Source organism: Cryptomeria japonica, chromosome 11, assembly GCF_030272615.1.
Source record: "Cryptomeria japonica chromosome 11, Sugi_1.0, whole genome shotgun sequence".
Taxonomy (NCBI): Eukaryota; Viridiplantae; Streptophyta; class Pinopsida; order Cupressales; family Cupressaceae; genus Cryptomeria; species Cryptomeria japonica.
Window position 1 is genome coordinate 483221288 of NC_081415.1, and position 144179 is coordinate 483365466.

At 37.1% G+C, this 144179-nt stretch overlaps 2 protein-coding genes across 2 annotated transcripts; both read right to left on the minus strand.

Annotated features, from left to right (window-relative positions):
• Positions 1-23443: 23443 nt before the first annotated feature.
• On the minus strand, positions 23444-59911 carry LOC131860257 (uncharacterized). Its single transcript, XM_059214641.1, has 3 exons — positions 59597-59911; positions 59331-59511; positions 23444-23595 (listed from the first exon to the last, which is right to left on the minus strand). The coding sequence occupies exons 1-3, from the start codon at positions 59909-59911 to the stop codon at positions 23444-23446; spliced, it is 648 nt and encodes a 215-aa protein (XP_059070624.1).
• Positions 59912-66320: 6409 nt separating this feature from the next.
• On the minus strand, positions 66321-106389 carry LOC131068815 (uncharacterized). The gene is made up of 3 exons (XM_058004091.2): positions 105726-106389; positions 66853-67225; positions 66321-66732 (listed from the first exon to the last, which is right to left on the minus strand). Exons 1-3 carry the CDS (start codon positions 106173-106175, stop codon positions 66542-66544), a joined length of 1014 nt encoding a protein of 337 aa, XP_057860074.1. The 5' UTR covers positions 106176-106389; the 3' UTR covers positions 66321-66541.
• Between the last annotated feature and the right edge of the window lie 37790 nt (positions 106390-144179).

Below are 144179 nucleotides of genomic sequence, written 5' to 3' on the forward strand. Positions count from 1 at the left end.
TTCCTCTTTCTATCTTCAATATCCTTGCATAGTCTCATGGTTAAATCTTGCATCTCTTTCTTTATGTTACTATTCTCTTGTCTCAATTTTTCTGAAATATCTCTGAGAGTTTCCTTTTCTTCATCATCTTGGTTTTGCAATTGCACATGTAATTCTTTTCTCTTATTCTTTTCTATAACCAAGTTATCTTGAAGTTCTTTGATAAATTTCTAAGCAGTCCTGAGTTCATCTTCCAGTTTGATGTTCTTCAATTTTTCTACATCAAAATCTTCAAGAGCCCCTTCCAACTGTTGTCTCAAACTTTCCATCAGTACTGGTTTTAGAATCTTCCTCAAGTTGTTAGGCTTCTGCAAATAGAGGACTAGGCTTTGGTACTAGTTGTTAGATGCTAGGACAGTCCCAAAGACACTGAGAGGGGGGGGTGAATCAGTGTCTAACTGGTAGATGAAAATTTAAACTTGTTTGCAACTTTATAACCCAAATTAATATATCGGTAAGCAAATAATAATGCAGTAAAGAGAAACAAAAGAATCAGCATCAATGCACACTATAACACAGATAATTTTGGCGAGGAAACCCGGTAGGGGAAAAATCTTGGTGGGATTTGTGACCCACAATATTTACTCACTGGCCAATATGAATAAATATTACTTAGTACAATAGGGGCCTGCACATGTAGGAAGTCCAACAGCCTAGAGCTCACTGCTTAACAAAAAAATGGAGTCCCACTAACTACAATTGGATGATTAAATCCAATAACAATGTACTACTCAAAACATCATCTGCAATACTAGATTCAGTACCGGTTTAAGCTCTATCTGATACCTCTGCCATAAACCTTGTTTCGCTCTGCTCTGCTCTTATTCGCTCATAAGATAATTACATCAAAGTGCATATACAATTATTCAGTCTCATATACCACTTACATACACTCCTAATTACATTACAAAATGACTTAAAAGATCTCATACATATATGAGTCTTTACAATACATCATGTTGGCTATACAAATATAATTACAATACAAAACAATATTATTTCTATGTCGGCTTAGAGTGTTGGTATAATCCGTTGCCGGTGTAACTGGATGCCGGTGTGAATAACCTTTGTTGTAACTATTGGTGCCGGTAGGTGATGTCTATTGTCGGTATAGCTTGTGAACCATGTTACCAATTGGTTGCCATCAATGACAACATCAACTATTCTCATCTGGGTGTATAATGCCAACAAAACTTTACCAATTTTTTTTGTAAATGGGCGAAAGGTAGATTTTATTAAATTCTTGGAATGTTGCATAGTTGTAGGCTAGTGGGATTTCCCAAGATTTTTATTTATTGAGTTTGAAAATTTGAGCTTTTTAGAGGTCCATTAATGGTGGATGGATTCCACGACTAGCTTGGTTCCAATTTGGCCCTTTGATAAAATGAGAATTTGGTTCTTAAAATTTGATATTATTATGTGGAGACATCATATTATATATGTAAATTTTAAATTGGGTTTGATTTGGATCCAATTTCGTGATATTGTGGCCATTTGAGTATTGAAAAATACGATTTTTAATGCATTGCTAAAATTATTTGATGAGTATTTCATTGAGATGTTGAGCATTCCATTTGTCATGAGCCTAGGATTAGGTCCTAGAGTGAGTCTAGGGAGTGGCTCCCAATAGTGTCTTGACCCATAAGTGGTACACTTGGCAATCTAATTAGGGATTTTGTTAATAAGTGATAACATATTAACAAACTTGGGGTAAACATTAATAAGATAATTTGGTTCCTCAAGAATTCCATGAGTGCTAACGTGACACTATGGATGCTCTGTGAAGACATGCTTTCACATGGTGCATTGAAACTTGTCCAAAGAGGCATACCTGCTCATGTAGAAATAGGACTTGCATGATTTTTATTCTCATCTGTATGAGAGAGTTCCTGGTTCTGTATGGTGCATCCTCTTGAGCACATACAATGACACTCCCTCCACTACACTCTAGTATCTAATGTCCAGAGTAGATTGAGCAAAACCTTGATGAAATCTTGGTCGGTATCACTCCCTCATGATAATGCATTGCATAATATTGATAGTGTATTCCATGTAACCTTCATGTATGGTGTGAGTGTAAGTCTATTTCCTTATCATTTTTATTTCTTGAGTTTATAGGCCTTGTGACTAACTCCACAAGCACAATGTTGGATATTGTTGCTACTAGGATATGTTGTTGTCATTGATGTCAACATATTCATGTGCTCTGGTGTTGCAAAGAGTTATTTGGTGTTCTAGTGATTGCATTGAGTTGATATTGTTGTTTTATCTATTTGGGATGCTGGAATACTTCATTCCTTATTGGTTTCAGTGATCCAAAAGTTTACTTGATCATATTATTTGATCCGGTTTGAAGTTTGGTCTTTCTGTTCAGTGGTTGGCAGATTTTGGTATTTGATCCATTGTGCTCCAGTATGATTATAAATTTGGTTGTGGATTTGTTAGAATGTCTTGGATGTTCATATGTATCTTCACTTCAGATAGTTCGTGATTTGGTGCTTCGCAAGTTATCTTTCTAGTATGAATTGTTGATGTTGAGTGTTCTTGAGAGTTAGCATGTTGATCAATAAGGTTTGAATCAATGGTGTTGGTTTATCTATTGTGGATGGTTCTAACATGCTTGCTGGTGTTTCTTGATCATTTCTTATTTGTTTTATTGGTCCACATTGATCCATGTGTGTGGTATTGGTGATTTTGTTGATCAGTTGATATTCTTTGTGTTATGCGGTATTTTTGATGGTGTAACGTATTGCGGTTGATCTTGGCGAGATTTTTGGTGGTGATGCATGTTTGGAAAGTTGATTTAGGTCCATGCTATGTCATCTATGATATTATATTGGTCTGGTGATTGATTTATGTATCATGTGATGTAATTTTGTTATTAAGGGTCGAGGGTTTGGCCGACCTTGTAGTCAAGGTTGATGATTTGTATAAATAGGGATTAGATTCATGTAATTTGTGTCTCAATGTGGTGTCTGCATTATCAAAGAGTGGTGTATGTGCGCATAAGTGAATTTATCTTTTGGTATGGTGTATTGAGAAGATATTTTTGTAGGGCACACAAATGAGCTTAACCCAAACTGTCATCAGGCATTAGCAGATGCTATTTTTGCAATTCATGTAATCTGGATTGTAGTCTGATCATTATTGTAAGGTAGTGAACCTTCCCTAAGGGTTGGAGCCTTCTGGTTCATTATATCTTGAGCAGTGAGCTCTAGGAAATGTGTCTGAATGCATGTGCATTTCCCATTGTAATATTTACACATACTAGTGCAAAGTATCATCTTACTGCGGGTAGGTTATCACCGTGGTTTTTCCCTTAACCGAGTTTTCCATGTCAAAAATCTTATCTTTATTCTTGTTGCATTTGATCAAATATGAGATTATGCTTAATTGGTTTAATCTAGTGAAAACTGATTCACGCCCCCCCCCCCCCCTCTCATTTTTCCTTCATTGTTGTTGCCAACAATTGGTATCAGAGCTAGATCCTTCGGAAGAAGCCTGACCACTTGAGGAGATCCGAGATAGCAGTGTATGTGTTCAAGAAGGAGAGTCTGAGATTCAATGGAAGCAATTATACTGTTTGGAAGGACTAGATGGAATTTCATTTGAAGTGTCTCGGAGATGAGTATTGGAAGATTACAAAGAATGTCTACAATGTTCCTTAGAATGGACCGGTTACTACAACTGAGATCAAGGATGTTGAACATAACATAAGAGCTAAGGAAGCATTTTTGAGTGCCTTCATTGATTCAAAGATGACAAATGTGATGGGTTTGAAGACTGCACATGAGATCTGGAAAAAGCTAGAGACCTTAGATGAAGGAGATGTGCAAGTTAAAGTTGCTAAGTTGTAGAGCTTGAAAGGAAAGTATGAAGCATTGAAGATGGGAGAAGATGAAAACATAACATCCTTTATGTCTAAGGTGAATGAGCTTGTCATGAACATCAAATGTTCCAGTGGAACCCTTGAAGAAGATGAGATTGTTCCTACGGTACCGAGATCATTTCCTCCTACTTACAAGCATAAAGTAGCTTCTATTGATGAAATATGGAGTATGACTACTATGACAAGAGACATATTGGTTGGAAAACTTGTTGCATTTGAATTGAGTGAATTTGGTGAATCACATGGAAAATATGAGACTACATTTAGAGCCTCTATATCTGGGAAGTAGAAGTATGATCTGGGAGAAATTTCATGTTGGGTTTCAAGATATGAAAGAGAAAAGAGAGAAATGGAAGAGCAAGAAAGAGAATTATGTTGGTATTATGGATGTGTTGCATTGGTTTTGTCATTGATGTCAACACTTGTCAACACTTATCCTTGTGGAGATCTTTGGTTATGTTCACCAGCATGTTCAGTGACTTATGCACAGTCATCGGTATCTGGTTCACAGGCAGGTTATATTGTTCACCGACACTGAGGATGATCTGTTATCATCTGGAGATTACTTGGTTATGTCGAAGATATTGTTTGGACACTTGGTTTTGGTGATTTGATTATTGGTCTAATCGAGTTTGCATATTTGTTGTTACCAGCAAATAGGTCTAGGTTATGGAGCAACAAGCATTATCTATTCCAGATCAGCATGACACGTTATGGAGATGATTGGTTATTATTGTAAATGCATTGCGCACATCATGCATCGCATATTGATTCATTTGTAATTGGAACTAAATGGGTATTCAAAAATAAACTTAATGAAGATGGTAAGGTAATCAGAAACAAAGCAAGATTAGTGTGTAAGGGATATTCACAGAAAGAAGGAATTGATTACAACGAAACCTTTTCACCAGTAGCTATAATTGAGGCAGTCAGATTATTCTTAGCTTTTGCAGCACACAAGAACTATAAAGTATATCAAATGGATGTTAAATGTGCATTTCTGAATGGTGATCTTGAAGAGTAAGTTTACATTGAACAACCTGATGGATTTTCTTTGACAGATGACAAAGATATGGTTCGCAGGTTAAGGAAAGCTTTATATGTATTGAAGCAAGCTCCTAGAGCTTGGTATGCTAGATTGGACAAATATCTTTTGAAGCTTGGTTACACTAAAGGTAATGTTGACAGCAACTTATATTACAAAGTGACTAATAATGACATCTTGGTTATTGAATTTTTTGTTGATGATATCATTTTTGGAGGAGAAGATGGATTGTGTAAAGACTTTTCTAATAAGATGTAGGAAGAATTTGAAATGTCTATGATTGGGGAGATAAAATTCTTTTTAGGATTGCAGATTTCACAGACTAATAAAGGTATATTCATAAATCAATCAAAGTACTTGAAGGAATTACTTAAGAAATTTGGCATGGAAAACTCTAAACCAGTAAGTACACCTATGACTACAACTGATAAACTATCATTGAAAGATGAATCAGCACCTGTTAATCCGACAAGATACAAATCTATGATAGGAGGTTTACTGTATTTGACACAAACAAGACCTAATATTATGAATGCAGTATGTATTGTTTTAAGATTTCAGAGTAATCCTAAAGAAAATCATGAATCAGCAGTAAAAAGGATTTTCTGGTACCTACAAGGCACAACAAATCTTGGCTTATGGTATCCTAAAGATGAAAATTTTGATTTATGTGCATACACAGATGCAAATTGGGCAGGAGATGTAGATGAAAGAAAAAGCACCACCGACGGAGTATTTTTTCTTGGCAGCAGACTAATTTCATGGTTCAACAAGAAACAAAGTTGTACATCACTATCAACAGCAAAATCAAAAAATGTTGCAGCAGCAACTAATTGTACACAGGTATTATGGATTAAGAAAATGTTGAAGGACATAAAGGTAAAATGCAAAGAACCTATAATCATTTACTATGATAATATGGTAGTAATTGATATATCAAATAATCCGGTATTTCACTCTAAAACTAAACATGTTTCTATCAAATTCAATTTTGTGAAAGAGAATGTTGAAGCAAAAGAAGTGAAATTGGTTTATGTGAATACTAAAGAGCAGATTGCAGATATCTTTACTAAACCTTTGCCTAAGGAAACTTTTAAATATCTAAGAGATCAGCTTGGAGTTATACCCTCACTGATAGAAACTTAGATAGTTGGAGCATGGCATCAAACCGGTAGAATTAACAGAGAAATCTTTTTTCTAGCTTTGATGAAGGAGAGCTACTTCTCAGGGGGAGTACATTGAATAAATTTGGTTATAACAATTGGCATTTGTAATAAATTCTATGAACTTATTGTATTTGGTTTTGTATTGCTTTGGCATATGATGTCAAAGGGGGAGAGACTATGGAAAAACACATTATCCTTTGGGGAGAGATTATTCATTGGGGGAGAGATTGTTACCCTATGTATCTGTATTTTGTTTTCTAGTTAATGATCTCTTTGGGAGATTGTTGGTTTTTGGTTTTTAGCATTTTTGCTTTGGCACTTAGATGGTTTTTCCATCTTGTGTTGCCATCAATTCCAAAGGGGGAGATTGTTGGTATTATGGATGTGTTGCATTGGTTTTGTCATTGATGTTAACACTTGTCAACACTTATCTTTGTGGAGATCTTTGGTTATGTTCACCAGCATGTTCAGTGACTTATGCACAGACATCGGTATCTGGTTCACCAACAGGTTATATTGTTCATTGGCACTGAGGATGATTTGTTATCATCTGGAGATTACTTGGTTATGTCAAAGACATCGTTTGGACACTTAGTTTTGGTGATTTGATTATTGGTCTAATCGAGTTTGCATATTTGTTCTTACCGGTAAATAGGTCTAGGTTATGGATCGGCAAGCATTATCTATTCCAGATCAGCATGACACATTCTAGAGATGATTTGTTATTATTGTAAATGCATTGAGTCAACATCATGCATCGCATATTGATTTATTTGTAATTGATTTGATTTTAATAATCTTAGTGAGCCGACCTACACATTTGGTCTTAGGTTTTGGTATATATGTAAGATCTCATTTGTGAGATTAAGAGGATTGTGGAAAAGGGAGTGTAATAAGCTAAATGTGAATATAAGTAGAGCTATACACATAGACATCATTTGAAGATTCAAGGAAGGTATGAAGAAGACAATCAGAGCTTAACCAGTACTGAATCTATCATATGAAGATGCTATTTTGAGCAGTACATTATCATTGGATTTAACCATCCAATTGTAGTCAGTGTGACTCCCATTTTTTGATTGAGCAGTGAGCTCTAGGAAGTTGGCCTTTCTAAATGTACAGACCTCATTTGTACACACATACTATATGCAATAGTATCATCTAATTGTGGGTAAGGTTTCCCACCATGGTTTGTCCCCTTACAGGGTTTCCACGTACAAATAACTGTGTTATGTGTTGTGTATGTTATTTGTCTTTCTGCTTCATACATTAAACTTTACCGGTACTGTTATTAATTGCTAAACTGTCTACCGGCATTAAAGTTTAGTTTACTGGTATTATGCACTAAGTTTGGTTAAGTTATATTTGGGTTGAAATTAATAGACAACTGATTCACCCCCCCACCCCTCCCTCTCTATTTCCTCTGGGTCCTAACAAATTGGATGAGCTTGAAGCCCTTATTGCTTGGAGATTGCCTAAGGGAGTTGATAAGTATGATGGAAAGTTACCTTTGAAATGTTTCTCTTGTAATCAGATAGGACAATTTGCTTCCAGGTGCCCTAAGAGAACGTCTAGATATGATAAGCATGATAAATTTGAAAGACAAGATAGATCTAATAAGTATGATAGATATGAGAAGCATGATAAGAATGATAAGCCCTACCGGAAGTTCCGAAATTAGAAGAGTTGTTATTATGTTGTTGATGAAGGTGTAACAGATGAAGAATCAAAGAATGGGAATCCAAAAGATGAGTTTGTATTTATTGCTATCAAGGAAGATGATTCGATACCAGTGAATCCTGCAAGTTGCATTGTTGAGGAGAAACCATTGGCTGATAAGATTGAAGAGAAAGATGAATGGGTAATTGGCAGCGGTTGTTCACATCATATGATAGGTGATAAAAGTAAATTTGTGAGTATGGAAAGGTATGATGGTGGCATAGTGATATTTGAAGATGACAAAGCCTGTGTGATTCATGGTAAAGGTTCTATATCTTTCAATGGTAAGCACAATACTAATGATGTCTTGTATGTTGAAGGTTTGAAACATAATCTTTTGAGTGTTGGACAGATGATTGACAAGGGATGTTATTTTCAATTCAAGAATGGTAAATACAAGATCCTAAATGCCTTTGGTATGGAGATCGCATCAGGTACTAAGACTAAAGGTAATATCTTTCACTTGAATGCTGGTGAGAAAAGTTGCTTGATTGCCCAAATTGATGAAAGTTGGTTATGGCATAGGAGGATGTGTCATGTTAATTTTGGCTGCATGATAAGGATAAGTTCTACTCAAGTTGTTCGAGATTTGCCTAAAATTGTGAAGCTTGCTAATCCGGTATGTAAGGAATGTCAGATGGGAAACCAAACAAGAACTTCATTCAAGAGTAAGTTGTATTCATCTAATGGATTGTTAGATCTAGTGCATACTGACTTATGTGGTCCTACAAGAGTGAGAAGCATGCAGGGTGACAAATATTCCATGTTGTTGATTGATGATTATTCTAGGATGATGTGTGTTACCTTTCTAAGGTAGAAATCAGAAGCATTGGAGAAATTCAATATATTCAAAGCTAGAGTGGAGACTAAGATTGGATTGAGGCTAAAGTGTCTGAGATCTGATAGAGGAGGAGAATTTACATCAAGTGAATTTGATACATTCTGTGAGAGGAATGGCATTAGAAGATAGTTATCTGCTCCTAGAACCCCTTAGCAGAATGGAGTTGTTGAAAGGAATAACAAAACTATCTTAGATGTTGTCAAGACTATGCTGATTCAAGGAAATGTTGCCCAAACCTTTTGGAGGAAAATTGTTAGCACTGTTGTTTACACATTCAACCGGGTGCATATTAAAGGTGATTCTGATAAGACTCCTTATGAGTTATGGTTTGGTCATGTTCCTACAGTTAGATATTTCAGATTTTTTGGAGGTAAATGTTATATCAAGAGAGACGAGGATATAGGAAAGTTTGATGCAAAATGTGACAAAGGAATCTTCTTGGGATATTCTACTAAGAGAAAGGCCTATTGGTGTTACAACAAGACACTGAAGAAGATAGTGGAGAGTGCAAATGTAAAGGTTGATGAATGTCTTGGAAAGAAGATCAGAGCATGCAGTTATGATTTTGATGATGAAGATGTTGTTCCTAAGCCTATGTAGACTGAGATCTTGAAGTAGAATGATCTGGTGGAGACAATTAATCTAAATATTGTTGTTGCCAGTGAAGAAGTACAAGAGCCTGAGAATCAGAATAATCATAAGACTCCAAGGTATGTAAGATTGAATCATTCAAAAAATTAGATTATTGGTGATAAGAATAAAGGTGTGATGACTAGGAGAAGGATTCTTGTTGAAGAGATATGCTTAATTTAAAAGATTGAGCCTAAAGATAATGCAGAATCATGTAAAGATGAGAATTGGATAAAAGCAATGGAAGAAGAGTTGAATCAAATTGAGAACAACAACACTTGGGAGCTTGTTCCAGAACATAAAGACAAGAATGTAATTGGTACTAAATGGGTGTTACGGACTAAACAAAATGAAGTCAGTGAATTTGTCATAAACAAAGCAAGATTGGTATGTAAAGGGTGTTCTCAGATGGAAGGAATTGACTATGAGGAGACTTTTTCTTTGATGGCTAGAAGTGAAGCTGTTAGATTGTTGCTTACAAAAACTTTAAAATATATCAGATGGTTGTCAAGTCATCCTTTTTAAATGGTGATCTTGAAGAGGAAGTCTATATTGAGCAACTAGATGGATTTTCTCTATCAGATGAAGGAGATATGGTATGCAAATTGAATAAAACATTGTATGGACTTAAGCAAGCCCCTAGAGCATGGTATGCTAGATTAGACAAATACTTGATGAAGTTGGGATTTTGTAAAGGTATTGTTGATAGTAATTTATACTTTAAGGTTGAGAATGATAATATTTTGATTGTTGAATTCTTTGTTGATGATATCATTTTTGGAGGAGATGATTTAAGTATGAAGTTTGTTGATGATATACAAAAGGAATTTGAGATGTCCATGATAGATGAAATAAAAATCTTCTTAGGATTGCAGATTACTCAAACTAGTAAAGGTATCTTCATTTCTCAATCTAAGTATGTGAAGGAATTGCTGAAGAAGTTTGGGTTAGTTTATTCTAAACCTATTGGAACTCCTATGGTGACTGGATGCAAATTGTCTAGGAATGATGAATCTCAGAAAATTAATCAAACTTTGTATAGTTCTATGGTTGGCGGATTGATGTACTTAACTCAAACTAGAACAGATATTATGCATGTTGTTTGTCTTTGTGCTAGATTTCAAGATGATCCTAAAGAGACTCATGTTACTATTGTAAAGAGGATTTTCAGATATCTGAAGGGAATTGTTGACTATGGTTTATGGTATCCAAAGAATGATGATTTTCTACTATGTGCCTACACTGATGTTGATTAGATAGGTGATGTTGATGACTGGAAGAGCACTATCAGTGGAGCTTTCTTTTTAGGAAAGAAGTTGATTTCATGGTCCAATAAGAAGCAACATGATGTATCTCTATCTACTACTGAAGCTGAATACATTATTGTTGATAGCAACTATACTTGGGTAGTTTGGATGAAGAAGATGTTGAAGGATATTAGAGTGATTTATGATGAGCCTACTGTTATTTATTGTGATAATTCAAGTGTTGTCAATATTTCCAAAAATCTGGTACTGCATTCTAAAACAAAGCATGTATCAATTAAGTATCATTTCTTGAGGGAGAAGGTCAGTGATGAAGAAGTCAAATTGGAATATGTATCTACAAAGGATCAGATTACAGATATTTTCACTAGAGCTTTGCCTACAGATACATTTGTCTATTTGAGAGACAAGTTAGGGTTCTCTACCACTCTTGATGAGAACTAGATGCATGGAGTTACATCAATTCGGTGGACTTTAGAGTCTTATCTTTTCATCTGGGTTGATGGGTTTGTGTTGCTACTCAAACGGAGTAGTCAGTATGTGTTCAGTTGTGATTTTATCCTAAGGGGGAGAAATTTTCCTTCTTAGAGGATGAGTTTTGGGGAGAAAAGCATGATTTGTATTCAATCTTTGGCATTGTTGTCAAAGGGGGAGAGAGGCATGTGAAAAATTACTCTATCTTTGAAGCTTTGTGTGCATGATCTTAGGGGGAGTATTTTACATATTGTTGGTGTTGATCTATTCCTTTGCATTGATTTTTTTTCACATTCATATATTGTCATCAATGCCAAAGGGGGAGATTATTGGATATTGATGTTGCTAAGATATGTTGTTGTCATTGATGTCAACATATTCTTGTGCTCTAGTGTTGCAAAGAGTTGTTTGGTGTTCTGGTGATTGCATTGAGTTGATATGGTTGGTTTATCTATTTGGGATGTTGGAATAATTCAATCCTTATTGGTTTCAGTGATCCAGAAATTTACTTGATCATATATTTGATCCAGTTTGAAGTTTGGTCTATTTGTTCAGTGGTTGGCAGATTTTGGTATTTGATCCATTGTGCTCTGGTATAATTATACCTTTGGTTGTGGATTTGGGAGAATGTTTTGGATTTTCATATGTATCTTCATTTGAAATGGTTCATGATTTGATGCTCTGCAAGTTATCTTTCTAGTCTAAATTGTTGTTGTTGAGTGTTCTTGAGAGTTAGTGTGTTGATCGATGAAGATTTGAATAAGTGGTGTTGGTGCAGCTATTGCGAATGGTTCTAACATTCTTGTTAGTGTTTCCTGGTTGTGTCCTATTTGTTTTATTGGTCCACATTGATCCGTGTGCGTGGTATTGGTGATTTTGTTGATCAGTTGATATTCTTTGTGTTATGTGGTATTTTTTATGGTGTAACGTATTGCGGTTGATCTTGGTGAGATTTCTGGTGGTGATGCATGTTTGGAAGGTTGATTTAGGTCCATAATATGTCATCTATGATATTATATTGGTCTGGTGATTGATTTATGTATCATGTGATGTAATTTTGCAATTAAGGGTCAAGGGTTTGGCCGACCTTGTAGTCAAGGTTGATGATTTGTATAAATAGGCATTAGATTCATGTAATTTGTGTGTCAATGTGGTTTCTGCATTATCAGAGAGTGGTGTATGTGTGCATAAGAAAATTTATCTTTCAGTATAGTGTATTGAGAAGAGATTGTTGTAGGGCAGACAAATGAGCTTAACCTGAACTGTCATCAGGAATTAGCACATGCCATTTTTGCATTTCAGATAATCTAGATTGTAATTTGATCATTATTGTAAGGTAGTGAATGTTCCCTGAGGGTTGGAGCCTTATGGGTCATTATATCTTGAGCAATGAGCTCTAGGTAGTGTGTCTGAATGCATGTGCATTCCCCATTGTAATATTTACACATACTACTGCAGAGTATCATCAAACTGTGGGTAGGTTCCCACCATGGTTTTTCCCTTAACCGGGTTTTCCACGTCAAAAATATTTTTGTTATGTGTGATGGTGTTATTATCCTTATCTTTATTCTTGCTGCAGTTGATCAAATCTAAGATTGTGTTGAATTGGTTTAATCTAGTGAAAACTGATTCACCCCCCCCCCACCTCTCAGTTTTCCTTCATTATTGTTGCCAACACACAATGTGGTAGACCAATGGGTACCACATGGTCGGGTGACATTGCACAAATACTATGTAGAAATTGATGATCAAGCACAAGAGCCAAGAATCATCTGCAAGCAAATCACCTATCACACAAACAAGATCAAGCAAAGATTGTATGCTCTATAACAACTAGATAATTCTATATTATGCACAAAGAATGATTGAAGATACAATATTGGAGGTACAATTACAATGAATGAAAGAATCCTTATAAAGGATGAATGAAACCCTAGGTGCAAACCCTAATGATAAAATTAGTAGAACTAAAGCAATGCAAAGTAGGAGCTAAATTAAGTTCAACTACATTTAGAACTAATGCTAGGAAATCAAACTCTAGATAATAAAACACCTAAGTTTAGCTTAAGTGAAAAAGCAATTAAAGGGCCTAATTAATAAATATTTGGATAATATTTCCTAATTGCTCCACTAGTACATTTGGACTAGATTTCTGACTAAAGTTTCCGACAGAGAAGGTATATTGTGACCAAATTTGATTTTTTTTTTTTAAATGCCTGAATTCATGGTAATTCCAACGGCAATTTGCCATTTGGTTTCGATGAAGAAGGCATTAGCAATGAAAAAATTTCTTTTTTTCAAAAAATTTCTCGAGTTCGTCATAATTCCGACGACAATGGCCATTACTTAAAAAAAAAGAAGAGGGCAATTCATTTGTGCATTGCAATCCCGCGTAGGCGTCTGTGGCAACTTCAACCCCCAACAACATCAAACCCACATCGAAGGCATTTGTGCATTGCTTGCAATCCCGCACAGGAGGTAGATTCTTCACCTTAATTTCATGTTGCAAAAAATATACCATTCAAGAGATTCTACAACTTTTGCTTGCTTTTATACATGCTAGCTATGCCTGCATTCTTGTGGGATATTGACCGATTGTGGAAGCAACTCTTGGAGTATGAGAGATTCCTTTTTTATGCAAAATTTGTTAGGAAATGAGACATGTGGTGGTTAATTGCCCTAGTTTTTAATGCAAATTGGTCAATCTCGTATTCATATTGATTATTCAATCTCAGGCCAGATGGCTCCTAGTCAAAGGTGTGGTTCCCTGAATGCGTAATACCCTGTAGGAATCCACTCCTTGTAAAACCATAGAACTGTGATTGAGGAGTGATCATTCAATTTTGTCACAGCAATCCCTTCCTCTCGTATACGTGTTGATTGATCACTATTGTACAAGCTAATATATAGGGCGGTGTCTGCCTCTGGCTGCTGAATTGATGGAGATCAAACCAATGCACAAGAAAACAATGGGAATTAATATTAGTCAAGTGATTTGCAACCTTCATTCAGTGTTGTTTGGGCAAGCATTTCTTTCTCTTGCCGGCTAGCCTAACACACCCGACCTGGAAGCCCTAGGGAGATACAATTGTGTTCGGTTTAGCACAATCCTAACCTAGAAGGGGTGGACTGAAAATCTCCAACCACACAACTTATCACTTTGTAATTAAAATATAGTATAAAGCTAGTCTATATGACCCCCGAACCATTTTCTTACTGTCTCGAGTTACCCTAGTTTAGGGTATCGGTAGTTTTTACTAAATCTTCTCTATTTTAGGGTATTGGCAACTATCTCTCCTTTTGCATAGTTTTAGGTGGCATACAAAGTCATTGCCTTCTTTGACTTCCTTGCGGCCTCAACCTCAACGATCATCTTTTGCAAACTTACTTTCTTCAATACTCTCTTCTTTATCCTTTCAAAGTTGAATTGTAGCCACTTAGGAACATCTAGATTCTCATCACTTTGGATGGACGGGTTCATGGTAGTTACAACCTACTTTGGTCTTTGTTCTTCATCTTGTTTCTTGTGCACCTAAGTTTAAAATTTTAGGAGGAGTCATCTTGGGGGTGGGGGCCTAGATAGATCCTCTTTTTGTTGTTCTCCATGCTTCTTTGACTCCATATTCTAAGTTCCTTCTGACTTATATTTCATTTTCATGAGTCAACTTATAGTTTTTAATTCAGTTATAGGCTAGTATCTTGTGTGTTGATTGTACCGCTTAGTTTGATAAGGTTTTGGGTGAAATTTAACCTCTAATTTTGAGGAAAAAGTTTCGCTATAAATGTAATTTCAAAATTCATTTTGAGGGTCTAATAATTGATTATTTAAGGTCCAAGTTTAGTAACACTCATTAGTGTGTTTTATTTCAAAAGACATTTAGCAATAGGCTATAGATTGAATACTTGTGCTTTGCTAGTATAATTTGAAAAATTAATGGAAATGAAGTTCATAGTTTGCAACGGTACTGGTAGTCTTTTTTTATTGCTTGGTATTCTTTTATTTCTTTCATTTTCCTTAGTCCTGAATTAATATTTACATTTATGAAACATCTTCTTTTTTATAATCAATTTGTGCATCTTTCATGGTGATTGAGGTTAATAAGGAACATGTGAATGAATAGTAGTAGTTGTTCTAGTGCTTTCCTTGGTCTCATTTTCATGTTAGAATTGGCAATTTTGGCATGATAAATTATTTACATACAAGGTTATTTCTAGATTTTGTTGATAATGTGGATTTAGGTAATACTGAATATTCATTTTCTCGTAGCCTTGTTCTATCTTTTGCAATTTATTTTAACCTTTTACCTTAGGCAGATTGAGAAATTGACATTTCAACTTGATTAGTGACATTTTCCCCTTTAACAACTTCATTAGGAAATGATAAATTCTAAAGGTAAGCTAGCTTAACTCAAGGGACTAAGATGGTATCCTACCATGAAAGATGATAGTTCTAAGCAAAAGACTACCTAGTGATATGAAAGTTGATGCAAGATAGTTAGGACAACAAGGAAATTTATTTTGAACTTTGACAAGATTGAATCTTTGGGTGGAAGTTTGAATGGATTGATAGCGAAAAGGCATGCTGATGCAAAGAATCCAATAAACTCAACCAACAAGGGAGATATTTCTCCCAACTCACCTATTCAATTAGGTGTCAACCCTTCACTTACTCACAAGACCCCTCACAAGGCCACAAGTTACTCAAAAGGATTCAATACCCCAAAACACACCCATACTCACCAACCCTCATCCAACCATTGAATCACACTCAAATAGGACAAATAAACATGTCTAAGTCACAATCCAACTCTCCAACATTCAATCACCACCAACACCCTCAACCCTTATTCACACAAATCCTCCTTCAACTAGGTCTTCTAATCCCCCCTGGTACTCAACTCACAAAATGTACTAGATATCCAAAAACCAATGTACTTTTGGATACTCTTACAAGAACCACTAAACATATACCACCATGGGTCTTTACCCTCGCAGCCACCCAAAGGTCAAAGGAAGATTCACTGCTACAACACTCAGTTTTTGTGACAATATCAAGCACTTAGGATAGTCACTCCTTTTATGACAATATCAAGATCAGATCAATACTGGATTGGGTAATAACGGAACCGCCAATAATGTATTTCTCATCTCAAATAATAAAGAGAATATAGGGCTGCATCTATGAAGAAAAAAAATGTTGGAAAAGACTATTTCCACCTACTTGGCCACCGGAGTGGTTTTTGAGGTGTATTCAAAGCTTTTACTCCTTTTGTTGCATTTTCAATTGAAATATGGTTGAATTGGCTTTGTAAGCTCCTAGATACTTGGTACATGTTCTAATCGAGCTAAAAGAGTCTCAAGACTACCCTATAGTCATGCTCTATCTTATCCAGCTACTCAATTAGCTTCCCAAACTTATAGGACATATGGTTTTATTCCTTACTTTGAGTTGAAATTGTCTTGGGTTAGATATAACTAAAATAAGCCATTCCTTCAACTACTTCAAAAAACATCAAAAAGACTTCATACTACTATCTACATGTGTTTCTATCCTTAAGAAGTCTAATTTATGCAAGTGAAAAAATACCTAAGAGGTCATAGCTACTCCTTTTGACTTGGTAATATTCATGGTTTTTCTTTGTCTATTTAACTTCATTCTTTGCATCTTAGCCACTATCTTGTAGCATACTTTGTTTTCTTTTTTAGTGAATTTCATTTAGTGGACTGTTGTGCATCTTTAAATCATTTGACAACTTCAGGAAATGGTTTTCCTTCTTTATTACTTTACTATATCATTTAATATGCATGGATGGTATCATCATGTAATTTTAAAGATGGACCTTATATGGATGGTCCTTACACCTTTTCAAATTGAACTTTTGCAAAAGTCCAAATTTGGAGAGGAAATTTCTACTATTTGTGAATCCACCATTCATCTTTCAAATTTTAGGTCCAATTTCCATGAATAAGAGTTCCCAAGACCCTAGTCCTATAAAAATGAGCCATCAGGAACATCATGAATAAGGGAATGAACCAAATTTATGGAAACATTGTCAAACCTAAGTACAATTAAGCATAAATAAGGCACAACCACTTAAATTGAGTCCAAACTTAGTGTATATTTTTAAAGAGATACAACTTATGATGCAATATTTAGCCCCCTCTTAGTAAGAGTATGAAATTATGCTCATTTACTCTTTGGAAAATATGGAGAAACCAAATATTCTTTCACCAAGATATTGAAGAGTCAAGATGTCTACAAGTTTGGAAAGGTGGTAACTCCCAAGACATGATATTGTCAATCTACAATATTGAGATAAAAGGGAAGTACAAAGTGAGTAATATGAGTAGCATTGGTAACACACATGGAGCATGAAAAACACAAAGTTATGACATTTAGAACTAGTAAGATTCATATATTCTCACTAGGAACCATATCAAAAAGACAAGGCATAGATCTAGGACTAGTAAAATCCTTATATAGTTACTAGGAGTCATGTCAGAGACACATAAAATCATGATACCCAAGTTAGTAAGATCCTCTAATACTTAGTCATAGATCACATTCTAACAACAAATAGAGACCTAATTGTGAAAGTTTGAGGTCCATTGGGAAAAAAGTTGTCATATTGCCATGACAACTTTTGCATTTCTTGTAGAAACTTCTTAAAAATATGGTTGGAAAGTTAGTTTATGGTGGTTTGAGGTTGTAACACACTTGGACGGGAATAAATAGGCCTTTGGCATGCCATCCAAGAGTTTTTCTTAATGAAATTGGGGTTTTATGTGCATTTTTTCATGCTATGTATCATATCATGCTTGATGATAGACCTTTTTTCATGCTATGTATCATATCAGGGAAGAATTTGGTTGATGATAGAGAGAGGGGTGAGGGGACCCTATGAAACCTTCGAAAGGGTTTGTCGATCAAAATCAAATGAAATAGATTAAATTTCTATGACTACCCTAAGGGTATTGATTGTCACAGTCATAGTTTTACTATTGATATTGTTTTTGTTTTGACAGAGTTGTGTTTGTAAACCCAAGTGTGGACATATAATGGAGTCATGAGATGTCTTAAGACTACATCAATACTTAAAAACAATATAGTGTGTAGGCACCTAAAATATTAAAGGACTGCATATTGGAAGGCGCGTGTGATGATGCCATGAAAGGTTTGATATCCCTATGTATCGGACTGAGAAAACCAGTGAAAGACAAAAAAAAAATGCATTGAGAAGGCAAAAGGTTGAATTGCCTAATGTTTGTTGTTGAAGTGATGTGTGGGGACCCTGCCAAGTCAAATACCTTGTTGTAGTTTCAAAGGGTGGAAAAAGAATAAGCATTTTATTTACCGTCCTAATAGACCATCCATCATAACAATTATTACCAATATTGATGTGTGCGTTGCAAACAAAGTTCTAGAGGAAGGCTCCTTCTATTGTAATAACAAGTGAGTGTTCATAGACCTTATGTAGGGTCCTCCTATCCTAGAGTTAGGAGTTCAAGCCTACATACATTGATTTGGCCTTGTGGCCATCAATGAGGGCTCACCCAATAGGACAAGTCTTGAGACTGACAATTTTGGAAGTGTGGCATTGTTGAGAGCCAACACTTATGTGTGAACCCCGTCTTCACGTATTATGATTAGTTACCATGATACTTGACCCTATCCTCATGGTGTTGGCTCAATTCATATTAGTGTGTTTTGTTGAAGAAACGTGATGTGAGAAGTTTGATGTAGAGGCAAGGGTAGAACTCAGTATTTCATATTAGGACAGCAACCACATTGATTAGGCAAGTCAGATAAGGTCTCTCCAATGTTTAGGATATTGAATTCACATTAGAAACTCATGAATTACGCCAATTAGACATCAGTCAACTTAATATCTTATACAAGAATAGCATACCACAAAGCCATTAGATATGTTTTGAGATGAAAAAGAAGAGTTAAATGGTTTTGGTTCAATGATGATAATTTCTATTTTCAAGTAATTTAATTCGGTATATTATACTGAAACGTGATTTCATAACTAACATTTCAACTTCTATATAACTAGTTCTATAGCCCGATTTTCTTGTCTGTGAAGAAAGACCATGTCAGACAATATCAATGAACAACAAAATAAGGAGACAATTACTGGATTATGGTCTAACTTGAAAAGAAAAGGTGATGGAAAATGTTATTGTCCGTGTAAAATTTGGAAGGGGTTAAAGACTAGAAGACTTCTAATCAAAACAGTGAAGAAACATTATAGGCTGCATGGTCACATTGAAGGTGGACATGATTATCATCCATTGGTAAGTTTTTCATTATATCATTTTAACAATTTATATACATAATAAATCACGTGATGATGAGATCATGATCATGGTTTATTTATGTTTATCAATTTTAAATAGGTTGAGCACCCTAGAGCACATGGTATGTATCGACACAACCAGAAGAATATGGTTTTCGAAGTGGACAAACATGGAGGTGTGAATATCGAAGCTGAAGATAATGATCCCATGGAAGATGACGATCATGAGCCAGAAAACACAATTGAAGATGATGGTACAAATACATTGATCCATGACACATTTAGTACTCATGCAGTTGATCATGATGATGAAGATGATCTTGATGTTGTTCATGATGTCCCTCTACTTGAGAATGCATCTGAGGCCCTTTACGAAGGCTCGCAGGCAACTCTTTTCTCCGTTGTATTGTTGTTGGTGAACTTGAAGGTTATGAATGGTTTATCCAACATAACAATGTCACGTATGTTAAGGTATGTCATATATGTCATAATAAATTGTGAATCATGTTGTACCATTAATATTATTTATATTAACAAATTATATTTTTTTATTGTAGATTGATAGGTGAGTTTTTGTTACCACCATCAAATATTCTACCTCGCTCATACCGAGAATTATATGTCGTTATGAAAGATATTGGAATGGAGTATCAAGCAATAGATGCTTGTCCCAATGATCATATTATATATCACAAACAACATGAATTTCAAACTGAATGCCCTGAATGTCATATCAATAGATATCGAACAGATCAAAAAACAAAAAGGGTTCCTCGCAAGGTTCTTCGCTATATTCCCATTATTCCACGTATGCAACGATTATTCAAGTGTACTAGCTTGACACAATTTATGGATTACCATACATGCAATAGAAGTCAAGATGATATTATTCGAATGCCTGCAGATGGTTTAGCATTTATGGACATAGAGGAAAAGTGGCCACACTTTAAAGAAGAGCCTCATAATCTCAAGCTTTCATTGGCAGCGAATAGTGTCAATCCATTTGAAGAGATGAGATCTGTTTACTCAATGTGGCCTATTTTTTTAATCAACAATAACATTCATCCATGGATGTCCATAAAGAGGGAGCACATAATGTTCACAATGATTGTTCCAGGTATTTTATCATTTAACTATAGTCATCTAAATTTAATTATAAATATTGCAGTAAAATGGTCATAATAATTATGTAATGTTTTTGTTCATTCGATTAGGTAAGTACCAAGTTAAAGATATGAATGTATATATCAAGCCTCTTATCAACGAGTTGTTCGAGTTATGGAATGGTGTCACTATGTATGACGTCTCTAGACCAATAGGACAAAGACAATTACAATTCCATGTGATGCTTCTATGGACAATACACGATGCCCCGGGGATAACACATTTTTGTGGTATGTTATAGTGTTTGAGTTGTGCATGAACATTATAATTCAAAAAATTATCATATTTAATCCAATTATACATTATCTTGTAGGTCTTCAAACAAAGGGAAAATTTGCATGTCCTGTTTGTGGTCCAAAGATGAAATCTCGTCATTCAAAAAGTTTAGGAAAGTAGGTGTTTGATGAGTATAGGCACTTTCTCCACAAAAATCATAAGTATCGAAATACTGAAAAACATCTTTTCAATGGGAAAGAAGAGAAACATCAAAGCCATGAAGAATGACACCTCACATGTGGAAGTTGGAATATAATAGAATTAATCGTCAAGTTAATGCCATTCCATCTATTGGTTTGCCATAAAATATCTTTTCTATTTTGTTTTGTTTACTGATGATGTGATTGATGATCATGAAGGTCGTGAAGGCATAAATGACCACCTTCCTAAGGGACTAAGAAGTTATCCCCAACAATTTAGTAGGTTGCCCTACCACGAGTAGTTACAAATTGTTCATTTGTTTGATAGTATGCATATTGGAAAGAATATAACAGAGACTATGGAAAATATTGGATGGAAGGCGTGACAAAGAAAAAATTATCAAAATATGTAGTGACATTCAGGATTCCAATCATGCAATGATAAATGTCATTCAATCAAATAGCCATGGAGACCAAATTAATATAAGTGAACTTCCTTGGTTATTAACGGACCAACAAAGCAATGCTATAAAAGAATTCATACGAAAAATTCAATTTCCCACAGGATTTGCTACGAACATAAACAATCTCATATCAAAGAAAAGTGAATTTGGGCTAGGGATGAAAACGCATGATTGGCATACCTTCATTAAGGTAATTCATGTTCTTGTGTTTTTAGTATGTATTTAAGTACTGCGTGTATGTGTACTTTTCATTGTATTATGTTACAAAAAAATGAAAAGATAATTTTATAATTCTTGCAGTACATTCTACCTCTATCTCTCCCAAATGACTTCGACAACAATGTCAAGCAAGTCATATATGATCTTAGAAAATACATGATGTAAGTAGTGATATTTGTTCAGTTCATTGTATAGATATTATATTTGCTATTTGTTTTACTTGTTATGTAATATATTTTTTTGCGCTTTGAATATCTTGTAGGTGGTTGTCATGTACAGAAATCCATAATGATGATATAAAATATTGGAACAGAAAAATTCCTCATTTAATGTGTGAAATGCAAAAGTGTCTACCTCCAGCTTTTTTCAATGCACAAGAACACTACCTCATACACCAAGTTGAGGAGATTGAATTGTGTGGACCTGTACACACTAGGTCAATGTGGATGGTTGAGAGGCACTTGAAATTTTTGAAGGCTTTGGTTTGACAAAGAGCACATCCTAAGGGTTCTATGGTGGAGGGATATATGGTATACCAGACTATGGTGTACATTTCTGAATATCTTCCTAAGTTTGCAGCAAAGATCCACGTGGATCGCATTTGGGATCCCAACACCATTAACAAATTCGAAGGGGAGTACTTGACGGGGAAAGGTAGATTGAGGAAAATGAGAGGTAATTATAAGATGTTATTGTAGTTAATTAATTCTTAATCTTCAAAATAAATCGATTGTAAGACGTCTATTTATTTTTTGTACAGTTGGTCGAGAGTGGGATGCACTATGTCATGCCCAAACTTTTGGGCACAAACGGGGTAAATTTTATTTTTTTTAAACTTAACCTAATAAAACTAAATTTGCTAAATAACACATTAACAAGGCTTGTCTTAACTACGTTTGATTTATTTTCAACAAATAAAAAAAAATCTAGACACTAAATCCAACAAGCGAGGTAATCTAAATTAAATACGGAGTATTCATTTTCCAAGGAATCATTATTATCTCATCAAATAATAAATGAATAAATTCGTTCAAACAAATATCTCTAAATTAATAAAATTAATTTGCCAGAGATATTATTAAGCTCAAATAGTCCTTTAATTGCCTAGGAACTAAATTAAATAGCACTAGCTCTTAGATTAAATAACCTATTGTTTATTTTAACAATATAAGTAATTTGCCTAAAATTTGACCAAAGGGATCAATGAAGTCCATCATGAAATTTACCCTATAAAATACATTTAAATGTTGGCCAATAAAAAAATAATTAATTCCACTAAGGCTAAATACTAACAAAAAGTATTGCATTTAAATTTCCTATAATAATAGACCCAAAAGGAATTTAAAATAAATTTTTAAATAACTCCTTAATAAGTTCCCAAAAAAAATACACTTATAACTTAATGAGTTAAATAAACCCAACAAGACCCCCTTTTTTTTTCTCTCTTAATCTTTTTTTTTTAATATTAAAAAGAATGAAAACCTAAACTCCTATAAAACTTTTACCCACACATATATTTTTGGACACATGTTGTGTTTGCAATTCGGGTTAGGGCATGTGTGTGTGTGTGTGTTTTTTATTTTTCTGAGTGTGCAGGAAGGAGGAGGCGGCAGCCATGGCATTCGGCGGAGCCAAGGGAGGGAGGCATTTCTCACGGGGAGAGGCGGGGATTTGTAGCATGGGGCGGCAGAGGCGGTTCCCACAGGGGCTACCCACAAAAGCGGCCGCAGCCGTGACTGCGGGTCACGGCCCACAATGGTGGCCATGACCACCGCTGTGGGTTGCAGCCCGCAGCACGACTGTCGCCATCTATATTGGACGCCGCCCACAGGGGAAGGCCAAGGCCTCCCGGCTGTGGGTTGCGGCCCACAGAGCCGCTGCGGCCGCTGTTGGGGTTGCCGCCCACGGCGGAGTTCTCTCTTTTTCTCGCCTACGTGCAGCGCTTAGTCCGAGGGCAGGGTCTGTCGAAAATTACTTGCCAATAAATTTTTTTTTAAGATTTTAAAATAATATATATATATATATATATATATATATATATTTATTTATTTATTTTTTTCTGTGGCTACATGGTTTTCAAATAATGTTCTTTTCAGAGGCATGATATTATTATTATCAAATAAAATATGAGGTTTCATATATGTGTGTGTGTGTGTGTGTGTGTGTGTGTGTGTGTGTGTGTGTGTGTGTGTGTGTGTGTGTAGATATACATATGCACACCTTAGCATCCTGTATATTTTTATTTTTATAATTTTATAAACCATGCAAAAAACTAATAAAGAAAATAGCAGCATGAAATAGATGAGGAGATTTTTTTTTTTTGTAAGTTTTAAATATATGAGAATGCTCTAGAGTTTATCCTATTTTCATTAATATCACAAATCCTAATCTAACCATTTTTCTTTTTTTTTTTCCTACACATTAACCCTAGCTTAGAGGGAATATACTATATTTTCATTGCTTAAGACAATCTGTAACTATTTCATTTTATTTAAATCACAAACAGCAAGCTAGTAGATTTAGAATAATGCATTTCTCTCTCTTTTTTTTTTATCTAATGCTAACTTTGGAATAAGATGACTATTTAATTTTAAATACATTCTCTGCAATAAATAAGTGACAGAATGAAATAAACTAGATTTTATATTCTGCAATAGATAAAATGACAAAATGTAATAAATTTTAACAACAAATACAATAGCCTAGAAACATATAAAATCAACTTCAAGATAGATATATTAAACCTATTTAACACAATTTGTATTTGTATTTAACTCAAAAGGTCTATATGCATGATTTTCCCATTCCCATAAATTTTATTTGCATGAGGTAATAAAAGAACTTTAAATTTCAAAAATAACATGAATGCAACAACTTTACTTTTGGTAACTATAGGACTTGATAAAACTTATACATTTCATTTTTGCAAAATTAACTAAGTAGAATAATGCATTTCTTTAAGCATATTTAGAATACAATGTAGATAACATTACAAATGGGTTTGAAATCCAACTAGTCTCTCCTTTCCATTGAATAAGAACTTGGAATATAATATATACATTTCTTTGCTTTTGAAAAATAAATACAACATTTGGCTTTTCTTTTACATAGCTGCAACTTAAATTGCATTATCCCATTTCCTAATCTTTTCTGCAACTCAAGTAAAAACCAGCAACTTCTATCTTTCTTTTTTTTCTTTCCCATCCCAAGCAACCTCCAAATAAAACATAGAGCTTGACCATGGAGTGCTCACCTCTCAGCCTAGGCTTACTAGAAGCCACCCTCGAGCTTGGAGAACCAAGCACTAGACGGGTTACACACAAACGACCACAACAAGCAAAGGGGTAAACACACAACAAACAATTTTCCCAACCAAGGCTACACTTCACCACAACTTGTGATGATTTTTTTCCACGGGTGGAAGTGGACCAAATACCATTGGGAAGACTGCAAGCATGGAACATCTCAAGCCACCTCATGGCAACCAAACACAACACAAATACATCCCCCACATCCTTATGCCCCCCAAAGGCATATAAGCCATATCATCTCTCCTTATGACCCGCAAATGCATAAACAAGGCTATGCAGCAAGGGTCACAAAGAACACCCTTGAGATCACTCTCCATAAAGGAGAGCCTCTCACCCAAGGCTGTCAAATTTCTTCCACCCCAATATCATCCTACTCTCCCAAGAGTAGAAGGCCTTGGACACTCCCAATACAAGAAAAAGCATAAAAAGAACAAAGGGGAAAAATCACATTTTCTTTCACAAAGTAAATTACATATAAACAACTCTTCCATACAAGGATTTCTTCAACATGCATATACAACATAAACAAAAAGAGAGTAAGAACCAACCTTAATCTTCCCAAAGGTTTTGATAGATCTAGTTGGGGATGAGCAGCCCAAATCCACACAATCTCTTCACCAACACTTAGCCAAAAATTCTATCCTACAACTAATCTTCAAAATTGCATAATCTCCAACAATGGAGAGTGGGTGATTAAGTCACTAAGTCCCTAATCCTTGCCTAAGAAGGCCTCTCTCACTCTTCCCAACCCCTTGGATAGAGTGAGATTTCCCATTGGTTGGTTTTCCCAACCTCCTACATGTTGCTAAAACTGGAAAGAGAAAAGGTAAGAGAGGATGGGAAAGAGAGTCTGACACCAAAAGAGAAGGTTGTCTATCCTAGGAGGAACCTTCTAAGTTGAATTTTCGCTCACCTCGGAAAAAACACTTTTTGAGATGACTAAACAGTCACATGGGAGTAGTCACATGTTTAAAATACCCCTAACCCATAGGTATACTCTTTGGACCTTTGGAGAAGCCCTAAAACTAACCCTAGGAGTCCATTTGACCCCTTAGAAACCCAATTGAAGTTAACCTACGGGTCAAACCTAAGTTGACCACTCCCAAGACTCCCTACCTAAGGCAAATTTGGGACCACACTCAAATGTTTGGAATGGGCTTTGTAGAAAGAAACTCCCTCCAAGAGACAAGTCAAAATCAATGACACTAATCAGCACATGTGTCAAGTGACACAATAAAATACATTATAAAAATTACACATGGAATTTGTCTCTTGTTGGATTTACACAAATTAACAAAACCAATTTAACACACATGCATCATTTACTTTCACAAATAAAATACAATACAAACAGGGTGTTGTCTCTCCAATTAGACAACCCCTGGCTTTACAAATGTACATAAGTCTAGGTTTGGTTCTCCATAATATTTCCATGGTCACATGGATAATTTTCCTGCGCATCTCAATATACACATTAGTAATTCCAAATAACCACAAATATATTATTAAACACATAAATTTGAATACACATCAAACACTCATACAATTGATAGTAATAAATCAATATCTCATATATCTCAATTGATCCACATAAGCAATTATCATAATCCTCAAAATTTGATCCATTCATATTATAAGCATCCTATTTCTATCATCATAATGAAGTCCTGCAAATCCAATAATGACATACATCATCTCAAAGTGATTCTATTCTAGCATCATATAAAGTTTCATATCCATAATGCATAAAAATGAAGCATCAAGATACGTCAATGTTATCCAAATCATGGAATCATATAAGTTCTAAATCCATAATGCATAAAAATAAAGCATCCATAATAGTCTCATCATGAAAATAACAGAAATGCCAGGATGAGTCGGGGTAGGGCCTCACACCCTCCCCCTCTGGGCATGAACTTCCTCCTGGAGTTCATCAAAAAGGTGGGGGTATTGTGATCTCATACATGTTGCATCCTCCCATGAAGTTGTAACCTCATCATAGCAATCCCACTGGACCCTAACCTGGTCCATCTCTCGACCTTGAAGGGCTAGCATCTGGCATGCCAAAATGTTAATGGGCTCCAAAGCTAGTTGCCTGTGTGACTCCACCTGCAAGGCATCCCAATCTAGAATATGAGACTCATCATATATATATTTCCTCAAGACTGAAACATGAAACACATCGTGGATGCGCGACAGGCTAGGTTGTAATGCTAAACGATAGGCAACTGGTCCTATCCTCTCAAGGATCTCAAATGGTCCTACAAATCGAGGTACGAGCTTAGAACCCTTTCTATGATGGATTGGACTCTTATACGGTCGCACTCTCAAGAAGACTCTGTCTCCAACCAAGTAGCTACGATCTATCCTCTTCATATCTGCATACTTCTTCTGTCTATCTTGTGCCTCTCTAAGACACTGTCTAATCAAATCCACCTGCTGCTCCGTATCCTGAACTATCTTAGGACCAATAGCAACTCTATCCTCTATGTGGTCCCAACTCAACGGTGTCCTACAAGGTCTGCCATATAATGCTTGGTAGGGTGGCATCCCCAAAGATGTGTGATGCCCATTGTTATAGGAAAACTCCACTAAGGGAAGGTACTCTTCCCATCTAGTTTGGTGATCCATGACATACATGCAAAACATATCCTCTAACACCTGATTAACCCTCTCTGTCTGACCATCCATTTCTGGATGATAGGTTGTACTGAAATTGAGCTTGGTACCCATAGCTACCTGTAATGCCTTCCAAAAGGAAGAAGTGAAGAGAGAATCCCTGTCGGAAATGATCTTGTGTGGACACCATGAAGTCTAACAATGTCTCACAAGAACACCTGTGCTACTGCTGGTGTTGTGAAGGTAGTCCGAACTGGTGAAAAGTGGGCCACTTTGGTCAACTTGTCAACCATCACCAAGCTGGCATCATGGTGATGAGATGACATAGGGAGACCAATGATGAAATCCATGGATATAGTATCCCACTTCCACTCTAGTATGGCATGAGATTGGAGCAACCCACCTGGATGGCGGTGCTCTTCCTTGACTCTCTAACACTTGAGGCATCGGGCTACTATCTCAGCAATAAGCTGCCACATTCTTGGCCAATGATATAACTGCCTCAAGTCTACATGCATCTTCTTAACTCTGAGATGTGCTGCATAAGGAGCTCTATGAGCCTCCATGATAATGAACTCCCGCAAACCCCCAGAAGAAGGTACATAGATGCGCCCTCTATGGTGTAATAATCCATCGGACTCTAAGGAATAATCCACATATTTCCCTTCTAAAGTTTCATGAGATCGTATAGCCTGGCAAACCTCTAAATACCATCCATCCTCTGGCAACTGTTGCATTATCCGATCTCTCAAGTCCATGCCCATAGATATGGTGTATACCTTATGATGTCTCCTACTCAAAGCATCTGCAACTACGTTTTCTTTCCATTTGATGTAGTGAACGTCAAAATCATACTCGCACAAGAATTCCATCCATCTCCTCTGATGTGCATTAAGATTCAGCTGAGTGAATATGTGCTGAAGGCTCTGATGGTCTGAATGTAGCTTGAAATGATGACCCAAAAGGAAGTGTCTCCACCTCACAAGTGCATGCACTACTACTGCAAGCTCAAAGTCATGAGTAGGGTAATTAAGCTCGTGAGTCTTAAGTTTCCTAGACTCAAAAGCTATAGCTCTGCCATCCTACATAAGGACTGCTCCTAAACCCTCTAGGGAAGCATCTGTGCAAACCATGAAGTCGGCTGAGGGATCTAGCACTACAAGGATAGGTGCGCTAGTAAGTGCCTTCTTAAGTTCCTGAAAGGCCTTCTCGCACTTCTCCATCCACTCAAATTTCTTCCCTTTACGCTGAAGAAGTAATAGGATGTGCGACTCTAGAGAATCCCTCAACAAAACGTCAATAATAACCTGCTAAGCCCATGAAGCTCCTGACCTCTGTCACACTGGTTGGCGCTGGCCAATCCATAATGGCTCTGATCTTTGATGGGTCAACTGAGATCCCATCACCGGATATAACATGACCAAGGTACTTGACCTCTGTTCTAAAGAATGCACACTTCGACAAACTGCCATACAACTGATTATCCCTCAAACACTGCAAAACCTGTCTCAGGTGCTCCTCATGCTCCTTCTCATCCCATGAATATACCAATATGTCGTCGAGAAACACAATCACAAAACGGTCAAGGAATGTGTGGAAAACTCCATTCATGAGACTCATGAAAATAGCTGGGCCATTCGTAAGACCGAATGGAACCACGGTGAACTCATAGTGGCCATATCTAGTGCGAAATACGGTCTTGTGGATATCGCTATCCACTATTCTCAACTGATGGTACCCTGACTTCGGGTCAATTTTGGAAAATACTTTGGCACCCTAAAGTTGGTCAAATAAATCGTCGATCTTGGGCAAAGGATATCGGTTCTTGATGGTTACTTTGTTCAACTAACGGTAATCCATGCATAATCGAAGAGATCCGTCCTTCTTCTTCATGAAGATGACTGGTGCACCCCAAGGAGATATACTGGGATGAATGTGGCCCTTCTCTAGGAGTTCCTCAAGCTGCATCTTGAGCTCATTAAGCTCATTTGTGGTCATCCTATATGGTGCTCTTGAAACTAACTCGGCTCCTGGTACAAGGTCTATATGAAAATCAATCTCTCTACGGGGCAACATACCAGGTAACTCTGAAGGAAATACGTCTGAAAATCCCTTAAGGATAGGATGGTCATCAATAGATGGTCCCTTTTCATCTTCTTCTTCTCTATCACTAATGGTGATGGCAAATAACTGGCATCCCTTTCGCATGCTCCGCTTAAGCTGCATTGCGGAAATCATCCGAAGAGACACGGGTCTCTGAATTCTAGTGATTACTATGGGAGAATCATGATCATCCTCACACTCAATCTTTTTCAGGTGACAATCCATCCTGGCTCTGTGGGCATAAAGCCAATCCATGCCAAGTACGATGCCATATGATCCAAGTGGTGTAACTCTAAGGTCTACTAAGGTGGTGGTATTGCCAATCTGAAGCTGACATCCCCTAACCTCTGATTCCACTGACACTCTAGCCCCTGAAGCTAACTCCACTTCCCAACTGACCTCTTGTCTAATAACCACTAGCCCACAACGCTCCACAACCAATGGAGATATAAAAGAGTCAGTAGCTCCTGAATCAAATAATATAGATACACTGCTACCTTTGATCATACCTGCAACCTCAATAAATGTGGCTTGATGCTCTACTTGGCGGTTGTCAACCGCTGCGAAGACCCTATGGGACTTGCCCATATCCCCAACTATCGGCTCTGATGCTGCCATCCTCTGATTGCCTGCCATCTGACCCTAAGGACACTCTCTCGCCATGTGTCCCGTGGCTCCACATATGAAGCAAGCACCACATGCCTGAAACTGTATGCCCTGTGGTCTGGAGAAAGATTGTCCCCCTGTTCTGCTAGAACCACTGTACCCACCCCTAGAGGACCGTTGAGTCCTCGCCGGAGGTGTGTAAGGAACCTGAGATTGTTGATCTCGCCTCTGACCCTAAGACTGCCATAGCTTGGGCTTTACGCCCTGCTGACTCTGTGGAGGCCTATGCCTCTGTTTTTGTTGTGACTGTTGCGAAGGAGGGGGTTTGGAGAACCCCAATGTGTGTCTGTTGTTACCCTTCCAATGGGGTTTCTGAAACCCGTAAGTCTGGGGTGTAGGGTTACGGTTCTCGGACCGATCCCTCGAGTCCTGAGGTCTGACCTGAATCTCCTCTGCTATCAGAGCCTTCTCCATGGCAACCCGAAGGCCTCCTGGAGTGGCCATCCTCACCGGTCCTACTATGCCGGCATTCAGCCCTCTGATAAATCGGTTGACGAGAAGCTTCTCATCTTTTAGGTAGTCCATGTATGGTAAGAGCTCAAAAAACTTGCTCTCATACTAGATCACTAAAAGACCCTTCTACTGGAGGTCATGGAACTCATCCACCCTACGCTGTCTGTAGTGCTCTGATAAGTACCTCTCCCTGAACCTCTCTGTGAAAATCTCCCATGTGAGAGTATCTGCCACTAAGCCACATTTATATTCCTCCTGCATCCACCATGTGGAGGTCGTTCCGCTCAATAGATGGACTGCTACACATGCCTTTAGATTGCTCTCGTAGGAGCACAATGCAAAGCACCTATCCAGGCTCAAAAGCCATGCCTCTGCTTCTACCCCATCGATAGATCCCCCAAAAGATGGTGGCTAAAGGTGCATAACCTCTCTGATTAGATCCCCTAGATCCCGACATGCCCTCTCATAATACACTGGTGCTACTACTGGAGGTGGTGCTGGTAGGTGAACAGACTCGAGCTCATGCCCAGCCTAACTCTCTATAGGATTAGGAGGTGGACTCCTACTCCATTCCCATTCTATTGTTCTATGGCTCCCTGAGTTCTGGTTTTCAACATGATGATCCACCACCGGAAGCCTATCCTGGACTATGCCAATCAGGTTCTGTAGAGCTAACAAGATGTCTCAGTTCGGGTCAACCGGTCGTTCGGGAGGAGCCTCTGGGTTCCCTTTCGGGACTGATTCCTCCTTATCGACATCTTTGTGTGCCATGCATTCATGCCTAGGGCCTCTACCACGTTTGCGAGCTTATCGCGTAGTTGGAGGCATCCTTATAAGAAAATAAAATAAAATGAAATAAATAAATAATTTTTCGGAGAAAGATTTAATTTATTAAAAATTAACTATAATAAATAGATAAATAAATAAATAATTATAATTTAGTTAATTAAATAATTAAAGCGAAACGTAATGGAGAAAGGTTCCTAGTGTTAGAAACCTTGCTCTGATACCAAAATGTCATGCCCAAACTTTTGGGCACAAACGGGGTAAAAAAAAAAATTAAAAACTTAACCTAATAAAACTAAATTTGCTAAATAACACATTAACAAGGCTTGTCTTAACTACGTTTGATTTATTTTCAACAAATTAAAAAAAATCTAAACACTAGATCCAACAAGCGAGGTAATCTAAATTAAATACGGAGCATTCATTTTCCAAGGAATCATTATTATCTCATCAAATAATAAATGAATAAATTCGTTCAAACAAATATCTCTAAATTAATAAAATTAATTTGCCAGAGATATTATTAAGCTCAAATAGTTCTTTAATTGCCTAGGAACTAAATTAAATAGCACTAGCTCTAGATTAAATAACCTATTGTTTATTTTAACAATATAAGTAATTTGCCTAAAATTTGACCAAAGGGGTCAATGAAGTCCATCATGAAATTTACCCTATAAAATACATTTAAATGTTGGCCAATAAAAAAATAATTAATTCCACTAAGGCTAAATACTAACAAAAAGTATTGCATTTAAATTTCCTATAATAATAGACCCAAAAGGAATTTAAAATAAATTTTTAAATAACTCCTTAATAAGTTCCCAAAAAAATACACTTATAACTTAATGAGTTAAATAAACCCAACAAGACCCCATTTTTTTTTCTCTCTTAATCTTTTTTTTTTATAGTAAAAAGAATGAAAACCTAAACTCCTATAAAACTTTTACCCACACATATATTTTTGGACACATGTTGTGTTTGCCCTAGCCCAAAATTTGGGTTAGGGCATGTGTGTGTGTTTGTTTTTTTTATTTTTCTAAGTGTGTAGGTAGGAGGAGGCGGTAGTCATGGCATTCGGTGAAGCCAAGGGAGGGAGGCACTGCTCACGGAGAGAGGCGGGAGTTTGTAGCACGGGGTGGCGGAGGCGGTTCCCACGGGGGCTCCTTGCAGAAGCGGCCGCAGTTGTGACTGCGGGTCACGGCCCATAATGGCGGCCATGGCCACCACTGTGGGTCGCAGCCCACAGCACAGGTGTCGCCGTCTCTGTGGGACGTCGGCCATAGGGGAAGGTCGAGGCCTCCCCGGCTGTGGGTTGTGGCCCACAGAGCGACTGTGGCCGTTGTTGGGGTCGTTGCCCACGGTGGAGTTCTCTCTTTTTCCCGCCTACGTGCAGCGCTTGGTCCGAGGGCAGGGTCCGCCAGAAATTACTTGCCAATAAAAAAAAAATTTAACATTTTAAAATAATATATATATATATATTTTTCTGTGGCTACATGGTTTTCAAATAACGTTCTTTTCAGAGGCATGATATTATTATTATCAGATAAAATATGAGGTTTCATATATATATGCACACCTTAGCATCTTGTATTTTTTTTTTTAATAATTTTATAAACCATGCAGAAAACTAGTAAAGAAAATAGTAGCATGAAATAGATGAGAAGATTTTTTTTTTTTGTAAATTTTAAATATATGAGAATGCTCTAGAGTTTATCCTATTTTCATTAATATCACAAATCCTAATCTAACCATTTTTCTTCTTTTTTTTTCCTGCACATTAACCCTAGCTTAGAGGGAATATACTATATTTTCGTTGCTTAAGACAATCTGTAACTATTTCATTTTATTTAAATCACCAATAGCAAGCTAGTAGATTTAGAATAATGCATTTCTCTCTCTTTTTTTTTATCTAATGCTAACTTTGGAAATAGATGACTATTTAATTTTAAATACATTCTCTGCAATAAATAAGTGACAGAATGAAATAAACTACATTTTATATTTTGCAATAGATAAAATGACAGAATGTAATAAATTTTAACAGCAAATACAATAGCCTAGAAACATATAAAATCAACTTCAAGATAGATATATTAAACCTATTTAACACAATTTGTATTTGTATTTAACTCAAAAGGTCCATATGCATGATTTTCCCATTCCCATAAATTTTATTTGCATGAGGGAATAAAATAACTTTAAATTTCAAAAATAACATGAATGCAACAACTTTATTTTTGGTAACTATAGGACTTAATAAAACTTATACATTTCATTTTTGCAAAATTAACTAAGTAGAATAATGCATTTCTTTAAGCATATTTAAAATACAATGTAGATAACATTACAAATGGGTTTGAAACCCAACTAGTCTCTCCTTTCCATTGAGTAAGAACTTGGAATATAATATATACATTTCTTTGCTTTTGAAAAATAAATACAACATTTGGCTTTTCTTTTACATAGCTGCAACTTAAATTGCATTATCCCATTTCCTAATCTTTTCTGCAACTCAAGTAAAAACCAGCAACTTCTATCTTTCTTTTTTTTCTTTCCCATCCCAAGCAACCTCCAAATAAAACATAGAGCTTGACCATGGAGTGCTCACCTCTCAGCCTAGGCTTACTAGAAGCCACCCTCGAGCTTGGAGAACCAAGCACTAGACGGGTTACACACAAACGACCACAACAAGCAAAGGGGTAAACACACAACAAACAATTTTCCCAACCAAGGCTACACTTCACCACAACTTGTGATGATTTTTTTCCACGGGTGGAAGTGGACCAAATACCATTGGGAAGACTGCAAGCATGGAACATCTCAAGCCACCTCATGGCAACCAAACACAACACAAATACATCCCCCACATCCTTATGCCCCCCAAAGGCATATAAGCCATATCATCTCTCCTTATGACCCGCAAATGCATAAACAAGGCTATGCAGCAAGGGTCACAAAGAACACCCTTGAGATCACTCTCCATAAAGGAGAGCCTCTCGCCCAAGGCTGTCAAACCTCTTCCACCCCAAGACCATCCTACTCTCCCAAGAGTAGAAGGCCTTGGACACTCCCAATACAAGAAAAATCAGAAAAAGAACAAAGGGGAAAAATCACATTTTCTTTCACAAAGTAAATTACATATAAACAACTCTTCCATACAAGCATTTCTTCAACATGCATATACAACATAAACAAAAAGAGAGTAAGAACCAACCTTAATCTTCCCAAAGGTTTTGATAGATCTAGTTGGGGATGAGCAGCCCAAATCCACACAATCTCTTCACCAACACTTAACCAAAAATTCTATCCTACAACTAATCTTCAAAATTGCATAATCTCCAACAATGGAGAGTGGGTGATTAAGTCACTAAGTCCCTAATCCTTGCCTAAGAAGGCCTCTCTCACTCTTCCCAACCCCTTGGATAGAGTGAGAGTTCCCATTGGTTGGTCTTCCCAACCTCTTACATGTTGCTAAAATTGGAAAGAGAAAAGGTAAGAGAGGATGGGGAAGAGATTTTGACACCAAAAGGGAAGGTTGTCTATCCTAGGAGAAACCTTCTAAGTTGAATTTTTGCTCACCTTGGAAAAACCACTTTTTGAGATGACTAAACAATCACATGTTTAAAAATACCCCTAACCCATAGGTATACCCTTTGGACCTTTGGAGAAGCCCTAAAACTAACCCTAGGAGTCCATTTGACCCCTTAGAAACCCAACTGAAGTTAACCTACGGGTCAAACCTGAGTTGACCACTCCCAAGACTCCCTACCCAAGGCAAATTTGGGACCACACTCAAATGTTTGGAATGGGATTTGGTAGAAACAAACTCCCTCCAAGAGACAAGTCAAAATCAATGACACTAATCAGCACGTGTCAAGTGACACAATAAAATACATTATAAAAATTACACATGGAATTTGTCTCTTGTTGGATTTACACAAATTAACAAAACCAATTTAACACACATGCATCATTTACTTTCACAAATAAAATACAATACAAACGGGGTGTTGTCTCTCCAAATAGACAACCCCTGGCTTTACAAATGTACATAAGTCTAGGTTTGGTTCTCCATAATATTTTCATGGTCACATGGATAATTTTCCTGCGCATCTCAATATACACATTAGTAATTCCAAATAACCACAAATATATTATTAAACACATGAATTTGAATACACATCAAACACTCATACAATTGACAGTAATAAATCAATATCTCATATATCCCAATTGATCCACATAAGCAATTATCATAATCCTCAAAATTTGATCCATTCATATTATAAGCATCCTATTTCTATCATCATAATGAAGTCTTGCAAATCCAATAATGGCATACATCATCTCAAAGTGATTCTATTCTAGCATCATATAGAGTTTCATATCCATAATGCATAAAAATGAAGCATCAATATACGTCAATGTTATCCAAATCATGGAATCATATAAGTTCTAAATCCATAATGCATAAAAATAAAGCATCCATAATAGTCTCATCATGAAAATAACAGAAATGCCAGGATGAGTCGGGGTAGGGCCTCACACACTACATTTGTATATTGCAAACAATCTTGATTGGATGACGGTATGGATTGAACGTTGTCAACATTCTGGATGCACATTAACATGGGAAGGTGTGGCTTCATTGGTTAAAGAAGCTCATCGTAATGGATATTCCAATGTTACGCAAAGGAAAATTGATTTAGCATATGGTTTAAGAGATAAACAGGTACGTATAAATTTATTAATTTCCCATATTTTTATCAACTCACAATGCAATAAATTTTACATGTTTGACATATCGCAGGTCAAACACCACAACGCTATGTGCTGCAATGGTCATAAATTTCGCATAAAAAAGTTGGATGACATGAAGAAAACTTGTGATTCTTGCATCACTGCAGTCTTTGAGGTGACAAATATTTCATCGAGAAATGACATACATCCTCAACAATCTCAAAATCGATACTATGGCATTTTGGATGATATACTTGAGTGTGACTTTAATTCCTTCAAATTAGTTTTGTTCGTCGTCAAATGGTATAGGCTACGATTGAATAAAAATGATCTTGATAGAACTATTATTGAATATGATAATGGTTTTATAATGCTAAATACCAGGTCATTTGAACCAGTTGGGGATGAGCCCTATGTTCTTCCAAGCCAATGTGAGCAAGTATTTTACTCAGAAGTTCCACATAAACCGGTTTGGTCATTTGTTATTAGACATGATCCAAGAGGAAGGCCGATAAAGTCTAATGTGATGGAAGAAGAAGATACCGAAGAAGAAGATACTGAAGAAGTAGAAGATGAAGTGGATGATAATCACAATCGACAGTTTCTCAATGATGATGAAGAAGAATGAGAAGAAGAAGAAGATGATGATGATGATGATGATGATGATGATGATGTTGGCGATGATGACCTTGATGTTCATGATGATGAAGAATGAAATGTATGAGGTATGCGATTAGTATATTATCTATTTAATATTGACTTCTTGATAGAATTTTTTTTTACATAATTAATTCACTATGTTTTGAATTCTAATACCATTACATAATTAATTCATGATGTACCTTTTAATATGGAGATGGAGATAGGGAGAGTGACTATTTATGTGACATTTTTTAAACTGTGTTTATTTATGAAAATTGGATTGTTTATTAGCTATGTGATGGATGTTGATTTAAAATACATATGTGATGGATCACATGTTTATGATGATGCATGTGACATTTTTTGAACTTTGTGTTTATTTATAGAATGTGGATTGTTTATTACCTATGTGATAGATGGTGATTTATGATACATATGTGATGGATTACATGTTTATGATGACACATATGTGATGCTAATTGTGATGCTCAATTACATATATGATGACACATCATGTGATGCTTATGATACGTATGTATTTATTGTTTATCAACTTACAAATGTAGTAATGATTATGATGCTCAATTGATGGTGTTGATTTCAGGTACAGTCCCTGTGTGATGTTGTCACCCTTGGTGGGAACAGGTCGTTGACTACAGACATCGTCAACCGTTTAGTTGAGGATCCTACATAGTCTACATAAAGTAAAGGTAAGGAATTAAAAAAATTTACAATAATTTTGATGACAACATCTTTTTATTATTTAATACTCTTTTTGTCTACAAAGTTCATGTTGTTCATGTTGTGTACTATTTAATTTTTAGCTAACATAAGATAATTGAATTACATTGTATAGGACCCTGAACCCCTTTGACGAGGATCCTACACAGTCTCATGGATGGACAGGTATAACTAGTCAATACACCCTATAGAAACAGTTTATTTTTTTTAAATTACTTGGAAAACAAACTTCCTCAATTTTTCAAACCTCGACATTAGCAGCAAATCTAATACAGTTATCAACACTTAAGGCCCCAGTTGGACTTATTTCAATTTTAATCCCAAAATCAACTTTAGGGCTGACTTCTTCATCAACATTACCCTCATTTGCAAAATTTCTCTCTCATTACCAATTAACTCTCTCATTTCATGGAATGCAGGTACCCCCAAATAGGTATTTGTCAAATCTGTCTTCATCGAGTGAGGAAAATGTAGGAATAGAAAATGAAAGTGACACATGTAGTAGGTCTACAATAGGGAGATAAACAAGGGGTCAAAAGATTAGAAGAAAATTCAATAAACGCATGAAATTTTTCCTTGCTCAAGGGGGCTCATGTTCTTATGATGATGAGACCAAAGGCGACATTGAGGTGCCACTGAGGTACAGACATCTACAGAAACAATGGGTGCCCAAGGAACTTCCTCCAATAAACACCGATTTTTGTGTTAACGATAGGATATATCGCATAGCACCTTCATCGTTACATGGTTTAGGCTTATTTTCTATGGACGGCATAAAGGTCTATTACAATAGAGTTGCTGAATTGATGGAGTTTGTTGGACCTTGTTACAATTACAATAATTGGATGCAGATTGTTAAATATAATAAAAGTATGCGTAGTTATGCACTTTCAGCAAATTATATACAACAGAAAGATAATGATCAAAGTAAACGAGTGGTTGTATACATTAATGGTCAGCCAAAAGCAATAGGGAATATTGCAGGTTTTATAAATAGTACATGACCTGGGTCAACTAATAAACAACCCAATTGCATATTTGAGGTGCGCGAGGGAAATCGTGTATTTGTATGTGTGATAAAATCAATAAGTGTTGGCGAAGAGCTTCTAATCGATTACAGTTTGAATCGTATAGATACAAACAAAGTTAATATCATGGGGGTGGTAGGTACTATATACCATTTAAATTAACCAACCTCTAATTAATGAATCCAATATACCATTTTATTATGAATCTTTTTTGCTAAGTCTATTGGTTTAATTTTTCTAACATTTTTTTATATTTTTCTTTGTCACAGAGCGACATGGATCCATCACATATCGCAGATAGGGATGTATCTTGCGACACTTCTACCAAGCAGGTAAACCTCATTGTAATTGTACAAATTAGATAGAAGCAAACTGCTATATTATTATGTTCTTTTTTTTAGTGATTTATACTAATTTTGTAATTGTTAATGATATTCTCAACATAGACAGATGTTCGGGAAAAGGGAAAGGAAGTTGTAGTACCTGAGCACCTTTCTAGGGATGTGGAATCATTAGGGTTAAGCGACGATGACCTTGAAGATTCCACACACCTTATGAAATTCTTTAAAATGCCTCTTAGAAAAATTAGAAAAGAGATTGTTGCTTTGGCAGCCGTGCATCCTATTACTGATGAGATACGAGAGGGTGGAATTATTGCTTCGGACAATAGAAAACTTGCAAGTAAGCAGTAATGAAAGCTTTAATTATAACAAAAGTTCAATGATGGTTTATATTTTATTCTCTTTTATGTCATTAACTAAAATATGTACGTATTGTTTTTACAACAATTTATCTGCCCTCATGAAAGTCGTTCCCACGATCAGGGTGTTGCAGGATCTTCAGGTGATGACGATTTTCTTGTATTATCGCTTGCTTGGCTTATCACTCTGAGTACCCAAAACACATCATACTTGATACTATCAATTTTCAAATTAAAGGTTCATCCTTGTTTACAATTCTTGCACTTTTCATATATTTAATGTTTGATATATTTAATATATTATTCTTTAGGTGTTGTCAATGTTCCTGTGCAAATGTTGTCGCCGCCTCATCAGAGGTTACTCTCACCTATATTGCCGACTGCAATGTCGACAACACGTAGCATGCAGACATCCTCTACTGCACATCATATTGGCCTACCCATTGTTGGTAGATCCCTCTTTTGCTCTATCTTCTGTCATGTGTTTATTTCCCTTCAAGCATTCTTTCTTGAATTCTAATGCCATTTCATAGTGGATTCATTTTTTGCAGGAGGAGATGCACATGAGGATATGCCAGAGGCGACTACTGCTGATAACATACCATCATTTCCTAGATCTTCTTGTATTGCTAGTATGGGAACGTTGCTGGCCACATTAGTGGTGAGCGACGAAGAAATGATTCCCTTAAAGATACAAAAGGTTCTAGGTACTTTAAAATTATTATTATATATACTCTAATTGTAATTTACTTTATGATCACTCGTTTTGGACTAATGATCCCATGAATTTTTTGCAGACAATGATATTTTCTATAGACATCTTAGTGACATTGCATTGCAGATATTTGGGCCCACCATACGTAAAAGGTGGTACATAATATGTGAACTAACCCTAATCCACTATTTTTATTTCATATCATTGCTAGAATAGTTTTCCTTTGATCCATTTCTTGAAGTGTAATAAATGTAGCTTCAGTTCATTTCTAAATCTAACAGGTTTGTTTTTGCTTTAAAAGGTGGAATGACCAAGAAAAAAGGTTACAAGATGAATTGACAAACCAAATGGTCGAGTGGTTTGGAAATGACACCTTTGACAAAACCAAGCTCCTTGAAAAAGTTCGCACATATCTAAAGTATGTGAGCGACCAATACAGGACCCATTTAGAGAGGAACCTAAAGTACAAGTGTCCCCCCATGATTCCAGAGAGGGAGTGGAAGGACCTGATTTTGGATGCCAAGGAGAGAATTGAAAGGAAAAAAGGAAATACACCACCAGATGCCAGAAGAAGGTACGGGATACTATTAAGAATGTAATTATGTACTAATTAATTACTCTTTATATTTATATAATCTAACATATTTAAAACTTTTTATAGACTGAGTGACACTTCAAAGGCAACCAAGGCAAGACAAGAAAAGCACGGGCAACACAAACTCGGCTCTGGTGGTTACATGAAACTTCCTGCACGAATTGTAAGTATCTCATGTAAACGAAATATTGCATTAAAATATTAATAAATTGCAAATGTTTTTTTTAATCAAACAATGCAAGCAAAATTCACGATACCAAGCAAAAAAAGTAGGGCTCAGAATTCAATAGAGCACCCACAGAATATGACAAGAGAATTGCCTACCAACAAGGCTATTCAGTCGTGGCTTATCGGCTATGAGAATTGAGTGGCCATACACAACATTCGAGTGCATCTGCAACACAGGTAAATATGCTAAATGGAAATTGTTTCAAATTGAATACTTTACCAATAATCTAATTGATGTTGAGTTCCAACATAAAGTGACTATATTTGTTTTAAATAAGCAAGTAATGATAACAATGTGCATGACATTGGAATGGAGCCTGCTAATCGTGAAACACCACCTACACATGAAGGTCTGGATGTGCATCCCAGTAGTGGAGGTATTCATTTGCTATTCAAATTTATTTATTTAGCTATTAATACAATTAAACATCTTAATTTGTAATTAGAGTAGTAATTAATGTAACCTTTTTTGTTAATATTTTAGAGCATGTAGTCGGTGGTGACCAAGTGGAGCAAGATCTGGGTACACAACATCAGGAACGTGATGTTCCCCACTCAGGTAAAGAGGACCACTGTTATTCCTTTAAACAAATATAATTGCAATTCATGTTCAACATTAATGTAACCTTTAGTATTTCAATTCCAGATGATCTAGAGGGTGTTCAGCATGTTGAGGTTGAGGCTACACAAAATGATGTGGCCCCATCAGGTAAAGAGCGCAACAATTATGTTCTCTAAATTAATGAAATACTTGTAACAATAATATTTTTTTTTTTGAATTTAACCCATTTCTTTGTTATTGCAAAGGACCCCCCTTCTCTTCAGTGTCCTCTTCCTTAGTATAGGACTAGGCATACATCAAGATCACGAGCAGTTGGTGGAACATCTGCAGAGGGGGGAAATGATGAAGAAACCGATGTTCCAATTACTCTTTTCATAGCTTCAAATAAAAAACAAAAAAAGAAATGATTGTAATCTAACTTATTTCATAATGACTGATTTTTATGTGTTAGTGAATGTAATTATGTGCTAATTAATAGTTATGGATGATATGTGTTAATTAATATTGATGAATGTTGTGTGTTAATTAATGTTAATCAATGTTATGTGTTAATGAACATTATGTGATATTAATGAATGAATGCTATATTTTATTAATGGGAGAAAGAATGAATGAATGAATGTTATAAGATGTTAACAGGGAATTTAGAGTGATGTTGGGGGGAGGGGGGGGGGGAGGGGCCAAATGAGCTTCCACCTTCACATGGTTGGCCTTGTTAAGTAGAGAATATTAAACTATTCTCAAAACCAAGTGAATCTCAACAAGATAACACACTTTTCAATATTTCATTATGTTGCATAGTTAATCTTATTGAATAATGTATATTGAATCTTAATTGCAGGGTCCAACAGAGCCAACATGAACAACAACACCACAAGTTGTTGGGTATAATGAACTCCCATATTGTCTTGTCTATACACAAACAATATGAGTTGCTTCTAGTGTTGATATCCAAGGCAGGACTGCAAAAGTTATGAATATGCCTCATCCATGTAAGTTTTTTAATTACTTGTAAGTCATGAATATGCCTCATCCTTGAAATTTTTTTTGTTACTTGTAAGTCATGAATATTGCTCTTTAGTTGATTAAAATCATTTCAGTGAATGCAAATCTTGATTATTATAAAGTGATATCTGCACTATCAATATCAATTCCAAATTGAAACCCTTTCAGTGCATGCATGTTGTTTGCCAAAATGTCATCTCAAAAGTATCAGCAAACAAACACTGGCATTCACAAAATCAAGAAAGACAAACTGAAAATTAGCAGTAGAGCATTCAAGTAAACTGTTTGTCAAGAAGCATAGTTGAAAAGGTGCAAATGAAATTGGTTTCAAAACAGGGGTAGACAATTACAAATTGGCAACTTGGCATCACTTCTCTTCTTACTTCTCCTCAACCCTCTTGCTCTATGCTCTCACTTTTTCACCTGGCACCTGCAACTCTCACTCTCACATTCACAATTGTCAGCTTCTTGCTCTTTGTTTTTGTGAGTTGAAACAAAAATAGGAGGCAGTTTTATAAAGTTGGTGGGGTTTGGGTGGGGCCCATAGGCTATGACGGTTTGACCTTGGGCATGGAGTTTGAAAAAAAGTTCTGATTTTTTTCAAATCACTTATGGGTTGTTTGGCCATGGGAGATGCTTGGATGTCCCTGAGATGGTCAAGAGGCTCTTGGGAGTCCCTCAAACATCTCTAGGATGTCCTAGAGATGTCTCAAAGATGATGGCATTGGATTGCACTAGGGCGGCAGGGGGACGTCCCATCCAAGTCCATGTATCTTGAAGGTATCCCCATTTCAAAAACAAACAGTTTTGGGGGAGGAAATGTTCTTGTGGAACACTGGCTCCAATACATACGTCTTGGTATAATTTTTTAAATAAGACACCAGAATTCATAAAAGAATATCTTTAGAATCTATATTAATCAATAAAAGATGTTTCTAATTCAATGTATGTACAAAACCCTATTACCAACAATATAACAGCCCTAGCCTACAAATTGGACTGGTTAATTTTCTCCAATCAAACAAACGTGTAGTCACTCCATAAACTAGGTGCATTAAGCACACATTGAATTATAAAATAACTAACTGTGATACATCAATATGTGAAAGTTTAATGACCTAGATATTAGGATTGTAAAATACTATATCGTATCCTAATTCCTATAATAACCCTTTTTGTGTGATGTGTGAAGTACAATACACAACTAGGAATTATGTTGAGTCAAATGCAAAATCGGTACTAACCATGGAAGTTGAGGATAAATCATGAACAACATATCTGAAGCAACACAGGAATGACTCAAGTGCAGATGAATGCTAGGAAATAAAGTAGAAAACAATGCAAAATTAGGTAAGAAACTAGGTGACAATAAACCATGAACAACTTGAAATAATCTATAATTAATGATCTATGTGATCCATCAACCTGTGACTATGAAACGTAATCTGCAAACAGTAAACTTGTAGACCATTAAGAAAAAGAAGAAACTTGTTAGTAGATCTGCCATTTCTTGTCAATCAATCATCAAAGAACTTGTGATCTATCATGCACCATGTATGTCGTATACCATATCTATATACAAACATTTTGTATCAAGTAAACTACATTTATTGATTCATTGAACTTGTTTTGCTTGGATCCAAACACCATGGAAACATAACCATTAATCCTAATAACCTGTGAACCATGGAGTGCAAACTAAATGGAATCATGTCCAAAATTTTGGTTAAAACAATCTAGGGAAAATAGTGGGATTCCAATTATCCATCTCAAAACACCATCATTGAAACTTCCATGTTCAATATACAGAAAAAACTTTGTTTTTTTAACCATTTTACTCATCAATATAATTTTTTGCTAAATAAAAGTTGGATTTATATTAAAAGAGCTAAATATTACAAAACCATTTCAACACAGTTTATATCCCTATCATTTATCACTATTTCTTTTTGACAGATTGTTACCTTTTTCCAGTGGCAGTGTTGCAGTACTGATTAATGTGCTACATCATAATGTGATCAACTTAAAAGAAGTACTAAATTTTACCTGATATTTCTTTTAAATTGAGGGGTGAATTAGCTATATCCTCTAAACCAAGCATTATTTTATCATATTTATTGTCAACATTCCTTCAATACCTATTTGTGAATATTTAGGGTGACATGATTAGCATCCTCCCCTTTGTACAAAATTATTGATTACATGAAATGGATTTTTTATGTCATTTTGCAATATACCATGGTTGTATATGTTTATACGAAAGTTATGAATCCAAAATTGTCAAATAGATGTTACATAGATAACAGTCTTTCCTTCTTGCTATCTATTACAGACAATGGAAAAGTTTCCATTGTCCTTTAATTCTCGTATACATTACTTGAACCCAGTCTATGTGTCTTTATGGTCGAAGTCATGGAATTTCAGCAATTTAATTCTTAGTATATAGCAATAGCCTATTAGCAAGCTCACTCTAGCGACGACAAATTTGAAAGAATTCATAAAACAGGAGTTGTCAATGACATATACTAACGCTTGAGTTTTATGTTTCTTTTGTTATAGGCTCCTTTGATGTAAGGGATAAAGAGGATCGATGGATACGAAGATGGGTTAAGAAGGGGGATATGATTATCCTCCCAAGAGGAATCTATCATCGATTTACCCTCGACACAAACAACTACATTAATGTAAATGCTCTTTTATCTCAAGGACACTCACTATAAATCATTTCTTATATGAACTAGAGGATATTATTATTGTTTCTTTGACTTTTATCGCAGATCTTGAGGCTTTTCCAAGGCGAGCCAGTCTAGACAACATACAATCTTCCTTGTGAGGACCATCCTGCTGGGTAAGAACCCTAATACTTGTAAGACCAAGATGAGAATTTCAATTTGATTATTTTCAATAAAACCTGAACATTCTAGTTTTACATATAAAACTGACATATTTTTGTGATGGTGTGTTCCAATATGTATTTTCTTTTGATAGATTGGTTGTAAGTTATAGAGAGGACCCACTTCCAAATAGATAAAGTTTTTATAAATAGGCTATTGGTGAAGAATAACTGAAGAAAATCAATGAAAAAACACATCAACAATAACCAACACAGTCAAAAATATTAATCTAAAGATTCTTTTTAGCCCTCACCTTTCTTTACAACTTATTTATCTTTTGACAGCACCAAACTGCTTGAGAAGGATCTTCTTACTCAAAGAAAAAAGTGATAAAAAACAATTGTCCAATCACTCGTATCAACATCAACCATGCTAGAATTTGATGTTACAAGATCCAAGATGGATATTGCATAACATAGAGAAGCCATCATTTGAAGGAAACAGGAACCCAATGAAGACATTAAGAGGGCATGAAGGCACAACCAAGGGCCATTGAGTAGAAAGCAAAGGAAAAATATTGGAAACAAGAGGAGGAGCACTTGGAGAAGAAGGTAGGGAAAAAAGTAGTCCAACCAATAGAGAAGCTGAACTCTGAGGGCAAACTACTAGAGATAGCAAGAAACTCTCCAGCCAAAACAGGGGAGACAAAACCAACAATCTCTGCTTAGGGAGGAGCTCTAGACCCCAAATCTGAAGAAAGAAACAGAGCTAAAGTAAGTAAATTCGATAACAACAAGAATGTAAAGTGCACCCCTGATTTGCTAACCAATTTTTTTTTCACTTTTTCTTGATTTAGTTTTCAGACATTATAACAAACACTTGACATGTAAATTACTTAAATAGTATGCTCTGCAAAATTCTGCAGCCAACCCCTTTTTCCAAAATACAAACAACAGGCATTACATTAAATAGTTTGCTTGCAATTCAGATCACAGTGTTTCTAATTTGAAACAAGTTTATTGATGTCTAAGTTCTAATGATATTGCAGGTACTGAATTCGAGATTGTAAACCCAAATATCATTCATGGATAAAAAATGTTAGGAAATATATTATTAGTGTGAATTTTGTTACAATGGTTATGAGTAGTTTTAAACAACTGACTAATTCTAGAGTCAGGTAAAACTACATGGAGAAATTTGTCAACCTTTCCTTCACTTAAACCAAGCAGTAAACCTTTATATATATGTATATGTATATGTATATGCATATGCATATGCATATGGATATGTACTTTGAAAAGTACTCCCTTAATTTAAAAATTATTAACAATCAAATGGTTGTACTTAAATCAATTGAGCATAATTGGTGAGGGTGATGATATGTTTCTTGATTATACCATCCACAAAATGCTCAAAATTAAATGAAAATCTTTAATGAATACACAAAACTATATACATATGCAGGCGCACCATGGTTGAGACGGTCCAACTCCCTAGTCTCACTCTAGGACTAAGCTCATGCCATATCTAAATGAAAGAAATCTCAAATACATCATCAGTGGAAAGCTGCAAAATGCCATTTTCATACATAAGCAAGACATACACAATTGGGCACAATCACCAAGGGAACGGTAAAAAGTGTGTTTGAGACCATTGTCCTAATTGTGGTGTGGTCACGAAGAGATCACCATAAATTTGTCAACCTTTCCTTCATTTAAACTTCGTGACCACACCACAATTAGGACAATGATCTCAAACACACTTTTTACCATTCTCTTGGTGGTTGTGCCCAATTGTGTATGTCTTGCTTATGTATGAAAATGGCATTTTGCAGCTTTCCACAGACGATGTATTTGAGATTTCTTTCATTTAGATATGGCATGAGCTTAGTCCTAGAGTGAGACTAGGGAGTTGGACCATCTCAACCATGGTGTGCCTCATATTAGCCTCAAACATATGCCCCCTACTAGTAGGTGGTGGGGATAGAATATCATTCGTTGTACATATCAATGACTGGATAATAAAAAAAAAAATTGATAAAAATATTATCATCGTCGGAATTACGACGAATACCAAGCTTTCCACCGACGATGAATCAGCGGACATACAGTGTTCTCGTCGGTGAAATGTTTAGGAGTCGTTGCACTTCCGACTCAAACCACACAAACATCCAACGAGGATGTTGTACGTGCAACGGCACTTCGTAGTCGGATGGTCGTCGATGCCTCCGAATGGACCGACGACACAAGCATTTGACAAACAGCATCACCATCGGTGCGAAGTTCCAAATTGTCGTCAGCTTTGCGATGAAATCTACTGAAGCATCCGACGGGGATGCTGCATGTCTGACGACTTTTTTGACCGGAAGAGCGATCATGCCCACCGTCAGCAAAGTCCATGGGATTGTCATATTTCCAACTGTCAGGGCATCATCGACAAATCCAACGACGAGTTTTCGACGGCTACTTTTGTCGGCACTCTGACGAAAATTAGTCGCAATTCTGACAATCGGTCGTCGGAAATTAGCTCTGAATGTGCTAGTGCTCTAACAGATCAAAGGGGAACCCACCATCACTAGAATATGATTGCTATAGATTGAGAGGTTTAAATAATTTAGAAACCATTTGAATTTATTTGTGCTTGTAGGTCTTGTCAAAGAGTCTAAAATATTCCTCACCCTTCTATCTTTGAACATGTCTCTAACAACATGATATTTCACATCATATAATAAGTCTTGGTAGAAGAAAAAATGATCATATCCTATCACTTTCTCATCCAAGTTATTGCACAATCAAATAAAATAAACAAATATGCATTGGTAGATATTTTTCTATAGACATCTCCAACCTAATTTGATTCTATATAAACATATATAAGGAAAAAATTTATCCAATAATATTCCCATTATAGAATAAGGAATACTTCAATGTGGTGCCCTAGAAATATCAATAGACTCTCTTAACTATATCCCAATGAATCAATCTAGTGTTAGATATAAATATATTGAGAAATCCTATCACGTGGGCAAGATGTGGTCTAGTATAGACCATAATATAGATAAAAAAATTTGATTGCACTCTAATAAGGTATCCTACTCATGTATCCATCCCTAAAGAAGTAGAACATTGTGTAATAGATAATTTCATTCCTAGTATAACAAGAACACACAATGGTCTAAAATCCTACATTTAAATATGTACAATATTAAATTCACATACTTACTCTAGTCAAGCCATAACTTTCAATTTTCTTTATCACTTGTTATATCCATACCAAGAATTTGTTTATCCATGCCTAAGTATTTTATTTCAAATCTAGTTGCAAGTTGAGACTTCGATTCTAAAATAATTTATTTTCCCTTTCCAATGAAAATCATATCATCAAAATATAATATAATAATTGTTGATCAAAAAATAGGATACAAACATCAATCCAGAGATATAAGGATGTAATCCAAAAACAAAGTTCTAGCATGTTAAGTCGAAAGATAGGATGCTAGTTAGGGATACTATCTAAGGGTTGTGTCCCTATTTGGAGATATAAGTATAAGACATAAATTTATTCGCTAGAATAGATAGATAGAAGATAAAGAGACTAGATAATAGAGATAAGATACAGAGATGAGAAGATAGAAGATACAATGGAGTTATAAGGAATGTATTTGATATATTGATATATGAATATAAATTTATATGATTGTGGGTCTCATATATATATGGGTTATTTATTTGGATTAATTACTAAAATAGGATCTAGGTTAATATGTTTGCTGCTCCAACAGGATTGATTTTGGGGTTTCTAAACTACAACTATAAAATTCTTTTGGGAATATAACTCTGGTTTGTCTCCTTCAGATTTGTTACTAACATTGGTTTTGTTGCCAGGACCTTGGTTAGGTTCTATTAGGGTTTTATCAAGAAGAAATTTAAAACTTTAAAATTCACTATCAGATTAAAAGACAATAATAATTTAAATAAGAGCATGACTAGAAAAATTATATCTTCTTAACGTCTACCCTATGACAGGGGGTTTAGCACCAAGGAAAATGTCCAGAAAAGACCTATGAAAAGACGGGTCTATTGAAAAAACAATGAATAACCACCATGAGATGCAATATAGAAATAATGAAACACTAAATCCTACAAACCCATGGAAAAAGGTTCTAGCAAGAACCTAACAGAGATTAAGGAGCAAATTGAAGCAAGAAAAGTAAAGAAAATGGCCAACCCTAATGGAGAGGAAACAAGACTGAGACAAACAATGGAGAGGAAAGAAGACTAAGACAAACAATGGAAATGGAAGAAAGACTTAGAAGAAGGAATGAAAATGTCAATGAAGGTGTTTCTGAGCATGCCACTTTAGGTGTTACCGCAAGGAGAGGAAAAAGAAATAGAACCAAAGAAGAAGATACCTCAGAGGATATAGATTTACAATTTGAGAAGATACAATGGTTGGTAAGTGATATACAAACAATCATTGAAGGATATGAAGGAAGGAGGAAATTATGGTAAGGGTCAAGTAGTAGCAATGTGGCTCCTACTCTACCACAACACCTTGAGAAGGATTTTACCAATATCATAGTTTGACTAGATGATAGGCTTGAGGAATTCTTAAAAAATCCAAAAAATCCCCACCGTTAAGATGAAGACAAGATGAAGATAACAAAATACTAAATGAAGAGGGATGACCAAGTAACATGTCTTTTACAAATCAAGGAGTAAAAAGGAGTCTCAAAATGACACAACCCCCAAACCAAGACCCATCCCTAGCCACATAAAAATAGGAGAATCGAGATAGAAAAGACACCACAACAAAGAGATAAGAAAGAAGAGAGAGAAAAGAAGAGGAAGAGTAAACAAAAGAAAGCAATGAGGAAGAGATACCATGGAGTGAGCTCTTAGGAGAATAATGCTTTGACATAAAGTTAGAAAGATATAAGGGTAGAGAAGAGAAGCCTTGAAGTAATAATAGGAGAGAAAGGAAACACGTAAATAAGAAATCAATAAGCAAATTGGTGAACACTTATAAAGCACTACACAATCCGGGAATAAATTCTAGCATAATGGACACAATTATTAAGATCCCAACCATTGGAACCGACATTACTAATGCAATAGAACATTGCTTCATTTTGGAATCAATATGAGAGAAGATTGTAAAATTTGTAGACTAGGAAATATTGTTGGACTTTGTGAGTTTCCTATGAAAAAGGGAGTTAGAATGGTGTGCCAAGCATTACCCTTGGCACATAGCCACATGGAATGAAGTTAATAAATATTTCCTAATAAAATTTGGGACACTTGCAGTCTCTACTAAAAGTGTGACAAAAATGAGAAGCATAACATAAGGCACAACATCTATTAAAGAATACGACAAGAAGTTTTAAAAGGTCTATAGAAAATTGGAAGAACCTATAATAGAGAAGCAAAAGATTGAATGGTTCATTTCCAGACTAAACCTAGATGCGGGAGTTGAGCTAGATAGCAAATATTTTCAAAAGTATGATGACCTAATCACAATGGCCTACCAAATAGAGGCCCAACCTTAGAGGCTATTAGAAAAATACCAAAATGCAGAAATCTTAGAGAACCTATAGGAGCAAGTTAAGAAATTGGTGATCCAACAAGAAATAAGGACCTCTAAACCTAGAATACTAGACCAAATGTGGTGTACATATTGTAACGAAGAAGGGCATATACAGAACGATTGTCCTAAAGATAGGGCACAAAAGACATTAGAGACTACAAGGACAGTCAAGCCAAATTCCATGTATTGTGCATATTGTTAGAAATGGGATCTACATTTCACCGAAAATTGTCCCAAGAATAGACCTCCAATCGGACATGCAAGAAATCTATGTTGCTTAAATCATTACTATACACGGGAGGAGAGAGATGAAGTGGGATACCAGATTCCCCCTTATAGGACAAGCAAAATGTTTATGCTATGAGCAATCAAGGATACCAAGATGATACATGGAATTCTAATTACAAGAGGAGGTTGAGGAAGAGAATGAGGAAATAGAAGAAGGAATGATGCAACATGTTTCAATTGTAGTAAATTTGGCCACTACACATTAGAATGATAGGCGAAAAAGAGGCAAAAATGTACAATTTGCAAAGGAGAAGATCACATAGTGCTCACTTGCCAAAAAGCTAAGGACTTTTATACCAACCAAGATAATTATCAACCATCCCAAAGTGATGAACTACAAAGAGGAGCTAGGGTTATTCGGAGAGTACCACAACAAGGTGTACAAGGCTATCATAGGATGAATATGTGGACCTTGGATACATCAAAAGAATAGAGAGGAATTGATCACTGGCCAGAAGAAGAAGAAAAACATTGAGAAGAAGAAAGATAATGTGGTGACTAGACAAGGCACCAACACTAATAAAATAAAAATAAATCCTCATAGAGGAAGGATTTGAGGAATACTACAGTTCAAAAGATGAGGAAGATGAAGAAGCAACATTATTCCAACTGAAAAAAAAAGAAGCATGACAAAATAGAACAAGCCAAACAATCTATAAAACAACGGCTATAGGAGGAACTTTGTTTATTTTACTAAATAGGATGTAAGGACATTAAACGATTTAGCTACCATGGCTAGGCATAAAGACCTAGTAACCAAGCTAAAGTAGTGGGGAAAATACTAGAATAAAGAACAAGAAGTAAATCAACTTTTGAAGGACTGAAATTGGAAAAAAAGTCTCTTGTTAATCAATGTACAATTAAATGATCATAAGGTAAAATATGTTATGGTAGATCAAGGCACAAGCCTAAATATCATATTCTCTACAACATGGGAAAAGTTATGGCAACCAAAGCTTGTTAAGAAACCCATGAATATAACTTTGTTGATGATTTTGGGATGGATACCCTAGGTACATGGAAGAATGTAGAAGTCAATGCCAAAAGGATTAAACAATGTGTTGATTTTGAGGTAGGACAAATGAAAGATCCCTTCAACACATTACAGGCTCTACTTGGGGTTAGATGGTTTGTGATATCTAATGGCATTGTAGACTTTCGGAAAGAAGAGATATATTTTGCTAATGAAACTAGAATAGTTTGGATTCCCTTAGGTGACCTAGATGATATAAGCTATATTCAAGAAATTTCACTAGAGCAAGTCGAGAGGATATCAAGAACGTCTATGCTATTTCTAAACTTTTGGATGGCCGAGAAGAGGAAAATATGAACACTGAAGGGTAATTGGGACTATAAAGTGATAACTGTAGTACTAAAAATGATGAGGTTTTAGAAGAATGGATGCAATGTAAACTTGAGATAACATCCCAAAGAGTATTGTTGAGCATGCCACAAGACCAAGAGAGGGGTGGTGAATCAATCTTATCCAAATCCTTAAACTTTTTCAATCACAAACACTTATCAATTATCATTAACCAGCTTAACACCAATGAAAAATAGAGTTTAACAAACACTAAACACATGAACACTAGACTTCTATGTGGAAAACACCACGGTGAGAATCACACTCACAGTATGAATTACTGATTACAATGTTTTAGGCACAAGGCCAAGGAAGCTCGCTGCTCTTGGTTTGGATTTGTAGGCTAAGGTGCACAACCTTAGGGCAAGATACAATGGACTTGTGGTATTGAAATGCATGATCCTAAGGCAAGATACAAATCGACACAAGCTACCAAAAGGGCTCATTGTCTTCTGACAAACACATAGAAAAGATGAATTCAATTGAGTAGGATCTCATGATCATAAACATACCAAAAACTAATATTCGCACTTCTGCTTCCACACATACACATCTATACCATCTTCAATCAATCCACACCACAATTCACACATCCGCATGTCTATTTATATCAACTTATTCACTAAAACACTCAACTAGGTCTGCCATAGACTGAATAAACATAAATTACACAAGGTTGGCCACCATGAACAGCTGTGCTAAATGTGGTCCACTCAAGGAGATAAAGGGGAGCCAAATACATCACAACATGTTTTCCTAAGTCAATTCCAATGAACCGCACACACCAACACATCCTCCAAAGTCAATATCAAACATAACATGTAGATAAACAATAAAACATGTTAACCAGTCGACCCAAAGACATTATCCACTACAAATAACTTAATGTGGATCTTCACACATCACAATAAGACCCATAACAACACCTTAACTCAACCTCTAATACATATTTGGACCAAAGAAGTATGATCCAAATAAGATAAACCGAGTCGGCCAAAGACCAACACAACAGATAACGTCAAACAATGAAACATCATAACTTCACTTGTGGAGCCAACCAACACATGAATTATCAACTAAAACACTGCATGATCAATATGAACATGTCCTCCAAGACACAACACTTGAATTGACTCAATGGAGCAACGCGAAGCACTCTCTAGATCAGTCCCAACAGATAGCCCCACTATCAACAAACTGCAACAACTCAATTCAACACCTAAACAACTAAGGACTTGAAACATAACAGTGCAACATCCACATAACATAGACATTAAATCTAGAACCATTGGCCATCATCTACAAAAGTGGAGTAATGTGAAGCCTTCTACCTTAAAGACTTTAAATACTTTTTCTTGCATATTTCAACTTCCAATATTGTCACTTTTTGAAAACACCACATACTCAATATCACCACTAGACATCATAACAACATCTGAACATTCATTTACATACCATATATACCAAGAAATAATTATATTAACAAAAATTATCACAACTGCATTTAAAATACAATTGAACATCTACAACTTCCTCTTCATGATGCAGGAGCATCCCCAGTTCTTGGCAATCTTGCATCAACCAAAACATTTTTTTTTCAGTTTGTTTTTTGTTTTGCAGTTTTAGCATTTTCTCCTGCATTTTCTTGCATTTGCTCACCGGATCTTACGGAGTTGGATTTTGCTTGTAAACATGATTATCTTCCTTATTCCTGAACCACGAGATGTTTGGATCATTTTTCGGCAAGTTATCGCTTCTGGATTCCGAGACAGTTTTTTGGCTTAGAACACTGGAACCGCTTGGACCTATTTGCTATTGGTGAATCTTGCAGATCCTTTCCATAGCTTGCGGAGCTTCAATTCGTTGATTCCAATGTTCCTTGGCATGTCGCCGACCTTCCCTCTGATCCACACTTCTTCCTTTTGATTTTTCGGAGGATTTTCATTGGCGGAGGCCAACCTGGTGGTTTTATATGTTTAATCTTGTTCTTCGGCATTTGATCCCAATTGGGCCGACGTGGATCTCTCTTGAGCATATAAACTAATGTAAATAAGCATCATAATTCATTAGAGAGAACATAGAAGATAAATCTTCAGATTTAGAGGTTCGAAGTTGACCGATTATGTAATTGAGCATGTGTGTAGCAAGCCGGTGAATCGAATCTTGGAGTCTAGATGTTACCGGCCATTTGTAATCAATTTTCATGGTCTAAATCATTCAATTATGCATTGCCTCCATCATCTTGTCTTTATTTCGTTGTGTTTACTCTTGTTGCACGGTATGGATAAATCTCATTGAGGTCGCTCTTAACCGTGACTGCACCACTTCACCTTTGTCATCAATACACACAAGTGTGACATTAATGACAACACCAACAATCTCCCATGACAACAAGTTTGACATCAATGACAATACAAACTCATGTTTCCAGCAAGTACATGGGTTCCAAAGAGAATTCTTGATTCATACCAAACCAAAACTTACATACAAAAGAAATTGGAAGGGCAACAATCAGATTGTAGAAAAGGGCAATAGGTAAATAAACTCAACAACAACACACTGGACCTTGGTGATTTTGGGTGACTTAGAAAACATATGCCAAAATCCACATATCACAACAATATAAGGGTTGTACTACAAAAATACAATCTAGAAGGGTAGCATAAAAACCCCTAACCACGACACAAAGCCCTAAAAAGATTCGACATGGTACTGGAAAAAATTGATCACAAGTGCACACCAGCATAAAGTCCACCTATTCTACATCCAATGTAATAAATTTTAATTTAGTGTACATTGAATGCTTAGAAAAAGCAATTGATAATGGTCAAAAAATACTAACCAAAGTAGCTAATGGGAAAAATACGATGGCGAAGTTTAGGTAACAACTACGGAATCCAAGGAAGACCACCACACACCCACTATAAAGGAGACCATGTTCTTACTAAATAGTTTACTTGTCTCTCTCAACTCACAATACTCTAACACTCTCTATATTCTCCTACTAAGAAGCTCCATACATCTACATTATAAAACCTAAGCACACATTTTACTACCCCAGCTGCATGCAATCACCATGGTTGCTCCTACCCTTATCTCTACTATTGCTAAGTCACCCTGCATTTATTCCAATTTTCCCGTTACAGCCATGTAGATTGACCCAACCAAATATTTTTCGAGAGTACCTACCGATGTTATTTAAAATGAAGATGTGAGGAAATACATTTTCTTACCCTTAGAGGAAGTAGACCATACAACCTTCGAGGAACTATGCCAAGAATTGTTGAAAATGAATAAAAATGAGTATAAGGTAGAGTATGCCTAGATAGCAGAGGAAAGGTTGGATGCCTTCAAAGACTTTTTGGATTTCACACAAGAGGAGTGGGTCCAACTAGTGCTAAGAACGCTACATAATTCCTTTATCTCGACCAACTCTACCAAATCACCAAAGCTATTATTCAAGTTGTGATTATATTGCTCGGAGAAGGTGCCCTACCATCGAAGAAGGGCATGAAAAATATAGAAGTAGAGAAGCTCACAAGGGCTAAATTTGATGGCCACAATCTAACAATTGGCAATATCACAAATAAAGGGGTTCTATACACCACTAAAGTCACCACCTACAAGGTATATTTTACAAACTAGAAGGGATTTCCAACAACAATGGCTATACACACCACCTACCAAATGATGGCGGAATGGAAAAACTTTAGAGAGGAGCTCTTAGAGAATGTCGCCTAGATGAATCAAGCCAATTACCCCTTTTGGTATGGCACTATACTAATCTACTTGACATTTTATTTCATGAATGTTGAACACACCTAAATGATGAGAGGGGAAGGGGGGGGTGAATCAACATTTACCTAAACTTAATCGTTCCATTCTTAGAATAAACATTAAATCAGATTTGCAGAAAGAAGAACTGAAAGTAGAACATGCACCACAAAAATCAACACAAGGACACCAAGATTTTTACATGGAAAATTGAATGAAGTAAAAACCACAATGAGAGCTATCTCACAATACAAATGAACAAGGTTTACAATTTTGTTTTAAGGCTCACTACCTAAGGAAGCTCACTGCTCCATGATGGACTTGTTGAGCAGGATACAAAGATGCGCAGACCTACTAAGGAGATTCACAATCTGATAACAAGATACATGAAAAAGTGCAATTAAAAACATGAACATGAACTACCATAAAAGTTGCATCTGACATACGTGGATGACATAAGTGGATGTAACGGTCCCCTTTACGCACACTTACTCCATCTTGCTAAATTGATACCCATCACAAAAGATTTTTTCTTCTATTTATATCCTCCACAACATCTCAAAACACCAATTATGTTGGCTCCAAGATGACCTTTAGATGAAATGTGTAATACTACATGGGTCAACTTCAAACACATGCTCCATGAAATGAAATGAGTTGTGGATCAACCCAAAGCATAACTGGGCCCAAAAACATCACAACACATCCTACAAATGATTTGTAGGTCAGGATCGAACTACAAATGAAGGAAACAAGATTGTCAACCCAATCAACAACACCACCACCAAAATTGCCAATTGTACACCTTTGTGCCACCAGGGAGAGACCAAAAACATCATACAAACTAAGATATGAGCAATGTTGACTGTCCAAAACATCCCTACAACCATTTCTTGAAGTATCTAATCATTTTGTGCTAGGGCAAGTAGAGAAACCCATTGAACTGATGAGAACAAAGCATCCTAGACTGACTGTGACACTTCAACACTTAGGATATTGCAAGGCAGTACACCAAATAATTTGAAACTTGTATGGTAGAACCCTTATACCTCTCTGATAACATCCCCAAGTTAGAAAAACCATATCTATTTAAGGATTGCCCACTTGATTAATGAATTTGTGTTTCCTTTATGAAAATGGTTGCTTGAGGATTTTGGATGAATAGATTCTAGATAAGTTTGGACTAGATCGTGGCCAAGAGTATCCCAAAGTATTTTGTAGAACTCACAACTCAATGCTTTATCATTAGCCACACTTGAAACAACTTCATGGCGGTCATTCAAGAAAAGTAGCCCATCACAAACAACTTGCTGAGTGTTTGAAAGACGATCAAACACCTCATCAAGACATAACTAAAGGGTTTATTCATGTGCCAAAGAAGATTCTTGATCTTAAGAAATCTATGTCATATAGCCTAGTTCATTTTTTGAATATTAAAACTAGAAAACAGAATAAGTGTGCATGATGAATGACCTGATTGGCATGCATTCCACATTGCAAAACCATCTGAAATTCATGAGGATATAAAACTTTAAAACAGGCGATCCAAGAAATATACTGATATTTTAGCATGTTTTGTAATTTCATTGATATCAAAAACAATGCTTAGGACTTCAAGTTTGCCTGAGCAACCAATTTATTTTCAAATAAATACTTTTCTTGGATAGAAAAAGCCTTAAAAACAAAATGGCATAGGACTTGTAACAAAGTAGCAAATTGAATTTAAACTACCTAAGACTAAAAACAATTGTATAACCATGCGTAGCTAGCTTACCACTGTAATTGTCGATTTCTTATGTAGGCGCCCTAATCAGAAATCTTCTATCCTGTCAATCTCTACCAGTCATGCAAAATTCAGTGACATCTGTGTCATTGTAAAGTTTGGGTCCTATTAAACATTAAATGTTTGTTTTCCTTGCCTACCATTCGATGAATTCAAGTAACACAGCTAACAATTACAAGCACTTCAATCATTATGACTTGAAATTTATAAATTCGTTTGCCAAGACCTTTTTCAATAAGATGATAGTCATTAAATATGTTGATCAGAAAATCTATTGAAATATCCTTTGACAAGCAAAAACAAACAAAAACTCTATGCTAGATGCAGCAAATACATTTTTATTGATTTTCATATTTCTGGAAATAAACTAGAAATGAAACAAACAGAACCATTAATAAATTTACTGTCGGAAGACATGTTCTACCTTATTACATATTCTCCAAAGCACTCACAAAACTTAGTGTCCGGGGATAGTTGTTTGTATCCCTGAAATCTTCATGAAACTTTGAGAACTCGGTGACTTCTAGAAGTCTGGAATGAGTTGTGGACTTCCTAAATCCTGAACTTCATGGCTGATTAAACTACTGTGATCCTCAACGGATGCTGGATGTTGATCCCACGCAATTACACTAACATGCAAACCTTGGGTGGTCGTCCATGTTGGTTATCATGGGGTTTTCGTCCCAGGGCAAGCACAGAGAAATAATAAAAATCAAAATCATCAATAATATCCCCGCCTTAACTCTTCTCCAACATTAAGAAGACAATCAAACCTAAAATCCACACCCACCCTAATTCCTATAAATCAGGAGGCTTTCTTAATTAATTCCAGTGATAATACTTTCCCCTTTAAAGTATTCATCAATTATGTATTTAGCACCCCCTCCATAAAGGATAAGGAATCTAAAGAAAATGTTTGGATAATGAATTGCAATGGCCCCATCCTCATGACTGAAAATCAAGAGTCACTTAAGTGAACATGGACCCTGCCACCTTATTGAAAACAACCTCCTCTTTATTCACTAAAATCGACTAAGTGTTGGAGGAAAACTTACACTTAGCGAGTTGTTTACTGAGCTACAACGGCGCTAGAGAGGGGACATGACAGTCCTCCCTTCCCAAGATTGCTAGTCCACAAGCAATCATAGGTTTGGATGTTGTAGTATCTCCTCACCTTCCCAAGAAGCATCATCCAATGGTAACCCTTTCCACTTAATTAGATATTCACGAATAGTCTTGTTCCTTAACTTCTTTTCCCTCCAATCTGCAATACCCTCGAGTTCAAGAGTTAACTTCCCCTCTTCGTCCAATGGTGGCAATTCAGGAGAGGTAACTATCTGCTGCCCCAATTCTTTCTTTAAGCAAGACACATGGAAAATATTATGGATCCTACTGCCTGTTGGAAGTTCAAGTTCATATGCATCCAATTTTCCTCAGTACCTTGTATGGCCCATAAAACAGTGGTTTCAACTTTTCCGCTCCACTGCTTTTCAAACAAGACTGCCTATAGGGCTGCAAGCGTAGGAAAACCAAGTCTCCTACCTGAAAGGTCCTCTCGCCTCTATGTCTATCTACATACATTTTCTGTTGGTTCTGAGCCTGTGAGATATTGTCCTTCAATGCTTTGAGAATGTCTTGGTAACCTTGTATGGTTTCTTTTGCTCGGGGTACTTTGCTATCATCAAAAACCAAATCTATAAATGATAGAGCTTCATACCCATACAACGCTTTAAACGAAGACATCCCAATAGTCATGTGGTAGGTAGTATTGTAACAATACTCACCTAAATGCAACCATTTGACCCAAGCACGTTGATGTCCTGAAATTTAGTTTCTAAGATAGCCTTCAACCCATTTGTTTACAATTTCGGTCTGCCCATCCGTTTGAGGGTGATAACTGGTACTGGGTGTCAATTTTGTCCCTGCCAAGCGGAATAACTTCTGCCAAAAAATGTTGATAAATCTGCTATCCCTATCGCTGACAATGGTTTTAGGGAGACCATGCATTCTAAATACTTCCCGAAAAAATAAATCAGCAACCTGAGAAGCTGAGTAATCTATAGCAATGGCGAAGAAATGGGAATATTTTTGTCAGTCGATCCACCACTACATAAATGCAATCCTTTCCCTGTACTCATGGAACTCCTGTGATGAAATCCATAGATATCCCCTCCCACTTATGTTTTGGAATGGGTAATGGTTGTAAAAGACCTGCCGAAAAAGTGTGCTCTGCCTTATTCTGCTTGCATGTCAAACATTCACGGACATGTTATAGCACATCATCTTTAAGTCATTTCCAAGAGAATCTCTCTCTTACCTGCCTATAAGTTTTGAAAAACCCCTGATGTCCAACCAAAGGTGAGTCGTGTAACGCTTTCATAACTCTCTGCTTTAATCTAGACCCCAGTACAAGGTAGATCCTGTTTTTGTAATATATTACTTCCCCCACAACGACATACCTATCATCATGTACCTTTCCATCCACTATATCACAAGCAAAGGAGTCTTTAGTGTATTCGGACAGTAGCTACGATTTCCAATCAGCAGAAATTTTTGAAAGTGAACATAGAGTGGGTCTTTTAGAAAGTGCATCAGCAACCACATTTTTCTTTCCTTCGATATATTCCACCTCAAAATCATATGCTTGAATCTTACTTACCCACTTCTGTTGACGTTCATTGAGATCCTTTTTCTCTAAAAAATACTTTAGACTATTATGATCAGTCCTAACAGTGAATTTTGCACCCACCAAATATTGTCGAAACTTGGCCAATGCATGCATGATAGCCAACATCTCTTTGTCATAAGTGGAGTACAATTTCTCTAGATCTCTGAGCTTTCCGCTCTCAAACACAATAGGATGTCTTTCCTGCATCAGCACTGCTCCAATTCCCTGTCTTGAAGCATCACATTCCACAATGAAAGGCTTCGTGAAGTCAGGGAGTGCTAGTACAGAACATGTGCTCATGATGTCCTTGAGCTTCTCAAAGATAACCTAAGCCTTTGTAGACCACTGAAAATCTTTGTAAGATCAGTCAAGGGAGAAGCTAACTGGGAAAAGCCTCGTACAAATCTTCTATAGTAGCAACATAAGCCCAAGGAGCCTCTCAAATCAGAAATGATCTTAGGAGGTGGCCAATCTACGATTGCTTGTATCTTCTCCTGATGAACTTTTACCCCTTCAACACCAATCACATGTCCTAAATAAAGAATCTCTGACATTCCAAACTCACACTTGGAAGTTTTAGTGAACAATGATTGTTGTTCCATGATACTTAGAACAGTATCTAAATGCTACAAATGTTCTTCCCAAGTTTTACTATATATTAGTATATCATCAAAAAATACTAATACGAACTTCCTCAACTGCTCACGGAAAACGTGATTCATACAAGATTGAAAAGTTGCTGGTGCATTTGTGAGACCAAAGGGCATGACAAGGAATTCAAAGTGTCCAAAATGACAGCCGAATGTTGTTTTCTGAATGTCTTCTTCCCTCACACTTATCTGATGATAACCTGACTGTAGGTCAATTTTGGAAAAGAAAACTGAACCATGCAGCTCATCCAAAAGCTCATCTATCCTGGGTATAGGATATCTATTCTTAATAGTTCTTTTGTTCAGTGCCCTATAATCAATACACATACGTAATGTGTCATCTTTTTTCTTGACCAGCACTACTGAAGATGCAAAAGAGCTAGAACTTGGGCGTATGTGTCCCATCTTTAGCAACTTCTTAATTGTCTTTTCGATCTCTTCTTTGAAGTGACGAGGATACCTGTAAGGAATGGTTATAACTGGTTTTGAACCTTCTTCCAACTCAATCACATGCTCAAATCCCCTATCAGGAGGACGTCCTAGAGGAATATCTCCAAACACCGCACCATGTTTATCTAACATAGATTGTATATCAACATGGTAAGAGGGTTCCTTATTTGTGGCAGCATTGTTAGAAACAAAGCAGTGAGCTGCCCACTCAATGCCATCATGGAGGAAGAGGGCTTCCATTCGTTTTGTTGAGACCACTCTTGGTCCTCCATCTACCATAGCCTTCAGTATGGTTTTCTTACCTTCCACCATAAACTCTAACTGCATCTGTTTGAAGTCTTAAACATACCTCTCTAATGATTCAAGCCACTGTAGACCCAAAATAGCATCCACATTACTGAGACCAAGAACATAGAAGTCTCCTATTAAGGTATAGTCTCCCATCTGAATTTTCAACTGTGGTATGACACGGGTACAACTCAAGGGAAAACCATTTGCCACAATCACATTAAATCCCAGAAATTCTTCTGCTTGTAGTCCTTGTCTACTGACTAAGCCCTCGTCAATAAAGTTATGAGTGGCACCGTTGTCCACTAAACATACCATTCATTGCCCCTTAAGGACTCCTTTCAGTCGGAAAGGTCTACCTCTCGGAATGCCTGAAAGAGTAGTTATGTGTGGGTTTTCTCTAACAGTAGTGTCTTCCAACTCAATCTGTTATGGTTGATCTCCTTGTGTGTTATTTACCTCATAACTGTCCTCTACTTCATCCTGACTTTCCTCCTCTGAATGCACTTCAATCAAATAAAATTTACCTTTTCCAAGGCAGCGGTGTCCTGGTTCCCAAGGCTCTTTACAAGAGAAACATAGTTTCTTCCTCCATAGTTCATTTCATGACTCTTGGTCAACCTTTGAAGGTATGCTTCTGGGCTGATTAAAACTTGTGTTTTTCTACTGACTTGAGCCCTTTTTATCATTTTTCCAAGAGCTAAACTCTTTCTTTGGAGGCTAATATGGAGTTGTAGTCTCCAAATCCATTACCAAATCAATAGCATCATCAAGCGAACTAGGTCTATGAGCTTTCACTAGACCTTTTAGTTTGTCACTGAGACCTTCCACAAAGAGCATTGTGACCCTCTTCTGAGGCATATCTGGAACCATTACTGCAATCTTCTGGAATTCATTGATATATGTTTCAAGTTGTTCGGTTTGCTTCAATTGGGCTAACTCCCTATAATATACCTCTATATCCTTCCTGTCAAAACGGGTGATCAACCTATTAACAAATTCTTCATATGATTGAATCATGGCATGATCCTGGGAAATGAGTCTGTGATGCCACCAGTCATATGCTACCCCTTCCAAGTGCATGGTAGCAACCTAGATTGTTTTTTCTGCTTCCATAGGTTTGAGTGTCAAGAAGGTATCCAACTTGTGAACCCATGATCTTGCTGATAATTCTCTATTTCCATCAAAGGTTGGTATATTTATCTTATTCAGGGCATCTTTGTATTCCACCGGTTGGAAGGTTTGCCTCACTGGTCCTCTAGGCCTCCTATCTAGTCTTTCCAAACAATTCCTAGCCTTGTCCCTACGCTGGTTCATGAACTGATTTAAGTTCATTAGCTGCCTTACATCAGCTAGCAACTGCATATATTCATTTCGTGTCGTCAAGATATCATCTATGATTTGAGTGTCTACTTCTTCTTCCAGGATGGGCTCCATTCCATTTTATCGAGGTAAGAAATTGGGATGCAATGGTCGATCATACCTTGTGTCTGTTATCCTTACGACATTGGAAGTCGTTTCGTCTTGGTTTCTAGGTCCTGTCTCGCCACGGCTATGTCGACTACCTTCACAGTTATGAGGACCAGTTTCAGGGTTATGATGTCTACTATCATGGTTGTGATGTCTACTATCACGGCTATGATGGCTACTAGACCTCCTTGATCGAGAACGACCAGTTCTCAGTTGTCCCATGGCTACAATCATTCTGTCTTGAAACTGCTGCATTGTTTGTTGTTGTTGGTGAGCAAACATTGTCAAAAAATTGTCCAACTGATTGTTTAAATCTCTAAGTGGGCTTGCTTCCCTTTTGTCACGTATTTCTGATTCAAATGGGTCAATTTTCGCTTCTTCTCGCTGCCCAGACCTACTCCTTGTATTGTACCTGTGAGTTCTAACTCCTCTGGAGTGCATAGAACCAAGTCAAACTAACATGCAACATATTACTGGTAACATGCAACCATAGATTCTGACATGTAGCTTATTAGAAACAACATGCAACCATAAATTTTGACATGCAACAACATGCAACCATCTGGGTATCCACCAAATTGACATGCAATGCAAATCCACTAGCTAGGACTGCTTGGAAATAACATGCAATGGTAAACCTCTTCATAAATTGCTCCTAAACTGACATGCAATCATCTGGGTATTCACCAAATTGCCATGCAATAACATCCAACACACATGCAACTGCAAAATCTGACATGCGTTGCTAAAACCCTAACAGGCTGACAAGATCACTAGCTTTAATACCATTGAATATCCTTTGACAAGCAAAAACAAACAAAAACTCTACGCTAGATGCAGCAAATACATTTTTATTGATTTTCAGATTTCTGGAAATAAACTAGAAATGAAATAAACAGAACCATTAAGAAATTTACTGTCTGAAGACATGTTCTACCTTATTACATAATCTCCAAAGCACTCACAAAACTTAGTGTCTAGGGATAGCTGTTTGTATCCCTGAAATCTTCATGAAACTTTGAGAACTCGGTGACTTCTAGAAGTCTAGAATGAGTTGTGGACTTCCTAAATCATGAACTTCATGGTTGATTAAACTACTGTGATCCTCAACAGATGTTGGATGTTGATCCCACGCAGTTACACTAACATGCAGACCTTGGGTAGCTGTCCACGCTGGTCATCATGGGGTTTTCGTCCCAAGGCAAGCAAAGAGAAATAATAAAAATCAGAATCATCAATAATATCCCCGCCTTAACTCTTCTCCAACCTTAAGAAAACAATCAGACCTAAAATCCACGCCCACCCTAATTCCTATAAATCAAGTGGCTTTCTTAATTAATTCCAGTGATAATACTTTTCCCTTAAAAATATTCATCAATTATGTATTTAGCGCCCCCTCCATAAAGGATAAGGAATCTAAAGAAAATGTTTGGATAATGAATTGCAATGGCCCCATCCTCATGACTGAAAATCAGGAGTCACTTAAGTGAACATGGACCCCGCCACCCTATTGAAAACAACCTCCTCTTTATTCACTAAAATCGAATAAGTGTTGGAGGAAAACTTACACTTAGCTAGTTGTTTACTGAGCTACAACGGCGCTAGAGAGGGGACATGACATCTATGCTGTTCAATTCGTCACCTAATACATTTGTATATTGCAGAAGAATAGACATTATGTATTAAAGCTCTTAAAACTATCAATTATCAAACATGATTGCTCATTTCCAGATGCAGCCGGAGAAAGACTTTTGAAGGACATTTTTTCCCGTACTAATCTAGCAATTTAATGTCCAAGACCTTTAGAAAACACTAATACCCTTAATGAAATCGAACAAATTGAGTTAATGAAACCTATGATTCAGTCGGTTCCAAGTTCCAACCAGTGTTGACACCATCACAGACCCATCTTAACATGGATCTGATATGTGTTGAGAGGTATCCAAAGGATTCAAAGTGTCAATCCCTATGCTTTTGGACTTATATTGTGATGGGTCGCCACTTCAAGACTTTTGGATGCACCGCTTGGCACATATTGGATGAATGTTTAGGCTTGAATAAGCTATTTCATTGAAAAGCAATCCTTTTGAAAATATTTTTAGGAGCTACATATCTGTAAAAATGTAGAACTTCAATGTAACATCCATCCATCCACCCACCAATACAGACCAAAAGTCCAATTTGATGTGGGGTGTAATTATGCCTCTTGGCAGCAGAAGTCATCATCTGAATATAATCATACTGAGTCAAAAAAAAGAAAATTATGAAAAATTATAAAGAATCAGGAAGAATTTAGGAATTGAGAAAATGATTTATACTTTAATTTTATTTTTTCAAATAAAACCCCTTCAGGGTTTTCTATAAAAATATTGTTGCTTTTAGCATATTTTTCCAAAATTAATTTTCAGAAATTTTAGCATGACCTTGAAATCACCAATTAATCTGCAACCCTCATTTTTGGCAAATTTCATTTTAGTTACCTGTCAAAGTGACTGATACAGTTTATCATGTAATTTCTGGGAAAGTTTGAAGAAAGGCATATATTTAAAAAGAATTTAAACATACCTTGAAGTACACTTTGGTTTAATGATGTATTAGTTTTTAATCTACTAGAGAAGGATGTGATAAAAAAGTTAAAAAAAAAAACATTGTTTCCAGTTCCAACCATATTTCTTCAGTATCAAGAATGATATGTTGGCACAATTATTTTGAATTACAAAATTTACATTCTTCTTTTCAGAATATCAATAGCGTTTATGATATACAACTTTCCAAATATCTTATTGCTGAAATCAATGATCAAAAGAGAACAACATGATATAGACTTTTAAAAATTCTTGACAACCACCTATTTCATTCTCAAGAAAGTATATTCTTCTTTGAAGGGAAAGGACTCAACAAGTCTATCTTCATAAAATAGTCCAAGGCAATAGCTGCAGCAATAAAAACAAGTATGCCCTCACCAACCATGAATGCTGCATCTGGAGCATGTAAAAGTATAGCATTCACATCAAAATCCACAGGGAGCTCAGCCTCAAATCGACTAAGGCCTGTATTTGGATAAAGAATATTTTAGGTTACATTCACAACAAACCTTGAAGCTTGCTATGAAATGAATATGAAAAAATCTAAAAGTTTTTTTATCACATCAATGCATTGTAATTTATTACCTCTTACAAGGCCAAATGCTACTACAGTTCCCGTTTTCAACTGAATGTTTTCTAGATTTCTTCTTACAGTGTAGCGATAAGTCACCCCAAACAAAGCACAGCTAATGAAGACTATTGCCTCTCTAATGAAAAGTCCTCCAATACTCTCTGCTTGGAATAAAGCAATTGGAATGCTAGCAAATGTGCCAACCAGTGCAGATACAGTCAATGCCTTTATAGACTCCATGCGCTCTGCATCTTCATCAATTTCTGATTCTCCCCACTTATTTGAAAGGTCCCGTGTACTGCTTCCAGCTCTAGTTGTAACAAGAGCCAGCTCAGCTTTCTGCATCTTAGCTTCTGCTTCTGAAACCTCCCTCATAAAATCTGCAATCTTCATGTTGAAACAATGTAGATATACAAAATAAAATTGATTTGAAACAGCCCTATGATACTCAAGAAATGAAGCCCATCTGAGAAGAGATGCATGCAGAATGCGGACTGCTACAGACAAGAAGCTTCAAGAAGGATAAACAAAAATTAGCAAAGAAATGGTCAGCCAAGCACCCTACATGATTGTAGCCCTGGTTTTTTTGTATAAGATGATAATTTGCTTTGGATGTTTGGATTAGTATTGTGTGTGCTATGATAATTTTCTTGGGATGTTTGGATTTGTATCGTGTGTGCAGTATCTCCACAGAGATTAGACTTGTAATCAATGATTGGCAAATGTAACTAGAATTAGCAATTACAAAATTCATTCGTTGAAGATGTAAACATAAAAGTTCTAGGGAATGCCACTGTGAGACAGGTGTCCACATATACCAGTCCATTGCTTTAAACTCGGGTCTTTTATCTGCAGTACTCCAATCATCTACTCCTAAACGAGATGATGACCTTAAATGAATTAACCATGCCTTGAAATGTACAGTGATGCATACCTATGTTGAACTGAATGGTGAAACAGTCGACCAATTAACATATAGTCTATAGATAGATCTAGTTCAAAATGTGTAGGCTGATATAACACTTCTGACCAAGGCTACCCCTATGCATTTTTGTATTGGTACATGGAAATACTCACTGCCGCCATTTTTTAATTCATAGAGAATGTGACATCAAGAATACAATATATTATTTAGTATTTATTTTAAAATCTGAATCTGAGGGATTTCTTTCTGTGAAAAATTGTGTGGACTTGCAGCCAACCTTGTCCTCCTGTTACCAACATTATCACAGTTTCCAGCCACATTAACATAGATCACATGTTCAGCAGGGTTTGAACTCGGTTAACATTGCCACAGGATCCCTGCGGGATGAAATCTGACCCAGGCTAGCTGTACAAAGGGGTGTGATTTAGAGTGATAAAAGAATAGAGTCTGAGGTCATTTTTTATCGTAACTGGTGGAGAGTTTTCTTCTGTCAAACGGTGCAGAGTTGAAATCTTATGCAAGGCACACAGAGAACTTGGAAAAGAACCTGCCAATATAGAGCTACTTAACATGGTTCCTAGTATTATATTGGCCACTGGACTACACCAAAAGTTTGATAAAAGATAATGAACATGAAAGCTTTGCAGCAAAAATATAATAAAAACAAGGAACATAAACTCCCATCATGCCGTCACTGTAGTTGCACTCTTAATTATGTTTTGATTTTTATCTGATGAGGTTCAAGGCTTAAATCCTAACCCATACTTAATGGGGCAATCAATCCAATACTCAGCTATGCAGAAATTCTCCAACAGAGACTACTCATGGCTTGCTACAAGCTAGCTGTACCATGAGCTGGGGATTACACCTAGTCACAAGAGGAATCATTCATCCCAATAGTCTTAACATATGCACACCCACACCCAGGAAAGAGAGATTTCCTTACCCAATTGGGCATGGGTGCAAAGACAATATGAGCCAGCTACCAACAACACATGATAAGAGCCCTCTCCGCAGATAACACTAATTAACTTTGAAGTCTTCTAACATGGCTTATAGGCCAAAGAGAAAATTTGACAAAAAACCAATCCATGTTTACTATGAGTAGGAATTTGGGAAATAATAAAGACACTAAACAAAATAAATAAATTTATGAGTCCTATGTTCTCAACTCAAAATGTTGTTGGCTATTAGGTTTATAGGTTAAAAACTTGGTCTTGGCAAAACTCAAAGGTAAAAAATTAGAGAAATCTACAAAATAATCTTGAATAATGCATGAGATACATAAATAACTACATTACTTGGGTACATGTCCCTGGGCCTAAAAAACCCGACCCTATCCTGGGGACGCAGGATCGCCTAGGGGATGTCTCCAAGCTGTCCCCAATTTGTAGAAAAACAAGGGAAATTTCCCCAAAAATGGGGGACACCACGGACTAACTCTGAGGACATCCGACCATCCCAGGGACTGTTGCAAGGTGTGCGCCCTTGGTCTCCTTGTGCTGTGCAGCGCAACACTCGGGTTTGCAACATGGCTTAACCGCCTCCTGTGAATTCTATAAGTCTAGTGGTTGTAACGGGCATTAACAGGTCGATCTTTTGGTGAAACGGCAACCGCACTTGTAACAAGTGGTATCAAAGCTTGGTCACAAGTTCAAACCCCTCGCTTGCGCTAGGGGGATTGTTGCAAGGTGTGCGCCCCTGGTCTTGTTGTGACCTAATCACACATCACCCCATCCCAAATAGGGACCCCCCTTTTCTTTTAGGCCCTTTTGGTCGTTTGGCTTTCGTTTTTGTGTGTGTTAGTGGCAATCTCTTCAATCTCTCTGCGTTACAGGTGTTTGGGAATCAATTGGGGTTAATCTGCTTCTCTGTCAAGCAAGTTATGTGAGGTCTAGGGCCTGTTTTGTCCTTTTTCTAGGGTTTTGCCTTCTGTCCTAGATTTTAGGGGTTCCTGTTAGGGTTTCGGAAAAACTAAGCATACGACTGGAGTCGGGACCCTTCAGGGGACCTCCCAACAAAATTTGAGCCCAAACAGAGTAACTTCCTATTTTTAGAAAGTCCCTATTTTTTAGAGATTTTTTCGAGTCCCAGAATGTCGCCATTTTGCCAAAAATCAAACTTACTATTTTTAGTAATTTCTATTTTTAGTAAATTTCTATTTTTAGTAAGCATCCTGCGCCCTGTCTTGGGCTCTAACTCTGATTTTGGAAAGTTTCTATTTCGGGAAAGTCTATTTGTGGCAGGATCAGGCTAGCAGACAACGGAGAGTCAGCATGCACAATCACTTCTAAATCTGGAAAGTTGAAAGCAGACAGGCAGGGGTCTAAAATGGCTAAATCTGAAGAATCATCCCTGAAGTGGAAGGTCAAAATATTCTAAGTCTGGAAGTCATTCACAAGCAGGATATTCCGCCTCTCCATGGACATGTGCAAAATGCGCCCAGGTCAGGTCTGGGGTGCTGAAATCAAGAAGACATTCACAAGTGGAATTTTCCACCTCTCCATGGACACGTGCAAAATGCGCCCAGGTCAGGCATGGGGCGCTGAAATCAAGAAGACATTCACAAGTGGAATTTTCCCCCTCTCCATGGACATGTGCAAAATGCGCCCAGGTCAGGTCTGGGGCGCTGAAATCAAGAAGACATTCACAAGTGGAATTTTCCACCTCTCCATGGACATGTGCAAAATGCGCCCAGGTCAGGTCTGGGGCGCTGAAATCAAGAAGACATTCACAAGTGGAATTTTCCACCTCTCCATGGACATGTGCAAAATGCGCCCAGGTCAGGTCTGGGGCGCTGAAACCAAGGATGAATTCACAAGTGCAATATTCCACCTCTCCATGGACAGAGCCAAAATGCACCCAGGTCTAGTCTGGGGCGTTGAATCCATGAAGGCATTCACAAGTGGAAAATTCATGAATCCTTGGCATGGCAAAATTTCACCCAAGTAGAAAAATTGAAATTTCGCCTAAGGCACAAAATCCAAGAATCAAGGAGGAATAAAAAGCAGAAATTCCCCTCGGGCGAATTTTCAAATATGCTATTTTTAGACATCAGATCCCGACCAAATATAGAAATTTTTATAGATTCCGAATCAGGACGAAATTCCCCATCCAATGAACCTGACCCCTAAAATTTAGGAAGATCCCTAAAAAATAGGGATATGGAGAAAAGCCGGAAAAGTTCCTTCGACAGCACGAGATGACAAGTTGGAATGGAATTGAGCAAATCCCGAGAAAGATCCTGCAATCTCCCTCCAAAATTGGAAAGTGTGAAATCAACGAGTTGGCAGGAGGAATCTTCCAAGTATGACGTATGACTTGGAGCATTTAAGGAAAGTTCTAAATTTGAACTCACACGCATGGGAAATTGCCTTGCATGACATAGTAATTAAGGAAAGTATGACGCGCCATAAATACAATTACCAATTTGATGCCTCTTGGGAATTCTATATAAGTTGGGAAAAACATTTCATTTTTCACGTGCAAGATTCAGGAAAGAAAGAGTAAAGTGAAAAGTTTTTATACTTAGTCTCTATTTCATCATTTCGAAGTATTCCCAAGATGGTGGAACCTAGCAGGACAGCTACCATCTCCAGGCAGGCAATGATCAAAGCAGAGATGAAGGGTTTCCTTCCCCATTCTCGGTTGAATTCAAGATGGGAAGAGATCAGTGATACCAACTTCAGCACGTTCAACTGGGTTGCATTCAAGATAAGAATGTTCGGAACTGCAGGACACAATCCATCTCCGACAGCTATCAAAATTGTGAGAAGTGGAATAGTTGCAGCAGTTGGCTTTCCTCCCGCCATTCAATGCCCAGATCTAGTCTTGGAATGTGCAGCACATTACAATCTGGAGCGGAAGACAATCTCAACGCCAGACGGCAAGTTACTGGCAACATTGACTCCAGAAGCAATTGGCGAAGCCTTCGGAATCCCTTCACATTACTCCATGACGTACAGGACCAGCAGCGGAGCTCAAGCAGTCTATAAAGCAGGCCCCGCCAAATGTGCTGATTTGATCAACAAGCAATGGTTGCCGAAGCCTAGAGTACACATTTCCAAGATGCCCAAAACTCTCACAATCTTCGAGTTCAAACAAGAATATGTGGACATGATAAAGATGTTGAGTAGAGTAATGGGATGCTCACACACGGTGAACTTCGAGCCTTGGATGTTCTTCTACATTGGCGAGATCATGAATTCTAATATACTGATCGACTGGGCTAGATTGATCAGCCACTACTTGCACGAACAATTGAAGAACCTGCAGGAGAAAAGGTCTCAGTCCTTTTTCATGAGTTCCTACCTATTCTATATGCTAGCACGAAGGGGTGGATTCGATGGGCTGCCAGCAAGAGGAATCATGGGCTGCGGGCCAGCTCAGCTAAAGGTGCATGAATGTTATCCTCAACTACATCTCCACAACGTGAATTCTTACAAGTTGGCGAATGACACCTTCACCATGTACCTGACACGACTTATGCAAAATAAGTTGCACATGAGGTTGTCTCCGCAAGCAAGTGCTTTGGTCCAGAAGTATGGCGCCGCATTCCTGCAGTTCCCCAAGTTCACCTACATCAGGACGCAAGGTTTCTCCTTCCAGTCTTACAAATTGCCTAGATATCCGTCAGATAATCTTATATTGCTCGAGCTCATGAGGCAATTGACTGCCTACGATCAGCTGCAGAAGAAGAAGAAGAAGCAATCTATTGAATTTCCAGTTGTCTTGGGGGATTTCATGGAGATATGCCCAAGATTGGAGGCCGCTGAAAGTGCAGCAAGCGAGTTGGCATTCTACCGCCTACCATTTTACACTTCCAGGGCCCAATATGATCCTTACAGCCAGATCAGAAAGGTTGCCGGTGTCAAATTCATACATAGATTTCACTTGGAGGATTACTGGGCCGGTGTCGAGGATGACTTTGAGGTCCGGAGAAGAATGCACTCCAGACTGCCCCTCGACACCATCAGAATAAGTGAGATCCATCAGGTGCCAGACCAAGTGAAGGAAGACTCAAATTTGATGCAACCCGAATTCGAGAGGATAAAGGATCAACCTATCCTATTGCCAGATTGGTCGGAGCCTAAGGTAGATGATTTGAACATTTTGGTTAGGCCAGTGCTAAAATTCACTAAGCACTGGATTGACAAGCAGACAAGAAAGTTGGTTGAAAACCATGTCTCTCTGACATACCAGCTGATGGGAAATCTGGATTCTCACAGTGAGGCAACTGAAGACTCTTCACAAAGTCAGGCAGGAAGAGAGGCCCAGACAGACAAAGGAAAAAGTGCCCCAAAGAGGCCAAGGGTAACAAAGACAAAAGATACCCAACAGGAAGTCCCGCACGAGATTCAGCAGGAAGCCCAGCAGGAGGAGCCTCCACAAAAGAGAACAAGGACAGGAAGGTAACATTCACCAGTCAACTCTGCAAGCATGCAAGAAGTAGAAATGTTCCCACATCCCGCAGGCCCACTTCCAAGGAACGTTCTAGCACCTGATATACTTAGCATCAATGCTTCACAGGGCCGTCATCAGCCAAGAAGTCAGAGACAAGGAATTTCCCCGCATTTGGAAGAGGTTCGCCAGGATAATTTCATAGAGACTATCCTTGGCGAAATGGAAGAGGTATCTCAAGAACGAGAGCATGTAGAGGACTACAGCCATTCCATCCCCGCGCCAGATTTTTTGGTAGGCAGATTGGGAAATGAAGCAGGAGGGGAGCCCAATCCTGCTCAGGAATTAGAGGAATTATTGAAGAGGATGGATCAGCCACCGGAAAGAAAAGCCCCCCGAAAGTTTTCCAAAGTAGTCAGAGAAGAATCCGGAGCCCGGACCTTGCACATTGTTGAACCTGCGGTGGATAAGGATAGGAGTGAGATTAGGCAAGAAGATTACGTCATCAGACAGGTGGATCTTGGCCATGCTTCCACCGGTCAAGTAATGGGAGATTTCGACGATTCTTCCTTTGCCATGAAGGAGAAATTGCTGAAGTCAAAAGCAAAATGTAAGCGGTTGAAGGAGGAAAATGGACTTCTATGCAAGTCTGTCAGGAGTTTCAAGAAACCCCTCAGGGACGCAGGTCCTTCATCCACTCCTCCTCTCTTCCTTCCCAAGGAAGTAATTGATGATGCAGAACTTACAAAGGCAATGGCATAGAATTCCCGAGAATGGGTAGAAGATGTTTATGCTGAGGCAGGGAAATTTGTAGAAGATCTAGCTCAGCTCCATTCGAGATTCGTGGCCCTCCTAAGTAGGTTGGAAACGGCAGAAGGACTATGGGAAGATGTTGATGTCTACCAAGACTTAACCATTTCCCGACTCACGGCTCTGATGAGGACCCCAAGGCAAACACTGGTAGGCGGGAAAGTAATCCAGGAGAATGAAGCCTATGACTTTCCCTTATGGTTCTACGCCATCTGTTCAGGGAAGAACACCGTTGATAAATTCAGCATTGATTCCGTCACCTTGAAGGAATCTATCAGAGGGATACAAGAAGAAATCCTCAGTGCCATGGAAGCTTTATTTTCAAGGAAACTCAGCGACGAGGGAATAACAGTGAATTCTTTGAAATCCCAGTTGCATGATTTCTTCTTCGTCAGTTCGTTTCCCAAGGAACATTTTGCAAATTTTTCTTCATTCTCCGGTATGATGAAGAAAACACAGGAAGCCATGGCGGATTGGGAAAGTTTCTTTTCCAGAAGTGAAGAGGAGATTGCCTTGATGGAATTCAACATCGAGAATGTGCCAAGTGTCTCCATCGGAGAATTGGAGGCCATCGTCGGTAGATTCATTGCATACGCCATTAATGAGAGAGATAATGGTCGTCCGTTTTTGGACGAAAGTCTTTTGACTGAACAATAATGGCATATTTACAGCTGAAGGAAACATTGACTAAGCGCGGGACTGGTCAACGCATGCCACCCCAGGATAAGGGAATCTTCTTGCATGTCGTCCCCTCATAATGGTTTTATGACGGATTCTTTTTGCATGTCGCCGTCGCTTGGAGAGTGATGGGTATTTATGACGACGTCAGTTATATTCCGGGCATGATCATCATCATGGGCGCTATTTTAGGCCCTTTTTAAATTTATTGTAAGTGGGCATAATGGGTTATTTAATGCAGATTCCCACCTTGTTGCACCTTGAGTGGGGAATCTTTAGGGCAAACCCTAATTAGGGTTTTGCATGTAATCTGGGCTTTGAGGCCTATATAAGGAGGTGACCCCCTCATTTGTAAAAGGGGAGAGACTATCGTCAGAGGTTGTTGCTAGGAGTTTTTGAAGCAAACACTTAATACATTGTTCAATTGTTGGTGTGTTCTTGTGTTGCTTTGGAACTCGCATGGTCTCGTTCTCTTCATAGATTAGATTTGTTTTCATGCTATTAGACGAACTGGATTTGATAGGATCGCTTGTTGCCAAATTCGTGCTCATACTTTTGGTGTGCAGCTGATTGTTGCATACCATGCAAAGTTAGTCTGAGCCTCATTATATGTGTATGTTCAACTTCAATTGTTAGAAGAGATTGTTCTATCTGATGGTTTCTTTTGACGATTTGAAAATCTTTAGCACTCCCCCTGAAGATTGCACCACCTTCGTGTAGTTGTGCATTGCTGGCAAAGCGAAGCGCGGTTGGATTTTGCACAAGTTTATCCCGTCTCCTTGTTCCTAGGATTAGATTACCTTTAGTTTAGTTTCCCTCTGCCCTATTCCTATTTACTTTCTGCATATTTCAAAATAGCTTTATTGCAAATCATCCGCGTCAATAAATTCTTGAGCTTGCAAAAATTTCTTCGACATACGTAAGGCCCCCTTGGATTACCAGCAATAATATCAGCCAACTGAGTCACATCCATAGCATAAAGGAACCTTGGAGTCGATTGTTTGAACTTCTTGCAATCTTAGCATGCAATCGTACTTTGATCAAGAGAGAGTGAAGTGACCGTTAGGCAACTTTATTCTGTGTTCGACGTAGTCATAAAAAACATGTCAACAGGTCTCCTTGTGTTGTGTAGCGCAGCCCTCAGGTTTGTGACATGGCTTAACCCCCTCCTGTGGATTCTATAAGTCTAGTGGTTGTATTGGGCATTAACAAGTCGATCTTTTGGTGCAACGGCAACCACACTTGTAACAGGGACAGCCATACATCCCCAGCGTCAATCTATGGCGTTTTTAAAACAAAGACACTTTCAACTTTGAAAAAAACATTTTTTTAATGTTTCAATGGCCCCTACCTCCCAGCTCACCCTAAAGGGGAATATGTGTCCCATTTTCTCTCATTTCAACATTTGTGTGTGAATTAAAAAGAGGGGCAGCAGCAGGGTTTGAAGGGAGAAGTTCTCTTTTGAGCAAAAATAGAAAGAGCCAGCTGGAAAAGAGTTTCAATCTAGGACAGCGGTGCTACAAATTCTTCAAAGAGGTAAGTTTTATCCTATTTTTTTCAAAGCTTGCAACATGAAATGTCTGATTTTTTATTTTTTTTGCATTCTTTCAATTAAAGTTGCATTCAATCTCAAAAAAGCATGAGCAGCAGTGAGATTGATAGTACTAGTGAGAATGAAGTAGTTGGTGGAAATGCAAGTACAAGTGTTGAGGGTGGTAGTGGAAAACAACCAAACCTATTTAAGTGCCCTTCAAAAACCATGGAAAAATATGAAAAGGGCCCTTTAAACAAGAAAAACCTCATCTCCAATATGTTACACCTGTGGATAAAAAGCCAAAATATTCAAGGGGGTAGGGTGCGGAATTGTCATATCTGCAAAACAGATTTTAGAGGCATCTACACAAGGGTACGATCTCATTTTTTGGGTGTTACAGGCCATGGAGTTAAAGTTTGTCCAACACTAAAAGAAAATGAGAAGATAGAGCGTCATTGATTGCACATGGTGGCAAAAATGGGGGCTCAAGGTGTGACAATGTCTACACCTTCTTTTGCAAGTGCACAATCATCTATGCCTATGTCATCCACGACTGGTAGTAGTCAAGTTGGCACAAGAGGAAAGAGGAAGATGAGTGGTGGTGAGAAGCTAGGGTCAATTGAAGCTATGTTTAATGTGCAAGCACGAGGTGCTACAGAGTCCTATATTGCCAATTATTTTTTGCTTATGCCATCCCATTTCATGTGGCTTGTTCCTCTTACTTCAAACAAATGATAAGAGATGTAGCCTCTATTGGTTCCTCATTCATACCCCTGGAGATCATAAGCTACACACTACCCTCCTAGAAAATATTATTCCAAGGTTAATGTGTTAATGGAAGATATGAGGCAAACTTGGATGAAGACAAGTTGCTCTATTGTGATGGATGGGTGGATTGATATTAGACATCAGCCACTCATCAATATCATAGTCACATGCCCTGTTGGGTCTTATTTTCTCAAAGTCGTGGATTGTCCAGGGGAGCGTAAGGGTGCAGACTCCTAGTTTACCATTTTAAGAGATGCCATAGAGGATGTTGAACCCTCAAATGTTGTACAAACGATCACCAATTCAGCACATGTGTGCAAATTAGTTGGTTTGAAGGTGGAGTGTGCATACAAGCACATCTTTTGGACCCCATGTTGTGTTCATGAATTGAACAATGCATTGAAAGACATAGGGAAAATAGATTGGGTGAAGCAAGTGGTGGCAAAAGCAAGAGACGTTCAAAAGTTCATTTCCAACCACCACACCTTACTTGGTCTCTTCAAGACATTTTCAAGGAGTTTTGTTGTGACGTTTTCACACATCGCCCCATTGCAAATGGAGACCCCCTTACTTTTTAGGCTCTTCCAGTCTTTTGGCTTTGTTTTTTGGGGTCTTTTCGCGGTAGTCTCGTCAATCCTCTCTGCTTTGCGAGTGTTCGGGGATCAAATTGATTAAGTCTGTTTTTTGTTTGAGTGATTTTGGTGAGGTCTAGGGCCTGTTTCGTCAATTTTAGGGTTTCTACCTTTCGTCCTAGATTTTAGGGCTTTCTGTTAGGGTTTTGGAAAAAATGAACATGGAACTAGAATCAAGACCCTTCGAGGAGCCTCCCAGTAAAATTTGGGCGAAAACAGAGCAACTTCCTATTTTTAGAAAGTTCCTATTTTTTAGGGATTTTACTGTGTCCCAGAATGTCTTCATTTGGCCAAAAATCAAAATTTACTATTTTTAGTAATTTTCTATTTATAGTAACTCATTCATGTGTCCTTTTTGGGGTCTAACGTTGACGTTTTGAAAGTTTCTATTTTTTGGAAAGTTCATTTTTGGCAGGACCATTCAGGCGAAGTGATGAAGGCCAAGCATTCACGACTACTTCTAATTCCGGAAAGTTAGAAAGCAGACAGAGAGAGTCAAAAAATGGTTGTGTTGAAAGCCCATTCCTGAAAGGGAAAGCCAAAAAATTCATCTAAGTCCATGAGGAATCCAGGACAAGTGAAATTCCTTCACCCATGCCAAATCACGCCCATAGAGAATCCAAGGCGCCAAACTCAGGTGGAGAAGGAAGGAAGGAAAAATGATGAATTCCTCCTTCATGGCCAGAATCCGCCCAAGAAGGTCAAAGGGCGCCAGAATGAAGTCAACATGGAAAATTTGAAAAACTGTGAATTCCTTCACCTCAGTCAAATTCCGCCCTAATCCTCAAGAGGGCGCTAAATAGGAGAAAGCATGGAAGGAAGGACAAATGGAGAATTCCATGACAAGGTCAAAAATCTGCCCAAGAAGGTCACAAGGCGCCAAATTCAAGGGATGGTGGATAATTCAAGCAAAGTATGAATTCCTCCTTCAGTGTGAAATTCCACCCTAGCACTGTGGAGGGCGCCAAAATGGAGTCAGCAGGGAAAATTTGGAATTCATTGAATTCCTTGACCAAAGGGAAATAACGCCCTAGGGAATAGTAGGGCGCCAAATGGAGGGGATGAAGGAAAATGTTAAAATTCATGAAATTCCTTCTTCAATGAAGAATGGCACCCATGCTTTACCAAGGGTGCTCAAGGGGACATTCCATGGAGAGCATGGAAAGTGGAAGATTTTGTGATACATGCCAAAGTGCGCCCAAGGATTCATTAGGGCGCCAAAGGAGGGTAGGCTTGGAGAAGGTGGAAAATCCTATATGCCTTCGCACAAATGCACGAGTTGGAAAATTCGTTGACGAGTTGAGTCAACGCCAAGGAAGAGATAGAAGAAGCCAAGGTAACTAGGGCATGGAAATGTGCAAAAAATGATCAAAATTCCTTACTAGTGCAGAATCATTGCTCAAATCTAAAGGAAGGTGCCTAAGTCAAGGTATCAAGGACATGGGAAGGATGAATTTCCTCTATCAAAGTCAAGATTCCAGGCCCAGTTAGGAAGTTGAAAATTTTCTAAGGCATGGAAATAACGAAATTCCTTCACCAAGCTGAATTCCACGTTCCATGCTTAAGTTTGAGAGTCCGGGATGGAAACTTCCAAGGCAAAGGAGAATTTCGAGGGTCAAGGAGGAATGGAAATGCAAGAAATCCCCTCGAGAATAATTTTGAAAAATCCTATTTTTAGACACCAAATCTTGTCAAAATTCGAAAATTTTCGCAGATTTGGACTCATGAGGGAATTCTCTCTCTCCTGGACCCGGGTCCCTATTTTTGGAAAGTTCCTAAAAAATAGGAGATGGTGGAAAATCATTAAAAATCTTCTCCAGGGCAAGGAAAGTTGAGAAACTTAAAAAAAAATGCTTCCAAAGTCAAAGATTCTCTCTCCTGAAGTTTTCTCCCTCCAAAGGTTTTCTCACCAAGTGGCAACCGAGTCAACACACGCTGAATTAATGAAGCATCTCTTTGCATGCAGTTGTCACATTTATGGCATTATGGCAAATTCATTCTGCATGCAGTCGTCACGTTCAGGAGATGATGGTGCATTCAAGGCATCATGGGCGATTTTTGCATGAGGGGTACATTCATTGCATAGTGGGCACTTTTTGAATGTAATGGTTAATCTGCGCAATGGATGCTATTTTGGGTACTTTTGAATTAATTGTATAAGGGCATGATGGGTTATTAATTGTTGATTCCCACCTTGTTGCATCATGTGTGGGAAATCTTTTAGGGAGAAACCCTAATTAGGGTTTTGCATGTAGCCAGGGCTTGAAGCCTATATAAAGGGGTGACCCCCCTCATTTGTAATGGGAGGGAGCCTTGTATGAAATTGTTGCGATAAGTTTTGAGATAATAAAAATGAAACATTGTTCTCTGATGGTGTCCACTTAAGTTATTTTTTCAAGACTTGCATGGTTTCACCTTCCTCACTTAGAGTAGAATTTTATTTTCTCAGTTGTTAGATAAAGTGTTTTGTTTTCAATGGAGAATGTAATGTTGTCTGATGAATTTCCATGGTTCATACTTTTTGCATCTTGTTGATTGTAAGTTGCAGTGTAAAGTTAGCCTGAGCCATTAAACTTGTGCTAAGTTCGATTGTGGACAGTCGTTTGGATTGCGTCGTTTTGGGTATTCAAATGCACTTTCTTGATTTGAGAATCCTTCAACATCCTTAGAAGATTGCACTGGTTCTTGCGAAGTTGTAGTTAATCTTGGTGAAGTAGAGTTTGGTTTATTTGGAATTTGTCCACCAAAGCATTAACTATTAATATCACTGCCCTTAGGAATGGATTTAGATCCTTCTAAACCCTTTTCCCCTTTATTTTCAATTCATTTTAGTCCGTTCGAAGCAACAGCATCGCAGAATTGCCATATCCGATGATGGAGTTCCAGCCACAACAAAGAAGTGAAAGAATAGTTAATACGTAAGGCCCCTTGGATTACCAGCAATCACATCAGCCAACTGAGTCACATCCGTAGCATAAACGAACCTTGGAGTCGATTGTTTGAACTTCTTGCAATCTTAGCATGCAATCGTACTTTGATCAAGAGAGAATGAAGTGACCATTGGTAACTTTATTCTATGTTAGACGTAGTCATAAAAAACACGTCAACAAGTTCCTCAAACCTATTGAGATAAGGTAAGCCACTTACTTCATCTTGTTAGAGAGGATGCTTGAGGTGCATGAGCCTCTACAATTGATGATGGTGAACTTAAAGTGGACTAGATGGCCTAATTCAAACTCTACTCAAGGAAAATCTATCAAACAGAAAATCCTTGATAACGATTGGTGGTCCATTGTGATAACAAAAGATATTGCTGATTTTATTATTAAATTGCTGATTTTATTAAAAAATTAAATATTAGATCATTGATTTTCATATTAAATTTCTGATTTTAATATTTAAATTTTATTGTCCAATGTTCCAACTTTTAAAATTTCTAACATGTCAATTAATTCTTTTGAACTTTTTGTTTGCTTTTTGAGATATATGCCTTAAATTAATTTATTAAACTAGAAAACCATATTTATTCATAGTACAAGTGATAGTGGCTATATTCAAGCCCCAATTCTTCCTTTCTAATCCTCAACCCTGGATGGGGATTTACTTGTCTAGGGCACGATGACACCATCTCCATAATTGGGCCCATCCTTCAAGAACATCTATCCATACCACCCTTGGGGCTCACCTAATTTGGGATGTATTGACTTCGCCTCTCCCTAACAACAGGGAGGAGGGAAGCAATAGAAATGATTAAGTAATTGGGCTATGAGTACACTAACTTCTAATGTATTATGAATGTATATGAAATTAAACATGATTGTCATACATATTGTAGTCTATATTAATATTACTACTAAATTTTGCATAAGAACATTATCAAGCTTTATATATTAAGCACATCCCCATGCATACCACCAAGAACAAGGATGTTTCTACCTGTAACTTAATAACAGTTCTAATCTGATCTAATTGATGGTGATGTCATTGGATGCTTTTGATTCCTTTCCTGTATATCTCTCAATGTGAGGGAGAGGTCACACCTCTTCATCATGTATGCCCTTTGAAAAGAGACACGCCCTTTCACCATTAGCACCATTTGAAAGAGTGCAACTCTTGATGCAGCCATAACCGGTAAGAACCCTCAAAAGAGTTAATTGGCTTATGTAGAAAGAGAGACACAACGAAAGCAATAAGGAAACATAACAAATTCACATAAACAAATCAGATTACAGCCTTAGAACTTCCGGCAATCTTCATATTATCATCAAAGAACATCTGGTAGTTAACTGGTTACATGCAGGCTTCAAGCCAGATACAATCCAACTGAGACTCTAAGAATCAACCAGATCACAACATGCGAATCTCAATCCTTATTCTCAGTTCTACATCCTCCGCCCCTACAAATGATTACATAACATCGTATTTATAACCACCAGAACATATCCGGGTCGGCCTCAAAAGATTACATTCACCAATGCAAGAAAATGAAACGTGTAATTAGGTCGGCCCTAAGATTTAAGAAATCTTTCCAGAAAATAACAACCAAGTGATGCGGTTCAGCAGGAAGGTCGGCCACACGCCAAAGAACATTGGACAAGACCCAAGATGGATCCACAAGCCAAGAATGGCGCCAATAATGAAGGAAAACCGATCGGTAAGCACAAGAATTGTCCCACGAACCCAGAAGCACCAACCGGAAGCAATAACTGACCGGAGAAGAACCCAAATGAACTAGAAATCTGGAATCAACCATGTGAAACTGCTAGGAAACTGCAAACAAGATCTTCTATGAAGAACAAGCAACTACTGATACATACCAATAAGAATACAAAAAACTGCACGAGGAACTAAACAATAACAAAGCTGAAAGGAAATATTTTTGGTTGATGCAAGATTGCTCATAGGCTGGGGATGCTCCTGCATCAGACAACCCAGGTTGAAAAAGATGTTCCATGAGAGGCAACTCATGAACATCTAAAAGGATTTGGAATGAAGATCCCATGCTCATTTCTGATCCAAACATCTTCTTTATCTGCCAACCTCTGTTTTAGCTCCTTCAGTGCCTCAACCAGCTTCTCTAACCTCTGACCCTCTTTGTTTCTCTTTCTTTGCTTTTGATCAGCACATTGTCTCTGTTTCTGCACCTCTGATTTGGTTCTGCCACAAGACTTCATCCGGTTTGTCACCATCAGCTCTTTGTCGACCGGTTCCATCTGTCCATCAAACTCGTCAGTCAGATCCTTTTGTAAGCTCATGTCATCCTCCGGTATAATCTCTGCAACTGGTACTATCAAATCTTTCTTCAAAACCTCTGGTATAACCTCTGCAACCGGTTCCATCAATCCTTCCGGTATAACCCCTATCATCGGTTTCTCAGTAGTGCAACTTCTCTCAGGACTTAGTCTCTTCACCTCCTTCTCTTTCTCCGTCAAACAAATCAATGTGAACTTTTGCCCATCCTTTTCAATAGTAACCAGGTTTCTTCTACAGTCATAAATAGCTCCTCTATCATACTGCCAAGGTTTCCTCAACAAGACAAGACAAACACTCATTCACACAACATCACATAAAACTTCATCTCTGAAAGGCCCAATATTGAAACTCACCAAACACTGCTCCTTTATCTCCATCTTCTGATCATCTTGTAACCAACTTACCTCATAAGGACAAGGATGCTCAAGCCTCTTCAATCCAAGCTTCTCAACCATCTCCTCAAATACTAAATTATCAATACTTCCACTATCTACAATGACCTTGCAACATTTACCACTTGATTTGCATACCATCCGAAAAAGACTATTCCTCTGAGTAGATCCAGTATCCTTTCTTCTTAACATAAGGGAATCTCCTTGCTCTGGTGCACAGTCAGATCCGGTACCATTCGGTTCTTCACTTGCCACACAACTTCTTGCCATTCCTTGCTTACATTCATAGGATCTATGTCCAGTTTCTCCACACTTGAAACATTTGCCAAGAAATTCTCTATCAGTACTGTTGCTACCCTTCCTTGGTGTCTTTTGTTCTGGTTCTTTACTCCACTTAGGTTTTGACTCCTCTTCTTCAACCGGTTTCTTCATACTATCATTCATCTTGAATTTCTCCTTTCCCTTATTCGGTCTTCTTCTCACCTTCTCCTCAGCCTTCAAAGCATACTGGTAAGCTTCTTCAACTATTGAAACCTTCAACATACTCATCTCATCTTGAATGTTAAAAGCAAGTCCATTGATGTACCTTGCCACCTTTTCTCTGTCCATCTCTCTATGTCCAGATCTGATTACCACCTTGTAGAATTCCTCAGTATATTCCTTCACAGTCATGTTTATATTCCTTTACAGTCATGTTTCTCTGTTTCAGGTTCTGCAATTTCTTGAACAACTCCAGTTCATAGTCTCTCGATATGAACTTGGCCTTCAACCTTGCTACCATCTGTCTCCACCAGGTGATCTTCAATTCACCATTCTCCACTCTGTCTTTCTGCAACTCTTTCCACCACAAGGCAGCATGCCCTTTCAACTTGGTCTGTGCCAACTGGACTCTCTACGGGTCCTTCACATCCTCTAACTCAAAGTAGTCCTCCAACTCTCGGATCCAATTGATCAGATCCTTCGAGTTCAGCATTCCGGAAAACTTAGAAACCTCAACTTTATGCACTTTACTTGCTTGTGCCACTTCTCTTAGGAAGCTTTCCTCTCTCTCATCTTCCCGTCCTTCGGCTTCCTCAAGCTCTTCACCGGCTTCCTCATACTCATCCTCAAAGTCAGGGTTTCTTCGCAAACCAACCAAAGCATTCTTGATTTCATTCCTCCCTTCATTCTTGAAGTCTTCCATCATCTGTTCTACCCTTTGGGGGTTTGTTCTCCTTAGCAGCATCTCTCCTTCTACTCCGGCGAACTGCCTCAACTTGGCGATCTGACTACCAGTTTTAATTGCCTCCCCTCGGCGATCTATTGAACACACACGCAGCCTGCCTCCAATCAGCGATCTGTCCACCTCAAGGAATGCCTCGATGTTCGCAAATGATTCTTCCACCAGCCGGTGCATAACCAGCTCTGATACCAATTGATGCAACCATAACCGGTAAGAACCCTCAAAAGAGTCAACCAGCTTATGCAGCAAGAGAGACACAACGAAAGCAGTAAGGAAACATAACAAATTCACATAAACAAATCAGATTACAGCCTTAGAACTTTCGGCAATCATCCGACAATCTTCATATTATCATCAAAGAGCCATCCGGTAGTCAACCGGTTACATGCAGGCTTCAACCCAGATACAATCCAACCAGGACCCTAAAAATCAACCGGATCACAACATGCGAATCTCAATCCTTATTCTCAGTTCTACTTCCTCCGCCCCTACAAATGATTACATAACATCATATTTATACCCACCGAAACATATCTAGGTCGGCCTCAAAAGATTACATTCACTAGTGCAGGAAAAAGAAATGTGTAATTAGGTCAGCCCTAAGATTTAAGAAATCTTTCTGGAAAATAACAACCAATTGATGCGGTTCAGCAAGAAGGTTGGCCACATGCCAAAGAACATCGAACAAGACCCAAGATGGATCCACACGCCAAGAATCGCGCCAGTAATGAAGGAAAACCAACCGGTAAGCACAAGAACTGTCCCGAGAACCCAAAAGCAGCCAACTGGAAGCAATAACTGACCGGAGAAGAACCCAAATGAACTAGAAATCTAGAATCAGCCATATGAAACCGCCAGGAAACTGCAAACAAGATCTGCCACGAAGAACAAGCAACTACTAGTACATACCGGTAAGAATACAAAAAACTGCACAAGGAACTAAACAATAACAAAGCTGAAAGGAAATATTTTTGGTTGATGCAAGATTGCTCATAGGTCGGGGATGCTCCTGCATCAGACAACCCAGGTTGAAAAAGATGTTCCATGAGAGGCAACTCATGAACATCTAAAAGGATTTGGAATGAAGATCCCATGCTCATTTCTGATCCAAACATCTTCTTTATCTGCCAACCTCTGTTTTAGCTCCTTCGATGCCTCAACCAGCTTCTCTAACCTCTGACCCTCTTTGTTTCTCTTTCTTTGCTTCTGATCAGCCCATTGTCTCTGTTTCTACAACTCTGATTTGGTTCTGCCACAAGACTTCATCCGGTTTGTCACCATCAGCTCTCTGTCAACCGGTCCCATCTGTCCATCAGACTCGTCAGTCAGATCCTTTTGTAAGCTCATGTCACCCTCCGGTATAATCTCTGCAACTGATTCTCTCAGATCTTTCTTCAAAACCTCCAGTATAACCTCTACAACCGGTTCCATCAATCCTTCCGGTATAACCCCTATCATCGGTTTCTCAGTAGTGCAACTTCTCTCAGGACTTAATCTCTTCACCTCCTCTTTCTCCGTCAAAGAAATCAATGTGAACTTTTGCCCATCCTTTTCAATAGTAACCAGGTTTCTTCTACAGTCATAAATAGCTCCTCTATCATACTGCCAAGGTTTCCCCAACAAGACATGACAAACACTCATTGACACAACATCACATAAAACTTCATCTCTGAAAGGCCCAATATTGAAACTCACCAAACACTGCTCCTTTATCTCCATCTTCTGATCATCTTGTAACCAACTTACCTCATAAGAACAAGGATGCTCAAGCCTCTTCAATCCAAGCTTCTCAACCATCTCCTCAAATACTAGATTATCAGTACTTCCACTATCTACAATGACCTTGCAACACTGAACACCTGATTTGCATACCATCCGGAAAAGACTATTCCTCTGAGTAGATCCAGTATCCTTTCTTCTTAACATAAGGGAATCTCCTTGCTCTGGTGCACAGTCAGATCCGGTACAATCCGATTCTTCACTTGCCACACAACTTCTTGCCATTCCTTGCTTACATTCATAGGGTCTATGTCTGGTTTCTCCACACTTGAAACATTTGCCAAGAAATTATCTATCGATACTGTTGCTACCCTTCCTTGGTGTCTTTTGTTCCAGTTCTTTACTCCACTTAGGTTTTGACTCCTCTTCTTCAACCGGTTTCTTCATACTATCATTCATCTTGAATTTCTCCTTTCCCTTATTCGGTTGTCTTCTTCTCACCTTCTCCTCAGCCTTCACAGCATATTGGTAAGCTTCTTCAACTGTTGAAACCTTCAACATACTCATCTCATCTTGCATGTTAAAAGCAAGTCCATTGATGTACCTTGCCACCTTTTCTCTGTCAATCTCTTTATGTCCAGATTTGATTAACACCTTGTAGAATTCCTCAATATATTCCATCACAATCATGTTTCTCTGTTTCCAGTTTTGCAATTTCTTGAACAACTCCAGTTCATAGTCTCCCGGTATGAACTTGGCCTCCAACCTTGCAACCATCTGTCTCCACCGGGTGATCTTCAATTCACCATTCTCCACTCTGTCTTTCTGCAACTCTTTCCACCACAAGGCAGCATGCCCTTTCAACTTGGTCTGTGCCAACCGGACTCTCTACGGGTCCTTGACATCCTCAAACTCAAAGTAGTCCTCTAATTCTCTGATCTAATTGATCAGATCCTCCGGGTTCGACGTTCCAGAAAACTTAGAAACCTCAACTTTATGCACTTTACTTGCTTGCGCCACTGCTCTTAGGAATCTTTCATCTCTCTCATCTTTCGGTCCTTCAGCTTCCTCAAGCTCTTCACCGGCTTCCTCATACTCATCCTCAGAGTCAAGCTTTCTTCGCAAACCAGCCAAAGCATTCCGGATTTCATTCCTCGCTTCATTCTTGAAGTCTTCCATCATCTGTTCTACCCTCCGGAGGTTTGTTCTCCTCGACGGCATCTCTCCTTCCACTCTGGCGAACTGCCTCAACTCGGTGATCTGACTACCGGTTTTAATTGCCTCCCCTCGGTGATCTATTGAACACACACGGACCCTGCCTCCAATCGGCGATTTGTCCACCTCAAGGAATGCCTCAATGTTCGCAAACGATTCTTCCACCAGGCAGTCCATAACCAGCTCTGATACCAATTGATGCAACCATAACCGGTAAGAACCCTCAAAAGAGTCAACCGGCTTATGCAGCAAAAGAGACACAATGAAAGCAATAAGGAAACATAAGAAATTCACATAAACAGATCAGATTACAGCCTTAGAACTTTCGGCAATCATCCGACAATCTTCATATTATCATCAAAGAACATCCGGTAGTCAACCGGTTACATGCAGGCTTCAAGCCAGATACAATCCAACCAGGACCCTAAGAATCAACCGGATCACAACATGCGAATCTCAATCCTTATTCTCAGTTCTACTTCCTCCGCCCCTACAAATGATTACATAACATCATATTTATACCCACCGGAACATATCCAGGTCAGCCTCAAAAGATTACATTCGCCAATGCAGGAAAATGAAACGTGTAATTAGGTCAGCCCTAAGATTTAAGAACTCTTTCCGAAAAATAACAACCAAGTGATGCGGTTCAGCAGGAAGGTCGGCCACACGCCAAAGAACATTGGACAAGACCCAAGATGGATCCACACGCGAAGAATCACACCAATAATGAAGGAAAACCAACTGGTAAGCACAAGAATTGTCTCGGGAACCCAAAAGCAGCCAACCGGAAGCGATAACTAACCGAAGATGAACCCAAATGAACTAGAAATCTAGAATCAACCATATGAAACCGCTAGGAAACTGCAAACAAGATCTGCCACGAAGAACAAGCAACTACCGGTACATACCGGTAAGAATACAAAAAATTGCACAAGGAACTAAACAATAACAAAACTGAAAGGAAATATTTTTGGTTGATGCAAGATTGCTCATCGACTGGGGATGCTCTTGCATCAACTCTTCATTATTTAAGTCAAATCTGCACTTCTTATTTAAAATAATGAAATTATTAAAATCAGATCTGCACTTCATTGTGTAAGAAATGGTTATGTAATCTCTTTCTAATATAAATGTTGTCCAATTGGTGAAGAAAGCTGCTTTTTTGGGGTTTGTCAAAATTATTTAGTGTGTTTCTTCTGAGGTTCATGAAGTTTAATGTATTCAGAGAGTTGCAAGTTATTTATATATTTGCATAATTATTATGGTTGAATGGACTAGCAAACAGTATATCAAAACATTACTCGAAAAATCAGAAAAAAAATTGTATCAAACTAGATTGCACATTACAGTGGTATCAGAGCTTGGGTGCCAACTGTTTGACAAAATTCCTCATAGGAAAGATTAAAAAATTGGTTACAAACTAGGGGTGGTCATTACAAATTCTGATTTCTGAATGCATATTGAGTATTGACAATGAATTTTGAACACAAATGTTGTATGTTAAGGTTCTATAATGTATATATGCTTGCTTTATCCATGTTTACATATGAATATAATGTATATATGCTTGCTTTATCCATGTTTACATATAAATATAATGTACATATGCATGCTTTATCCATGTTTTCAAATGAACATTTAAAATTTCCCCATATATGTAAAAAATTTCCTATATTTCATATAGCTGTCCCCTAGCCATCCCCAAAAATGGCTTGACAAAATCGGGAACATGGAAACATGTCCCCCGTCCCAAAAACTCAGGAAAACATAGATAAAAAACAATATTAGAAAAAATGAGTATATTTTGATCATAGTAGCATTGCTCACAATTAGAATTGACTTGGAAAACTAAAAGTATAAATGAAATTCAATTACATAGGATTTAATTGGGAAACCAAAGACCACAAAAAAATTTATAAAAATAGAAAAAAATACTAGTTTGTTATGGGAGGTGGGGAGTTGCACTCTGCTTTTATATCTGGCACTGTTAGAAACAATTTTTAATTTTAACTTTCAAAAACTGGAGTAGAGGTCTCGAGGTGGCAGCACCTAACGAGGACAAGGGGTGTATTGATATGTGTTTTGTGACACCTTACAACACAGAATAAAGTATTGAGTACTCTATCCTCTCTTGAATAAAATCTTTCCAGGTGCTGAACTAGGTGATCAATTGGGATGACTCCAAGGTTCTCGATGTTAGGTCTTGACGTGTGGATAGACTCAATGGTTTGATGTGATTGCTAGTAATCCAAGGGGGCTTATGTTATAAACTACAACTAGAACATCAACATCGGATGTATCAATCATGTGATGCTTCTTCTCCTAAACTAATTCAAACTCAAATGGAAGAAATGACAAATGGGGAAAGGGTTTAGAGAATCTGTGTTAACTCCTAATTCCTAAGGACAATGACGATGACAATAATGAATGATGCTTTGATAGACAAATCCTTCATGAAACTACTTTCTACTTAACCAGAGATAGCTCACAACGCCATAGAAAGAGTGTGATCTCCTAAGATGGTGAAAGATCTTCATATTGTAAACAATCCATTCAAATACTCAATACTAGTGCAATCCAAATGAAGTATTCAAAATCGAACTTAGCCACAATAATAATTAGGTTTAGGCTAACCATGCAAAACAACTTGCAGTCAACAATGTGTAAATTACTAAATGGTATGAATTGAAGGATTCATCAAATATCATCATAATCGATGAACTTTATCTAACTTGAGGATATAACAAGAAACCATGCAATATGTAGAAGAAACACCACTATTCACCATAAATTCAAAGAAAAACATGTTTATTTACATGCCTTGGCAACAATTTATGCCTTCTCCTCCTCCTCTACTCTACTTGCTATCTTACTGCTAATAACACTTACAAATGAGGAGACTAAGCCTTATATAGAGAGCTCATTACATTTTGAAGGCTTAGATTGATTCTCAAATCAATGGCCAAGATTTTACAATAAACCCCTAATTAGGGTTTGTTACAACAAACTACTTCTAGACCAATGAGATAATTACAATAAATAGGACACATGTTCTTCTTTGAATGTCGACCTATGAGTGATAAGGTTAGGTACATTGAACTTTGTGCCTCCACATATGGTAGTTATCCTCCTCGTTGGATGAGTCAAGTACATTGAATTTGGACGCTTTGACTTAAAATGACATGATTGGATTGATGATGACTAGGCACTGTTGATGTGTTTTTTATGCACGTGCGAACACAAAATAAAATACCCAAAAGTATCTTATCCTCTCTTGAACAAAGCTTCTCAAATGTTGAAGAATGCCTCAAGGATCACTTGAGACAACTCCAAGGTTCTGGTATGTCGGATCATGACACGTGGATAAGCACAGTTGGTTGATGTGATTATGCTGGAATCACAAGGGGACTTACGTTGAATTGAATGCTTGAATCACTGGAACTTAGATCATCTAATGTTGCAATCTTGTGATGCTCTTTTGTCCTAAACTAGATCGAAGTGGAAAAAAAGGGCAAAAGATTAAGGGTTGAGAAAGTCTATTCTAAGGCCTAAATGTAAGAAGATGGATGAATGATTAGACGGAATCCTACTGGGCGAGGTCTCACCATCAAACTGAACAATTTGACACAAGTTCAGTGCAATCTTCTAAGGACATTTCAGAAGATATTCAAATTATTATCATCAAACATTGATCACCATTCAAATTAATGCATAAACAATGGACACATAACAATTTGAGGTTAAGCTCATATTAGTCCAATTGACCACGCAAGGCACACTTACAATCAACAAGAGGCTAGTGATATGGACAAAACGGATTCCACACAAATGCATTCAACAAATTCTTCCATTCAATCTAATTATTTACCATCTAACATGAAGATCCAACAAGAAACCATGCACATTGTAGAGAAACAACACACTTCACCATAACTTCAATGAAAATGGAGTTCATTTACAACTTAGGCAACAATTTTTGCCTTCTCCTCCTACTCTACTCTTATTGCTATTCTATTGTTTCTATTCTCCTATCTATTCACTCTATTCACTATTAACCTTTACAAATGAAGAGCTTGAGCTTTATATAGAGAGCTCATTTACAATGAACGGCCAGGATTGAATCTCCATCAATGGCCAAGATTTTACAATGAAACCCTAATTCGGGTTTGTTACAACAAACTCTTCTTAGCCAATGAGAAAATTACATTTAGAAAATGTGGACCAATAGATATTGAGGGTAGTTACATCGAAGTTTGTGCCTTCATATATGAGCTTGATTCATTGAACTTAAGACGCGTTGATGTGGACCCCTCGGACTAGTAGAGTAGTGACTAGGATGCCACCTCAATCTTGCACTTTGTAGACTTGATTTGATTCATCATCATGAAGGGATGTTGAGAGATATCTCTTGATACTCAACATTATCCAATTTGCTTAAAGTGATGATGATGATGAGAAGCAAACTTTGATTAACTCTTCTGAAACTATCCTCTTCTTCAATCATGCTCGATGTAGGTCTTGTGATGACTTTGGTTGATCCTCCTTTGTTTTTGACATACTTGATGAATGATGCAACTGGTTGTAGCTCTTCATTGTACTGACTTCGATTCTTGGATTCCCGAAGGGAATTCAAGATTGTAAAACATTCTTCCATCATGTAGGTTATCCTTCCTTTATGCTCCAGTGCCTTGAGGTAATTGGATGATCTCTTCTTTGCAACTTTTCCTTGAGGTAATTGGATGATCTCTTCTTTGCAACTTTTAATCTCCTCATGTCGTCAGGATGTGATGGGAGTCTTGAGATTCTTCCTTTCTACATACCCTTGTGTTTGATGGAGCTTCTTCTTGAACTTGCATAGTGGTGATAGGAAGTATTTGTCATGGCCGAGGCATCCCTCCATCCTTGCTTGTATACCCTGCCTTATGGTGATTGTATGATCTCTCCTTTGCACTCTTGTGATCTCTCCATGTCAATATGATAGAATGAGAACCTTGAAGATATCCCGCTCTATCCCTTGCTACTATTGAACATTTGAAGTCTTTCAACCTAGTAGCATTTTGAGTCTTCTTCATGCAATTGAGGTGTTCTTGATGCTAATGAAGCTTCTTGAAGACGTCTTCCTTGTATCTTGATCTTGGTGTTGAAATTTTCTCCTTGAGATACCTGGTCCTTTTGATCTTTTTCCTTACCTCCTGCAAAACAAACAATTGAACATCAAACACACATAATTTATAACCTTTTCATACTCCCATTTTGACTTGATCTCTTACTCTGATTTTAAGTGATTTTTCACTAAATCTGATCAAGAGGAGGCTAATATCATTCAATGAGCTTGTTGTAGTTGAAAGGAGTTTGTTGTATAGAAGATGAATTTGCTGCTTATATGATGAATCTGGGCTACTTAGTGGTGAAATTCGCTCCCCTTGATGACTGGACCTGCACCTTCAATGTCTAAATTCGCTTTAAAGCTGACTGATTTTGTTCTTGCATCGACAAAATTCGCTCAATATGCTGATAAAATTCGCTGCCTTGCTGCTGACCTGCTCAAATTCGCAGTAGGAAAGAGAAATTCAGTTTGAATTGATGATCAAATGATTCAATTTGACCTTTCCTTTGTAGGTGCTTTAGGGTAAAAGACATGTCTTTTCCCATAAGGCCGACTTGTCTTAAATTAAATTAAAATTGAAATTGCTTTTCAAATAGGGCCGACTTGTTACAATTTCCACTTCTCCTTTTGCAAATCGAATTTTGAATCTGTTTTGGCACCAAAATGCTTTGAATTTTGAGCGAATTGAAATTGAGGAATTCGCTCAAAATAGGGAGCCCAATCTTGGAGCAAGGTACATGATTTCACCAATTTCGCTCTTGACCTTGGACAAGGTACACAATTTGGGTAAACTTCGCTCCATTTGGTGGCCAAGGTACATAACTTCAAGGAGAAATTCGCCCTAATTTGTGAGGGAGGTACATCCAATCAATGAGTAAGGTACATGTCCTTAGCAAGGTACAGGGTCTCATGTCCTTAGCAAGGTACGGAGTCTCATAGCGAATTCGCTCCAATTAAGAAGTAAAGGACCGAGCCAAAAGGTGAATTCGCTCAATTTGGCGGGCAAGGTACATACCTTTAGGGAATTTCGCTCCAAGTTAGAGGCAAGGTACATGGTCTCAATGAAAATTTTAACTCAATCCTCCAACTTTCTTTCACTTTATTGAACCATATCCTAAGTCTTTAAACCGCATGTCAAATTTTGACTTTCAGGAAGGCTCAAGGAAGGAATTCGCTCCAATTGGGAGGCAAAGGACGGGGTCTTAGGAGAAGTTCGCTCCAATTTGGAAGCAAGGTACATGTCCTTGTTGAAAAATTCGCTCTAATTTGTAAGCAAGCTACATGACCTTAAACAGATTTCGCTTAACCTTGGAGGTGAGGGACAGTTATTGAAGACATTCGCTTCAATTTATATGCAATGGACATGGTTTTTGATGATTTTCGCTCAAAATGAGGAGCAAGGCACATGATTTCACCTGACTTTGCTTCATTACTTCAATCCTCAAGTCTTTCAACCACTCCAATGAGTTTTAAAACTCGGCGACTCGCCTCGGACTCGCCACGGACTCGCGAGTCCTTTGGCGCCACGAGTCGACTCGGCGAGTCCCTGCGAAAGACTCGCGAGTCTTTCGCAAAGACTCGCGCAAGTCTTTTGCTCGGACTCGCGAGTCTTTCGCAGGGACTCGCGGGCCCAGAAAAAGACGCCCATGAAGGGTTAAAAGTGTTTTTTTTTTTCATTTTTCACTTCATTTTCAGTGTTGTTTGGTTTTAGCAGGTTTGTAGGGTTTGAAGGAGTAGAGGGAAGAAAAAAAAAACAGCAAGAGAGATCTAGGTAAGGATTTTTTCTCTTTCTTTTTTTTTTCATTTGAATCATTTCATTATTTTGAAACTGAAAAAAATCTTGAAAAACAAGGGGATATGCTGCCAAATTTTTTTCTATTTTCTTTCCTAAGTTATTTCCTCTTTTTTTTTTTTTTTTTTGAATGCTATTTTTTCCAAATGATTCATTGTCATTTTTTTTGTTGATTTTCCATAAAACCCTACTGATTTTTTTTTTTTCATGTTAAATCAGCAATGGCAAGTTCAACTCCAAGGGCAACCCCAAGGTCAGGAAGACAAAGAGATAAAGCATGGAAATATGGGATTGCAAGAAGCAAAAAGGGGGAGGTCACTTGCACCGAATGTACAAAATGGATGACTGGTGGAATCAATAGATTAAAATACCACCTTGCACAAATACCTGGATATGGTGTGGAGGCATGCCCCAAATCAACTCCTAAAATTATTAGAGAGATGAAGGCCATTCTTGCTGAGAATGATATGCATAAGGAAGAAAGGCAAAAAACAAGAGAAGCCATGGCAGCTGCAATGAATCCCACATTGTCCACTTCGGGTCCCATTGGTCACAGTCGGGGTCGTCAGTCACTTTCATCTTTTGGTGACAATGAGGGTGAGGCTAGTGGTACTCCTGTTAGATCAGACCCTAATTTTTTTGTACCACGCAATGTTGGAGGTGCACAACCTTCACTTGAAGGTACAGGATGGAATAGAGAGAAGCATGAACAAGCACGGATAGCAGCTTCAAACTTTTGGTTTTACAATAATCTATCTTTCAATGCAGCAAACAATGTGTATTGGGAAAGTTTTGTTAATGCATGTACAGTTGCAGGTAAGGGGTTTAAGGCCCCAGCAGGTCATGACTTCAGTGGGCCATTTCTAGAGAAAGTTGTGCAAAATACACAAGGTGTGGTTGATGATCAGAAAAGGTATTGGAAGAGAAAAGGATGCAGCATTTTATCTGATGGATGGACAGATGGACGGAATAGGACTCTTCTCAACTTCTTGGTGGCTTCAAATGGTGCAATGGTATTCATAAAGTCTGTTGATGCCTCAAATGAAATAAAAAATGCAGAGACTTTGTGTAATCTGTTGGATGGTGTGGTTCGGGAAGTTGGAGTTGAGAATGTTGTCCAAATTATCACGGACAACGCAACTGCATATGTATCTGCAGGTAGAATGCTTATGGAGAGGCATCCTTTGATTACATGGAGTCCTTGTGCTGCACATTGCTTGGACTTGGTGCTAGAGGACATTGGGAAGATTGGATGGGTGAAGAAGGTGGTTGAAGATGCAAAAAGTGTCACCAAATTCATCTACAATCATACTTGGGTGCTTGCTTTGATGAGAAAACACACAAATGGCAAGGACCTTGTGCGACCTGGAGTGACAATTTGCTAGCCACTTCATCACTTTGCAGAGCATTCTTAGTGCCATTCCTCATCTTAAGCAGATGTTTGTGTCAGATGCTTGGTTGGGGTCTGCATACTCCAAAAGACTTGAAGCAGAGAAGATTGTGAGCATTGTTTTTGATGAAGGGTTCAATAAAAGTGGAGAGGAGTTGACTGCGGTAAGTAACAAACACAAAAGTAAAGTTTATACAATCTTGTCTATTTGCTGATTTTATTTTTTAGGGGTTGATTTTGTACTAATTTAAAATTTGTTTTCATTTTTTTAGGTGACAGAACCTTTGGTAAGGGTTCTTCGTATGGTGGATGGAGAGGGCATGCCAATGGGTTTCATTTATGAGGCCATGAATAGGGCCAAAGAGGCCATTTCACATTACTATCGTGGAAATACAAGAAAATGTGAAATCCTTTGGCGCATCATTGATCGTAGGTGGACAAACCAACTCCACCAACTGATACATGCCTTCGCCTACTTTTTGAACCCGAAATTCTACTTCTCTGATTCATTTAGGGTTGATGAGGAGGTCATGGCAGGTGTTATTACATGCATTGATAAGATGACACCTGATCCTGAGTTGAGAGACAAGGTTCTTGATGAGTTGGAGGTGAGATTTGACATTTGCAATTGCTCTATCTTTATTTATGAATTCGGAAATGTTCATTATTGAATTTGAGTTTGACACTTTGACTATCTATTTCTGAATTTGGAAATGTTCATTGTTCAAGATCTACAAAAGTGCAGAGGGGAGACTCTTCTCATCACAACTAGCAATTGATAGGAGAGGAAAACAACAACCAGGTAAAAAATTTAGTAACTTAGTTCAATAGTGCAAGAAAAAACCTACAAACTTGATTGTTACATTTTTTTCTCAATTCTAATATTTCTAAATGTTTTTTGTAGATTTATGGTGGGAGAATTATGGTGCCGGCATGCCTAATCTTCAAAAGATAGCTATCCATGTTTTGTCTCAGCCATGCAGTGCTTCTGGGTGTGAACAAAATTGGAGTGTCTTTGAGAGCATTCACACAAAGAAGAGAAATAGATTGTCACAAAAGCGGCTCAATGATCTAGTATTTGTTCGGTACAACCTTCGCCTTCGAGTTAGACAGGTGGAGGGTGTTTCACATGAGGCCATTGATTTGGATGAAATTGATCCATATGGTGATTGGACCATGAATGAACAAAATGATAGTGACGATGTCCTCCTTACCGAAGAAGAAATTGCAGAAATAGAGAGAGGAACAGCACAAGATGCAGAAGGAGCAAGATTGGATGAAATGGAGGATGAAGACGAGGACGAAGATGAGGATGATGATGAGGACTTTGACTTTGAAGAAGAATCATCTCACCATTTAGATACCACAACACCCACTGCTACTACTTCTAGCTCAAGGCCTGAAAAATTGAGCTATATTAGGAAAAATACAAAGAGGAAGATGTAGTCTTCTCTTTGGTTTGTTCATTCACATTGTTGTTTTTCACATTTGGAGTTCGACTTGGACATATCATTATATGTAATTTTGTGAATATTTATATACTTATGCTGCCATTATACATTTTAGAGTTGAAACTTGAAACTTGAATATGCTGCAAAACTTGAATATGCTGCCATGAATGATGAAATTTCAAATATTGCGTGTTTGTAGATCATATGACGTGTAATTTTTCAATTATGGCACTTATGTTCTCTAAATGCATTAATTTCTTTATGTTTTTTTTGTAAAACTACGGTTTTTTTTTGTGCCGAGTCTTTGCCATGTCTTTCGCGAGTCTTTCACGAGTTCGAGTCCGAGTCCAAAATTTTGGTTTGCCGAGTCCAAGGCGAGTCAGAGATTTTCAACTATAACATGTCAAATAAAAGGCCTTAAGAAGAATTTTGCTCTAAATTGGGAGCAAGGGGCAGGCCCTATGATAAATTCGTTGTTAGTAAACTATGATGCACTTGCTCGTTCTCCTTCATCATTCCATGAGCTTCCCTTTGCTTTTGTATCAAATTCCAACTCTGTTTAAGGTGGTGAATCTCCTGCAGTCAGCTCTGTAAGTGCATAGCAATGGTCTGATCCACCCTCTTTATGTGATTGAATCTTGATATTGTCCCTTTCCCAAATGTGGATATTGATGTGTGAGTCCTCCTTGAATTTGATTGGCCTTGGAGTGTAGTCTTTGAACTTCCTAATGAAATCATCTCTTTATCAGCTTTCGGTCCTCTTATCAAAACCTGAAAGATACATAACGAGTCAAGAATCATGCAAATAAAACAATCCTTCACACCCCTAATGCATCATTAATTGTGCTTTCAAAGATCAATTCAAATCTGGGAAATAACAATCTACTGATGGAATTAGTCCTTGAAATCGGTTCTGATCTGAATTTTGATCCTCAAATTTGTAGCTCTGCCTCTCTGTCTGCTGCAATTCGCTGTCTTTAGATTGCAGAGCAGATTGTATCAATTGCTTTGATTAATGCCTTGGAATGAGGATGGATGTCCTCTTATATAGACGGTGGATGTTAAAGGGTCTGTTTTACTCTATCAGACTATCTCCATTAAAGTGACACATCTTCATTCAGATGCCAGCTCCTTATTTATTTGTTGCCAGACCTTGCAAGGACTGATGAGGTGGATACTTTATCTTTTAAAATTCCAAAAAAAAACTTTTCTTTCATTCAAGATTTCTGGTGGGGCCCATGCAATATCAAGAAAAAAACATTTTTCATTCTCAGCCACTGGTTAGTGGGTCCCAGCAAGAGTTCTTAAGACAAATCTATTTAATTCTCCATTTTGGAGTGTGTGGGGCCCAGCATGTGATGTGATACGGTGGAGAGGAGTGTGAGGGGAGAGTGGTAGGGGAAATGCCACGTGAGGAAGGGAAGGAGAGGATGTTTGGAAAAAGGGAGACATAAAGGATATGGATGTGGGGAAATAGGTAGAGTGAGTGCTACGGAGGGGTAGGGAGGTTTAGGATGTGGGAGGTATAAGGGGTAATTGAAAGTGGATACGGGGTTATAAGAAGTGCTGCGGTGGGAGGTAAGAGTTAGAAAGGGGAATAAAGGGGTAAGGAAGGCGGTAAAGGGGGTAGAAGGTGATAAGGAAGAGTTTGGGTGGGAAATGGAAGGTAGGTTAGGATAGTATAGGGGTAGGAGGTAGGAGGTAGGAGGTAGGAGGTAGAGTGGAAGGTAAGGGAAAGGGTAGGCTAAGGGGAGTAGAAGGGTCAGGGGTGTGAGATGGAGGATAGAGGATGTAGGTGTGAGTGTAGGTGAAGGGTAGGGAGGTATAGGTAAGTGTAGGTGAAGGGTAGGGGATGAGCATGCTAGGATGGGAAGAGGGTTAGGTAGATAAAGGTATAGGTTAGAAGGTGGGAGGTGAATGAGATGGAAGGGGTGATGGAGGTAAAGGTAAAGATAATGGTAGGGGTATTGAGTGATATGGAAGGCAGCGAGGATAAGTGAAAATGGTGGTGGCGACAGTGAGGAATGGAAAATGGGAGGAATCGGGTTTGGGCGCCCACTGATAGGATTAGGGGAAGGGGAAGTGGAAGGGATCATGCCTTGGCTAGGCAAAGGGAGTGTTGAACCTTACTTCATTTCCAAGAGAGAGACTTGATCAGCTCCTGAGCAACTACAAACAAAAGGTTAATAGAAAAGACTCCTCCCTAATTGGGCCCTATTTCAAACCCTTTTCCCTATTTCAAAATTGAGTGGGAATTCTAGCTCCGTGTCAGCTCATGTCCGGAAATTAGCAAGTTTTCAGAGAGGGGAAGTATAAAAGGAGGCTTTCCCCTCTCATTTTAAAAGACATCAACAAGAACACACACACGACATCAAGCAATTCAAGCATTCATTCAAGTATTCAAGCAATTGAGCAAGTAATCAGTCTTCCTTCAAGCCTTGGAGCAGCAACAAAGTCAAGATTCAAGCATTGAAGTAGAGATTTCCATCCTATTTTATCAAAGACTTCATGAAACCCTAATCCCAAAACAAAAGGTTAATAGAAAAGACTCGACAACAGCCAACAACTAAACTAAGACAACTAACCTAGAAAGCGAAAAAAAGTGGGGGTCCCCATTTGCGATGGGGCGATGTGTGAATATCTCACAAAAGACACCACCATAGCTTGCTCATTTTGTAGATAATTGTAAAATGTTTGTGATGGGGTAATTGTTGGACATTGTTGCTGCTAGGATATGTTGTTGTCATTGATGTCAACATATTCTGGCTCCGATGATTGCAGATTGGTGTATTGGGATCATGTTTTGTTGTATGGAGTATTTCTAGTATCATTATATTTTTTTGTATTGGTTTTGGTGATCCGGAAAGCTTAATTGATCATATCATATGATCCAGTTTTGCAGTTTGTTTTTTTGATCAGTACTTTGCAGAGTTCAATATTTCCTCCGGTATATTCCAGTGTGATCAAATCTTGAGCTAAGATTTTGAGAGATTGTTTGGGATGGTCTTGTGTAGCTTCATTTCAAATGGTTCGTGATTTGGTGCTCTGCAAGTTATCTTTCTTCGTGACAGTTGTTGTTGCTTGTTTCAGATGTTGATTGATGAAGATTTGATAAGTGGTGTTGGTACAACTGTTACTGATGATTATAACATGCTTGTTGGTGTTTCCTAAGTATGTCCTACTTGTTTTGATGATCTGCATTGATCATTGTGCGTGTTCTTGGTGATTTTGCTAAACCGGTGATGCTCTTCGTGTTATGTGGTATTCTTGGTGGTGTAGCATGTTGCGGTTGATCTTGGCGTGATTACCGGTGGTGATGAGTGTTCGGGAATTTGATTTAGGTCCATGTTATGTCATGTACACCATTGTATTGCTCTGGTGGTCAATCTTTGTATCATGTGATGTAATTTTGTAATTGTGAGTTGAGGGTTTAGCCGACCTTTTTGTCAAGGTTGATGAATTGTATAAATAGGTGATATAGTCATGTAATTTGTGTATCGAGGTTGTGTCTACATTATCAGAGAGTGGTGTATGTGCGAACAAGTGATTCATCCTTCGGCATTGTGACTGAGCAGAGATTGGTGTTGCTAAGCAGACAAATGTGCTTAACTAGAACTGTCATCAGGCATTTGGAGATGCTATTCTTTCAATTCATTCCTTCCGGATTGTAATCTGAATCTTGTTGTAAGTCAGTGAGACTTCCCTGAACATTGTAACCTTCCGGTTTATTATATTTGAGCAATGAGCTCTAGGAAGTGTGCCTGAATGCTGGTGTATTCCCCATTGTAATATTTTCAGATACTACTGCAGAGTATCATCTTATTGTGGGTAGGTTCCCACCATGGTTTTTCCCTTAACCGAGTTTTCCACGCCAAAATCTTGGTGTTGTGTGTTGTGCTATCAATTTGCTTATCTTTGTTGTTGCTACAGTTTATCAGATTTGTATTTGTGGTTGAGTTTGTAGATCCGGTAGAAAACTGATTCAACCCACCCCCTCCCCCCCTCTCAGTTTTCTCTCATTGTTGTCGCCAACAATAATATCTCTTGATTCTCAACATTATCCATGCCCAATATGATGATGGGGCATATTCCCAAATTGTATCATCTTCGATCAAGCCCCTAACTTGGCTAAACTCTTTTGAAACTATTTAGCTTGATCACCTTCGCTCTTCAATCCTCTAACTTGGGAATTCACCCCCAAAATGCACTTCATCCTGATGATGCTTGCTTCTTACTCTCCTACACTTAACTTCAGCTCTTTCATGTTGCAATGCTAGCGTTGAATGTCATATTGTTGTAGACCTTGTCTTCATGTGGTGGTTGCATCCTTGCTTCAGTCCTTCATCCTGATGTTGTTCGCCTCCCTCTTGACCCTTGATCATTGTATTGATGATTGATCTTCCTTGCCTTGTTGAAGTGTTCCTTGTACTTTTACATTGCCTCGACCTTCCCTCATGTGATGAAGTCTTTCTTCATGTTGTGATATTAGCCCCATGCATATCCTATCTCACTTGTCTTTGACTTGAACTCCTCTATGTTGTACTGATTGTAACCTTGGATTTCTGAAGGAAATTCAAGGTAATTGCAAGGCCTTCTCATCTTTATTGTTATGTCTTGAACCTTTTTCTAAGTTCATCTTCGAATGTATTGGGTTCTCATCTTCCTCATGTTGCATTTGCTCAATGCTTGCTGATGAAATTTTCCTCCTAAGCTCATCATCCTTGTAGTAGTTGCGATGCTTTGGGTTCTTCATCATAATGTTGATCCCTTTGATGTTGCTAACTCGTCTCCATTTGTATTCTTAAACTGCCTACCCTGAAAGCTTTGACCTCTTCATGTGATCCTCTTGAATCTTGATGATGGTGATGATGTTAATTCGCTACCTCTTAACTTGATGACCTTGATGCTATCCTCTCTTGCATTGGTAAGCTATTTTGATGTTGTTTGCAGTCTGCACCTTCATCCTTTTCCTTAGTCGTACATGCAAAATAAACAAAGATGGCATCAAACACATACGATACAAACAAATTTCATAAACCCTCAATCTGATATACACTCTGAATGATGATGAAATAATGATGATGAAATAGTGATTTGATCTCTGATTTCCATGTCTGATTTGTAATGCTTCAAGGTCTGAGTCACACGTTTGGAGATCCGATTGCTGTTGGTTGAAGGTCTGCTCTTCATCCTTTGATCAACTCCTTCATTTCATTTGAGGTCCCCACTCAAGCCTTCAAGGTCGTGGATTTCTTCCACGTGTGGATAATAGGAGGTCGTGGATTCCTTGACATCATGAAATTTGAGCACTCACGGATAAATAGCCTGATTTTGTCCCCTTAATTCATGAAGTAAATTGATAACATCAGCTCCTTCCTATTCTCAATCATCATAAGCACTTTGTTTGCAAAAGGTTCAAGCACGAATTTAATCATTGCAAGTCCCATTCATCATAACCCTCATGACCTCCATGTCGTGGATTTTCACTGGGTGTGGATTCCTTGAGGTCATGGAATTTGAGCACTCATGGAAAAATGTTAATTTCCTCCCCTCAATTCATGGATTCAGTTGATCACTTCAACTCCTCTTGCTTTCCTCATCAAAGATACTTTGTTTGCAAATTTGGAAATCTTTAAGGATGAGTTTGATAGTGCAACTTTCACTTCACCTCACCCTCAAGTCCATCAAGTAGTGGATTTTGAGCACTCATGGACAAATCGCTCTCTATACCTCAAGATAACTCCTTCAATTTATTGATTTCACCAAGTAAAAGGAAGTTGTTGCAAGATTGATTGGAGGTAACCTCTCCTTGTTGAAATCATTTTGAGAACTAAGTCACCAATCTTATGTCTTTCGCCCAACCCTTGGAACGTTGATCATCTCACTGAGGTCGTGGATTTGGGCAACTAACTCATGGATAACTTCGCACACCTTCTCTCAAGTCTTGGATCTTTGCATTTGATCATGAGGACATGGAAAAACTTGCTCATTCCAACTCTCACTTATCTTGATGGACCAACTGATAGTGCAACTTATGGATAAAACTAGTCCTCAAGACCCTCAAGTCGTGGATTTAACAAGGTGTGGATTTAACAAGGTCAAGGATTCCTTGAGGTCATCAAGGAACTTTACTTTCATCCACACTTGTAAATTTTTTGACATCCATTCTTCATCCACCTAGGTCTTCATCGATTCTTTCTTCCTCATTCAGTCCTTGAAGCGCTTTGCTTGCTTGAGAGTTGCTCATCATTCATAAAACTTATCTCATGACTTAGCCTACGGGTTGCATTGTAAATCATCTCTCATGGGCCTTGACTCCCATCAAACACCTAAGCACTTAGACAAAAGGAAGCTGAAGGTTGCTTGCTCATCTTAGTCCAAAACATGGAAATGCTGACTTGATCACATCCTGATGACAAGGCACTGTATCCTCTCACAAGCAAAAGGTTAAAGACACCAAAATTATTGCCAAGCTAGACGACTAAGCCAAAACAACTATGCTATCGAGCAAAAAGTAGGGGTCCCCATTTGCAATGGGGCAATGTGTGAAAATGTCACAACAGGGTGCTGCTTGGTCCAGGAACAATGCCCTGGGCAAACAGTTGTGGGACAAGTGTCCCTGCCATTAGACTCAAATAAGGCTTTTGAGGCTTCATTGACCTTAACAGTACATTAAGATATTATATCTCCTCGTCCTGATGATAGCTCGTAGAATGTGATCCCATATGTGGATGCAAAAATTCATGCATTATTTTTAACCAGAAATAATCTAACTTAATGGTACACGTGTTGGAATATACGCTCCAACTTAAACAGGTGTTATCAGATATTTAACATCTATGAAAAAGTTGGAAATATGTTTGTTAGTTTTAGTTTGCTAGCATTAGGTATATGGTTTGTTGTTGAATAGCTCCAATTAGTTGTCACCATAATTAGCATGATAATAAGAAGTCGTTGGGTGTCTGCAACTATATATTTGTATTCTCTGTTGATGAATAATAATCAAGAAGTATATTGGCGAGCCTTTCTGCTGTTCAATTTTTTCTAATTTGATATCAGAGCTAGCAGTTGAGTGGGGAAGCTTTTCTATTTAATCTGCGGCATATATTGCAGCCATTATAAATGTTCTAGCAACTACATCAGAGATGTGTGTGTTCTACTGCACTTGGTCAACTGGCTGTGCACCATCGTGAGTTTTGTTTTGCCGTGGAGAAGGTATTGACTTCCTTGTGCTGAGGTTAAGAGGGTTTGTTGTTTGTGTGGCTCGTTGCTGGGAATTGGAGTCACAATGAGGCGGAGTTGAAGAAACAGGCTACAGTCAAAGTGACGCAATAGAAGCAAATTACAAGGCAGCAAATGCTATTCGTTGGTGTATGATATTGGGTCTCCTGAGGTGAAAAGAGGAGCCACTGTAAAAGGCAAAGGAACAGCTATCCACAAGAGGTAGTAGGGCAGGGAACATCAACATGATGAAAGCAATTTTTATACTTGTTATTGGAAAACCACTATAACAAGCACAAAAAAGTGGAGCAGGAGGAGGAGAAGAAGTGTTCAAAGAGAAAGTGATCCCATCCATCTAAGGGAATGCCTATCAAAAGTAGTGATTTTTGCCAAGAAGATGTGTCCTTTGCCAAGAGGAAGACACCCATTGCTAAGCTTGTTGACGTGGTTATAGCCATTGTTGAAGAACAACCAGATATAGATACTGGTTCTATTTTGAAGAGGTCAACATTCTGAAGATAGGGAAGGATGTGGTAGAAGATAGATAGATTCTTAATAGTCTGAGGTGCTTGTGAATCAAATAAACAATACCTCATTGAGGTTATGAGACTTACATATGAAGATTGGTGTCCAATAATTCAAAGGGGGATCCAAAATCTAGAAGTTCAGCATCATACCTTTACAATGGTGATGAACACTTCATGTGCAAATGGTGTCCAATGATGTTGGGAACTTGGATGGGAACTTGGATGATAGCTAGGTGACTATACTTACAGTTGGAAAGCAGCTTGAAGATATTTTACTGATCTGAAAATTATTTAAAAAAACAGCTTCTGCATAATCTATTTCCTATTGTTTTTTATTTTATTTTGTCAGTCAATTTAAGGTTTAGTGTTAAGAGAGGGTGTTGGAATACATGTTCCAGCTTAAACGGGGTGTTATCAGGTATTGAACATCTATGCAAAAGAAGTTAGAATGTGTTTGTTAGTTTTAGTTTGCTATCATTAGATATCAATGAATATAAAATGACAGAAAACAAAAATATCAAGGTTTTAACAAGGGTTTCTGATTCATTTTTTTGGTCTCCGAGTTGCAGGCGCAAACTCATGAGTTTTACAGAACTCGGCACGTGAGTCGTCTAAGAATTAACTCGCCAGCTAAAATCTAGCAAGTGGCAAAAACTTGTTAAGCGTTCGAAATTTATTCAATTTCCAAACGGTTCTTTGTTTCTGCTCCAAATTACGAGTTTGTTAAAACCGTTCACAATCTTCTTACAGAATGATGATGCAGGCAAGATAATTTGATTGAAAACCCATATTGAAAGTTTGCCAGGACAAGCCCGCAGAACAAAACTATAACGATCACATATGCTTACCAGGGAGTTGGTACCCTCCAACCTCTGCACGTAAGCCCTGAGCTTAGCAGCATCCTTTTCTTTATTGTCAATATCCTCAAGTTCTTTTCTAAAACTATTCACTCTTTGCATTGAAGACGCCAAGTCCTTAAGAAGTGCCTGGTTCTCTTCAGTTTTCAGGAGTTCCTCTACTTCCTCCTCAACTAGTCCAGATAGTGGTGAGTCCTCTGCATCTGGAGCTGTTTCACCATTCCCTTCCTCCTGTGAACTGACAACTTTCGAAGTTTTGTACCTCAAATATCTACATCTGCTGCCAAAATTAGCCCAGTTGCTGCCAATTTTTGTGGGTTTTGAGCAAGTGGCTACAACATTTGAATTCACCCAATGCTTGTTATGGGTTTCTTTTGTTCCATTCGAGGAAATACCGAGATTGTTTGTATAAGATATAGGAGCCCATCTCAAAGAATGCATTATGAAGGTGATTCAGCTTGCAGAAAGAAGATTTTCAAGAAATGAGTTAACAGGTCATGGCCAACGATTTTGTTTTTGACTGGAAGATATTTTATCTGTGATTTTTGTTGTTATTTGGCCCATTTCTCCTAGTTAAACAACAGTTTCTTATGATACTAAGAAATTCCGATTTATGTGAACCATTAAATTTAATGGCCTGTAGTTCTTTTTACCTGAAGGCCAAGGCCGCTCCCTATCGTTTTATTTCCTTCATGGTTTTTTGCTTTCGCTTTCCATTGAGATGCCTATAATTGTCCTTCGACTCAAAAGCAATCTGTCTGTATTAATTCATAGTAAGAAGATTAAGAGAAGTGCGTTGTTGTTATCAAAGAATGAAATAATTAAATATTTATAAGGTAAATAGGTCTTTGGTTTGATGGTGAAGTTGAATGATTTTTAAAAAATCTATTACGGAAGTTTTGTTGAGCGCAAGGCCTTGACATTATAAGGATGAGGTTGGGATTGAGCGAATTTGGTGGAATGAATAGCTTTCAATCCTTGGCTCTTAGTCGAAGAGGTCTTGACATTATAAAGAATGAGTTTAGGATCATTCCTTGAGTGAATTTGGTGGAATGGATGCCCCTCAATCCTTGGCTCTTAGCTGAAGCGAATTTGGTAAAATGGATACCCCTCAATCTTTGGCTTTTAGCCAAAGAGTTTAAGCAATAGATACAAGAATCTGAGTTTTTGATATAAAGCCCTTCATAAAAAATAAATAAATATCTAAAAGATAATATCTTTTACCACAAAAATTAATACAATTATTTTAATAAATATTAAAATAAAATTAAGTTTATCACAAACATTTCAATGGATGAAGATAATAACAAGAGAGAGATATAGTAGAGTGCTAATATAAAAATTTGACATGTTATTATTTAATATCTCGCAATGTCGTAAATTGTATCTCATACTAATGAACATACTGTGTGTAGTTTTGTAATCAAGTTGGGTTGTTCATCAAGTTGTGGCATGCAGGGTTTAATCCAGCTGAGGAGCTTCCTTCTAAAAGATCATTGGGTCTATCTTCCTCAACTGCCTTTGGGATTATGGAGGAATGACATTCTTCATATGATAGCTTTGTTGCTTGGAAAATCAATTGGCCCATCACAACAAATGATTGATATAAAGGTAATCACTTATGCCCATGTTTATGTTGAAATGGACTTAAATAAGCCTTTAACAAATTCTATGGAAACTCAATTGGCTCTTCTCTGTGGCTTCAACAACTAGATTATGAAGCTCTCTCATTTAGATGTATATTTTGTAATGAGTAAATTCATTTTCAAAGAAAAGAAAATGTCCAAAATTCATTTTGTAGAGCCTATCCCAAATGTGCTTTCCCATCAATCCTCAAAGGCTAATAAAGGGAAAGCCCCTCTAACAAGTGTGGAGATAGATAAAGAGGGTTTAATTCTTGTAAGGTGGTGAAATTAAAACTTAGTTTAATAAAGCCACTAATTTCATGGGACCACCAAACATTAAAGGAGGAGATCACACTCGATTGATCTAATCTTAAAAGGGTCAAGTATAGATTAGATTAATTCCTCCTTTGTTTGAGTTGAAATCGAGATGAATTGGGTTTGAATTTCAATGCTATATCTTGGACAAACAATGGGAATTTGACATAAAATAATAGTAACAAGTTACAGATATCATGTAGAGTTGTAAACTTGGATCTAAGGATGAGAAGCATATTAGAACCTATGATAGAAAGTTTAGGTGGAATTGTTGAGACTGGGAGGTCTAGACTGGCTTGAATCTACGAATATCAAGATCGGACAAATTGAATGTTTTCTAGATCAAAGTAAAACACAAAATCTCCTACCAAAAGATTGTTAAAAATTCTTAGGACTAGGAGGTGTTGACTGACCTAGTCCTTCACTTTTTGCACCTTCAAAAGTTGAGTTTGATTGGCATCATCTACTCTACCAAATTCCTCACTCGTAGCTCTCAAATCAACTTCCTACACATAGAAAGAAGGAAATAGGGTTTGTTGATGGGGGTTTACCATGTAGAGTTGTAAACTTGGATCTAAGGATGAGAAGCATATTAGAACCTATGATAGAAAGTTTAGGTGGAACCGTTGAGACTGGGAGGTCTAGACTGGCTTGAATCTGCGAATATCGAGATCGGACAAATTGAATGTTTTCTAGATCAAAGTAAAACACAAAATCTCCTACCAAAAGATTGTTAAAAATTCTTAGGACTAGGAGGTGTTGACTGACCTAGTCCTTCACTTTTTGCACCTTCAAAAGTTGAGTTTGATTGTCATCATCTACTCTACCAAATTCCTCACTCGTAGCTCTCAAATCAACTTCCTACACATAAAAAGAAGGAAATAGGGTTTGTTGATGGGGGTTTGAATCTGCGAATATCGAGATCGGACAAATTGAATGTTTTCTAGATCAAAGTAAAACACAAAATCTCCTACCAAAAGATTGTTAAAAATTCTTAGGACTAGGAGGTGTTGACTGACCTAGTCCTTCACTTTTTGCACCTTCAAAAGTTGAGTTTGATTGTCATCATCTACTCTACCAAATTCCTCACTCGTAGCTCTCAAATCAACTTCCTACACATAGAAAGAAGGAAATAGGGTTTGTTGATGGGGGTTTGCCTTAGGTCAAACCTTGGTTTACAAATTAATCTTGAATTGAATTGAAATAAGAAATGTAAATTCTAAAGTAAATGTTGGATGATATACCTTAGATCTGAAATGATTGATGTAGGTTAATGATGTAATGCCCTTTATATGTGATCACAAGTATTGGTACAATAACATGACAACACATAGAAAACTCAGACGTCAACATATACTTGCATGAAAGTTGATGTGATTTTCTTAATGATGCCTAAAGACTATGGTGGGCTGAAATGCTACCTCAAATGCTTGATGATGAATGCTTAATGACTACATGAAATATGGGGTAGATTGTGGATGTCAAAATGAATTTATAGGATGCCTTTATATAGTGTTTTCTAGGTAATTTATCGATTAGGCCAACCTCCAATGGTCACATTGAGGCACAAGGACCAAAACTCATTAGGGAAGGAAATGTTAGGCCCAATATGGAAAGCTAATGTATTGAGAGGGGAGGGGTGAATCAGTACTCCAAAACTTTTCTTGAATAATAACTTTACTGTTATGCATAAACAGAATAGTGCAGTAACATAAAATAAAGTTAAAACAAATAAATAACAATCATATATGATTCACTCCATAACACATATATTTTGGTTACACAGAAACTCTTGGTTAGAGAGAAAAACTGTGGTGGCGATGGCACCCATAACTTCACTACTGCAATAATAAAGAGTGCTCGGTTAGAGCTACATATTAGCTATTTCTGATAGCTTACCCTGTTAGGAGTAACAAGATCTGTTAGATCTACCTTGCTAAAGGATTTTACAACACTTAATCTAAATGATGCACCTGGTTAGAGGCTTTACAATTTATAGACTTGATTAGAGTCTTTTACCCTGTTAAAGGTTTCTCTTACAACTTCACAATATTACAATAAAATCATTACAAATATCTGCAACTTTACATCTTAAATGTTATAGCAGATTCTATGTGCTCAGAATAGATTACCTTGCTTATAGCATACCTCGGTAACCCATATAGTAACTCGGTAAACCCTTCTATTTGTTAGGATTCCCACAGATACTGAGGGGGGGGGGGGGGGGGGTGTGAATCAGTATCTAACCGATGATAAGAATTTCTTAAGTTAAAACATGCAGAACATAAAATAGCAGTATACCGGTATGCAAGAATTAATGCAATAAACAGAATCAGAAACATCCACATGAAAAGAACACCATAACACAAGATGTTTAACGAGGAAACCCGGTGTGGGAAAAACCTCGGTGGGATTTGTGACCCACAATATTCACTCACTGGCCAATAAGAGAATATTACTTACAATAGGGGCCTGCACATGCAGGAAGGCCAACTGCCTAGAGCTCACTGCTCAATGAGAAGTCACACTGACTTACAATGAGGATTATACTAATCCAAAGATCTGTACTGCTTTACAATAGCATCTCCAATGCCAGATTCAGTACCGGTTCTAACTCTGTTCTTTACATATACCCTTGACCTATAATTTGCACATTAGGTCTGCCTAATAATTTTCTTTTATGCTCGCCTCCTTACCTCTCTAAATGTCTACAATGATCTCCTTTATATACAAGAGTCATTTTACAATTTGCCAAGTCGGCTTACAATAATAAACAAAATATTACATATCAAAAATCCTGTCGGCCTTTATGCCGGTATACATCTTTTCTTCTGTGTCGGTGCTGGTGCCGGTGTAGAGTGATCTTGTTGATGCTGGTGCACTGTCTTGCTTGTGTAATGCTTTGCCGGTATGAAGTCTTGCCGGTGCCATAGGATTGCAAGGTTGCCATCAATGACAAAACCTTCAATCACAAACAATGTCTCATTGGAGTGTCCATATGCCAACAATCTCCCCCTTTGACATTGATGGCAACACTCGTGAGAAATTTCAAAAAGTGTCCAAAATGTGTAGTCCAAAAAAAATTTACCAAAAATATAAAGGGCTCCCCCTGAGCATATGATTCCTGTCTTTGAACTTTCTCATCCTACTACTCCCCCTTTCTCATCAGTAGATAGGGTGTCATAAATGCCAAAGGGGGAGATTGTTGGCATATGGACACTCCAATGAGACATTGTGTGTCCATATGCCAACACTATTTACTCTATTCTTCGATTGTTCTCTGAAAACCTTCTCGGTGACCTCTGTGTCTCTGTAACAGTCTTCTTACACTCATGTACACACCCTTAACTCATGATGTATAAATAGATCTCTTAAGATGGTGATCCAATTCATTGCTTCGATCTTACAAACACGATTTATCAAATGAATAACTATACAAAATATTTCATTGGTTAGATTGATCTCAAAATCATACACAATCTTCTGGTGCAATTTCCAATGTGATAATGGTTAGATGTGCCTTGATCTTGTAACACGTTTTCATATGCATGTCCAGGTTCAATGAATCTGGTAACACATTTCACTCGGTGTGTCATCTTTGCTGCTCGGTAGACATAAAAAGATACTTGGTAGACAGCTCGGTGTATACTGCGTTCTGTGACTGCTTTCCTCTATAACTGACTAGACTGTGCATACCGACTTCTCTGTGTATACCGACTGCATCATTCGGTAGTGTTAACCGACTAGAGTATATAGTATGACTTTGAATATAAAAACTAATGGCAATTTGATAAGTAGTAACAATCTCCCCTTTTGACATTAGTTGAGATGTTTGACAAAAACTGCTTTCAAAGTCATAACTCAAAAATCTATATACTTTGCAAAATGACTATACTTGACAATATATACAATAGTCAATGAAATAATATATTCAGATATACTCCCCTTATCATTATATTGTACATAACTCTGATTTTGCATGATCGGTTATGTGCTTGTGTGCTTTTTTTTACTGTCCTTGGATACTCTGCATACTCTGCTCAGTATACTCCCCCTGTATACTATACTCTGAATACTATATCAAAATTGTATCACCAAAACTGTATTACTCCCCAAATATATAGTATCACTCCCCCTTTTTGACAAACATCAAAAACTTTAATTTCCATCTGGGGGTGGTAACTGGTCAAAAATGGATTTGTACTTTTTTCGGGTGTCGGTGAGAGCAACAGAGAGTGCATCTTTTACACTTTCCATTAAAGAATTTTATGCTTGAATATCAGCTAATAGTGATATTAAGCCATCAAGAGTGCTTCCCTCTTGTGTAGTAGATAGGCGTGTGGCACGGTTAATCTGTTCTTGAATTGATGAAAGATGAGGAAGAAATAATGTCTGGAGTGTCATTATATCCATCCTGATCTTATGTTCTTCATTTCTTAGTTCCAATTGTTGAGCCATGAGTTGTTGAAGCTTGGTATAAAAATTTTGAACTGAATTGGGCTCTGGGGTCAACTTATTTGAGAGATCGATGATCTCTTTCTCAATTGCATCAGTTTTATTCTTAATGTCTTTAACGAATATAGAAAATGTACAGATTTTCTAAAATAAATAAAGAATGTGCTTGAGTTGAGGGGACAACTCAACAATGAATTTGACAAGTTTGACTTTGCCAATAGCTAGAGCTTTATGTACCTCTTCTATCATTTTTGCAGTAAGCTCCTTGTCTTTTAGCTTGCTCAAATGCTCTGATGCATCAACTCCAAATGTTTCTATTTGATTAAGGAGTTCATCCAATTGAATGTGGATGGCTGCATCGGTTGACACTGTAGCTATAGGTAGCATATCTGATAGCAGTGTCTTCACCTTTTGAAGTAATTATTCTTCTTTTGTATGGCCATCTGTTTTTCTTGTTCAGCCTTTGCTTTGCATAGTTCACCAAAATCAATGAGTGCTTGCCCCTTCAATTTTGATATATCCACATTGGGCAACACTATTGGTTTAGATAAATCAACTTTGAAACTATGCTTTTTCACCTTCTTCTCTTTACCTTTGGTCGGTTGGACCAAGACAATAGCTTGAGAGGCTTGCTGACCCTCGATAGGTTGCTCGGTAGAGGCAACACTTTGGTCGATTCCTGTAGCCGTTGTGGTGTCTTTTGGTGTCTCGGTACTGGGTGTCTCAGCTGCTACATTTTCAGTGCTCAAAGGTGCTTGAGAGGTTTGTTCAAGAGTAGTATCTTCTCCTGTTGTAGACTTGTGACCTTTGATGCCTTGTGTTGTATCCTGAGGAGCTTCGGTAGAGACAGGTTGAGTGATCGATGGATAAGGCTGAACTTGTTCTAAAACAGATTCACTAGATACAAGTTTTGCATATGTAGTGCCTTCTATCATTTCCTGCTCTGGTTCCTCTGTATCCATGACATCTTCATCTATTTGAATGGTGTCAACAGGGTCTTGTTCTGTAGCATCAGGACCGTGCTTGGTGACATCAGGATCATGCTCGGTGACATCAACGATTTCAACTATAGATTGTTGATTTTGAAGATTTCCTGCCATTTTGCTTTTGTCTCATTCTCTACGTCAATATATAGCCCATTCATCAGTTTTAAGGCTCTTTGTTTGACAAGAAATTTTGAATTGTAGGTTGTCAAATGTTCCTTTATTTCTGCTACAGACATATCAGGAAATAGATGGACTAGACTTCTTTCTCTGATGTGTTTTTCTGAGTCCATTGCATACTTCCACCTATTATCAATATGCAAGTAAAGTTAATTTGGAAGTGACTTTACTAGTTCCAATGGAGCTAACCGGAACTTTAGAAGTGTGCAGATGACAACTTCTTCAATTTGTCTCTTCTCATCATTATTTCTAGTTTCATACTTGACATATCTAAATGAACCAAATCCGCCATATTCTTTCAGATTAGCACAAAAGTTTTCAACACTGTGTATATTTACCTTCTTGCTCTTGACAATCTGGAATTTGTTTGCATCTTCGGATTCTGTATCACTTGACTCTTTTGCCAAAATGAGTCTCCGAGTAGATTTCTTGTAGGTCTTGGCTACCTTGGGAGCAGTAACACTCTTTTGTTTCTTACTCGGTGATGCAGCTAATACTCTAGTGTTAGGTCTCTTTGTTGGAGGAGTCGGTAGGGCCTTTGAAGTGTCATGTTTCTTTCTTTTTAACACTTTACCCTTAGGCAATTCGGTGCTCAATGTTATAGCTGCCTCTTGAGCTTCTGATTCCTCTTCGGTGATGGCAAGAGTGCCTTTGACAGGTGTGGAGGAAGAATCTTCTCTGAATTTCTCCGTTAAAACCTTTATCATCTTTGTTGCTTTTCTTGTAGCTTTGGGTACTACAATGCTCATTTTTACTTTTCCCTTCACTTCTTCATAGGTTCCATACCTCAGCTCGGTAGCATGCCTTGGTAATGTAAGAAATGCATCAATTTGTTGTTGTCTGATGTCAAAGTCAAACTCGTAACCCATAGGTGGCAAAGATTGAGTCCTTGGTTCCACAGCATTCACATAACAGTAGTCCGTGTCTACCTCAAAGCATATATCATCTTTATATTTCTCCACTAGCTAGGGTGGAATTCGATACCTGTTGTGCGTCTTCTCTTGAAATTTACTCAAATAATCATCCATTATGTCATTGAAATTATCACCTAGCTTCTTGATAAAGTCATTAATCTGATGGGTGATTGGTCGGTGTAGCTCCCAAACTACTTTACCGACTGATGGAAAGAATTTTTCAAAGTAGAAAAACATGCATACAAGAAGTGAACCAAACTTTAGAGTATTTGTCGAGTTGTTCTTCTTCAACTTCCTTATTGTGTTTAGATTCTCAAATAGGTTCTTTAATAACACTTCACATAAGTCAACTTTCATTCTCTTTTTCACAATTTTATAAGCTAAGTCAATTGTTGCACAGGGTACATTGTTTTCCCTTACTGATTGGAAGAAATAGTAACCGATTACTCTAATAGCAAACTTAAGTTCTGCATCAGTGACATTGTTCAACTTTAGTCCTCTGTAATCAAATTCCACTTCGGTTAAACTGATCAATTCCTTCTGTGATATCATCTTTTGAGCTCGTGCATGATCATAGATAGGGTAACCGGTGATCACATGAATGATTTCCTTGGTGATTTTAAATGGTTGCTCTTCTAGCCACATGAAATCATCATGAACTCTACTCAAAACAAACTTGACCCATTGGGGCTTGAACACACGAGGATAGGTTAGGGCTTCAGTCAATCCTTTGATTCTGATGTGTTCATACTTGTTGTTTAATACACCATCGGTACATAGTTCATCATAGGTGTCTCTGATTTCAACATGACCGAGTTCTTCAACATGACATTTGGTGAAGAATCTCACATCTTCAACTAACAAGACTCGATTCGGGATGAGTGAAAAGGTGGTTTTGTCATCCGGTTCAGAGGCGACTTTAGGAGTCAAAGAGAATTTCAGTGAGGGCTTCTCTACATTCTTAACAACAATGGGATCTTAGATCTTGGGCGCCATTTAAGATTTCAGGTAAAAACTAGTAAAGAGTCCTTAGGGTTTCAGAATTTCAAATGACAGACACTTCACACTTAGTAGATAATGGCAACAAGATAAGATCAGTAAACTAGTTTAACAGTGCGATGAGATTTGATGTAATGACCGCGAAAATGCTCTTAAGTACACAAAATACCTTATCGGGCTCCATGCGGGTTAGGTCAAAAACATTAAATGCACTCAGTTCACCTTTAACTGATTTACTCTCCTTTTTTGTTTTAACTGAGTAACCAAATTTCCTTCATTTACCGACTTGACAGGCTTCCTGTATTCACCGACTTGACAGGTTTCCTATAAAGTACTTCAAACACTTTGATAGAACTTCAAACTTTACTAATGCATCTTAACTATGCAAATTCTGAATTTAGTACATAATAGAATAGGAACTGTTATGATTTTAACCTTCAGAGAATGCAGTCCCTTAATACCTTTACTGATTAATTTGGAATAGGTGCACCTAACTCGATAGGTAAGGTGTTTTCTTCATTTGACACAATTTCCTTCTTTTTCCAAATCATCTGTAATTTGCCTTTTATTTCTTCAGTGTCTTTTCTAGGTTGATCTTTGCAATCTCCAGCCAAGTGTCCAACTTTGTGACAATGAAAGCATGTCATACCAGGATTTCTCCATGATCTTTGTTTGTTCATTCCAAACCTTATAAAACAGTTAGCGCTAATATGTCCATATCTTCCACAACATTCACACCATATCCTTGTATTGTAATCCCATGGTACTGCTGCATATTGTCGGTAAGGATCTGTGTGAGTTCGGTAACCTCTAGTGTTTGCTCGGTGTGCAGACCACATGTAGTTCTTTTGCTTAAGCCAGCACTTCTCGGTACTATGTCCATATCTGTTGCAGTTTCTACAAAACCCTTTGAATTTTGCCTTTTGATAATTGTTAACAGACTTTGTCCTACATTGATTAGATGTGTGACCATATTTATTGCAATTACAACAATAACCATTGGACTTAGTGATATTTGGTTGCTTACCTTTTCTGATTTGGCATATGTTGGCAATGTGACCTTGATTTCCACAGTAGTAGCAAATAGGCTTCTTTCTTTTGATGTTATTCCTATTTCCAGCTTGCTTTGATGATTCTCCTCTCTTGGTAATATGAATTCCTTTCTCGGTAGAGTCTTTTCCTTTGTAACCGAGTCCTGCATCTTTGTTGGGTCTTCTTGTATTCAGTTGCTCATCCAACATCTTTGATGCTTCTTAACTCTTCTTCAGTGTTTCTTTGGATTTCTTCTCTGTTTCAATTTCATCAGTCAACCTTGATACTTCAAATTTCAATGTTTGATTTTCATCATTCTTCAGAATTGCTTCATGATGTGCATAACCTAGTTGATCTGTCATATTTTGTTGAATCCCAGTCAACCTTATGATTTCATCATTTTTATCAGATACTAAAACTTCAAGTTGTTGTTTCTCTCTTTCTAGATCTCTTGCTTTATCCTTAGTTGCCTTTAATGCATCTAGATTTTCAGTCATTTGTGTGCTGAAGTGTTCATGTTCTCTTTTCATTTCTTTTAGTTGATCAGCCAATGCTTTGTTCTTTTCTTTCAATACTCCAATCATTTCTTCAGTCTCTTCAGATATACTGTTCTCAGATGATGTCTCAATTTGTTCCACTAACTCTTGAGAGTCCTGCAAATCATCAAATAATCTTCTTCTTACTTTCAGAGATTTTTGCATTTGCCTTTGCATGTCTGCAATCACTTGATTAGCATGATCCAGCTCTTCTTGCAGATACACAATCCTCCGAGATTGTTTGTAGCCTTCCATTGATAAGATCTTTCTCTTTAGGTAGTTAAACCCTTTTCCAAGATTCAAGCTCTGATACCAATTGTTAGGCCCAATATGGAAAGCTAATGTACTGAGAGGGGAGGGGTGAATCAGTACTCCAAAACTTTTCTTGAATAATAACTTTACTGTTATGCATAAACAAAATAGTGCAGTAACATAAAATAAAGTTAAAACAAATAGATAACAATCATACATGATTCACTCCATAACACATATATTTTGGTTACGCAGAAACTCTTGGTTAGAGAGAAAAACTGCGGTGGGGATGGCACCCACAACTTCACTACTGCAATAATAAAGATTGCTTGGTTAGAGCTACATATTAGCTATTTCTGATAGCTTACCCTGTTAGGAGTAACAAGATCTGTTAGATCTACCTTGCTAAAGGATTTTACAACACTTAATCTAAATGCTGCACTTGGTTAGAGGCTTTACAATTTATAGACTTGATTAGAGTCTTTTACCCTGTTAAAGGTTTCTCTTGCAACTTCACAATATTACAATAAAATCATTACAAATATCTGCAACTTTACATCTGAAATGTTATAGTAGATTCTATGTGCTCAGAATAGATTACCTTGCTTATAGCATACCTCGGTAACCCATATAGTAACTCGGTAAACCCTTCTGTTTACTCTGTTCTTTGACTGTTCTCTGAAAACCTTCTCGGTGACCTTTGTGTCTCTGTAACAGTCTTCTTACACTCATGTACACACCCTTAACTCATGATGTATAAATAGATCTCTTAAGACGGTGATCCAATTCATTGCTTTGATCTTACAAACACGATTTATCAAATGAATAACTATACAAAATATTTCATTGGTTAGATTGATCTCAAAATCATACACAATCTTCTGGTGCAATTTCCAATGTGATAATGGTTAGATGTGCCTCGATCTTGCAACACGTTTTCATATGCATGTCCAGTCTCAATGAATCTGGTAACACATTTCACTCGATGTGTCATCTTTGCTGCTCGGTAGACATAAAAAGATACTCGGTAGACAGCTCGGTGTATACTACGTTCTGTGACTGCTTTCCTCTGTAACCGACTAGACTGTACATACCAACATCTCTGTGTATACCGACTGCATGATTCGGTAGTGTTAACCGACTAGATTATATAGTATGACTTTGAATATAAAAACTAATGGCAATTTGATAAGTAGTAACAGGAAAGTGCACTAACCTATTTGAAATAGGGTTTGTTTAATGAGGACTATGGTGCCAAGGGAACCCTAGTCCTAAGAGGGGTATCCCAAGCACCCTTGTCCTCCCAAAATAGGGCAAACAAGTAGGAAAAGTAAGGTATAGTCTCAAGATGGGGTCCACTCATCCATGTTACCAGGTGACATCAAATATGGAGTAAAATGAGCCAAAATGGACCTATGGGAAAACTGGGATGGGCGTGCTAGAGTAGGAGCACAAAAAGGAGGTGTAAATTGTGTATGGTTACAATTTATGATGTTGCATTCAACCCCAACTTTAATGGGAGTATGAGCCTATGCAATACTCATGGTAAAGTAGAAAGATGAGGGAGAGATAGAGAGATAGGAGCAACTAGGAGCGAGATCACAAAGAGATAAGACATCACTAATTTTGAGGAAAAAATCCCCCCATCTTAAGATCGTAACTTGTACAATCATACACAAGGGTACACATAACAAGGCAAATAAAACAAATCCAAAGCCAAAAGACACGCAAAAATATAGACAAAGACACAAAAGGGGTTAGTACTAGAAACAAAGGTTCCAAGTCAAGTAGTTGAAGAGACCTCAATAATCAAAATGTCTCAACCACTAATCTCATTCTTAGAATGTTATTATAAGAACACAAGTGGTCACATGGAAAGAGAAAGAGCATGCATCAAGTGATAAACCATGATCAAACAACTAGCAAATCTATGAGTACATGGGAGAAGAAAGTAGAGAACATGGACTCCATGGGCTAGCAAGATATATTACGCTAGGTGATCCATGATAATATAAATTCTCATGAGACAACAAGTTGTGTAATGTTGTATGATCCATGTAGGAAGGAAGAGTCAGAATAGTCTAGCAAGCGGTGGTATGCTAATTCCACTCATCTTGAAAATGCAACACAAGGAGGGTTGAAAGGTCTAGCAAGCCATGTTATGCTAGTCAACATACCTTAAAAAGGTTGAAAAAGGAAGAGTTGAAAGGTCTATCAAGTTGTGGTATGCTAGTCAACTCATCTTGCTATATTTGTCATTGTCTGGTTTTAGAAGTTAAGCATCTAGTCTAAGACTTTGGTTTAGTTTCGAGCATGCAACATTTGTATAAGGCATACAATTGAAAATGGTTGGTTTCGAGAATGAAACGTCTCATCTAAGACTATGGTCCAGTTTCCAACATGTACATATCATCTAATACATACGAATAACCAAACAAATCATGTTATTCATAAGGGAATTCACAAACTTCAATTGAAAAAGGATAACCAAGCAAGGCATCATGCAAAGAAATTTCTAATTTTAATTGAACATATGTTACAAGGAGGTAGTGATGTATACCACCCCTTAAGATGTCAACATGGCCCTATGTTGATGTCTTAAGGAAAAGATAGAATCAAGGATACACATCTTCATTACCAAGGAGATATCATTTAGGAAACAATGTACATAGCTCCAAGCTAAATATGCATAATTCTTATAAGCAAGGAAAAGATAGTTGTAAAGGAGATATCTTGCAACAAGTGTAAAGGAATCCTTTTGAGGGATGCACGAAGGAAGAGATCTTGACATAAAGATATTCACCTCTAAAAATAGAAGGGATATTTGATAAAGATAATGTATTTGGAAGGAGGAGACTAAAAATACACACCTTTCCCATTGCTTAAGAAGAAGTGGATTCTTAGCGATGGATTGCACACATTGAATAAGTAATTGTTCATAAGAAGACACGCCAATGCAAAAAAAAGAACAAGTCCAACCAAGGAACATATATGTACTCACATGGAGGACCACTCTATGTAAGAAATGACCTCAAGTTATGAAAAATTGCAACTCAAAGGAAAAGGCAATATTTGAAAAAGAGAGAATTGAAATATTATTTTGGCCCCCCCAAGCATGGAGACAAGGAAGAATGACTATTATGTTGTTTTCCAAGTGTGATTTTAGATTAAGTTGTACCACCACTCATGAGAAAGAGCCCCCAATAAAGGTAAACTAACAATGTCATAGGATAAGGAGCCCATAGTAAGGTGAATAGGGTGCTAAGGTGCTACGTCTTCACTGAGAAAAAGCATAAGATTAGTTGTAAGAGTGATACGAGCTCTATCATTTGTATTGAAAAAATTCTTTAAAAGCTTTACAATTTCCAAGAGAATGAGAACAGCTATGATGAAAGAGACAATAGATGTTACCATCTTCATTTTTGTAATTATTGATATATCTTATGAAAGGAAAAGTATCATTCTTATCATATTTCAACCTCCCAAAGATTATTATAGCTAGCTTTTCTTGATTGTCAATATGGATAGGTATTGTTCCTTGAGATGTATGGAAATTTATACTAGTGGAGGAAGAAGGGTTATTTTCTTGTGATAAAAGAATTGACAAGGAAGGAGGAAGATTCTTGGATGGACGATAATTTCTGTTTTTTTTTCAAAACACTCCTTAAGCATTTGAACCTTAAGAAGATCATCCATAGATGTTGATGAATTGGGATATCATAGTACTTCTATAGTGTATTGTGAGGGATGATCTATAGGGACCTCAATCCCCTATTCTTGTTTTCCAAGTCTTTGTCCTCTATATCCTTCTTTTGAAATCATATCATAGCCAACCTCATAAGATGTTTTTAATTGTGAAGGAGAATGGATTTCATTGTGAATTTGTTCAAAATTTGTTGTGTAAGGACAAGTTGAAGGACCAAAGGTATGAATAGATGAGGAAGGAATATCTTTTGTAGGAAGATTCTTCTTTCAATCAGGATTCATCATTGATTAATGTTATATTAGGAGATAGGTCATGAATAAAGTTCATAACATCACATTGCCTACAAATATGTTGATGATCAAGATAAGCTCTATGAGAATAAGGAGGATCTAGAGGTATTGATATACCAACATTTTTACCTTGGCCCCCTTGCACTAAGGTATCTTTATGAGAAGAAGATGGTGTCATGTTGCTCTTTAATGTTTCCTCTCTATTAGAGAGATCATTAATAGGAGTACCAATTCTTTCCTCATTAACATAAGATACCCTAGGAGAGGTATGAGTGTTAGCCCTTTCAATGTCATCTCTAGGATTGTCAAGGGTATTATCTACATATTCCATTAATTTCCTTTAAAAAGTTAATATATAACAACATGAAACATGGATAAAAGTCTTGAAAAATGATTTATAAGTAGTAATTATTGTTGATACCCTTATTATGCAATATGTGAAGGTATTATGAAAGAATACAAACAACATGTAATGGAAGAAGCTATTATCCAACACATTTTTTTTTATAAAAATAGCTAACAAATAATGTAACCACATGTGAAATGGCAAACCAATCAAACTTTGTAAAATCCTTTATGAAAAATTAGATCTAAAAACACCAAATCTGAAATATGCAAGATGTAAGATGTGTCGAGTTCACCAAAATGCAAGGTTGTGAACTAGACCTCAAAATGTATATTGTACGTAGGAATTTGGGAAAAGGATTCATAACACATAAAAGCCAACCACAAAGCTGAAGTGTTATGAAATATAATCCTAATATATTCAATGAAGGAATGAAAGATAAGATTTCAAAACAAAAACGCAAACCACATGTAGAAATCTCCTTCATTGACCTCCATTTTTATTTTGTCTCCTTCAAATTTGATGTGGATGTCACCTACAAATGCAAGTGCAAATGAAAGCAGGTTGATGACAAAATGATAACAAATTGGATATCATAAGGATACTCAAAGTGTGGTTGTTAAAATGATTGAAAAATTAAATCAATTTACAGAGAAAAATTGTCTCCAAAATGACATGAGAAAATCAAGGCAAATGGAAGAGGCAAATTGATTCAAAAATGGCATAATTGATATGACAAAGTATGACAAATTGCTATGAAAAAATATGACAAATTGAAGAGAGATTTATGATTCATGATTTATGACAAATTGGAGAGAAAATCTAGCCAATTGATTATGACAATTTAAGAAAAAGGTGGAGACAAATTAGTGGAGAAATGGTGGGAGAAATTATAGGAAATGGGATGCATGAAATTAGGGATGACAAATTATGAAAAAATTAGGAGAAAATTAAGGGAGAGAAAATTGGGAATAATTAATAACTTTTCATTTATTAATTAGCCCACAAAAGGAAAATTAGCCAATTAAATAAAGATATTTAATTGTGACATAAGACATAGGGTAAATGAATAAATTAATTTATCCTAAGAAAAAAATATTAGTAAAGGATTAATAATTAAGGTTGCAATAAGCCAACGAATATGGACGAAAGGTTGTAATAAGCCAATGGATAAAGACCAAAAGTTGTGATAGACTGAAAGTTGTAAACAGGATACATGATTTTCATGAAGATCCTCAGCCTTGTCAAGATCAATGGTGGAAAAGGGAATATGGACATGAGGGTCGATAGGATAATGAAGGATGATAGGATAATGGAAGGTAATAGGACATGATAGGATAATGAATGGTAATAAGACATGATAGGATAATGAATGGTAATAGGACATGATAGGATAGTATAAATGAAACTTGCCCGCAAGTATGGTATGCAAGAAGTTCATTGATTACGCATGATTCCTGTTTGCCAGGTTTTCATCATGGTACTTGCCCAAGGCGCCCATTTGTCAGGTTTTCACCAATGGACAAATTATTTTTCTTTACTTTTTTTCTTTTTTCAAATTTTCTCTCCTTTTTTTTTCTCTTTTTTTTTTAATTTCACACAAGGCACCTATTTGCTAGGTTTTCACCAAGGTGATGATTATTTGCTATTTTCCCTTCTTCTTTTTTTTTTTTTTTTTTTTTTTGTATTTTTGGCTTTTTAGCATAAAATGTACACATGATAGGATATGAACGAAGGACTCAAGCATCATTTTGTTCAGAGAGTAGCCTTGAAAATAGACCATGACTATTAAAAGTATGCTCAAAGACGTTGGCAGGATAATGACATGGAAATGAAATGGGACTAAGGATTTATGCAAAGGATTGGATAGGATTTATGCAAAGGATTGGATAGGATGGATGAAAGGATGGAAAATGTACATTGGATAATGGATAGGGTATTGGATGAATTGTGCTTGCGCAGATGGAAATGTTGGCAAGATTAGCATTGGCACACACCTTTAGGGGTGGTGGACTGATGGAGGAAAAATGGATTTTGGATATTGGGATTTTGATGGAGGAATAGCTAGGGATTTTGGGACATAAGGACCCAAAATAGATGAAGGAGGTGATGGAGGAATAGGTTTGAAAGTCTTGGATGGAGGAATTGCAATTTCAGATGCCAATTTGGATTTTTCTTTATAATGTTGTTCTTCAAGGAGCTGCTTAAGGATCCACAAGGTTTTTGATTTTTCATGCTTTCGTGGTTCCTTAGAATGCATTGCTTGCACAAGGGATTTGGGAACCCATATATATTTTGACTTTTATTTTTTAGCAATGGGATATTGTGGCCTTTTGAATGTCTTTTTCTTTTTGGATCATATTTTGTTTTGTTTTGACATGTCGATTAGATTGGACATGTTGATCCTTGAACATATGTGGATTGTGGGAATTATGACTTTTATTCTTGGCATCCAAATTGCTTGGAGGGGGAAAGGAATGCATGGATAAGTAGGAATGATATGAAGGTATTTTGGATGGATGAAAGGTTATCAAAGATGCGTGCCTTTGTTGATCCTACATAGGGGATGAGGGGATATAAGTACCTAAAATGGATGGAAGGGATGAAGGGGAAGGCATATGTTTGGATTTTGACTTTGCAGAGATACCAACACCTTGAGGAATGTCATCGAGGCCATGACCATTACTATTTTCTTTTGTATGGAGGGGCTCTTGCTTGTGAAGGTCTATCCCTTTGCCTTTATGAATATTTTGACCTGTAGGATACTCCTTGCTTTGGGAAGAAGACGTGAGTTTATCATGAGGTTGACATGATATGATGGGAATGACGGGACCATGAAGTGGACCAGACTGGAGAAAAGTGAAGGAACCCATTGTGCATGTAGGGGGTTCATGAACATCTTACGCCAACATGTTAGAACGTGAGGGGGACTAGGATCAATGAAAGGCTCTTCAGGTAGAATAGGAGACATTATAGGTTCTTCTTGGGAGATGAAATCTTGTGGGGTACATGGAGGATTAGGAAATGGAGATGGAGGAACAAAGGGATCTTTTGGTGGACATGAAGGTGAAAGGATAATTTGATCTTTACAAGGAGGAAGATCATTGGATTTGTCTTTAAAGGTGCTCTTCTCTTGACTTTCAATGGGATCATTAGGAAGAATGGAAGGGATATCTTGATCTCGCTCAGAGAGTGGAGTGTTAACAAGACTTTGGATAGGATGGATATGGATAGGGGGGTCATCATGAATGTTTGGGAAAATGGGATCCTGGTCAACAATTGGATTGCATGACAAGGTTTCAGGATCTTGATCTTGATTTCTTTTAGTACTCATTTCTTTGTGCTCTAAATTATCCTCTTGACATGGTGTTGGACTTTGGTATACATGAGGAATTCAGGCAAGGAATCAATGCTTTGACATGAGGGAGATGGAATTTTAATGGGATCTTATAAAATAGGTTTGATGGGGAATGAAGCACATGGTGGTATTGGGTATAACATTGCTAAAGCATGGCAGTGACGTGCATCATGACTTGGATTAGCATGGAGATCCATTATGGATAGCCCTTGGGGGATTTCATCATTGGGTGTATCATTTGATGAGGATGATATGGGGGGTTCTTGAAAAGCTTCAAAAAGTGTAGGAATAGAGATCACGGGAGATTCAATTTGCTTATGGGGGGATGGTGAGCCATTGCTAGACATGGGCATATGATTTTGATATTTCTCATAAAAATCACTTAGGACTCTCTTTAAGAGCTTTGTAATAGACCTACCTTTCTTTGGAGAAGCATTTGAATCTTTGTGAGGTTTTGACATGGTTAGGTTTTGATTTTGGATTTGTTTACATTGGATTTTATTTTGGTTTGGTGTTACGTTTTGATTTTGAATTGTGTTTTGGTTGAATTGATCTAACATGTTTGAAACTTGTCTTGGTATGTGTTGCAAATTTAATTTTTGAATTTTTGGTTTTAGTTGTTGATATTGATTTGTTGACTGAGTTTGTTTTCGATACTCTAAATTTGGTTTAACCAATTGTTGGAATTGTGTTTTTGGTTGAGCATATTGTTGAAATTGCACCATTGATTGTGTTGGTTGGATATGTTGGACCATTGGTTGTGTTGGTTGGATATATTGGACCATTGGTTGTTGTTGTTAATTCAAGATTTGATTGAACGATGTTTGATCGAATGAAGTCTGGTTTGGGTTTTGGTTAAAATTTGTGCTTGTTGCTTGAAATTGTTTCATCCTCTCTATTTGTGACATGAGAGCTAGTATGCCTGATTGTTCAATGAGAGCTTGTACATCAATTGGCTCAAATTTTGGGTTTGGACCTTGAAATTTTTGAAACATTTTGGACATTTGAGATCTAGCCTTTTCCCTGTTTTTCACTTTTTGCTCCAATCTCTCTTTTTCTCGAGCTAGTTTCTCCTCTAGTTTTTGTATTTAGACACTTGTTTCGTCATAAAATGTTTGATCGACATTTCCTTGTTGTTGGGTTGGATATAATTGTGATTGCCTTGGATCAAAACTTGATTGCATTATGTTATTCATTGGACCAATTGTTGGTTGATATGTCAAAATTTGTTGCATCATAGGAGCTTTGAATCTTGTTTCAACAAGCATGTCACTATGCTATGCAGTATTTTTGGGATTTTTGGCTTTTAAGGATGCAATGAGATGAACCTAATGGAATACAAATGCAACTAAAGAGGACAATATTGCAACTTATGTTTTTTATATTTTTTGAATTTTTTAAGTAACAATGATATGAAACTAAATGCAACCTTAAAAGATGATCATGCAATCTATGTTTTTGGAATTTCAAATTTTGGAATGATAATGATATGCGACTTAAATGCAATCTTGGGAAATGCAAATGCAACCTATTTTTTTGGTCTTTTTTGAAATTTTGGAATGATGATGGTGTGCAACTAAATGCAACTTTGAGGAATGCAAATGTGACCTTACTTTGGACTTTTGAATTTTTAGGGTTTGATAATGTTATGCAGGTAAATGCAAGTTAGCAGATGATAATGCAATTTAGGGCAAAAATGCAACCTACGTTTTTGTTGTTTTTCAAGACTTTGGCAAACTTTAAAATGCAACCCTAAAGATGCAACCTTGAGAAATTGAAATGAAGCCAAGACCTTAGAAGGACAAAGGACCAAATGATAATAGGACAAAATGACAATGTCTCACCTATACACTTGGACACTAAGCTAGGTTTGACAAAATGATTTTGATAAAAGGACAAATTTTGGACAAGGTAAAGACTCCCTGACAATGACTTAGGGTTTAATCTAAAGTTTTGTTTTCTTAAGTTTGGCAAAACCAAAATTTGAGACTATTATGCAAAAGGAAAATGATTAATGACAAGACCTAGGGATATGATATGGTATGTTAAAAAAATCAAGCTAAGACAAGACTAGGGTTTGTGACAATACAATGATAAAGTCAATGTAATATGGATATGTGAAGACCAATGACTTTGGGAAATGCAAAATGCAACCTAAGCCAAGACCTAATTTTGGGATGATGATAATGCAATGAAGACTTAGGAAAATGATTCTAACCCTAAGTGAAAGTGGGGATAATGACAATGCTATGAATGTAAGATGAATGTTTGACTTGAGACCTAAGTTTGAACTATTCAAGAGATAACCCTAAGTGACATGAATTTTGAAACATGGATATCTAATGTTTTGAGTAGCAATGTTGATGAAACATTGTCAAATGTTGGATGAATACTTCAAAAAAAATTGGACCAAGTTTGACTTTGTGTTGAGCTTGAATTTGTATGAATTTTGTTTGGAGACTTTGTTTGATAACCAAGGTTGATTATGATTGCTTGTGAAGATTGTTTTGTTTGCCAATGTTTGATGCATTGATTATGTCCTTTGTTTATGATTCACTTTTAACAAGCATGGAAGACAAAATGTTTGTTTGACCATGAAAGAAGACACTCATGTGCATCCAACAACAAATCCTAAGGCAGGCCAAGACAATACTTGTTGGGTTCCCACTTGAATTACTCTCAACCGCGCCTACTCATAGCAGATAGCCTAGGAACTTGGTAGCACTGGCTCCCCTCCACAACGGGTGAGCCCACAATAGTGGGTTACACTTTTTTGCCAACTTTGACACTGAAATATTCATTTTATGAAAAAACTTTAGATTCAAACACCTATTACTTATAAACCGTAAGGAATTTGTAGATGATGTGAACTAGTGATTTGTGTCATTTTGTATGTAGATAATAAAAATATTTTTTTGATAATTTTTGGAATCAAATTTTTTCCATTTTTCTATCTCCCTTGAATACTAGTTTATTTTATAAAAAACATTTTTAAAGAGTGACACTCACTTTATACAACATAACTTTTTTTCTATAATAGATATGAACGCAATTATTTCGAATTTGGTTTTGTAACATCAATATCTAGTGTTTTCAATTTGGTTTTGTAACATTATCTTCAATATTTCATATTTTATTAAGATTTCAAGTTGAGTTAACTATAATTTTGACATATGTCCATTTGATATTACATAACTTGTTGTATATGTAACGAAAATTAATTATTATTACTTTGTTGGAAAGAGGACTTCAATATCTAGTGCGTAAATATTTTTCAGAATTTTTTTGGTGACGTTTACTATTTTTTCATAAGCATTGAACAAAGAAGTTCACGTACGGTGAAAACCCTACATTCATAAGAAATAAAATAAAAATATATTAACGAAATTAAATATATTAAAAATTATACTATTTGGAAAGCTTATAATAAGGGATAAATACTTAAAAAAACAAAACTTCTAAATGAATTCATTTGAACCCCCAAAAGCTAATGTAAAATTGGTTTTTTATCAGCATTTGATATATGCAAAGGAGACTCTATTGCAAGTATGAATTAGAAGTAGAGAGGTTGTATCCAAGAAATTCTGATCTAAGAGCCTTTGATCTAACTCTCTTCAATTAATTACTTCAAATGGGACCTCTTAAAGCTTAAATCATTATATTTTCTAAAAAATGTATCACTTCAACAAAAATCAGGATGTACGAAAAAGTGGGAACCAACATTGTGAGTTCACCCCAACACTAAATTATTCAGGCATACCAAGTTTTGAATTCCTTAGGTCATCACTTCCCAAGGAACTACTATCTCTACAATGAGCCACAAAAGTGTGGGATGACTTTGGAGGTTCGACCTCCTACGCCAACAAATAGAAGGTTTTGGGTCTCTAAGCACAAGGGGTTGTAGTCAAGGCATATGTTCGAGTGGTCATAATCAACAACGTTTTCCACTCCGTTAAAGGAGTCCTCCCAACTTGCAGAGGTTACACTCTACAGGTTTTTACGTGCCACACAGGCACTAAGGAAGACATAATGTCATTATGAGAGCATGTAACACTCATTGCTTGCAACTTTCGTCACAAACACATTTAATTTATAGTGGTTTGGAAGGGCTTGGCTATAGCATGTTACCATTATGGTTGTTCCCTCCCACCCAGACTTATAGGCTACTCGAGAGGCAGGGCCTCTAAAGGTTAATGCAAGCAAAATATCTAAATGAAAACATTGGCAAGCACTTGTTCATTAACCTTTATAAATCGAAATGTGCACTAATATAAAAAATGCAAAAACACTATTTTTTAATAATGTTCTTTGACTGTGTCCTGCACCAAATGCTTTAGTAATTTGTGCTTAGGCCTTCTTCAATGTTTGCCAAGTTGCAGCATAGATAATCAGTAGAACGGAAAACCAAAGCACTGAAAACATAATGAAATTGACATGATTTGGAAGTGAAATTGAAGATTAATACCTCAAGCTCTATCCTTGCATAGGCACAAGAAGTTGACACACAACCGCAAGAAGTTGGCACACATGCTCAAGAAGTTGGGACACAGGCACAAGAGTTCAATGCACCTACAAAATAGTGATAAACAGTCAGACATAAAAGACATTTTGCAAAATTAGACCCCTATTAAGCATGAAAACCCTAATTTTGATAGAATTTGGCTTAATTGACTTCAAAATTGACTATGGTTGCGATTATTTTGATCAATTTTCAAAGACCCATGATAGATTTATATCCAAAATATCCAATGCAAACCTTAAACTAACAAATGCACAAGTTTGGAATACTCAAAACCGAAATGCAGAACTTTAGGACCCTAAAACCCTAATAGCCTTAATGTGAAAGATTGATGTTCATTCCCATCCCTAATTAGGCTATGTGATTTCATAAAAGCCTAACCAACCCTAATTAGACTAAGCATGAAGAAATTGAAGAAAATTGCAAATTTTGTGTTCATTTTAAAGCCCAATTTGAAGTGTTTTTGTTCTTTTTAACCCTTATTTGCATAAATAAAGAATTGTGTATGATTTTTGTTCATTCACCAAACCCTAATAATGCTAGATGAATTCATTTTATGCCATTTAGATCAATTAACAACCCTATCTTAACCCTGCAAATCTCAAAAACTAAAAAAGAGAAACCACAAATCCATTAATTTTAAAATGTGATAAATCCTTGCACAAGTGCAAGAACTCTTTGCACAGGCACAAAAATTCCTTGCACGGGCGCAAAAGGCCTAGAACAGCTCAGAAGGGTCTATTTTCTTCAAATTCAACCTGCAAACACCTCATAAACACTTAAAAGGTAGAAAAATAGTTAGTTCACATCGGGTTCACTAGAAAATGTAACTAGGAATTCCGGAAAAGGCTTCATAACATAACATTAGCTAACCACAAAAGCTAACAAGCTATGGAAAACACTCCTAATTCAATCAATGAAAGCATGGAGACAAGATTCAAAATAGACCAAATGCAAACCAAAATGCAGAATCTCCTCCATGTGATTCCATTCTTATCCTTCTCCTTCAAATTTGATGTGGATGTCACTTACAAATGCAAGTGCAAATGAAAGAAAGTTGATGACAAAATGATAACAAATTGGACAACATAAGGATACTCAAAGTGTGGTTGTTAAAATGATTGGAAAATTAAATCAATTTATAGAGAAATTTGTCTCCAAAATGACATGAGAAAATCACGGCAAATGGAAGAGGCATATTCATTAAAAAATGGCATATTGATATGACAAAATATGACAAATTGCTATGACAAAATATGATAAATTGAAGAGAGATTTATGCTTCGTGATTTATGAAAAATTGAATAGAAATTGTAGCCAATTGATTATGACAATTTGAGCACAAAAATAGCTAATTGATTTGAATAAAAGGTGGAGACAAATTAGTGGAGAAATGGTGGGAGAAATTATAGGAAATGGGACACATGAAATTAGGGATGACAAATTATGAAAAAATTAGGAGAAAATTAAGGGAGAGAAAAGTGGGAATAATTAATAACTTTTCATTTATTAATTAGCCCACAAAAGGGAAATTAGCCAATTAAATAAAATATTTAATTGTAACATAAGACATAGGGTAAATGAATAAATTCATTTATCCTAAGAATAAAAGGAGAAAAGGAATGAAAAAGGTCAAAACTATGTTATGATGTTATTAATGTAATAAATGAATGATGGCGATCATGATCAAGAAGATACGTGACAAGGAACAAAAGTTTATTAAATTGATAATGACAAAGACCAATGACAAATTGATCAAAATTGACAAGAATTGATGGAAATTGACAAAAAAATGATAATGATAAATGATGATTTATAATTGATAGGAATCGATGTTGAATCAATCAAGATTGATAGAAAATGATAATGATTGAAAATGATAAATGATGTCTAATTAAAATTAAAATTCAATCATGATCATGAAACGATAATTGAGAATGACATTGATAAGACCTAAATTGAAACACCTGAATAGAATTGAATAGGAAGAGAAAGAAGAAGAATGACATGATGCTGACAAATGATAAAGACCAAATGTGCAACATAGAGGAAGTGTTAGTAAAATGCAAAAACCTAAAAGAAGGTAACGCGAACATGTTAAAGTATGACACCGCAAGTGTTGACCATTTTTTAGTGCCTACATATATAATATAATGTAAATATGAATGAATAAAATGTATACAAATTAGATTTGAAAATGAAAATAAAAAATAAGCATGAGACATGCTAGGTTTACCAAAATGTAAGGTGGTGAAATTAGGACTTCACTAATTACATTAATAAAGCCACTAATTTCATCGGACCACCAAAAATCAGAGGAGATATAATTTGATTGATCCAATCCTAAAAGGGGTAAATACAAATCAGATTAATTCCTCCTTTGTTTGAGTTGAAATTGAGGTCGAATTGGATTTGAATTGCAATGCTAGATCTAGGACAAACAATAGGATTTTGACATAAAATAATAGTAACAGTAAGTTCTAGATATCATATAGAGTTGTGAACTTGGATCTAAGGATAAGAAGTAGATAAGAACCCGTGATAGAAAGTTTGGCAAAATTATTAGGACCAGGAGGTGCAGATCGACCTAGTCCTACAAATATCAAGGGAAAACAAAGTGAACTTTTTCTAAATCAAAATGATGCATACAATCTCCTGCCAAAAAATTGTCAGAAATTCTTAGGACTAGGAGGTGCTGACCGACTTGGTGCTTCACTTTTTGTGCCTTCAAAAGTTGAGTCTAATTGTTGTCATTTGCTATGTTGGATTCCTTGCTTGCAACTCTTGAATCAACTTCCTCCATACAAAAAGAAGGAAATAAGGTTTGTTGATAGGGCTTTGCCATAGGTCAACCCCTAGTTTAGGAATTAACCTTGAATTGAATTGAAATAGGAAATGTATATTTTGAAGTAAATGTTGGATGATATATGTCAGATCTGAAATGATTGATGCAGGTTGATGATGTCATTCCCTTTAGATGTGATCACAAGTATTGATGCAATATAACATGATAACACATTAAAAACTCAAACACCAACATATTCTTGCATGAAAGCTAATGTGATTTTCTCAATGATGCTTGAAGAATATGGTTGGATGAAATGTTTTTTTGAATGATTGAGAATGCTTGATGATGAATGCTTAATGAATGCATGAATGATGGGGTATATTTTGGATGTCAAAATGAATCGATAGGATGCATTTATATAGGGTTCCCTAGGTAATTTACCAATTAGGCCCGACCTCCAATGGTCACATTGAGGCACAAGGACCAAAACTCACCGGGGAGGGAAAGTTCCTTGACCTATTTGAAATAGGGTTCGTTTAGGGAGGACCATGGTTCCCCAGGCACCCTTGTACTCAAAAAATAGGGCAAACAAGTAGGCAACCAGGAAGGTACAATATTGGGATGGGGTCCACTCATTCATGTAGCCAAGTGACGTCAAATTTGGATCAAAATGGGCCAGAATGAACCTAGGGGAGAACTAGGAGGGGACATGCTAAAGTAGGATCACAAAAAAGGTGGTATAAATTGTGTAGGGTTACAATTTACGATGCTAGGAGGTAAAAAGAGAAATCTGAAGGACAAATAAATGCAAGGAGTATTTAGCCATTTTGAGGTATTAGTAGATTTTGAGTAGCATGATGGGGCTCCTTAAAGGATATAGTATGTTGTAGACTTTGAAGGTAAATATCTCGAATATTCTAGGTATGCCTCCCTTTAAGGTAATGATAAGGAAATCTCTTAGATGATTACTAATCAAGTCTAGGAGTCTATAGGAGCTATAAAGTCAACAAGAAAGAGTAGTTGAGATAAAATTCAACCTTGTTTTCTTTGGAGCACCAATGAGTAATGGAGCAACAAGATTCAAGAAAAAGGTATAAAAATTCTACTAACTTTAGGGCTGCAACAAAAAATCCTCAAAAATAGAGGTTTTAAGAAGCCGCTTAAGGTAGGAAGGAAGAAATATCAAGATAAATTAAAAGTGACAGGTGAGAACTTGGTGGAGTTAGGGAAAATTAAGCCTATTGACTCTCATTTCTCCAACGTTTAAAAATGATCGTCCTTTTATGGAATGAAAGGGGGATGAACAACATCCCTAGACAAAAGGTTCTTTGTGTTATAATTAGAATGCATTCACCTAATATTATGTTTATTCAAGAGTCAAATAACTATGTTGAATACATGTTTAATATAACCCCCAAAGTCTAGTAGAGAGGCCAATGCCAATGTATTGATGCCTAGGGAAATGCTAATGGTCTCGTCTATTTATGGGACCTATACAAGATCTATCTATTGGAAATATGAATTGATAGTTAATATTTGAGTTGTGTTGTCATTGATGCCAAAATTGGTGATCTAGATAGTGTCTAGTCTAGATCTGTTTGGTATTGTTGTTGAGTTTGATGCATGTTTCTTTGTCTGGTGCTGTTAATGAATTTATAATGGTGGAGATTATCTAGAAAGTTACAATTATGGAAAGTTTAATATGTAGGAAAGAGTTTTTAATGCCCTAGGGTGGTGAAGGTTATATTTTTCTAGTTCGAGGATGGTAGAAGATTATTGTTTTTATTTTTTAATAGTGAGGGTGTCTGTCAGGCTAGTCCAAAAAATGCTTGGTGGCCTCCAAATTTGTAGAATCTTGTGTTGAGGTTTAGTAGACATGATTATTTGGTTCGTGTAGTATTTCAATTTAATTCTCTGGTGATGTTTATGTTGCACAAGTGAGCTATGTTGGTCTATGCTTGGTATATTTAATTATGATATGTATTTCAATGTGTCAATTGAATTATATTGATTGGATCATACTTTTTGGTCTAGATATGCTTGTTGGCAATTGACACTCATCTGGGTTATAAGTGTTATCATTGATGGCAACACACTTCATGGGAGAGCCGACAATCAAGGTAACTGACATTCACTACACCGACATTCACTACATCGACATTCAGGGAACCGACAAACTTGGAACTGGTATTCTAAGGCCAACATAGGAGATTGATCCAGCAAGCATGGAAGCGGAAACAATCATATTGTTTTATGTTTATATTTTATCTAGACCGACATGTGTCTTATCTTTTGTGATATGTTTGTAAGCCGACATACGACATTTGTGTTTATTCATGTAAATGGGTATATAAGTCAGTCTGGGTTAGGTCATTATGTATGATGTGGATATATGGGAGATATAACAGATAAGTGATGCGAAAGGTTTTGTGATGTTATGTTGATCAATAGAATGCAAATGCAAAGATCTACAACCGGTCTTGATTATTGGTCTAGAGGATTGGGAAGAGATCTAAGATATCAGTAAGGGAGGTTATAGTATAACTGGTACAAACAATGATTTAACTAGAACTCATCCAGCATAATAGATGCACATTTTGAGTTCAGATTTTTCTTGTAATCCAGTATTTGGATCTGTAGTCAGTGAGGCTCCTTTTGTGATGAGTAGTGTGCTCTAGGCAGTGTGCCTTTCTGCATGTGCAGGCCCCTCTTGCAATATTTATTTATTTGGCCAGTGGATAGATATTGTGGGTCACCATCCCACCATGGTTTTTCCTATTTGAGGTTTTCCACATATAAATATATGTGTTATGGTGTTGATTCATGTGGTTGCACTAATATTACTTATTGTTACTTTCTTTTATGCATACCGATTAATAAGTGGATTTGTTAATAAGGTTAAAATTACTCTAACCGGCTAAACACTAATTCACCTCCCCCCCCCTCTCATTGTTCTTGGATTCCAACAATGCTTTGGGAGTTATGTCAGATGGTTGTTATGAGTCCCATCATAGTATGTGGAGATCCACATTCAATATTTTGCATTGGAAGATACTTTTTTAGCTGATTGGTTGCTAAGTTTTATTGTTTATCTACATGTTACATTTGGAGATGACTTTGGAGGATGTGTTAGCATGTGTGGTTCATTGATTCATCTTGGAAGGATGTATTGTGATGTACTTGGGTCTCCTCTTTCTCCTAGAGAGGACAACTTTGGGTATTTTTGTTTCTAGTGGCTAATTTTGTACAATACTGTTTACTATGTTTGTCGAAAACCCTCAATTAGATTTTTGATTCAACCTAACTTGTATTTAAGAAGTGCATATGTATGAGTTGTGTATGGGATGAAGTGTGAATTGATGAGAATTAAATGTGAATGACGTGCAAGCAAATATAATGTTGTGGATGTGCAAAAGTCAGTTTGTGAAGAGATTTGAAAGTGATATACTTAGTGTGACAATATTATGAGACATTGGTGGATGTCAGATGTGTTTTCCATGATATTGGTCACTTGACACAATAGTTCAAGGATAATTTTGTGATCAAGAGATATTAATTCTCCTATTATTTTTGTTGTCTAAAGATAGTGTGTCACTTGGTAGCCCTGAAGTAGTGCGCCTTAGTTGTGCAAGTCCATGTATCTGGCTCCAAGGCAATGCACCTTAGTCTTGAAAGTCCATCTGGTGCATGATGCTCCTTGGCAGTGAGCCTAAAACATTGTAATCAATTCTATTTATATTGTGAGTATGATTCTCATCGTAGTTTTTCCTTGAGTGGGTTTTCTACGTAAATATGGTGATCATATGCTGATGGTTGATGTTTCCAGTATTGTTGTTAAATATATGTTAGATCTTGTTAGAAGTGTTTCAAACTAATTTACCCCCCCTCTTAGTCTTGTCACGGGTTTAACAATTGGTATCAGAGAAAGGTTTCTCTTAGAAGAGATTAACTGCTTAAGGTAGATTCAAAATGGCATAGGAACTTAATTTCAAAGCATCAAGGTTTGATGGCACAAATTTTTCTTATTGAAAGGAGAGGATGGAATCTTATTTGGAAACGTTTTTTTAATGGAATCTATTAAATTGTCAAATCTAGTAATACACCTCCACCAAATGGACCTTAGACTCCAGATGAGATTAAGAATCATGAGAATAATGCAAAGGCTAGAACTGTAATTATTAGTTGTTTAAGTGATGCAGTATTTGGTAAGGTTAGTGGATTGAAAGAAGCCAAATAAATTTGGAACAAGTTAAGTCAATCATATGAAGGAGATCCTAAGACAAAGAAAGCTAGGTTAATTAATCTGAAACAAAAATTTGAATGTCTAAGGATGGTCGATGATGAAGGTGTTGAGAATTACATACACAGGGTGAATGAGATTGTAAATACTATTAGAAGTGTTGGTGGAAAGATAGAAGAAGGTGATGTTGTGAGAAAGATTTTGCTGACTCTTCGTAAACCCTACAAGTCAAAGAAGTGTACTATTAAGGAATGTCATGATTTGGATAAGTATAAAATTGATCAAACTATTTTGGTCATTATTTGCCTATGAAATATCAAAGATGGAGGATATCAAAAGAGATGAAAAGGGGTTGCATTCAATGTTTCAAAGATAGCTAAAGATGAACCTGAAGCAAGTGAGGATATGAATGAGATTAAGGCAAAATTTGTTAGAAGACTGAAGAGAGGAACGACAAATTACAAAGGAAAGTTACCAATGAATTTTTTTAATTTGATAATGTATTCAAGAATTAAACATATTTCAATTAGGTATCATTTCCTAAGAGAGAAGGCTATAGAAAAGGAATTCAAATTGGAGTATGTTTCTACAAAAGAATAGGTTGCAAGCATTTTTACTAAAGTGTTGGCAAAAAATACATTTGAGTATCTGAAGATGAAACTATGGGTCATTGCTCCTCCTTTCTCTATCTAGATGCATAGATGTGGTGCATCTTTCTAGGGGGGAGTTTCAAGACATATTCTTTGTTTCCTGGATTAATTTTATTGCTGCTCTCAGGGGGAGTAGTAGAGTATGTTGTTGCTGAGATCAATATGTTGTGTTGTGTTGTGATCTTTGTCTTTGATGTCAAAGGTGGAGAATTATGTTATACGTGTGCAAGTGTTGTCATTAATAAAAAATGGAGAGATTGTTGGAAATCTAAGTTGATTGTTTTTGAATAAGGGAAAACAAGTTTTGATGGGCCCCTGAAACCCATTACAACCAAAAGATCAAAAGATTTACATTAAAGCGCAACAAAACACAAAAGACATCACCAAAGAAAAAGATAGCTGATGAGCAAAACACCAACAAACTAGAGACAACTAGTCAAAAACCAAAAGGACCGACAAAAAGAGCCCAAATTTAGGTTAAGTTCTGAAGCATTTCAGCAACTTCCAGCTCCAACCGTTCCATATTATTAGTCGCCCGCTTGATTTCCTCAATTTCCTTGCTATGGCTTTGCATTGTTCTGGTGCTCGCGTGCGTTCTTCTCCCAAGCCCAGTCTCCTTATCTTCTGGGGTATCTTCCTTCACTTCAATGATTCTCGCCGAAGCCTTATCCCCATGGTGATTGTCAAGCTTACTGATAAGAGCCTTCATACTAGCCAAGGCAACCTTAAGAATCTTATGAATTTTCTCACCAATTTTTTTGAGCGTGTTCTCAACTCCATCAAGTCTTTTTTTAGTGGCCCCTGCTTTGTTCTCCAGGCTAAGAAAGCTATTTCGATTAGCATTGATGATCTCCTCTGCATTACCAATAGCTTTGGTAAGCTTGTTGAGACAATCAGGGAGGGAATTGAATTTACCCGAGCCTAAAGCTTGTAAAGTCTCAATTTTTCTTGATTCTTGGGCTTTCTTGGTTTTAATGCCAGTGATTTCCTTTTGCATCTAGAGGAGCACTTGTTTGAAGCTATCCATGCCATTACTGATACATAGGTCAATGTCTAGGTGATGCTCTTCTTGGGTCTTGTCACTTGTAGTCTCAAGATTCACTTCCTATCCCACCACCCTAACATCAGAGCTCTGAGCTTCTTTCATGGTCGTATCCTCCCCCATCAGGCCCTTATCCTTAGAATCAATTGTGAGAGGCAATCGATTCTTGATTCCCACATCCTTAGTTTTAGGAGTCTTCCTTTTCTACTTCTATCTCATAAGGGTTTGGACCTCCTTGCTTTCAATATCCATGTCGTTATCAGTCTCATTATCCTCCTCATACCAACTATCCTCATCCTCCCCTCTCAGCTTCTTTTTGGCCGACCCTTTATTCTGTTTCCCATGCTCTATTTTTCAATTTTTCTTGCTCAACCTAGTAATTTGGGGGTTGTCCTCTATCTTGGATTTTGTGTCATAGCCTTCGCCTTCCTCATCATCAAAGTTATCGAGCTCCTCTTTCAACTCAGAGACCTCAGCTATATTCAAATGGATGGTAGTGTTCTCAATGTGATTATATAGAATCACCATCAAACCTTCATGCATTGCTGGGTTGATATTGGGGTTGGATACTGCATCCTTGATCCCAACATTAAGGGTGCACAAAAGATAATATGGAATATAAATTTTATCTTTATACCTAAAGTGATTAAGTAAGACAAAATGGTAGTTGTAAACCCTAGTATATCTACCATCGAGAGTGATAAATTCCATTATAGCAAGCAAAACCCTTCACCAATTTAATTTAATTAATCTAAGTTGATTATTGATATTTGAGTTGTGTTGTCATTGATGCCAAACTTGGTGGTTCAGATAGAGTCTAGTTCAAATATGTTCTTGTACTCTTGTTGGTTCTCTATCTAGTATTGATGTTGAGTCTCTAGAGTTGTTGTTGAGTTTGATGCATGTTTCTTTGTCTAGTTTTTCTATTGAATTTATGTTGGCTGAGATTATCTAGAAAGTTACAGTTGTTGCAAGTTCAATATGCAAGAAAGAGTTTTCAATGACCCAAGATGGTGAAGGTTTTTTTTTTTGGTTCACAGATGGTAGAAGTTTATTGTTGCTATTTTCTAATAGTAAGGGCATTTGTCAAACTGGATTTGTATGACCTTGTATTACAACTTGGTAGACATGTTTATTTAGCTCATGTAGTATTTTAGTTTAATTCTCTGGTGATGTTTCTTAGTTGGTCTATACTTGGTATATATTCACATGTGATATCTTTTTCAGTGAGACCATAATATTATATTGATTCGATCATACTTTTTGGTCTTATTGATTCGATCATACTTTTTGGTCTAGATATGCTTTGGGAGCTATGTCATATGGTTGTTATGGGTCTCATCATAGTGTGTAGAGATCCACGTTAGGTATTTTGCGTTGGAAGATGTTTTTTTGGCTGAATGGTTGTTGAGTTTTATTGTTCATCTACACCTTACATTTGGTTTTGACTTTGGATGATGTTTTAGGGTGTGCAGTTCATTGATTCATCTTGAAAGGATGTATTGTGATGGACTTGGGGGCCCTCTTTCTCTTGGAGTGGACCACTTAGGTTATTTTTGGTCCAGGTGGATAATTTTATGTAATATTGTTTACTCTATTTGTGGTCAACCCTCAATTAGATTTTTGATGATATAACTTGTATTTAAGAAATGTAGATGTATGAGTTGTGTATGGGATGAAGTGTGAATTGATGAGAAGTAAATGTGAATGATTTGTAAGAAAATTTAGTGTTGATGTGTGAAAGTCAGTTTGTGAAGAGACTTAAAAGTGATATAATTAGTGTGACAGTGTTTTGAGAGAGTGGTGGATGTCAAATGTGTTTGCCATGATATTGGTCGCTTGACACAATGGTTCAAGGAAAATTTCATGTTCAGGAGATTCTTTGCATATCAATTCTCCTATTGTTTCTATTACTGAAAGATGGTGTGTCTCTTGAAGTCCTCACCTAGCAATATCTCCATGATTTGTACAAAAATATCATCATCAAATTTGAAGAGATTTTTATTTCTCTTCTCTGTGATTTTACCCAAAAACATGAGTTGTTGCTTTGGTGTTATCAATGTAAAGATGACCTCCATTATTCTTTGAAATCGCCACCTATCTTCCTTTATGTCAACCAAGTGTTTCCTCCACAAGTTTTATTTAGTGCCTTAGCAACCCTTGTCACATCACTTTGTCACATCACTCTGCTCATCATTTTAATGTCAAGGCCCAATTGGAAAATTTTTCAGCTACCTCATTCCTTGACCTCATGATCACATGTGATATTTCAGCATCATCAAAAGTTTTGATTAAATTCTTGGTAACATATACATACTTGTTTAAATTCGAGCATGCATTTCACCCTTTTTATTGGCATTTATGAGGTCCTAGAGACAAATGAGAGGGGTGGGGGGGGGGGGGGGTGTGAATCAGTTGTCCAATAAAATTCAACCAAATTTAACTTAACCAAAACTTAATGATTAATACTAGTAAACCAAACTCTATGTCGGTAGACAATTTTATCAGCTAATTGCAGTACCGGTAAAGAATGCATGAAACAAAAAGACAACAACATCCACAATACATAACACAAATATTTGTATGTGGAAACCCTGTAAGGGGAAAAACCACGGTGGGAAGCTTTACCCACAATCAAATGATACTACTGCAGATAGTATGTGTGTACAATATGGATTATGCACATGCAAAAAGGCCAGCTGCCTACAACTCACTAATCAATCACAAAATGAGAGTCACACTGACTACAATTGGATGGTTAAATCCAATGATAATGTACTGCATCAAATAGCATATTCATATGCTGGATTCAATACCAGTTTAGTTTTGATTGTCTTCACAAAAACCTTCCTTCAACCTTCAAATGATGTCTGCGTGTATAGCTTTGCTTATTTTTCATATATACCTTATTACAATTATTTTTCCCAATCACATATCAATCTCACAAATGAAGATCTTACATTTATACCATAACCTAAGACCAATTGAATAGGTCGGCTCACTAGAATATATTACAATAAAATCAATTATAAATAAATCAATATCCGATGCATGATGTCGGTTCAATGCATATACAATAATAATAAATCATCTCCATAACGTGTCGTGTTGATCTGGAATAGATATGTATGTCGGTACTTATCCTGGACCTATTTGCTGGTAACAACAAATATGCAAACCCGAATAAACAAATAACCAAATCTCCAAAACCAAGTGATTGAATAATGTCTTCGACATAACCAAGTAGTCTCCAAGTCATTCCAAGTGCCAATGAATAATATAATCTACCGGTGAACCAAATACCGGTGACAGTGCATAAGCCTCTGACTTGTCGATGAACATAACCAAAGATCTCCAAGTGCTTATAAGTGTTGACAAGTGATGATAGGTGTTGACATCAATGACAAAACCATATCAACATATCCAAAATACCAACAATCTCCCCCTTTGGCATTGATGGCAACACAAGATGGAAAAACCATCAAAGTGCCAAAACAGAAATGCCAAAAACCAAAAAACCAACAATCTCCCAAAGAGATCATTAACCAGAAATGAAAATACAGATACAGAGAGTAATCAATCTCTCCAACAATCTCTCCAACAATCTCTCCCCAAAGTAACAATCTCTCCCCCAAGGGATAATGTGTTTTTCCATATTAATCTCTCCCCCTTTGACATCAAATGCCAAAGCATTCCAAAAACTAGTTTCAAATACAAAATACCAACTTATTATACCAACTACTCCCCCTGAGAAGTAGCTCTCTTCATCAAAGCCGAAAAAAGATTTCTCTGTTAATTCTGTCAGTTGATGACAAACATCAACTATCTAAGTCTCTATCGGTGGGGGTAGGACTCCAAGTTGCTCTCTGAGATATTCAAAAGTCTCCTTAGGAAAAGGCTTTGTAAAAATATCTGCAATCTTCTCTTTAGTATTCACATAAACCAATTTCACTTCTTTTGCTTCAACATTCTCCTTTAGAAAATTGAATTTGATAGAAACATGTTTAGTTTTAGAGTGAAATACCGAGTTCTTTGATATATCAATTGCTGCCATATTATCACAGTAAATAGTTATAGGTTCCTTGCATTTTACCTTTATGCCCTTCAACATTTGTTTGATCCATAATACATGTGTATAGTTAGTTGCTGCAGCAACATATTCTGATTCTGCTGTTGATAGACTCGTACAACTCTGTTTCTTGCTCAACCATGAAATTAGTCTGCTACCAAGAAAAAATGCTCCACCGGTGGTGCTTTTTCTGTCATCCACATCTCCTGCCCAATTAGCATCTGTGTATGCACATAAGTCAAAATTTTCATCTCTAGGATACCATAAACCAAGATTTGTAGTGCTTTGTAGGTACCAAAAAATCCTTTTCACTGTTGATTCATGATTTTCTCTAGGATTACTCTGAAATCTTGAAACAATACATACTGCATTCATAATATCAGGTCTTGTTTGTGTCAAATACAGTAAACCTCCTATCATAGACTTGTATCTAGTCAGATTAATAGGTGTTGATTCATCCTTCAAAGATAATTTATCAGTTGTAGTCATAGGTGTGCTTACCGGTTTACAATTTTCCATGCCAAATTTATTTAGTAATTCCTTCAAGTACTTAGATTTACATAGGAATATACCTTTATCAGTCTATGAAATCTGCAATCCTAAAAATAATTTTATCTCTCCAATCATAGACATTTCAAATTCTTGTTGCATTTTGTTAGAAAAGTCTTTACACAAACCACCTTCTCCTCCAAAGATTATATCATCAACAAAAATTTCAATAACCAAGATGTCATCATTAGTCACTTTGTAGTATAGATTGTTGTCAGTATTACCTTTACTGTAACCAAGCTTTAAAAGATATTTGTTCAATCTAGCATACCAAGCTCTAGGAGCTTGTTTTAATCCATATAAAGTTTTCCTTAACTTGCAAACCATGTCTTTGTTATCTATCAAAGAAAATCCATCAGGTTGTTCAATATAAACTTCTTCTTCAAGATCTCCATTCAGAAATGCACATTTAACATCCATTTGATATACTTTGTAGTTCTTGTGTGCTCCAAAAGCCAATAAAAGTTTGGCTACCTTAAATCTAGCTACCGGTGCAATGGTTTCATTGTAATCAATTCCTTCTTTCTGTGAATATCCATTACACACTAATCTTTGTTTGTTTCTGATTACTTTACCATCTTCATTAAGTTTATTTCTGAAAACCCATTTAGTTCCAATTACATTTTTGTCTTTAGGCAGGGGAAATAATGACCAAGTGTTATTCCTTTCAATTTGTTCCAATTCATCTTCCATAGCTTTAATCCAATATTTATCTTCACATGCCTCATTAATTGATGTAGGTTCAATTTGAGAAATAAGACATACATCTTCATTTCCAATCTTCCTCTAGTCACAATTCCTTGAAATTTGTTTCCAATTATATGATCTTTTGAATGATTCAATCTTACATACCGGGGTGTTTTTACTTGTTGTTGTTCTTTAGTGACTGTTGAAACTCCAGATGATGCCGGTGTATTTGGATCACCATTTTGTACCGGTGTATTCACAGTAGGTTCATTTGTGATTATCTCTATTGCCAGTTTAGAGTTTGTGTACCTTGAATTTCCTCTAAACTGTTCATCAATCTTCACATTTGCACTCTCAACAATTTTTTGCATTCTCTTGTTAAAAAATCTATATGTCTTGCTCTTATATGAATAACCAAGAAATATTCCTTCATCACTTCTAGGATCAAATTTGCCAATATACTCATCTCTTCTAATATAGCATTTACTTCCAAATATTCTGAAATATTTAAGAGTAGGAGTATTACCAAACCATAGTTCATGTGGGGTCTTACCAGTTTCACCTCTGATGTGAACTCTATTGAATGTATAAACTATTGTATTGACTGCTTCTCTCCAGTATATATGAGGTATATTTTCTTCTGATATCATACTTCTGGTTGCATCCAAGATAGTTCTATTTTTCCTTTCCACAACTCCACTCTGCTGGGGTGTCCGGGGTGCTGATAACTATCTTCTGATCCCATTCACTTCACAGAATGTATTAAATTCCTTAGATGTGAATTCACCTCCTTGATCTGATCTCAAACATTTGATTTTCTTGCTGGTTTCATTTTCTACCATCACCTTGAATAGTTTGAATTTCCCAAATGCTTCAGATTTCTCCTTGAGAAAAGTAACCCAACACATTC

Bases quoted from the DNA above. Each gene is read 5' to 3' on its own strand.
- LOC131860257 (XM_059214641.1), bottom strand. From the start codon at position 59,911: ATGACTATTGGGATGTCTTCGTTTAAAGCGTTGTATGGGTATGAAGCT. The intron at 59,512-59,596 runs GTACTGAGGAAA...TCTTGCTTAAAG, and splicing joins TGTTTTATGGGCCATACAAG to AAAGAATTGGGGCAGCAGAT. The intron at 23,596-59,330 runs GTGAGGAGATAC...AATTTTCGACAG, and splicing joins GGATGATGCTTCTTGGGAAG to ACCCTGCCCTCGGACTAAGC.
- LOC131068815 (XM_058004091.2), bottom strand. From the start codon at position 106,175: ATGCATTCTTTGAGATGGGCTCCTATATCTTATACAAACAATCTCGGT. The intron at 67,226-105,725 runs GTAAGCATATGT...TTCAACATGAAG, and splicing joins TGGAGGGTACCAACTCCCTG to ATTGCAGATTTTATGAGGGA. The intron at 66,733-66,852 runs GTAATAAATTAC...ATCCAAATACAG, and splicing joins AGCATTTGGCCTTGTAAGAG to GCCTTAGTCGATTTGAGGCT.